The sequence below is a fragment of the Diabrotica virgifera genome, chromosome 3 (assembly GCF_917563875.1).
Source record: "Diabrotica virgifera virgifera chromosome 3, PGI_DIABVI_V3a".
Classification (NCBI taxonomy): Eukaryota; Metazoa; Arthropoda; class Insecta; order Coleoptera; family Chrysomelidae; genus Diabrotica; species Diabrotica virgifera.
Window position 1 is genome coordinate 155,444,061 of NC_065445.1, and position 144,179 is coordinate 155,588,239.

The 144,179-nt window shown below is 34.0% G+C and overlaps 1 protein-coding gene across 1 annotated transcript; it reads right to left on the bottom strand.

Moving 5' to 3' along the window:
- Nucleotides 1-20,709: 20,709 nt before the first annotated feature.
- On the bottom strand, nucleotides 20,710-121,138 carry LOC126882595 (mitoguardin). The gene is made up of 6 exons (XM_050647568.1): nucleotides 120,772-121,138; nucleotides 115,001-115,293; nucleotides 57,839-58,142; nucleotides 42,194-42,390; nucleotides 38,817-39,008; nucleotides 20,710-21,306 (listed from the first exon to the last, which is right to left on the bottom strand). Exons 1-6 carry the CDS (start codon nucleotides 121,136-121,138, stop codon nucleotides 21,169-21,171), a joined length of 1,491 nt encoding a protein of 496 aa, XP_050503525.1. The 3' UTR covers nucleotides 20,710-21,168.
- Nucleotides 121,139-144,179: the final 23,041 nt, after the last annotated feature.

A 144,179-nucleotide genomic window follows, 5' to 3' on the forward strand; every position in this document is an offset into this window, starting at 1 on the left:
TTTGAAAGGTCTATGTTCCGTCTCCTTATAGTTTAGTTAACCCCTTATTAACGTACATACTCGAATTAACTCGAGCGCACTAACTTGCCAAAATGTGCACACTTGAGATAATTCGATCGACGTTATATTTTATGTTTCTATAATTTATCACACTGGAATACAATCGAGAATTGAAAATAACAATGTCAGAGCAAAAAAAAACAAACGTTTTCTTGATATTGGTCATTTACATGGGATTGTAGGCTATATCAATTACTCATTGTAGTATAAAAATATCATTTTTCTTCATATCACTTATTAGAGACGTATCTCCTTCATATTCATATTCTGATTCTGAAAATTAAAAATCATACCAAAATATCCAATATACTCAGGTTTACTTTCTGTAATCACAAAATGAATTACTGTTTACAAATTAACTCACTGTTGTGTGATATTACAATATTTGACTATGTATGTTCTGCAATCTTATCAAAATCCAAAATTATAATAAAAATTTTAATTATTTTTGTATTTTTGTAATTTCTTTGTCAAAACAACGTTCTAAATTGTCTCTTTTTACAAAAAAAAATGATTTTTTTTGGCCGGTATTTTTCAAAAAAAATTGTGCATTAAGAGGTTAATTTTGATTTTCGATTTTATTTTATGATGTTAATTCATATCAGTTATTCTTAAAGTTTGGGTAAATTAGTTTCCAGAAATCTCTTAAAAGATTAAAATACATTCGTTTTTACCCATATTTCTGGGTAACATTTGTCATTTTTATCATAATCCTTCTCTTTAAAAAGTAGGTACATATTTCGAAATTAACAGTTAGGCGACTCAAGCGGTTATTGTCAGCTTCTGAGAAGGGCAGTGATGACGATTTTGTAATTACGTTTTTCTCAAGGTGAAATTGTGTAGGACATATAAGACATTTTTGTGTTCCCCACCACCAGGGATTTCTGGTGGGGAGTCGTTTTGTATTTTTAGTAGTATTCAGTAGCCTGCGAAAATTAAAGAAAAGAAGAAAAAAATGTTCTTTAAATTTACTTGTAATTAATTGTATACAGTCAACTACAGGAAATTCTTCCTTGTGGATTATTATTTTATTGAACTATAGCGGATTCTGTCTTCCGCTAGGAGCCTCATCTCCTGCTATTTACAGTTTTTTGACAAGTTTGCACGGGTCTACTTGAACCTGATCTATTTAGTATCAATATGGGACTGCTTACTACCGCCATCTAGAATACTTTTGTGATGTTTCTACACTAAACTCGGCTTTGGAAAGGAAAGATAGTCGAAGTTAGTATGCAATTTGAAAGAAACTGAAGAAAGTATAGAATAGAGAAGAAGGAAGGAAGAAGAATAGAATAGAGCACCGGCTAAGTAAACTCGAGAAACAAGAGACCAAAAAGGTGGGATTCGAGAGCCAGAAAAAGGAATAAAATTAAAACAGATTTCTTTCTGAAATAATTTGGGCGTGAAAGAAGGAGAGCTGGAAGAATAAAACAGAAATTAGATAAATAAAAACAGACAGAGGTCCTGAACAAACTAAAATGGAGGGCGCCAGTTTTACTCTTCAGCAAATTAACAAATATAGATTAACTAAACTTCCTAATATAAAATTTAGGTTGTTTCATCCTAAACCAACTACCCTTTGAAGTGAAACTGGAAAGAGATATGTAATAAGCAAAAAGGAATTCTACTAAATTATTTATTACAATTTTCACAAATATAGTACAATTAACAAAAGAAAATATACAATGTTACAATGTGATACATATAGTTGGTAAATAATTGAAAATAAAAAGTCCTAGTCTGTCCTAGTGAGATCGGATGGTTTAAAAATAGAATAACCTATCAGTTTTTATGTTTGTACTGTCCATTGAAATTTAAATAAACCCAAAAATAACATACAGGAATATTTGAGATATATATTTTACCGCTTTTTGACCAGTAGCGATAGAAAATCCTGGATGTCTCCCTGAAGACTTTAGTTTACTGATGTTCACATCAGCGATCGCCACACCGTGGTAGAGACGAAATTCAATGGTAAGTGACCCATAAATTTACGAACGATAGAAGGAAACCATTCGATTTTCGGAAACGTCTAACCATAGACCATTCCAGACAGCCTCCAACTAGAAAGTAAACCTATTTTCTTTGAAGAAACGGAAAATTTCCAGGTACGGAAAATATGCAGAAAGCCAACAAAAGTAGAACCAAAACCATACATAAGACCAAAATCCAAAATATAAACTCCAAAACCCTGAAACAATAGAATATTGTTTAGGATTTAGAAAACTAAAGTGACAATCTTTTACCGGGATAGAAAAAGAAATCAAAGTATTATAGCCTTGTACAATGGATCTTCTCACAAACGACTGCTTGCCACAACAGCAAAATGAAGACAAATTGATATTAGTGGTCTTTCAAAATAACTAACTTGCCACTTTTTACAAAAACTAAACGATGTATAGAGGTGGGAACGGATATATTTTTGTAGAGGCTTTGTAACTGTAACAGTATTCTATATATCTTATTCTATCCGTTGGTGCCCCTAGGTTTTTTCGCGTACTCTTTGTTGCAACGGGAATCATAGTATTCTCTCGAGGTCTCTTTTCTCCCTCCTTGAATATTTCTTTGATGTCACTAGGCCATGGCCTATAATTGTTTGTTCCTGACGTTTCAATATCCTGGCATCTTCGTGATGCCAGGATAATGATAATCTATAATATTGCTTTGCAGTTTCGGCAATTAAAAATATTGTTATGAGTACACATTTAAGCAGGAGAACGTCAATAAGAAAAAGTAGAGTAGATGCCTTATAGTTTTTATTTTTCAGAAATTTAACAAAACATATATAGGGTGATCAATAAAAAAATCGACCATAAAGTTCCCTGTACATAAAATTATATACAACAAATAATATACAAATAGTCACATACTAGGAATGTTAAATTATTAAAGGCCATTTAATCTTACAGACTAGTGCTTTTGACTAACAATACAGTTGGTAGTATTAAAAAAATTATATTGATTGATCAATTTTTTTGACTTGTCTAATGTAGTAGAAAACCAAGAAAATTGCGTAGCTTTTTTTCATTTCCTTCCATACAAAGACGGAGAATTGTTTTTTTGTTAAATCCACATAGTCTTATGACTACAAACGAATATACGAAAAGATTGGTCATAAAAATTATACCACAGATTCTGGGATTAAAAATAGGTTGATTGAACCTCAGTTACCTATATACAACAGTGCCCCCAAAAAAAGTTACAGCCCTTTGAAGTTACAAAACGAAAATCGATTTTTTTTTCATATATCGAAAACTCTCAGAGATTTTTTATTGAAAATGGACGTGTGGCATTTTTACGGCAGCAAAATCTTAAAAAAAATTAAAGTGAAATTTGTGCACCTCATAAAAATTTTATGGGGGTTTTGTTCCATTAAACCCCCAAAAACTTTTGTGTACGTTCCAATTAAATTATTGTGGTACCATTAGTTAAACACAATATTTTTAAAACTTTTTGCCTCTTAGTACTTTTTCGATAAGCCAGTTTTTATCGATATATTTTGAATATTTGTCAATCCACCACATATTTGTAGGTATATGATTAAGTACGATTATAACCTGGTAATAATATGAAAAATTTATAATTTACATTTTTATAATCTGAAGAAATACTAAGAGGCAAAAAAGTTTTAAAAACACTGTGTGTATCTAATGGTACCGCAATAAAAGTTTAATTGGAACGTACACAAGCATTTGGGGGGTTTAAAGGAACGAAACCCCCATAAAAATTTTATGTAAACATATTAAAAAAAAGCCACATCTCGATAAAAACTGGCTTATCGAAAAAATATTGAGGCAAAAAGTTTTAAAAACATTGTGTTTAATTAATGGTACCACAATAATAATTCAATTTTAACGTACACAAAAGTTTGGGGGGGTTTAAGGGAACACAACCCCATAAAATTTTTATGGAGTGTACAAATTTCACTGTTTTTTTTTAAGATGATCCTGCCATAAGAATGCCACATGTCCATTTTCAATAAAAAATCTCTAAGAGATTTCGATATATGAAAAAAATCTATTTTCATTTTGTTACTTCAAAGGGCTGTAACTTTTTTTTGTGTGCACTATTATTGTATATAGGTAAGTGAGGTCAATCAACCTGTTTTTGACCCCAGAATCTGTAGTATAATTTATGATCAATATTTTCGGGACACCCTGTATAACTGTCCCGTGAGTATCCATTACGCTCTATGCGGATCGGTATTTTCTTTTTCTTCGCTAGTCTTGAAACAAAAAAAAAATGACTAGACTAATTCTTGATTATATTTTCGTTTAATTGTTCTATACTTAAATTGATTACGATTGAATTAGTTCTGCTGTTTGTATTGATCATACTTTTTATTAAATATGAGGTGCTTAAATGCAAAACGCATTAAGTCCAAAGATGTAACTTTTGAGAAAAGGGCAAAAAACGGTGGCCACTTCATATTAAGATATTTAATTTTTAAAACATGAAAAATATGTTTAGATGTTTGAGTAAATTATTGTGCAGAAATCATGAGTTCTCCCAAAATATCTAAGGGGCTCAAGTATTATTTTGAAAATGGATTTTATCTGTTTTGCTTCCAAAAGTTGGATTTTTTCATTTTACATCTGAGTTTATGGAGTTTATTCGTTTTGCTTTAATTTGAGAAAGTAATATCAACTAGTTAAGAAGTGAGTAAAAAAATATATTGTATGATAATTTAATAAAATTCTTAAAAAAAGTGAAAAAACATTTTAGAATAAGAAGAAGAAGATTAAAAAAATGATAACTGGGAACGTTTTTTGAAAGAAATGGAATATGATTTTTATGGTCTCCAAAAGTAAATATGCTTTATAAGAGGTCAAAGAACGGAGGTAAAGGAATTAATAGAACCAAAACACATAGAAAAGATTACATGGATTGACTATCTAAAAATGCTCTATGCAGAGGAAGAACAAATGAATGTAGGACCGGAAACACCAGAAATTACCACAAATGAAGATGTATATAAGTACACAGGAAGTTCGAAAAATACTTGAAAAACTGAAGAACAGAAAAGTTGCAGGTAAGGATGGAATACTAAACGAATTACTGAAATATGTACAGCGATGACAGAACAATTATGAACAACATAACAAAATCATAAAACACAATAAAATACCGGAAGAATGGAGAACTAGCGAACTAATTCTAGTATTCAAAAAAGGAGATAAAAAGCAGCCAGAAAACTACAGAGATATCAACTTGTTAAATACTACCCTAAAACTTACAACTAAAATTTTACAAGACCTAATGAATCAGAGGATAAGCTTAGCAGATGAACAATAGGGTTTTCGTACTGGAAGATCGTGTACAGATGCAATATTCGTCATAAAGCAAATTACTGAGAAATCACTAGAGTATAATAGACCTGCATTTATATGTATGGCTGACTTGAAGTAAGCATTTGACAGAGGAAGACTCAAAGATGTAATTCATCTTTTGTATAATAGAGAAGTCCCCGTAGATATCATAAAAACTATTGCAAACATCTACCAAAACAACAAAATGGAAGTTAGAATAGATGGGTACTATATACCGATCTTGTCTTTATTTTAGGCTTGCACATTAGTTCTGACTTCTCCAGACGCTGCCTGATCAAACAAACAAAAATTAAAACTGATTCAAGTCAGGAATAAAACAATATAAATATATTAACTACTTTTTTGTTATTACTTTCTCATTCTATATCGACTTAAATATCTTATTTTAAAACCATTATTACCACGAAATTAGCTCTATGAGTGGTTACTTATTTAACTATATATATATATATATATATATATATATATATATATATATATATATATATATATATATATATATATATATATATATATACAGATTAAGAGAAATAAAAACGGGACATACGCAGTTAATACAGTGTAACGGAACTACATTTGAAATAGTCTACCAATTTAAAAGTTCGACACACATAAATCATAGCACCGTTAAGATCGGCATGTATAAAATTAATATCGTTTTATGGGCAACCGATGAGCCCAGCCGATCGCGTATCGCACATTGCATCGTAAAAGGAGACAGCCAGTTGAACGATATTTTAAACGAGCCAATTTTGCAATTTTTGATTTATGTGTATCGAACTTTTATGTTCTTAACAAGAGTAATACCCCAGGATTGGTTGCTGTACACGTTTGTAACACTACCAAAGTCAGTATATGCGACAGAATGCTCCCAGTACAGAACAATTTCCTTAATAAACCACACACTTAAAATATTCCTCAAAATAATACATGGAAGACTCTACAAAAAAAATAGAAGAAAATATAGATGACACCCAGTTTGGATTCAGACGAGGACTAGGAACGAGAGGGGCTCTATTCGCTTTTAACGTTCTCGCGCAAAGACGACTAGATATGAACCAGGATCTCTATGTCTGCTTTATAGATTATCAAAAGGCTTTTGATAGAGTACGACATCAGAAACTCGTAGAACTTTTAAAAGAAAAGAATGTGGAGAGTCGAGATATACGGGTTATTATCAATCTGTACTGGAATCAAAGAGCAAAGGTTAAAATCGAAAATGTCTAAACGGAATCCATAGAAATCAAAAGAGGTGTTAGACAGGGTTGCGTGTTGTTTCCATTGTTATTTAATCTATACAGCGAAGCTATTTTTAAGGAAGCAATATTAGAGGAAGAACAGGGTATATCAATAAACGGAAAAATCTTGAATAACATAAGATTCGCAGACGACACGGCTAATTTTGCAGACAGTCTGGAAGCACTACAACAATTAGTAAATAGATTACATCAAGTCAGTATAAAATATAAACTACAAATGAACGTTAAGAAAACCAAGTTCATGATTATTTCTAAGCAACACACAGTAGGAAGGCTAGATGTCGAGGGAAAACAAGTAGAAAGAGAGAATAACTAAGGGCACCCTTAATCCGGTCTGCGGGGGGTATCCCCATGTTTCGTTCGCTAATGAACTCGTCCAGGGATACCTCGGAACAGTACTAGGGATACCCTCCCTAGTCGATTTACGAATCTTTCCACCTCATTCCAAAAAAAACACAGTAGAAGGCTAGATGTCGAGGGAAAACAAGTAGAAAGAGAGAATAACTACAAATATCTGGAAACCTGGGTAAATGAAAACAATGACCTAGGTAGAGAAATCAGGACACGCATTGAAATTGCAAGAAAAGCATTATAAAAATGAAAAAAATGTTTTTTAATCGAGACCTTCCTCTGGAGCTGAGGATAAGAGCCTTAAGATGATACGTGTTCTCGACTTTGTTGTATGGAATGGGAAGCTGGACACTAAAAGTAGACAATATAAAGAAGTTGGAAGCATTTGAGATGTGGTGCAATAGAAGGATTTTGAAAATACCATGGATCCAACGAGTTACGAATGCAGAAGTGTTAAGAAGGCTAGAAAAAGGATTGCGAGGTGATAAAGAACATCAAAACAAGAAAGCTGGAATATTTTGGCCACATTACCCGAGGTAGAAAATATGAGATATTAAGGCTCATAATGCAGGGCAAAATTAAGGGTAAAAGATCCATAGGTATAACAGGAGAAGAATTTCCTGGCTGAGAAACATAAGAGGGTGGTATAGTTGCAGCTCAGTAGATCTTTTCAGAGCAGCCGCCAATAAGGTAGGGATAGCTGTGATGATAGCCAACCTCCGATAGGAGAAGGAACTACAAGAAAAAGAAGAACTTTTATGTTGGTCGACTATTTCAAATGTAGCTCCGATACACTGTATTACCTGCCCGGTTTTTTTTTTAATTCTTTAGCTAATGCCTCAACAACTAATGGCCATTGGCATGGTAGGTACGGTGAAATTTTGCAGTTAGGTACCTAGTGTCATGTGTAGTGTGTGTGTTGAGTAAGTGTCTTGTTACTTTGCAAGTCGACGTCATTGTCTTTGCAAAGAGACGCTAATTGTATCCGAACGTCTGCGGTCCTTACGGTGAGTACCGATCCCACAAGGACAGAAACTATTTTCATTTATTAATTTATAATAAACGAAAAATTTCTGACTCTGGTGAGATTCGAACTCACGACCATTCGGACCTTTCGATCCAAAGATAGGTGCTCTTACCACTGAGCCACAGAGGGGGTAACTGCCCGTTTTTATTTGGCCCATTCTGTATAAAAATTACCTAAATAGAGTATTCTTATTATTATTTTACTACCGTAAACCTTGGCACCTGCTCAAAGTTGTCACATAAATTAATATTGTAAAATACTGTATCACAAACTACATATAAGTACTACGATTATAAGTAATTTAAAATGTTGAGTCATTAAGATTCGGTATGTCAGATTTACATAATTTTCTACAATATGTCTCAATGAGTTATCTACAAACAGACAGCAAAATTTATAATGTAATTTAAACTATTTGTATCTTTTCTATATATTCTATATATAACTTAATTTGAATTAGGTCGATAATCTGCGCAAGTATAGTAAACAACCTTTCGTGGTGTTTTTCTGAAGGTAATACATGGTCGTATCTACAATAAATCAGAGGAATCCCAAGTGACACACAGTTTGGTTTCCGTAACGGGTTTAGAACGAGAGAGGCATTGTGTGGGATGAACGTACTTGCTCAAAGATGTCGAGATATATCTGCAGACATATACTGTTGTTTTATTGACTTTCAAAAGGCATTTGATCGTGTTAAGCACTCTATATTGATCGAAGTTCTAAAAGGCATTGGCTTGGACGGCAGAGATGTTCGAATAATTGCAAATTTATATTGGAATTAAACAACATCAGTTTTAGTAGATGGTGTGGAATTACAGGCTCTTAATATTAAAAGAGGAGTACGTGCGATTGAACCCCAAATTGAGTCTTGGCCTCCTTTATTTTTTGCCTTCACCCTTTTTTATCTGTGGCTGCTCTTATCCATACACGGACTCCTAAAAATGCTTGTGCATCGCTGGTTACTATGTCTTCCCAGCGCTTTCTTGGCTTTCCAACCGGTCTCTTTCCCGCATCCTAGCGTTCATTGCTCTTTTTGGTAGCCTATCCTCTCCCATTTTTATCACATGTCCAGCCCATTGCAATGTTTGTATTCTAATGAAGTCTGACAGGGGTGTTTCCTTATAAAGTTGATAAAGCTCGTTGTTGTATCGAATTGTGAAGATTTCGTTTTCCCTCACAAGTCCTAGTATTCTCCTCAGCACTTTCCTTTCGAATGTGTCGAGTTTGTTTTTGGATGTTTCTTTCAGGACCCATACTTCACTGCCATAGCATGCTATTGGTCGAGTTAAGGTTTTATATATTCTCATATTTGTATTCCGGTAGACATTTTTAGACCGAAATATATTGGAGGGAGCAAAATAAGCTCTGTTTGCCTGCGTTATTCTCTTCAGTATTTCTCCATCTTCTGATCTTTAGGCATATATTTCTACTCCTAAGTATGTAAGCTTTCCAACCGTTTCAATGTCATCTTCATATAGGTATAATGTTTTGTGGGACTATATTTTTCTTCTCGACTGTATCATTATTTTTGTTTTTTTTTTCTGTGTTAATTTCCGTTTTCGTTTGCGTTTCGTTTGCGTTGTTAACTCTGCGTCTTTTGTGCAAGTTTCCTGTGCTCCTGTTCATGTTCTATTCATAATATTAATATCATCGGCATAAACGGCCTGTTCGGTCGGTTAGTAGGTTTTCTCGTCCAGTTTGCATTTGCCTAACCGCATACTCCAGGGCCAGGTTAAACAATGTCGGGGCCAGCCCATCTCCTTGCTTCAATCCCTGCGAGATTTTGAAAAAGTCTGTCCGGTGGTTTTGTACTCGTACACATGCCTGAGTTTCATACATTGTGGCGTTAATGAGTTTAATTAGCTTGTGTGGTATTGCCAATTCAGCCAATATATGAACAGCTTATTTCAGAAAGGGAACTGAGTCAGTTTTTGTTATTTTTTGTTAAGAGTGGATTCATTCACTATGATGGTATACATATCGTTTATGGTGGAAAGGGACCCGATTCATTATATTATAATAATATAGAAATCGTATGGCGTACTTTTTGTTTACTACAGAAAAGTACTTCATATCCAGACAGTTTTTTGCATATATCTCGAAAGTTAGTTAACATGACTCGAGTCCCTTTCTGAAATAAGCTGTTCATATTTGTAGTAGAGTCTGTTCCTTTTGACTGAGGAGTCATATGCCTGTTTAAAGTCTACAAACATGTTAACATCAATGCCATGTTCCCATGATTTGTTCCAGACCTGCTCGACTGTAAATATTTGATCCATTGTCGATCGTCCCCTTCTGCAGCCCAGCCCGTCTGATACTCTCCAATTATATTTTCTGCTAGTGATTGGAGCCGCTGGTTTATAATATTATACTTACGTGAGGACTTTATAATAAGATACTGTACATACCTAGTAGAGAAATTCCAGGGTAGTTTTTACACTTTAAACAATTAAATAATGTTTAATTATTTAAATATAAATTTTATTTATCGTTAATAAAAATTGAAATTTCTGATGCAACTATATTAAATATAGTTGCACCATATAGAAATATATTGCATATATATAGAAATTTTCTATTATATAATTGATACATTTAAAAAAATTATTATTATTACTATTAAATTTTTGTTAGGGGCCCGAAAATTATGTAGTGCCTCGGATCTGATTTGAAGTAAAATAGGCTCTGGGCAGGCACCAGTATAACTCTTATTAGTTTTTTCAACTTTCTTCAGTTTGTTTTATAGATAACTTTTTGAGACTTGCTGTACAATTTTCCATATTTATTTTCATAATAAATTATTATTTAGATATCTGGGAATAAAAATGCTACTTTTAAACCAATGATAAAAGATATATATGTTACAGTTCAAGCTGATTCTCAGTTAGAGTTGACAGTTGACTATTCCTAATTCGAGTCCACTGAGAACTGGAGAATAATAACAGAAAATAAAAAGAAATGCAGCTAAGTGCAGTTTCACTCATATATTTAATGAAATAAAACGTATAGGAAAAGTCAAACAATAAGGAATGCACGTAATTTTCTCCTTGTTGTCATATTCTAAATTTGAATAAATATATAGGGAATAATCAGATTTTTTGACATGCCATTCCTATGGCAGCGAGCATTTCATTGGCTAGAATTAGTGACGAGTTTATGTGACGTCATTATTATATTTGATGTGATTGTAAATGGTAACTGACGTCTGTCATAATATTGGAGGTTAATTATAATGTCAAATTATTGTTTTCAAATTATATTTTATTTATTTAGTTTCTATTTTAACGACAGTTTATTTTTAACCAACTTCACTTTCTCTTCCCTATCTTTGATTGGTCGATTAGGTTTGTTGTATGGTAGGTTTAGTTATTCGTTAATTTTAAGAAATGTTGCTGGCTAAAAGGGCACATCTCCCAAAGGCCATAAAAGAAGAAAAAAATAAACAAACAAAAATCTTACATAACCTTCTATAGGACAATGTCAGTTTGACACTTATAGTACAAATAACAGAGACATGTAAAGAGAATAGACTTGGCTAGGGCTATGCCACTCAGTGCATCGGGGTGTAACGTCGATTTCAAGTACGGTGGTCTAGCTATCTTTGTCTGTCGTGCGAGTGTGAGCGTATCTACCAAGAGGTGGGAGTAACGGAACGACAGTGACACAGAGGCGGCAGCCATCATATGCTAGAGAGAGAAAGTTAAGCGCCGATAGAGAGAGATAGATAGACCACCGACCAGGGCCCGTATTCTTGAATTTCAGGGAGTAGAAATGGTAAGAGAAAGTGACGTAAAAGTAGGCGTGGCTCCCTAAAACCGAAAATACTGTATTCTTGAAAAAAATTATCTTAATATTTGAGAGAAATGTCACTCCCCAAGAATGTAATAATTTCTACTGGTAGTATGTAAGAGACATTGAAAATGGGAGTGAAAATAACAATACATAACCTTAAAAAAGCGGAGAGAAGTCTCAAAACCGTTTATTTTATTTCTATATCTGCTTTCTTCAATATCCATGTTTCGAATACCTGATATTATGTGGCTATGGGAAAAATTAGAGCTCTTACCAGCTTTTACTTTGTTTGCATAGTTATGGTTAAATTTTTCCAAATTGTTACGTTTCATCATATTCATAGCTGTGTTTGTGATAGTTTTTATGCATCTCTGTCACATAGTATTATAATCTTTTCTGTCTGAAATATTTTAGCTGATCCAATTGTATCGAACTCTGGTTTTTAATTACAATTTAGAGAGGTTTTTTTTATTGAGAGTTCCCAATGTCAGATTTTGTTGTTTTACACTGAAAGTCCACTGATTGAAGTTTACATTTCAATCCACATGTAGATGTTATAATGTAACTTCTATAAATATACAGATTTATGGATAAATTTCTATCTATCTCCATATCTATAGAATAATGTCTAGATATCCATACAAAGCTATTCCATTAAGTCTGAATTATAGTGACTTCGAAGTAAATACATATTGGGAAGTGCTTCAATAACCAATATTTACGAATTACAAATGGTAACAACTCGATAACGTTCAGTGAAGATGTCACACATATAGTTTGTCATAAAATGGTAATTGTTTTAGTTCCATTAGTGTAACAATTCGAGTTATTTCATTTTGTAACTGATTTTTTTCCTAAGCGTTTTATTTTCTCAGTTGCAAATAGTTAGATTTCTAAATTTTACTCTTCAGAGTTAGCTTTGAATGTTAAAAAAATTCAAAGACTGAATTTCCAAGGACAGATGATGAAAGAAATATTTTCGCAAGAAGGCATATATTTATATTCTTTTCCTGTAATGGAATCTCATTACTGCTGAGCTGGCACACAGAGAATATATTTACAGGGGGGTTGAACTTATCTGAAATGTATCGGTTGTATCTAAAGCAGTGCACAGAGAATAATTGTCAGTCTATTAAAGAGCATTTATATGGAAATATTTTTCAACTTCAATACTCAAAGCTGTAGTATGTATGTTTGTTAGCAGTTCAGGTTGTTCCAAACGAAGACAGAAGTGACTTTTTTTATAAAAGAGCGCTTGCCTGTTACAATAATTACACAATTTACGATATACATAATAAACAAGGATATTGTTTTTTATGGCACGACAGGTAGTTTGTAGGGGTGTTAACAAAATAGGTGGTTATTTGTTAAAATATTTGAGCGATCATGTTATAGTAAAATGTCATATTTGATTTTATTTTATTTATTCAGTTAAGCTCATTTGTACCTTTCGGCATTGGGCTCAAAAACGTCATTTTTACTCAGATAATTGCACTGGGCAAAATAAAAATAAATTTATATGGGCTCTTTAATCATACATTGTCTTAAATACACATCCAAAACTAGGGCGATACAATGCATGCTCTTATAGAATGTGAAAAATAAAATGCTCTGAAAGTAGGACCACTGTATGTGCCTTCACAACTAACACCTATATTAAATTTGGCAAATAAAACTGGAAAACCCTATATTACTATTGAATTTTGAGGTTTCATGGATATTAAAGCTTTAGTTAAAAACACAGCTAACTACACCAAACATAACAGCGGGGAAACAATGAAATGGAATGATGTGCATATTGTTAAAGTAGAAAAATTAGCCCCCTACACAATTTTATACAAAAAAATCATTTTTTGAGAAGAAATTCCAAAGTATAAATGTTGACTGGAGAACAAGAGGATAGCGAGCACATATTGATATCAGACTTCTCATACATGCTGATTAGTTATAATCAACATATAATTTTATTATCGATAAATAAATATCGTCGCCTCAAAGCAACAGTAGGATATGTCATATCCTACTGTTGCACTAGTGCACCGATCAACCAGTTAAGTGATATTGGACCGATGTGATGTGTGTGTGTATATACGCATATACGGTGCAATCATGCAACAGTAGGATATGACATCCTACTGTTGCTTTGAGGCGACAATATGTAAGTGGGTGTACAGATATTCCAGCCCTCATAAAATTCTTTTTTATACATACAAAAGTGTATGATCTCTCATTTTTTTGTTTTAACATAGTGCATAGTATTTCATGTGGCCAAGTTATAATCATATTTTTTGTGCTATTAAAATCATCTTTTGTATTATTTTATCCTGCTATATAACAAAATGATTTTAAATAAAATAGATTAAAAAAATATGAATTTAATTTGTTGGTTACTTATTTATTCTACAAAGTTAGGTAGGTATAGTTTTATATATACCTATTTAAAAAAACAACCAATAGAGACACTGAATAACAAACAAAACATGTAACTTTAGTGAGAACACGAAAAATCTTTGTCAACGTTGTGTACATACAGAAAGAGGAAATAAAGGCTGGCTTAAGCTTAAACACAGTTTAATGTTGAGTTTAAGAAACTTCAACAAAGAAATAAAACTGGTAAACAATAATACTACTATCACAGCATGTATATGCAAAGAAATTGAAAGCCACAATCAAAACAACTAGACTAGCCAAGAGATCTTTTAGGAAAATACTCAGATACTCTACAGAAAAACTGTTTCTTTTTTGTTTGTCGAAGTCGAAAAATGGAAAAATCTTGTAATGTAAACAAAAACAAATGATCAGGACCCGGATTACGTACACTCGATACGCATCGTATCCGCCATGTTTACCGTAGGGAGTGATTACAAAACCTCTTTCCCTACGTTGTCGATGCGAGTCAACTCGAAGGCACTGCTCGATACGAAGCGTTAATAACCGCTATGAATTCCAAGATTTTATTGGTTAGAACTACCCACGTGATATCTGTGTTCGGATTGGTCAAATGATTAAGAATGACAGAGCGGGATATTTAAATACCAATATTTTATGCAAAGTGTCGTTTCAAGAAACCAAGTCTGCTGACCGAGGATAACGGATAAATGATAAATATTTCTTGTTTATCTTACAATTGACAATTTTTGTGATAGAAATAAAAGTGTGGTAGAAAGTCAATATTGAAAAACAGTATTGATTAAAAAAACACTATTTATTCGTTTCTACTAGTCTTCTTTCTAGACTGTACCTAGTCTCTTAAAATATTTCTTTTATCTCATAAAAAATATAAACAATTATTGTATAGTAATATTATTTTAATTTATTTCAGTTGTTCAATACAAACACAGCAGCACTAGAATAGATCTTATAAATTAAATTATAAATGCATGAAAATTAAAAACAGATAATTTACATAAAAGTAAATATACTGGATATGGGGAAAAAGTAATTTAGGGGAAATTATATGTTATATTATATAATTATGATTTTCTTAGGCATTTTGTGAAATATAGGGCATGTTGTGTCTTGTGTCCTTTTAAAATGTCTGAAATTTCATATTTCATTTACATTTGGTTTTTTAAACGTATCACTTATTAATATGTTGCTACGATTTTTGTTTCTTTGTGGAGAAAAACCGTTTCTGTGGTTCAATGTTTTTACATATTGAAACTTTTAAAACACTTCAATTTTTTTATGCAAATTTTGATTATATTTTTTGTTGCATGTAGGTATATTTGACAAGACAATCTAAACATTGCTGTCAGTTAAATTATCTAAATCGAGTGTATGTATTTACAAGCATCGTCAAATCTTCATGATCTTTTTTATTGCAAATTAAATTGATGTTACTTAAATCCTTAAAGTCGTGGTTTCACTATCAAATAATTTGATCAAACAGTTTGAGCAAACTCAGGAAGTGAGGTCACAACTGCAGTTTGTTCAAATTATAAAAATCTAGTGGTCACACTATCAGTTTAGTTTGATCAAATTTTGTATTGACAGTTGTGGTAGTATGTACATATTATATCAAAACCCACAAGCATTCAACACTTTAACGAATAATAAGCCCCAAACTCTCTCTCTATTGTAGAAGGGAGACAGTAACTAACCAAACAGAAATCAAGTCCTGATTAGGAAAAATCTAGAAAACAAACAAGAGTAACTATTGGCTACAAAAGCTGCGGTACAAAAATCAGTGTGCACGCTGAAGAAAGCAAACCAGGGAATGATTAACGAAACAATTTTAATGTGTAGCTAGGCCACGACTGATAAACATATACAGGGGCTCACAGCTTAAATGATGCAGTCGCTACTCAATAAAGCTAGCTTGTGTCAGTGGCTCAATATTTATTAGAAAAAACTTACATACTGAAAGTAGGTAAGTTAGTATGAGTCTTCTAAAATAGCATAAGCTATGTTTTGGGTTTCAAATATGCAATAATTAACACTCCCAGCGCCAGTGTATCCTTTTAGATACACACTGTCCTCAACACTGTGTACCGAAAAAGATACACATGGCTTGTTGTGTTCGATCTGTTGTGTCACCTAAAAGGACACACTTTCTTAAGTTTTTATATGTAGAGAATAATGCTATGGCCAGAGCCAATTTCCTGGTATAACTGGGTTTGGCCTTACAACATGAAAAGATAGGTTGTATGTAACTAGAAATTCGTATGAAAAATGTTGCCATGTATGGGCCAAAACAACTTGCTCCAACTCATTATGCAGGGAAAGATTCAAGGAAAATGAAGCATAGGGAGATGCTATACGCTGTACGGATGTACATCAAACGAACTTTTCAGAGCAGCCGTCTCCAAAGTCCTAATAGCTATAGTTCGTCCGCTACAACTTTTCCCATGTGTCACGATCTATTTTCAAACAAATTAAGTCAAAACATAAAGTGAAACGTACGCCGATGTGTGTAGTATATAGTATACAGTATACAAAATGTATATACACATCGACATTCGTTTCACTTAATGTTGTGACTTAATTTGCTTTAATAGTGATATTTAATAACTTTGTGACTTTAATCGTGACACATGGGAAAAGTTATAGCGGACGAACAATAAGATGTATTCTCAGAGAAATAGCAAATAATCCCAAAAAAGTGCACCAAAATTGAGAGATGAGGTGAAAAGACAGTTTGGAAAAAGATGTAACCCTGAAACAATTAGACGGATATTACAAAATAATAATCGACATAGCTGAACTGCAAGAACTAAATCTATTAGCCAAAGAAATAAACAACAAGGAGTTTTGTTTTCTTTATTAATTTTAGCTGATATCAAAATCATACACAAAATAATTAAAGGATTATTGTTATTTAAGTATATGGTATATCTGAAACCCAAAACATAGCTTATGCTATTTTAGAGGACTTATAGTTAGTAACTTACTTTTAGTATGTAATTTTTTTCTAATGTTGAATCACTGACACAAGCTACAGTTTTACTGAGTAGCGACTGTATCATTTCAGAATTGAGGCTGTGAGTCACTGTAGGTGCAGTACAATAATTTTGCTTATACAAATTATCAGTAATAAATATTTATTTACATCAAAATAAAAATTCCATCACATAATGATGTCTAACAGCTAATTGTCACTCTGACCAATACGAACACAGATATCACGTGGGTAGTTTTAACCAATAAAATCGTGGAATTCATAGCGGTATTTAACGGCTCGTCTGCTCGATACCTACGACCCTGTCGAGTTGCCAACTCGAACTATCTATCTCGCTCTGATAGATCGTTGATCTCCTATAACGCTTTCTCTCTTGCCGGTCCAAGTATAAAAATTAAGAAAAGCGAATACATAATGACATAACCTACTTACTTCATACTTTGATTTTTTCAATTTAAAAATAATGTAAATCGTTAATCAAACGATATTTAGATTATACGGTTTTGATAATAATTCTCATGTTTTGAACATTAAAAAAATATATTGTTTAAATCTCCCAGTGAGGTGTTATTACACTCATTACACGGACAGAAGTTCTCTAATACATACTTATTCCTATTTTAAAAATATGTGAAGGAAAGCTCTGAGACAGAATTCGATGAAGTGAATAGGTAGTTAGCAGTGACCATTACGACCTTAGTAATATTTTTATATAACGTCTCCCATCTTTCCCTGGCCATTTAATCTTTAATAACGGTAAAAAATCATAATTAATCTCAAATTCTACTAAAGTTCGAAAATCATATATTTATATATCTAGGTACACGTTCACTGTATCATCCTTAGAATATAAAATAAACGTTTATAACAATTAAATATGTAATAAAAACTTTATTTTATATTCTATTGTAATAATTATTGAGGTTAATGAGAGAAATTCCTTGACATATAAACGTGCACATCATTCCATTTGTTCGAAATATTATCCCGTAGGTTCAAAAATACGAAAATTGCCGATGATTTTCTGACAGTCTACTCGAACTCAGTTCGTAATCACTTTTTGGCTTCGATGCGTATTCGCATCGAGTTTGCCTACGGTTCGTTTTGCGATCTCGCATCGAGTGTTCGTAATCCCGCTGCAGGTTGACAGTGACAGTTGACGGTATCATGTCATTTGCCAATATTTAACTTTTGTGATTGGTTCAAATTTTCAACAACAATCCGGTAACACTGTTCGCAGTTTCTCTCATTCCTTTCTACTCCCCCGATTCAAGAATACAGCTTTTTAAAATCCAGAGAAATTATGAAGGAGTAGAAAAGTGAGTTAGCGTAGTGGGGAGTAAAATTTTCTCTCGATTCAATCAAGAATAAGCGCACAGAACTGCTCCGCGTTACGCTATTTTTCGGAGTTGGCCAAATATATGTGTATAAGATCTTTGACAAATAATTATCTTTGTTTCACACTCTTAAAGACAAAGAGAAACACTGTAGCCGGTAGCTGCTTTGATATGTTTTTTATTTGGCAACAGCGCTTTCCTGTTAAACTTGACAGTAGCGAAAAAACTAATATATGAGGAAAAATTTGTTAAATTTGTTTGTCGTCAAGTTTGTACCAGTGCTATGATGTCATTAAATCTATGACGTGCATTTCTAATTAGTTCAAGTAATGAAGCTTAAAATATGACAAAGCCTCGCAATTTTTACAGAATGAATCGATTTGCTTGAAAATTTGAGAATAAGTAGTGGATAGTCCAAGGATCAAAATCTATATGATGCCGAAAGGCGCTTTTACCATGGAGGTGGTTGCCACACTATCTCGGGGGAGGAAATTTTTAATTATATTTTGGCCGTAAAAGTTGGTAAAAACATTAATTCTAAGCAAAAAACGTTCTATACATTTTTTTGATAAAATTAATACTTTTCGATTTATTCGCTATCGAAAATGTTAGTTTTATATCGAAAAATCAATGTTTTTAATCAGGCTTCTGCTAATAACTCAAAGAGTTTTCGTTTTATTAAAACAACTTTACTTAACAAAAATGTACCTTTTGAAAAAATAAACAAAACCGTTTTTTTTAATCTTCTTGAAGACCAATATTAATCGAGCTATCCTTTATTATATATTAGCTCTTCTTTTTCAAATGCTAAATATTGTAGTTTCAAAGTCAAAAGACGGGAAAACTATGCATTTTTCGAGGATAACTTGTTGAAACTAATTTAAAGTATTTAAAAATATCTATCTCCAGAAATAAAAAAGTCTATAGCTCAAAAATTAAATGACTTATAATGAAAAGAACAGTCTCTATTTTTTTCAGCGAAAAAGTGATCGGAAGCAACCTCCTAAGCACCACCCTAATTAAAATTGGTCATTGACCATATTTGGTCTTCTTTATTTATGTATTATTAATAGGTTCTAGAAGTTTGACCAGCTTAGAATGAATAGTTTAAAAAAATGGAGTTCAAATCGAATAACGAATTTTTGTAGTTTGGAAAAAAATGGCCTTTTCTTCAGAATAGAAAGATTAGCATCAGAGATACGAAAAAATGTTTCAATATGAAATTGTAGCTTATTTATTTCCCAAAAAATTGGTTTGCAAAAAATTTTTCTACGGCAAAAATTGATTAAAGCTCGTAATAACATGCAAAAACCACATTTACCAACTCTTTCAAAGTCACCTCTTTTTGCGACTGAGGATTTTAAAAATATTTAATATTAATAGGCTTATAGATCTTACAAAAACCTACAAAATTATTTAAAACCAAACTTTCTAAGATATAAAATAAAAAAGTTACGGTTAAAAGATCAATATATTTTTTGAAAAATAAGGAGAAATCCAATTGGAAGCATAATATATAATGTAAGTTAGCGGTGTTTTTAGTCAGTGGCCTTATTTATTCTTCATGTTGTTCTGAAGCTATTTCCTTGTGGCATTTTTATAATAAACTATTTTTAATGGGAGATAAGCCACAATTTTACCAAAAAATGATTTTATTAAAGTTTCGAAGCCCAAATCGGGTTTCGTTGTCAAAATACAAAATACTACTAAGTAGTATTTTGTGGCTTATTTCTCATTAAAAATAGTTTATTATTTATTCTTCCTTATTTATGTATTATTAATAGATTCTAGAAGTTGGACTGGCCTAGAATGATTAGTTTTTAAAAACTTGAGCTAAAAGCGAATAAGGAATTTTTGTAGTTTGGTAAAAAATACCATTTTCTTCAGAATAGAAAGATTATCATCATAGATACGAAAAAATGTTTAAATATGAAATTGTAGGTTATTAAATTCCCAAGAAAGTAGAAAATTTTTTCTACGGCAAAAATTGAGTGAATCGTAAATGAGTATATCGAAAAACAATTGATTATTTCGATATTAAACTAACACTTTCGATAGCGAATAAATCGAAAAATATTAATTTTATCAAAAAAATGCATAGAAAATTTTTTGCTTAGAATGAATGTTTTTATTAACTTTTGCGGTCAAAATATAATAAAAAATTTCCACTCCAGAGATGAGGTGACAACCACCCCCATAGTAAAAGCGCCTTTCGGCATCATATAGATTTTGATCCTTGGACTATCCACTACTTATTCTCAAATTTTCAAGCGAATCGATCCATTCTATAAAAATTGCGAGGTGAAAAGCTTCGGTTCCTTAAATTGTTTGACTTTTAGTTTATCGTTTGAAAATTATGCACGCCTACGTATTTTGAAATACGGGGATTAAAATTCTGGGTAGTTACTTAATCGTAGTGAGATTAGAAAAGCCTTGGTGATATCTGTAAGGGTGCCTATAATTAATATCGAAAGTGTATATTAAAAGTAACATTTTCTTTCTCGTTTCAAAATAAATCGAGATACAAATGAATCTGTTAAAGTTTTACATGCACGAATCTATAATTCTGTAGTATTATATTTTTTCTTCCCGTCTAAGAGTTCTGCTCTTAGGACTGGACACTTAACCGCTGACAGACGTTTTCAACTCTTATTCTGAGATGAACAAAGACATCTTTTGACAAATCTTCTACTGAGGTATATTTACATTTGTGGAAATTGAAAATATCTACTAAAAAATCGATAACCTGCAAAAATAAAATATAGTTATGTATATAACTGAAGGATGATCACAGCAGCTGTCTAATTAATATAAATGTCAAAGATAAAGTACCCAACATTCAGCTGCGTACCCAATGAACTTTACCTTTGATATATTATACAGTGCGCTGGAATAAGTGTTACCGCCCCTTTATTAACTTATTTATTTTTAGCACATAAGCAAAACGCTCAGACATGTCGATTTTTAAAATAATCATAGCATATTATAGCATCAATGTTTCGAACTTTACGAGGTCCCTCTTGAGGTGACAGGCATAACTTTGACTTTTTTAAATGGAAAAGTACATCATGTGACACCTCATTTAATAGCTTTTGAGATACTGATTACAAAAATGTATAATACTTTTAATCATTTTTAAGAGCGTAGGCGCAAAATTTCGTTCGAATTATCGAAAAATTTAAACGCAGAATGAAATATTACAGTGTTATCGAGGGTCCAAAGTCCCTGAGAACTTCTATAATGATTATTTTAATAAGTCACAGGGGTGAAAAAAAGAGAAAATTTAGTCTGATTTTTAATTTCAAATATATCATTCAAAAGAACATTTTTGTTTATTCTAAGGACTTTCAGCTCTCGGTAATAATGTAATCTTTCATTCTGCGTTTAAATTTTTCAAAAATATTTATTAGTTTTCTCAGGATTCGAAAAAATAAATGCGTTTAAAAATAATTTCAACGAAATTTTGCGCCTACGCCCTTAAAAAGGATTAAAGTATTATACATTCTTGTAATCAATATTTCAAAACCTTTTAAATGAGGTGTCACATGATGTACTTTCCCATTTAAAAAAATCAAAGTTGTGCCTGTCACCTGAAGAGGGATCGCGTAAAGTTCGAAACATGGATGCTAAAATATACTATGATTTTTAAAAATCGACCGGTCTGAGCGTTTTGCTTATGTGCTAAAAATAAATAAGTTAATAAGGGGGATGACACTTATTCCAGCGCACTGTATTACCGTAAAAACCCGGATTTCAGTTAAAACCCGAATTTACTACGAAAAACTAGTTTTAACTATGGGCTTTAGACAATTCTAGTTTTAACTAGTGAAAACTAAAATTATCAAATATTTTCAGTTAATTCTAGTTAAGACTAACATATTTCAGTCAAAACTAGTTTTTACTAAACTTTTCAGTAATTTCCAGATCCCAATTAAAACTCGGTGAATAATTTGCTACCCCGACTGTTTGCAAATAATTTGTCTAAAACGTAAAATATTGGACAAGATGATAAACGTAAAAAACGCAAGTCCTTTTGACTAAGTTGTGTTAGTGTCTTGCATCCAGGCTGCTAACATTTTCCCGATGCCTTGGTGAGCTCGCTTGACTGAACCTTGACTTTGGCTGTGCCTTGGTTTTCCATGAACTAATTTTACCTCAGGCCAGTATGACACTACCTCATTTATTATAACCGCATTACCGAACTCTCGGTCATTATAGGAATGTAAAATGCATGGTGCGCCAAAAGTGAAGAATATATTCGTTAATTGATAAGCAACTTCTTCCGCCCTCTTGCTTTGTAATGGTCTCGACAAAACAAATTTTGTTAAATGGTCTTGATAAACCATAATAAACTTGTAGCCATAATCTTCTTGTGATTGCATATTAGACCAGGGTAATAAGACAAAAATATACCCTGTTCGTGACACTTCAACAGCTAGGGTACTGAAGCGTTTTTTCGACAGGTAGTACCATAAGAACAAATTGTAACTATTTACTGCGTAGGATCTGGTGGCCATTTTTATTTATAAACAATTTAGTGTCAAAAAACGGCCTTTCTCCCTTTTTTTTCAAATTAGTGGAAAATAGCAAGACATGGTTTTCTTAGTACAGACATCTTCGAGAGCATGGAAAAAGCTTTAAAATGGCGTATTACAAAGTTTAATACACTCATTTATTGTTAATATAATTGCGAAAAAAGGTCGAAATTTCAAAAAAAATAATTTTGCAATAACTATTGTAAAAATAAGTATAGAGCTTTGAAATTTTTGTCAAATGAGGGTTCTTTGGTGCTTAATATGTGACAAAAATTTCAAAGCGATTTATTCAATTGTTTAAATTTTATTCAAATTGTTTATCCCAGAGAGCATTTTTTTTTTTTGTAATAACATGTCAGAAAAAATAATGTTAGAACCATTCCACAGGTGTCAAATGAAAGAGCATGAACTAAACTTTCAAATTGGTTTAAAAAAAGTTAATAAAAAATGCATTTATTAGCAATAAATAATTACGCAAAAGTATCGTCAATTTTTCTTTTTTTGAATCTTTTAAACTTTTTGAATAACTTCTTTCAAAAATATATATTTTTTTACCGTTTTTTAGGTGCATAACTACCAAGTAATGTTATTTTATTGATAATTGATGAAAAATTGCAACAAATATATATAATTTAATAAATACAAAAATAAAAAGTTTATAAGGAAAAATGTGAACATACTTTTGCATAATTAGTTATTACTAATAAATGCATTTTTATTCACTTTTTTTAAACCAATTTGAAAGTTTAACTCATGCTCTTTCATTTGACACCTGTAGAATGGTTCTTGCATTATTTTTTTCTGACTTATGTTTTTGCAAAAAAAAGCTCTCTGGGATAAACACTGAATGTGTTTAAACTAAGGACTGTGTTAAAACTAGGAGAAACACGCTCTTGAACAATTGAAAGAATCGCTTTGAAATTTTTGTCACATATTAAGCACCAAAGAATTCTTATTTGACAAAAATTTCAAGGCTCTATACTTATTTTTACAATAGTTATTGCGGAGTTAATTTTTTTGAACTTTGGACCTTTTTTCGCAATTATATTAACAATAAATGAGTGTATTAAACTTTGTAATAGGCCATTTCGAAACTTTTTCCATTATCTCGAAGATGTTTGTACTAAGAAAACCATGAGTCTTACTGTTTTCCATTAATTTGTAAAAAAAGGAAGAAAGGCCGTTTTTGGCACTAAATTGTTTACAAACAAAAATGGCCGCCAGATCCTACGCAGGAAGTAGTGTCAATTTGTTCTTATAGGTATGTCGAAAACCTGTCGAAAAAACGCTTCAGTACCCTGGCTGTTGAAGTGTCATGGAAAAAACCCTATTACTCTGGACTATATCGATCAAATCTATCTAACAGCGATTATTCATTTCTGAATGCAATATAGGTTTCGATACAAGACCCTTCTTCGCTCTACCCGTCTTCCTTTGGCAGTGTTCACCCATTGATATAAAATTATTGAACATATCAATTGTTATATTTGCGTATTTTCTGGAGGTTTCAATCTTCAACATATCCCAACCTCCATGACCAATAGCTACGTGGGTTGCTTCAATTATGTCACAAATGTCTTTAGCAAGTACATAATATTTGATGGGTTCAATTCTAGAAGCCAACTTTTTTATGTCGCCAACTTCAACAATTTTAAATAGTTTTAGTGTTTTCTTGGCAGACAAGTCCGCATTTTGTACATCAGCCATTAAGTTATTATACATGCTTTTGATCACAACATTGTAGTATCTTTCTTTCTTCTTGCTCTGTTCCCTTTGTAAAATCTTTTCCAAAAAATGTTTTTTCCATATTCTTACATCTCTGATCTCAACCTGATCTTCGGCATTATCAGTCATGATAAATACATACAGTCCATCTAATTTACTTACCGTTGCACGTCATTATCTACCCCAGAGATCTAAGTTGACATAGTTGCCAAAGTATAAAAAAATCCTGAATCCATTTTAAAATCAAATATATCACATAATTATTGTAAACGTGGATTGTACAACAAAACAAATTAATATTCAATGTGAATACGTAAAAACTTAAGAAATGGAGAACAAGTGCAAGCGTTTTTGCACTGCATTAGCATTGTTAATAATTAAAAAACGGCTCCGAACTCTTGGCATGAAGCCGGTAGGTTTCTTTGTATATGTCTACAATATCAACTAAAAAAGTTGTCAGATACCTCGATTATCCCAAGTCGTGATAAAATTAGGTGAAATTTATATTTTTATAGTAGAGGATCTTTTTATAATAAAGTAAATAATAAAAACAGTAAATATAATAAAACAGATACTTATAGTAAAAAATATAAACAAATATGAAGTGTCATCACCGCAACAGTAAAATAAAAGTTACCAATTTATTCAAAAATGTCACTTTCGTTCGATTACAGTTACAGTGTGTTCCGAACAAATCTGCTTCATAAAAACGCTTTATAATCCATTTATACAAATTAAATGAAACATTATTGTGTACTTCTTTAGGTTAACATTAATATAAATCGTCAAATATTATTTCTACGCGTATATAATAAAATATGTCTAGTGGCTGTAATTCCAGTGTACTAGGCAAAATGATTCTAAAAAAGAACACACCTACCGCCTAAATATTTCGTGTTGGTACCATGTGGCGTCACAGGCTATGACGCGGATGACGTGCTACGGTTAGTAAATTAGACGAAGTATAGTAGTGTAATATAACCGATAAAAACGATGCAAAAAAATCAACATCGTATTTGTCTCTTCTCGCAACGATTTTAACTGGTATTCACATCCGTAGAGTAGAACAGACGTGACATTTGACTGGAATATTCGGATCTTTGTCTTTGTAGTATACTCGCCAGACTGTAATGATATTATACCACAGCGGGCGATGGGCCCGGTCGACAAGAGACGACCGTAGAAGTATCCGTGTTGGTGCATCCCCTCTTCATAACACCGTGGGCGAAACTGAAGGAGAAGTGGCATCGAGAGCATATTTAAGACGAGCCAGGAGAATCATAAAATCAGTATGGCTTGGGGCTCAAGCAAGCAATTTTAGTTTCCGCGGATAAGTAATTAGAGGACAAAAGGCTTAGAGCGCTTAACGCTGGCCTAGTTTTGCATTCGATTAGGGTACCACATTGGAATCTTATTACCCAGGGTTCCATTGTGAAGAGCATTTGGCTGATAGTTGTGCCCCTATCGCGCATCAGCGTGCTATAGGGGGGAAAGGGATGGCCTGGGGCATTGGAGTGAGGTGGGGTGATCCCTGTTTTTACTCCGGCCAAAACACCTCGCCCCAATGAATTGTTACACCCGAATGTTCCTTTTCGAAAGGGTGAACATTTCCCACAGGTCGGGTTGAATCAAATTGCTTGCTTGCTTGCATAAAATCAGTTGTTGCTAACGTATTGAATTAGCAATAGCTCAATGGCAGAGATGCGGCGTTCTTTGAGCTGGTACTTTACCTAGGCAGGCGCCTCAGTATTGACGTGGCGTCTTACCGGGACCGTTACCGCAGTTGGCGGTAGTAACAATGAACGAGTGACTGCGTGTCGCTGTTCAACCTTATCACATTGAATTGAAATGCGATGTCGCCGGGTCTGAACGTATGACTATGTTGATTCCATGTAGTGAGATTGTTATTGTATATATTGTGTTGTTTATCGTATCGTTTTAATATTACTATTATGGTAGGGGAGCCCAAGCGGGGATTTTTGCAGTTACTCGAGCGCATCAGATTATCATATGGGAGAAACATTTTACCCTCTAAATGTACCCCTATCATATATGGACTCTTAATGCAGGGGACTACTAGGCTATTGATTATATTCAAAATAAGATAACTAAAAGGAACTACAACGTTAACGGGGTTTTATTATTTCATATGGTCAATGGACATCTATATATGAAAAAACCGCGGAGTGCTACCATTTAAAGGGGTGCGTTTTTGAGAAATGGGTGAATTAGTCCCTTTGCACAGGTTACATTAGGGTGAGTTCTATGCACTTTTGGTACAAACATATCTACATACAAATTGTTCCTGGTTAAATTTCCTATTTAAATATCACTTTTTTAAGTCAATGATACTTTTTTTTACAAAAATATATTCAAAAGAAAAAGCACAAAGAAACCCAAAAGAAAGAAATTTTGTTTTTTGTCCCATAACTTTTGTCCACGAGGATATAGGTATAGACATTGCTTTACAGAAAAAAAACCTACGTATTTCTTCTTTAAAATGTTGTTTATTAGAGGTAATTATGATTTATAGTTTTCGAAATATGATTTTTCAAAGTTCGCCACTCACAGCAATTTTGGGCAATTTTCCTTGTTATTTCGCAAATATTGTTCTGTAACTTTTTTCTACGTAACTTTAGGTATATGCAATGGTACACGTAATAGGAATAAAAATCAATTACCTTTAAAATGGTCTACTGTATAACGTTGTACGACTTTTTTAAAAGAGATTATGGTTTTTCAAGGTTTTATACTTTTCGACTTTTTATAATATAATATAAAAATAAAATAATATTATTATATAATATATTACATATTATATAATAGGTACGTAATATAAAAAAATATTATTTTTTACGATTATTTTTGACATTTCTCATTATAACTTTTTTTCTTCTACATTTAGTTATATATTATATTATATAATAAAAAAAGCTTATTTTGTTTACTTTAAAATGGTGTATTACAAAAAATTCTAGGATTATTTGTGAATAAGATATTATTTTTCAAAATGTAATAAGTACTTACAACGATTTTTGACTTGCGGATTATTTTTTAAATTTCTCATTATAACTTTTTTTTCTTGTACATGAATATACTATATATATTACTCAATAAAGAGGGCTTACTTTCTGTTCTTTAAAATGGTGTATCATCTATTTTTAAATAATGGAAACCGAGTGATTCTTTGATATTTTTTACCTGTATTATTTAAAATTATTTCTTTTACAAAAATTACATAAACATTAGTCTTAGAAAACATCACTTAGGTTAAAATTATTTAAACGTTGACATTTAAAAAAATTTCAAAATTAAAGTCCATCTCTTCGTTAGCTTCAATATCTTCCTCTGACACCTCAGTTATCTTAGAGTTCCCACAATTAGTACCCATGCACATGCACCCTTTGCAGAATATTGAACAACTAATTCCTATCTTCCTACAACCGCAGTTTTTTGTACATCCTTTGGTACATTTACATGCTATTTTTTCAAGCAAAACTTGTGGTTCAGGAGCTTTGACAGTAAATATTGGAATTAATCCATATTTATATTGAAGTTTGCCCGGCCGAGTCAAGTGGATCCAAAGTATTACCTATAAAAAATAAGATTCAATCATAACATACAATCACATAAAAAAGTAATAATGAGAAATTTAAAAAATAATCCTAAAATCAAAAATCCTTGCAAGTACTTATTGCATTTTGAAAAAGCATATCTTATTCAAAAATAATCCTAGAATTTTTGTAATACACCAGTTTAAAGTAAACATAATAAGCTTTCTTTTTTATTATATAATATAAACCTATATGTAGAAAAAAAAAGTTATAATGGGAAATTTAAAAAATAATCGTAAAAAATATAAAAACTCGTTAAAAGTATCAAATCTTGAAAAAGATAACTTCTTTAAAAGAAGTCGTACAACATTATACAGTAGAACATTTTAAAGGTATGTAATTGATTTCTATTCCTCTTACATGTACCATTGCAAATGCCTAAAGTTACGTAGAAAAAAATACAGAACAATATTTGCGAAATAACAAGGAAAATTGCCCAAAATTGCTGTGAGTGGCGAACTTTGAAAAATCATATTTCGAAAACTATAAATCCTAATGACCTCTACCAAACATTATTTTAAAGAAAAAATATCTAAGTTTTTTTTCTGTGAAGCAATGTCTATACCTATATCCCCGTGGACAAAAGTTATGGGACAAAAAACAAAATTTCTTTCTTTTGGGTTTCTTTGTGCTTTTTCTTTTGAATATATTTTTGTAAAAAAAAGTATCTTTGACATTAAAAAGTTATATTTAGATAGTAAATTTAACCAGGAACAATTTTTACGTAGACGTGTTTGTACCAAAAGTGCATAGAACTCACCATAATGTAACCTGTGCCCAGGGACTAATTCACCCATTTCTCAAAAACGCACCCCTTTAAATGGTAGCACTCCGCGGTTTTTTCATATATAGAGCACTCTAGAACTCTTCATTTTAAAGCAGCGCCAGGGTACTTTTAAGTGATCACCAGATACCTTAACTTTTGACTTTAGACTTTGGTGTATTTATCTGTTGTGCTTGGTATAATATTGGAATTTAAGAATTTGTTTTGATCTCTACAATATTTAAACCAGGTAAGATATTTTCAATAAAATGTATATAGTTCAGGGTAATACCTAAGGTTTTTTCCATGACACTTCAAGAGCAAGGACACTGAAGCGTTTTTTCGACAAGTAATGCCTATAAGAGCAAATTGTAACTACTTCCTGCGTAGGATCTGGCGGCCATTTTTATTTATAAACAATTTAGTGTCAAAAAACGGCATTTTTCCTTTTTTTCAAATCAATTGAAAACAGCGAAACTTATGGGTTTTTAGTACAAACATCTTCGAGAGTATGAAAAAAGCTTTAAAATAGATTATTACAAAGTTTGATACACTCAATTGATACTCAAAGTTTGATATACTCAGGATTATTACAAAGGTTAATATAATTGCGAAAAAGGACAAAATTGAAAAATAGCTATTTGTATAACAAGGGAGGAAAGTGCTACTTTTCCTCCCGAGAATGAAGTTTACTGCCCGACGCGTAGCGGAGGGCAGTAATCATTCAAGGGAGGAAAAGGCACTTTACTCCCATGTTATACATATGGTTTTTCCACCTTCCTCAAATAACAAGTCATTTTTTCATTTTTACTTAATTTATTTATGTAACTAACCAACAAAACTTATTAGAACTAAAACTAACAAGTACGTACAATATAACTGTCAACTGTCAAATATAAGTCAAATTAATAATGTAAACATTGTTAAATCAAAATAACAATTTACTGTTTTTTACCATTCTGCAAAATACAGAGTGTTTTATAAATAAACGTTAAAATGTATAGAAACTTACGTAATAGAAAATAGATATTGTACAGGGCGTCAATAAGTTACATTTCATGAATGAAATACCATGACGTCACTTTTACTTTTCCTCCCTAGGGAGGAAAAATATTTTCCTCCCTAGGGAGGAAAAGTACAACTTTGCTCCCTACAATCAGGTCCGGAAAAGTATACTTTCGGTAGAGGTAGGTGGAAAAAAATAATTTCGCATAACTGTTGTAAAAATAAATGTACAGCTTTGAAATTATTGTCAAATGAGGGTTCTTTGGTGCTTAATATGTGACAAAAATTTCAAAGCGATTCATTCAATTGTTAAAATTTTATTCAAATTGTTTATCCCAGAAAAAAAATTATGTTAGAACCTAGTGGCGGCTCGTCAGGGTCGGCAGGGTCGGCAGTGCCGACCCACACATTTATGGACACATTATAGATTTTTTAAATATTTAATTTAATCGGAGTTGATGATATTCGTTTCTGTGAAATAATTAATATATATGTGAGATAATACAGACTAAATTTTATTCATTGTTTTTAAAAGAACTCGATCCCGATACGTTAGTTAAGTGATCCCTGTGCGCTGTGCGTAAGAGACTTTTCAAATTAATGATCCTATAGCCATGCACCCGCACCCGATTGCGTGAATTCTTATTATAAAGCCCGGCTCGGCATGCCGTCCCCAGATCGAAGATTTGCTTATAATAAAAAGCTATGAAATATTAGCCGATAGGCAACCAATTATACATTCCCCGTATTTATTTGAATGGCAAGTACGGCAGCGGGTACCTCTGCCGAGCGGTGATCTGCAAACGGCAGAAAGGCACGTACGTAGCCACGTATTGCCTTGCTAGCGCGCCCGGGATAAAATTATGAAATAGGTAAGTAGTTTTACGTCGTTTAATTATTATTGATATTGTAATTCTTTTAAGTTGTTAGGAATTACCATTTAGGGGACAGGATGTATCGGAGCATTCGTTAAATCAAGTTAATTATAGAGAACAAATAAAATTGTTTAACAAATACGATCTGGAATTTTCTAATTTATTTTCTGACTCGAAGAATATAGCTGCGTACCTAAAACAGCACAGAATGAAAGAATCAATTACTAGTTACATTTTGATCCTTTTCGGTAGAAGTAGACGAAACTACAGAGGTAACATGTCATTCACAAGTATCAATAATTGTTCTTCGATACGCGTTACGTCTAATATTTATGAGAGGTTGTTAGGTTTTCAGACGTGAGTAGAAGCCATAAGACAGAATATATTTTTGGTGTTTTAATTTAAAGGACAGATTACAATTTTTTGATATCAAAAATAAATTGGTAAGGCAAATTTATGACGGGGCTGTCTTGATGTCCAGTGAATTGTATGGTCTCCGGACAAAAGTTAAAACAATTGCACCAGGCAAAACTATTATTTACTCACTGTTATAAGTCATTGACTTCTTTGACTATTCAAAATTTAAAAGTTACGCCAAAGAATTTTCAAAATATCTATTATATAAATTATCCATCATTATTTAATCAAATAAAATAAGAAAATGGATTAACAGTTTTATATTCTGATCCAAATATTTTCGGAAGGTGGGATAAGTTACAGACTATGTATAATTTTATATACTGCAATTCATTAGGTACAACAAACTGTTCCCGAAATTAATAAATTATTGTGCTCAAATGTGGGAAATCCTGTCTCAAATGAACGGGATTTCTCTTTTCTCAAAAGAGTCAAAACGTATTGTCGAAACACCATGAAACAGGAGAGAATGTCAAACTTGTCTCAAATGTCGATAGAAAAAAACTTTTAAAATCCCTCCAAAACAATAATAAATTTTACAATTACGTTTTTCTATGGATGCTATACAATGTGCAACTTCTCTCACTACTTACATATATTCAAAACGAACAATTTCTCAGGCAGTGAGAAAAGTCGGCCATTGCAGTGAGAAATATTTTTTCTCACGGGTTCACTGCCGGTTTACATACATATGATCGCCATTTCCATGGTAACATGCACAATACAAACACAATTATTTTTGTCAAACAAAATGTGTTCAAACTTGTCAAAACTTATCAAAAATTACCTTCTAAGACTGTCCAACTGTGAATTATAATTTTAAATAAATAAAGTATATAAATATTAAGAATATTAAATACCTATGTGTATATATGTATTTTATTTCAATTTAGGGATATAATATACCTAAAAGCACCTAAATTATTTAATTTTGAAGTTTGAACTCTTGACAAAAACGCATCCATAGAAAAAGTTCAGTGTACAGCACGAGAGAAAATGACATATTTCTCTCTCGCTTGATTTGCGGCACTCGCCTCGTGCCTCGGCTCGTGGCAACAAACTTCTGCGCTCGTGAGAAATATGTCTTTTTTCTCTCTTGTTGTACAATATACTATATAACCCATTTTGCTACTTCGAAACAACATAGACTAGAGTTAATTTATAAACAGGTATAGTTTCAAAAATTATAGGAAAAAAACAAAAAAAAAACAAAAAAAAATAAAAAAAAACAAAAACCAAAGATCTCCTATGAAATTGAAGCCTTTGGAGACAAAACCTTGCCGACCCTGTCCCTAAAGCCACGAGCCGCCACTGTTAGAACCAATCCACAATGAAAGAGCATGAGCTATATTTTCCACTTGGTTTAAAAAAAGTAAATAAAAAATTCATTTATTAGTAATAAATAATTATGCAAAAGTATCATCAATCTTTCCTTATAAACTTTTTATTTTTTATAGAATAAATTATATACCTATATTCAGGCGCGGATACAGGGGGGTCAACGGGTCCATGGACCCCCTATTGTATTTAGTCTAGAAGTATTTTTTTATTATTTATTATTTTTTTCTGTTAACTCTAAACTTTAAGCCATCAGTACAACACTAAATTACACGACAACCGCATCCAAAGAATTGAAAGAAGCCATAAAATCCAATAAAACACCTTTCTCTGAAAAATAATCTACAGACGCATTTGTTTGGGTACCGGTGGAACCATAAACAACTGAAATATTTTTCTCAATTCAAAGAATAACAAAAATGATATTTTTAAATGCAAATACATTACACTGGGTATAAACCTTATCTCATGAAAAGTCACGTTTCAAATTTGCGATACAATAAAGATATAAAAATTTGTATTTTACTAGATAATCCATGTGTACCTACCCATTGATGGTAGAAAGATTAATCTTTATGGTAAAGAACGACTAGTGAGATTAATAGTCGTGAATTGTATATCAATCCTTTTGATACCGTAGGTATCTGGGATTATATAGTGTATTTTATCCTTAGAGTAAGTGTGAGTCGTATGGCTAAATCTGGAAAATATATTTAATTTGAGGTAAGTCTGCCCCCCCCCCCCCCGCATTTGAAAGTCTAGCTCATGCTCCTTTCATTTCACACCTGTAAAATTTTTATCACCTATTAAACACCAAAGAACCCTCATTTGACAAAAATTTTAAAGCTGTACAATAATTTTTTTAATAGTTATTGTGAAATTAATTTTTTTGCAATTTCGACTTTTTTTCGCAATTATATTAACAATAAATGAGCATATCAAACTTTGTAATACGCCATTTTAAAGCTTTTTCCATGCTCTCCAAGACGTTTATATTAGAAAACCATATTTTCTATTGATTTGAAAAAAAAAAAGGAAAAAAGGCCGTTTCTTGACACTAAATTGTTTATAACTAAAAATGGCCGCCAGACCCTACGCAGGAAATAGTTACAATTTGTTCTTATAGGTATTACCTGTCGAAAAAACGCTTTAGTACCTTGGATGTTGAAGTGTCACGAACAGGGTATATTTTTGTCTTATTACCCTGGCCTAATATACAATCCCTGTAACGCTAATTACATACGCCGATTTTGGACGGTCGATTTTTATATCGACCTTACAAATTCATATAGTGAACCACATGTGAGAAGAGGACATTGCACATACGCCGAACGGTGATCGACGGTCGTGCGTGTGTGTAATGTCCCATTCTCACATGTGGTTCACTATAGGAATTAGGAAGGCGGATATAAAATCGACCGTCCAAAATCGGTGTATGTGTGTAATTAGCGTAAGTCAGGCTATTAACGGTTGTGCGTTACTTCGTCAGAGGAATGAGTGGCGGCACTAAGATCCCGCAGGCTCCCGTAAGGTTGTTCACCAGCCCCCCCCCCCATAATACTGCACGATCACCATCATAAATGGTTGTAGGCTTAAATGATGCCCGAAATAAAATAAAAATAATATGCGTTATTCTTTAAGGAAAGGTCAAACATCTATTGAGATATCTGACACAATTATTTCATAAGACGTCACAATATTATCTAATTAAAGAAAAATCAATCAAAATAATTTATAGTCAATCTCAAAATTAAATGCATTGTTACCCAGTTAACAAAAGATGTATACACTCAATGGATTTAACCAATTTTCGCTATAAAAAAATGGAAAAAATTTTAGTAGGCCGTAATAGCAATAACAATATTTTTATTCCATCAGCAGTCACTGAAAGTAAAAAACAACCATTACCTCCGATTTCGTTGAACCTCTGTCGATTTTCATTCAAATTGGTGAGGAGTTAGAGGATAGAAGGATACGCCAAGAAACGAAAGTAAAATTTTACCCTGGGGGTTGAAAATTATAATATTAAAAATAACATTTGTTATATAAAGTTAACAATTAAAATCTTTGTTCTTTAATAACTCGAAAAGCATTGATTTATTTTGATGACTTGATATAACATATTTTTTGCTAAAAATTTATCCCTCTGTCCATTTATGAGGTTATTTTTAATAAAATAATTTTCACCCCTTAAAAAGGGGTGGCAACCGCCTCTGTTTATATGATCAGATCTGTAATTTTCATATATTATTCAAAGTGCTTATTTTTTAAACAAATTGGTTTTAAGTAGAATTTTTAATTTTGAAAAAAATACTTTTTTTCAAAATAACTTAAAAATTATTAGAGATACCAAAAATCTCAAACCATAAAAAAGTAACTTTTTCTTAAGGGGCCTCATAGCTTTGGTTGCCCAGGGGCCTCAAGATTCTTAATCCGGCACTGGTGCAGACCAACAGTAGAAGAGTAAGTGTTAGTGTAATAGATTAACAAATAGTCCATTGAAAAATCGGATTTAGGTTTGCATTTTTTAGGAAACACAGTTTTATTTTTTAACCTTAACCGACACTGGGTAGCCACCAGTCTCTGCCGCCATCATGAAAAAAGGGATGCAAATGTTTTTTTATATCTTACAAACTGTTGGTTTTACAAAACACTGTTTTTTGGTGCTAATGGAATTCTCTATAGCTTTACTCCTGTAACATTTTACCGTAAAATAAATATTAACGGAGTTATTAACAAAAAAGGTGAAGACTTCTAGTGGGCGGAGTTCATTTTTTTGTATACTATGTTCAGGCATTATCTGAAGGGGTCCATACCAATTAAGTCTTTTGGCTTCGATCGTGTCTATTATATTATCTAGATCAACTTCCATTTTTTTTGTAATATCTTCGCTTCTCACCCTATCAAGTCTAGTGAGCCGGAACATCGTCTATAATAATTCATTTCCATGGCCTTAATCTTTAATTGGTTTATTAGGTATATTTTCCAGAGTTCGGCGACGTACAACAATAAAATAAATAAAAAAATAATTCACAAGTTCATAAACATTCCTGATTACAGAAACACGAGATGACGAAGAAAGTGACCGAATGGAAACCAACTTCGAAGACGAATCCAGTGAGGATGAAGAATAAATTACTTAATTTTAACATTTCTTTACCTAGTTTTATATCAATAAATTATATAATTGTACATATATATGTATATTATTTTCAACATCCATTAATAAAAAAAAACAAAAAATTTTTTCAAATTGTCAGATTAACAATTGTCCTCCATATAATTGTCAGATTATTATTAAGGACGATTATTTCTAGGAGGTCTCATTTTTTTACATCTTTAAAAATCGGCCATGACTTTTGGCCCCGTCCGAATCATCAGATATTTGAATAAGATTATTTTTTGAGTTCACTTAACACCCACTCTGAATATCTGACACGCTCGAATAACTTCTTTTTTTCCCTCACTACTCGTCAGATTAATGTCTTTTGGTTATCAGAAAGACATAGTGGGTATACACTATGAAAATCTGACGCGCACGAGTATTTCCATGTGACTGTTTTGTTTTACATTTTTGATAATTGTTTACACACTCAAGCGCCCACTAAAATGGAAAACTTTACTTAACTTTTTTTGGTTTTAGGACCTAATCTTCACAACCCAATAGGTCTCCATATCGCTCGAGTAACTGCAAATTTAGCATACTTCCCTCCCCTACTATTATGTTTTGAGTAATAAGTACGATGTTATTTTTCTTTTGCAGATGATAGAGTTATATTTTATTTTTTTTATTTTGAACTGTATATAATTATCGTAAATATATTTACTTTATTTTTAACCTGTGTTTTACTGAGTCTGTCGTCCTGAAAGAGCTACCCGATTCAAGACCTCCAAACAGGGCTGAGCATGCTGAATGCTTGTTGAACTTTTCGTCTTCATACGAATATCGTCTTCTGTACCTCTGTTTTCTGTTCTGGCACTTCCAAGATATGTAAAGTTTTCCACATTTTCAATCTGCATGTTGTCGATAGTAAATAGCGTGTTGTTCCTTGCATTTATTCTCATGGACTTGGTTTTACTAATATTGATTTTAAAACCTATTTTATTGACTTCAGTGGAAAGTGTTTCCAATTGGTTAGCCACATCTTAGAACCTTTGTTATAATAAGCAGATATCGTCGGAGTATTCTAGATCGCTTAGGCGTGTGGTTAACGTCCATTTTATCACTCTTGTGTTGGAGTCTAGTTTGGAGAGAACATAGTCTACAGCTATGTTAAAAATAAAATGAGAAAGCACGCATCTCTGTCTGACTCCAGTAAGTACGTCAAATTCGTCACTGTTGATCCCATTGTGTGTCACGCTGCATTTCGCCTCCGTGTACAGTGACTTTATAATGGAAATTATTTTGTGCGGGATGTTTCTTAGCTCTATAAATTTCCATAGAGCAGCATGAGATAACCTGTCCAAGGCACGTTCGAAATCAACAAAACCATGTAGAGACTGTTCCATTCAACCGATTGTTCCATTATTACCCTCACAGTATTAATGTGGTCTGTGCAGGAGGATTCTGGTCTAAAACTTGCTTGATTAGCTCCAAATTCAACCTTGTTTGTTAATCTTTTAAGTATGATGATCGTGAAAATTTTATTTGGCGGTAAGCAAGGTTATTCCTCTCCAATTTTTGCACAGTGTGAGGTTGCCTTTTTTTTTGGAAGCTTTATAGTGTCATCTTTTTCCAGCCCGCTGGAATGCGGTTTGTTACCCACACCTCTCGGAATATGGGGAGCTAAATTTCAGCAGTTAGATGCGGATCAGTTTTAAGTATTTTGGCAGCAATATTATCGATTCCCGGGGACCTGTTATTTCTCAGAGATTTGATTAGCTGTCATTATCTCCGTGTTGGAAGGGGCCCACAAGATATATGCAAGTCTATATTCTGCGGGTTTTCGACAATTTCATCTGCGTTATCCCTGGACGTGCCTAGCATCTCCTGAAAATGCTCTTTCCATCTCTCTGCCTTTCCATGCTTGCTTATACATAATTATCAGTAATATTGTTCTTAATATGAAACTATGAACTTAATTTGATCAAATTCAGGATATGACGTCACTTGCTGCCAATCTTTTTGGTTCGCTCAAACTTCTTCTTCTTGTAATAGGACTATGTCCTGTTTGTTCTGTTACAGTCTCTGCTGCGATCCGGGGCTCCAGCTCTCGTACCATCGTTTTTTGGGTCTTCCTATGGGTTGCTTGGTGTTGGGCTTCTGTGTTTTCGCCCAATGCGCCATACGTTCAGGGTCCATCCGATCTATGTGGTCTCTCCACATGAGTCGTCGTGCTCTTGTCCATCTCACTACGTCTTGAACGCCTAGCTCTCTCAATGTGTCTTCGTTTCGTATTCTATCTCTGAGTGTGATACCTCTTATGGATCTTAGGATTTTCATCTCTGTTGTTCTCATTATTTGTTTGGTCTTTGTTGTCTCGGCCCTTGTCTGAGCTGCGTATGTCAGTACGGATCTAACACATAAATGCGGACTTTGCTTTCGGTGCTCATATATAATTTATTCTGCCAGATTATATCCCTCAAAAAAACAGATATTCTCGCTCTCGCTGATTTCGTTGCCTGCTGTTTTGTTTCTTGCCACAGATGCCTGTCGCTAGATATTTCCACACCCAAGTATCTATAATTAATCCATTACCTGTTCGATCTTATGGTCGTCCACTACTAATTTACATCTAATTGGGTTCTTGGATATTACCATCGATTGGGTTTTCTCTGTAGGTAGTGTCAGGTTATACTTTTCGGCAGTTATTTTGAATTTTTGTAGTAGGCCTTGTAAGTCATCTTCGTTTGCTCAAACTAATTTGATCAAATATTTGACCGCCTGACAAGGGTTTAAAGGATAAATAAGTTAAATAAAATAAACTATTTAAAGGTCACAGTGTAGACGAAATTTCTGAGAAAAGTCACAGAAAAATACTCACCTGGTCTTTGAAATATACACAAGTTTCTTTGAGCATTTCGTCGGAACCCAGAAAGCCCCACGCCAATAAAGGAGAAAGTTGTTCGGATATCGTATAAAAATGAGCCATAAATCCATCTGGAAACCTTAATCTTCTTCTTTTCGCCTTCAGTACCGACCAAACGGCAGTAGTCAAAGCAGTTTCTTTAAAACCCTAAAAATAGTTTTTGTTTAAGGCCCTCGGTACATAATTCGCAAATATTTTACGGCTATCTCTACTTTTTCTGTCTTTACACGGCAAATTACGTGTAGTAAAATTCACACCGGTATGGATATGTAAACATTACTAGAATGTCATTCTACTTGACAATGTCATCATTAACTTTAAAGAGATGTCTTCTGAATGTTCTTGGATAACTGTTATTTGTATAATGGCAAATTATTAATTCAGTTAAGAAATATGATAATTTTTTCACTAACTATGTATTCAGTGATTGTAATAATTTATATGTACAAAAAAACTAATACTCAATCGAGAAAAGAGGAAAAGTGTTAAAGTGATATTTTAATAATATATTATTACTATAGAACGCTTACAATTTTGAACATCTTTAACAAAAAAATACTTGATCACAGAATATATCCTGATCTATTCTCTGCTTGGATCTTCCATAAATATTAAACAATAGATAACTTTTTATTAAGTTCACGTCTTAAATCAATTATTTATCAAATACACTATCAATATTATTTAATCAAAAACTCAAAATATTCCCGCTGCCATGTCAAATATTTAAAATTTTCAGTGTCTTGTCATCATATTCTATTTAACTCTGTGCGTTGTATGACAAAGATAGCGAATGTTCAATTTGGAAAATATCACCACGGACATGGTGTCCATTTTTTTCGAATCCTGAAAAAACTCATAGATATTTTAAACAAATTTAAACGCAGAATGAAAGACTTAATTATTATCGAGGGCAAAAGTCGCTTAGAATTTAGAATAAATAAAAAGTTTCTTTTGAATGAGATATTTGAAATTAAAAATCACACTACATTTTCTCTTAGTTTTTCACCCCTGTAATTGATTAAAATAAACATTATAGAAGTTTTCAGGGGGGACCTTCAGCTCTCGGTAAGAACGTAATCTTTCATTCTGCGTTTAAATTTTTCAAAAATACTTATTACTTTTCTCAGGATTCGAAAAAAATGAATCCCCATTTGAATAGCATTGCAGCCGAAAATACGTACCCACCCCCTTAATATTTATATTATATTAGCTAAGTATAGAATACATCACCTGGATAAGCTTATGAAAGATTATTAAATTCTCTGTGTAAATGGTTAAAATTTAAAATAATTATTTAATTAGACCTGATTTGCAAAAAAAATAAAATAAATGTTAATCTGTAATCTTCTTTTTCATTCCAAGGGTTGTTGTCTACTCAGGCATTAAACTTTTAAAACATTAAAACATTTCGATGTATACCCACCTTTGTACCATTTCCTCCTTTTGCCATCCTCTGACACCTTGTTTCTGGGTCTACCCGTTATCAAAGAGGCTTCGTAAGAAGACTGATTTGAATCAAAACGCACCGAGAGGTTGGTATAAATATTCAAATATTTACACCGGAGTATGGTTAGACTCTCAGAGATTGACTCTCAGAGACAGGGCCAGAAACGAAGAAATCAGAAGAAGGACAGGCGTCACAGATGTAGAGCGAGTAGCATGGCTGAAGTGGAATTGGGCGGGCCATGTAGCCAGAATGAAGGACGGGAGGGGGACCCAAAAAATTACAGTGTGGAAACCAAGAGAAGACAGAAGAAGTAGCGGTAGGCCACCTACACGATGGACAGACGACGTCAAAAGGATTGCTGGGAATTGGTTGCAGAAAGCCCAAGATCGACAAAACTGGAAGAAATTAGGGAAGCATATGTTCAACTTTGGATACAGAAGGATGGATGATGATGATGATCGTTAGACTGACCTCTTTGATAATGGATAGAGCCAGAGCCAGAAACACGGTGTCAGAGGATGGCAAGAGACTCGATTTGAATAAAAACGAAACCATTTATTTTGTTTTTACACTTTACTCAGTATACGAGTACAGAAATGATGACAATTCGGATAGGCAAGCTGAAATGCACCGATGGAATATTTTTACTAAGCGTCGTCCGTTTGATATTTATATCTGAGCTAACAGCTTGCTTGAATTGTTGTCGACATTAATTACAAACTTATTATTTCAGGAAGTTTGGATGTACTTAAGTTTTCTTCTTCTTCAGATGAGATGCAAATCCACGCATGAATGTTAGCGATCACATTTTCCATTAACTCTCTGTTTCTTGCAATGTGTATCAGAGATTGTATGTCGTTAATTCCTGTTCATTGCCTTATGTTTCGGAGCCAGGACATTTTCTTGCGTCCTATTCCTGTCTTTCATTCAATTTTACCCTGGATTATAAGTTGAAAGAACTAGTATTTTTCGTTTCGCATGATGTGACCCAAATACGCCGTTTGCCTTTTCTTGATGTTTTCGAAAAGTTGGCGGCTCTTGGTTGATTCTTTTAAGGACATCTACATTTGTGACTTTCGCTGTCCATGGTATCTTTAGGATACGGCGATAAAGCCACATTTCGAAGGCTTCTAATCTGTTTATATCCCTCGTTTTGAGTGCCCAGGCCTCTATGCCATATAGCAGCACCGACCACACGTAACATTTAGTAAACCTTAGTCTCAGTGTAAAATCGAACTCTGAACAGGTAAGTACCTTCCTGAATTTTACGAAAGCTTGTCGAGCTTGCTCAATACGACATTTTACTTCCCTGTCCATGCCCAGTTTTCAAAAAGCCACGTTCCCAGGTATTTAAATTTGCTCACTCTTTCAATTGACTTAGTATTCAATGCTATGGTGGAGTTTTCAAATGCATCCAAGTTTCTGGAGATGATCATGAATTTAGTCTTTTTGGCATTAATCTCTAATCTCATTCGCTTATTGTATTCTCCGATTATAGTGACAAGTTGTTGAAGATCTGCTATGTTGTCAAAAAATTAAGACTGCATCATCTGCATATCGTATGTTGTTGATCAATACCTCATTCACTTTGATTCCCATCTCTGCATCTCCCAAAGACTCTTGAAATATGGCTTCCGAATAAATGTTAAATAAAAGAGGAGAAAGCACACATCCCTGCCGAACACCCCTTCTTATATGTATGGGTTTGGATATAGAATTGTCTATTTTTAATTGTGCTGTCTGATACCAGTACAAGTTTTCAATGCATCTCGGTACTTTTTGGTCTATATCAAGCTTCTTGAGGATCTGCATTAACTTGTGATGTTACTTAAATACTTATAGTAAATCTGTAAATCAAATGAAATAACTGATAGGTACCTACTTTGGATAACCAGCGATTTTGTATAACAGCTGTAACAGATGAAGGGGGGTTGTTTAGATCCTCAAAGGCGTCCATCAAAATATAGTCTAATACAATGTCGAAAAATGTTAAAGCTTTGATTCCTCTAGCGCTTAGTTCCTCTTCCACATCACGCCAGTTTTGGGCATCTTGTGTGTATTTAAGCATTTGCTCGTAACCTAGAAAACATTATAAGAATAAAAATGAATACTAAAAACTGATTAAAGCCTATTTTCTTGCAACTGTCTGCTCTTTAAAAATGCAGATTTTCAAATAGAAGTGTAGGGTTGCAGTCAAGGCCGTAGGTAGAACACTGCCGTACGGATGTAGTTGAACCCAATACGGTTTTTTTAACAAGTACAATAGTATTTAACTACATAAACAATTTCGGGGATAATGGTTAATTGGATTATACTTTTGTAGCTTAATAACTTCTAAACGGCTTAACCGATTTTGATCACTAAACATGAGTTTGAAACTATTGACAAGTAGTATCTGATGCGTCTAAGGTCAAGTATAATAACTGAAGGCACTACAGGAATTATTAAGCTTGAAAAACTGTTTTTCCCATAGGAAATAGATTTGATCATAGTTTTGAAGCCTATAACTTAAAAATTCGAATTTTCCCGGATATGATGTATACACCGTTAGATGCGCCTAGAGCCCTTCTACAAACGCTCAGTTATTGGCACAATTCGTAGGTCTAAATTTTGAGTAATTGTCGAAAAACCAAAATTTTCAAAGTTTAGTTTTTCAGTTTTTCGGCTATACTAAGCGGTGTGTATGTCTGATCCTGACGACTTTTGACACCATTTGAAAGTTTAACTCAGCACTATTGATTTGGTGTATTTGCGGTTCTCCTGTCTCTTCTTGAACCGAAGATATATGCCCCCAAAAATATGTCGTTTTGTACCTACCAAGTCCTATAGATGGCTTATGGGTGGTCAAAAGTAGCAAACTACACTGGTCCTGAATCGGCCCTGACCCCCTCTTCAAACACAGAAAAAAAAATTAAAATGTATACCATTTTTATTCAGTTGCAATGCGAAGCCAAAACTGTCTTAATTTTTACTTAGATCAGAGAGTGCAGCCAGCACTCTTATCGACGATTTCACCTCTTGTTAGAGGTTCATCAGAGACTGCATAGGCTGCTTTCTCTGGTCCAGGTAAATTTTTTTGACATATTAATCCCCCATTGTAACTGACGAGAAGGTAGTAGGTGCGTAGCGGCATCTGCTAAATAAAAGACTAAGTTTTTCAACCTAATGAAAATATTTGTAAATTAAATATTTTTAAAAGATTTTTAATTGAAAAACTTATTGGCCCATCTTCCTGGTGACACCTCCAAGGCTTCTACAATATGCAAGCCAAATGGATGCTGAAGTGAAGACAAAAGGGAAGAAATTCTACACTATGCAATTCACAGTCCCCTTCTGCAGCGTTGGTAAGTTCCAACGGAAAATGGACCTAGTTACTCTATAGGAGTAATCATCATCATCATCATCATCATCATCATCATCCAGCCTTCTGCATCCAAAGTTGAACATAGGCCTCCCCTAATTTCTTCCAATTTTGTCGGTCTTGGGCTTTCTGCAACCAATTCCCAGCAATCCTTTTGACGTCGTCTGTCCATCGTGTAGGTGGTCTACCTCTACTTCTTCTGTCTTCTCTTGGTCTCCACACTGTAATTTTTTGGGTCCACCTCCCGTCCTTCATTCTGGCTACATGACCCGCCCAATTCCACTTCAGCCATGCTACTCGCTCTATGACATCTGTGACGCCTGTCCTTCTTCTGATTTCTTCGTTTCTGACCCTGTCTCTGAGAGTCAGTTCAAGTAGTGACCGTTCCATTCTTCTTTGGGCCACTTTAAGTTTCGTTGCTGTGGCCTGGGTTAACGATAATGTTTCAGCGCCGTAAGTCATGACTGGAAGCACACATTGGTTGAACGTCTTCCTTTTCAAATAATTTGGCAAGTTGCTCTTGAAGATATCTGATAGAGCTCCATATGCGGCCCATGCTAAGGTAATCCTTCTCTGTAATTCAGCAGTTTGATTGTCCCTGGCAATTTGGATTTCATGCCCTAAGTATTTATATTTATGGACCAATGCTATTTCGTTGACGTCGACTTTTGGATTTTCGCTTGGTACCAGGTTTGTCATGTATAGTGTCTTTCCAAAATTTACGTTTAAACCAACTTTTTTACAGGCGGCATCTAACTCAGTAAGCATAGTTCTAATCTCTTTTAAGTTGTCTGTTATAAGAACTATGTCGTCTGCGAATTGTAGGTGGGAGAGACTTTCACCGTCGACATTTATTCCTTTGGCGTCCCACTCCAATTGTTTGAAAGCATGTTCAAGGACTGCCGTAAAGAGTTTGGGAGATAAAGTATCTCCCTGTCTAATTCCTCTTTTGATTTTTATAGATTTGGTATCTTTCTGTAGTCGGAAGGCCATGGTTGCATTATTGTATATGTTCGCTATCAGTTTGGAGTACCGATAATCTATACGACTTTCCTCCAATGCTCTCATTATGCTGTTAATCTCAATCGTATCAAATGCTTTGCGAAAGTCTACGAAAGCCAGGACCAATGGTCGGTTGTATTCGATAGATTTTTCTATAATTCCTTTTATGCAGTGTAGGTGGTCGTTAGTGCCAAAGTTTTTCCTAAAACCCGCCTGTTCTCTGGGTTGGTAAAAATCCAATTTTATTTCCAGTCTATTAGTTATTATTCTTGTGAATAACTTGTAGAGGTGGTCTAATAGGCTTATGGGCCGATAATTTTCGAGGTCTGTTGGATCGCCCTTTTTGTGTAATAAGATGGTAAGTGCACTGTGCCATCTTGTAGGTGTTTCACTTTGGTGCAGGCATAAGTTGAACAATTCCTTATGTTGTTTAAACGTCTGTCTCCTCCAATCTTTACGGCTTCTATAACGATATTGTCTTCTCCCGGAGCTTTATTTCTTTTCATTTTTCTCAATGCGTTCCTGATTTCGTCTGTTGATATATCAGGCATCAATTCCGATCCTTGGTTGACTAACCTTTTTCCTGAATCTGCTAGTGACTCATCATGGTTTTGTTGGCTGTTGTACAGTTCTGTATAGAAGTCTTCTACTACCCTTAATAATTCATCTCTGTTGATGATGATATTTCCATCTCTATCCTTTAATTTGGTAATTTCTTTTTTGCCATTTGTTAATTTTCTTCTTAGAACTTTGAGGCTCTTGTTATTTTTAATTGTTTGTTGAATTTGTTCGTTTTTATATTTTCGGTTGTCCGTCCTAATAGATTTTTGTATTCTTTTACTTATCTCTCTAACTTCGTGGTGTTCTTTATTTCTATTACTTTGCATTTTTCTCCGCTCTTCCATTAATGCTTGTGTTTGGGGGCTTACTCTTTTGTTATGTGATGTCTTTTGGCAGTGTGTCTTCTGGCTTTCTTCTATAGCTTGTATTATAATGTCATTAAGGGTGTTAACATTTAGGTCTGTATTCCTGTCGCTTTCGAGAATGCTGTTGATATGTTCTTCAAATGCATTTATATTTTTAGGCTCGGTCCAGGTAGTTGTGGACTTCTTTTTGATCATGCGGTATCTCTCTTTCCCAAGGTCTATTTCTATAGAGGCTTTTACCATTCTGTGGTCGCTACCTGTTGAAAACTGGTTTAGAACTGTAACGTCTTTAAAGATTTGCTTCTTGTCGGTGATTATAAAATCGATCTCGTTTCTAGTTTTTACATTTGGGCTCTGCCACGTCCATCTACGATGTTCTTTTTTGTAGAAGAAGCTATTCATTTGAAATAGATTTTTCTCCAGCAGGAAACTAAGTAAAGTTTCACCGCGTTCGTTTCTATCTCCCAAACCAAATTTTCCCAGTGATGTTTCTGTATCGTCTGCCTTTCTCCCCATTTTAGCGTTAAAGTCACCGCATATTATGGTATAGTGTGTTGTTGTATCATTTAAGGCTAGAACAATGTCATCGTAGAATTCCTCTACTTCGTAGTCCGCATGGTCACTTGTTGGGGCATATACCTGTACGATTTTTAAGGCATACCGTTTATTTAGTTTTAAGGTTAAAGAAGCTACTCTAGTAGAGAAACTTTTTACTGATATGATGTTGCTTTCATGCTTTCTATGTACAAAGAAGCCAACGCCTCCTGTTGTTTCAGTTTCACTACCGATCTGATAGAATAAATGACCTGATTTCAGCTTTTTCAGGCTTTCTCCTCTCTGTTTTACCTCGCTGACGCCTGTCACATCCCATTTAATTTTCGACATTTCTGCTTCCATCTCTATAATTCGTTCTTCAGTTGCCAGGGATCTAGCATTATATGTAGCGACGTTGAGTTTTAAGGGTTTTCTAGGTTTGGTATGTTTACTTGTCATAATCTTGTCCCCCCCAGAATCCGAGTTCGTGGGACAGACTATCAGTTTAGTGCGAGATTCTGGAAGTTTTTTCCTAGTCGCCTGGGGTACTTCACTTTTAGACATTTTCATTTTGTTTTAGGGGGTATTTGGCGTGATTTTAAAACCTGCCGCGCTTGCCAAGACGTGTTGGCCGGTTTTTATCGGAATTACATTTCCTTAATTCCAGTTGTTACAGTTATTCCGCTGATACTCGGTCGTCAGAGCCTCGTTTGTGGTAACAGGGAGTAATACATAGGAGTTTTACTAATATAAAAATAAAAATGTATACCATTTTTATTCAGTTGCAATGCGAAGCCAAAACTGTCTTAATTTTTACTTAGATCAGAGAGTGCAGCCAGCACTCTTATCGACGATTTCACCTCTTGTTAGAGGTTCATCAGAGACTGCATAGGCTGCTTTCTCTGGTCCAGGTAAAAATTTTCGACATATTAGTCCCCCATTGCAACTGACGAGAAGGTAGTAGGTGCGTAGCGGCATCTGCTAAATAAAAGACTAAGTTTTTCAACCTAATGAAAATATTTGTAAATTAAATATTTTTAAAAGATTTTTAATTGAAAAACTTATTGGCCCATCTTCCTGGTGACACCTCCAAGGCTTCTACAATATGCAAGCCAAATGGATGCTGCAGTGAAGACAAAAGGGAAGGAATTCTACACTATGCAATTCACAACCCCCGTCTGCAGCGTGGTAAGTTCCAACGGAAATGGACCTAGTTACTCTATAGGAGTAATACTAATATAAAAATAAAAATGTATACCATTTTTATTCAGTTGCAATGCGAAGCTAAAACTGTCTTAATTTTTACTTAGATCAGAGAGTGCAGCCAGCACTCTTATCGACGATTTCACCTCTTGTTAGAGGTTCATCAGAGACTGCATAGGCTGCTTTCTCTGGTCCAGGTAAAAAATTTTGTAAGAAAATTTTCCGTTGGAACTTACCACGCTGCAGACGGGGGTTGTGAATTGCATAGTGTAGAATTCCTTCCCTTTTGTCTTCACTGCAGCATCCATTTGGCTTGCATATTGTAGAAGCCTTGGAGGTGTCACCAGGAAGATGGGCCAATAAGTTTTTCAATTAAAAATATTTTAAAAATATTTAATTTACAAATATTTTCATTAGGTTGAAAAACTTAGTCTTTTATTTAGCAGATGCCGCTAGGCACCTACTACCTTCTCGTCAGTTGCAATGGGGGATTAATATGTCGAAAATTTTTACCTGGACCAGAGAAAGCAGCCTATGCAGTCTCTGATGAACCTCTAACAAGAGGTGAAATCGTCGATAAGAGTGCTGGCTGCACTTTCTGATCTAAGTAAAAATTAAGACAGTTTTGGCTTCGCATTGCAACTGAATAAAAATGGTATACATTTTTATTTTTATATTAGTATTACTCCTATAGAGTAACTAGGTCCATTTTCCGTTGGAACTTACCACGCTGCAGACGGGGGTTGTGAATTGCATAGTGTAGAATTCCTTCCCTTTTGTCTCCACTGCAGCATCCATTTGGCTTGCATATTGTAGAAGCCTTGGAGGTGTCACCAGGAAGATGGGCCAATAAGTTTTTCAATTAAAAATCTTTTAAAAATATTTAATTTACAAATATTTTCATTAGGTTGAAAAACTTAGTCTTTTATTTAGCAGATGCCGCTACGCACCTACTACCTTCTCGTCAGTTGCAATGGGGGATTAATATGTCGAAAATTTTTACCTGGACCAGAGAAAGCAGCCTATGCAGTCTCTGATGAACCTCTAACAAGAGGTGAAATCGTCGATAAGAGTGCTGGCTGCACTCTCTGATCTAAGTAAAAATTAAGACAGTTTTAGCTTCGCATTGCAACTGAATAAAAATGGTATACATTTTTATTTTTATATTAGTATTACTCCTATAGAGTAACTAGGTCCATTTTCCGTTGGAACTTACCACGCTGCAGACGGGGGTTGTGAATTGCATATTGTAGAATTCCTTCCCTTTTGTCTTCACTGCAGCATCCATTTGGCTTGCATATTGTAGAAGCCTTGGAGGTGTCACCAGGAAGATGGGCCAATAAGTTTTTCAATTATTTCATTAGGTTGAAAAACTTAGTCTTTTATTTAGCAGATGCCGCTACGCACCTACTACCTTCTCGTCCGTTGCAATGGGGGATTATTATGTCGAAAATTTTTACCCGGACCAGAGAAAGCAGCCTATGCAGTCTCTGATGAACCTTTAACAAGAGGTGAAATCGTCGATAAGAGTTCTGGCTGCACTCTCTGATATCTAAGTAAAAATTAAGACAGTTTTGGCTTCGCATTGCAACTGAATAAAAATGGTATACATTTTTATTTTTATATTAGTATTACTCCTATAGAGTAACTAGGTCCATTTTCCGTTGGAACTTACCACGCTGCAGACGGGGGTTGTGAATTGCATAGTGTAGAATTCCTTCCCTTTTGTCTTCACTGCAGCATCCATTTGGCTTGCATATTGTAGAAGCCTTGGAGGTGTCACCAGGAAGATGGGCGAATATGTTTTTCAATTAAAAATCTTTTAAAAATATTTAATTTACAAATATTTTCATTAGGTTGAAAAACTTAGTCTTTTATTTAACAACCTACTACCTTCTCGTCAGTTGCAATGGGGGATTAATATGTCGAAAATTTTTACCTGGACCAGAGAAAGCAGCCTATGCAGTCTCTGATGAACCTCTAACAAGAGGTGAAATCGTCGATAAAAGTGCTGGCTGCACTCTCTGATCTAAGTAAAAATTAAGACAGTTTTGGCTTCGCATTGCAACTGAATAAAAATGGTATACATTTTTATTTTTATATTAGTATTACTCCTATAGAGTAACTAGGTCCATTTTCCGTTGGAACTTACCACGCTGCAGACGGTATTCACCGTGGGGTGGTTGCCACCCCATCTTGGGGTGGAAATTTTTTATTATATTTTAACCGCAAATGTTGGTAAAAATATTCATTGTAAGCAAAAAATGTTTTATTCATTTTTTTGATAAAATTAATAGTTTTCGATTTATTGGTTATTGAAAGTGTTAGTTTTATGTCGAAAAAATCAATGGTATTAATCAGTTTTCTGCTAATAACTCAAAAAGTTTTTGTTTTATCAAAACAACTTTACTTAACGAATATATACCTTTTAAAAGAGAAACTAAGTTTTTTTTTAAATTTTCTTTAAGACCAATAATAGTAATCGAGCTGTACTTTATTATATGTTAGCTTTTCTTCGTCAAATATTAAATATTATAGTTTCAAAGTCAAAAGACGGAAAAACTATGCATTTTTCGAGGATACTTTATAGAAACTAATTTTAACTGTTTAAAAACATTTATGTTCAAAAATAAAAAATAAAGTCTGTAGCTTAAAAATTAAGTGACTAATAATGAACAGAATGCCAGTCCCTATTTTTTCAGTCAAAAAGTTATTGGAAACAACCCCCTAATTACCACCCTAATTAAAATTAGTCATCGGCCTTATTCCGTATTTTTTTATTTATGTATTTTTAATAGATTACAGAAGTTTGACCGGCTTAAAACAATTAGTTTAAAAAAAATGGAGTTAAAAGCGAATAACGAATTTTTGTAGTTTGATAAAACATGCCATTTTCTTCAGAATAGAAAGATTAGCATCAGAGATACTAAAAAAATGTTTACATATGAAAATGTAGCTTGTTTAATTAAGTTCTTAAAAACTGAAAAACTAAACTTTGAAAATTTTGGGTTTTCGACAATTACTCAAAATTTCAACCTACAAATTGCGCCAATAACTGATCGTTTGTAGAAGGACTCTAGACGAATCTAACGGTGTTTACCTTATATCCGGGAAAATTCGAATTTTTAAGTTATATGCTTCATAAATATGATCAAATCTATTTCCTATGGGAAAAACGGGTTTTCAAGCTCAATAATTCCTGTAATAGCTTTAGTTTTCATACTTGACCTTAGATGCATCAGATACTACTTATCAATACGTTTCGATCATGTTTAGTGATCAAAATCGGTTAAGCCGTTTAGAAGTTATTAAGCTACAAAAGTATACTCCAAAAAACGATTATTCCCGAAATGGTTTATGTAGTTGTAGTGGTTACGACGCTAAATTTGATCTGCAACGGGCAATCCGAGTTAATTTACCGGCCATCCCAATATTTTTATTCAATCTATTTCGACTAGAAAACAATCTAGTGTACATTCGATGGACACTAGATCATTTGGCAGATAATGCGACAAAGGTGACCATTTATAAAACTTAACGTGTAATCGAGAAAAATTGCATTCAACTTCATATATTTAATTTGTAAATGTTTAAACTACTTTATTTAATGGGTTATGAGTCAAACAATCATAGTATTGAGTAAACTTATATATTTTTATAAAACTTACTAAACATCTTAAATACAATAAATCATACAAGTGACAACCATGTTGACTGGCTTGAAGTTAGCCATGTCATGTCTAGCACGCAGCCCCTTGCTACGCTGTTACACAGCTATATATATATTAAACACCTTCCCCCTAAGATCGATATCTATAAGGGGTCTTTATATTACGACCAACTCTCGTCTTATAACTGTTAGAAGTCTCAATATTTGGGTTGACTTTATGACTCAATGTAGGTACTGATTTTACATTTGGGCTTGGGCAACTAATGGTTTTATTAACACTATCATTTACGTTAATGTGAGTGGTATCTTTATGAACACTTTGTGACTGAATATCAGGGTACAACTCGGGTTCTAAAATGAGTTCTTTTTCAAGTGTTGTGGTGTATGAATGTTTCATTTGGTGTGAATTCCGTCTAATAATTTTATTGTTATCTTCTTTTTTCACCCAATATGATCTAGGTTCATTGGCCTTTTCTAACACAATTGCTTTACGCCAATAATTATCTTTTGAACTTCTTATTACTACCCTATCTCCCTTTCTAAACTCTACTGGTTTTCTTCGTGCTGTCTTATCATAACGTACTTGTAATTTCTCTTTTTCTTTGCATAAATTCTTATATACTTGTTTCTGGATTGTAGGTTCTAATTTATTAGCTGTAGTTGGTAATTGTCCTCTCAGGATCCTGCTCTGTAAAATTTGAGCTGGAGATGCATCAAGATTTATTATGCAGGTATTATTATATTCCATCACTAAATCTCTAAAATCAACATTTTCCTCATTACTCTTTCTTAAAATTTGTTTGCTTATATTGACTGCTTTTTCTGCAAGTCCATTACTCTGGTGGTAATGTGGAGTGCATGTCATAATTGTAATGTCTTTTTCTCTATAATAATTTTTACATTTTACCGAAGTAAATGGTAGATTATCTGCAATTAAAATTTCTGGATATCCAAATCTACTAAAAGTATCTTGAAATGAGTTGATTACTGAACTGGAGGTTTTATCTTTTAATATTGAAATGTCCAACCAATGTGAAAAATAGTCTACAATTACTAAATATGCTTTTGAACCATACTCTAAAATGTCTGTACCAACTTTATTGAATCTTAGTCTGGGAATGTCATGAGGCATCATTGGTTCTTTAAAATTATTTGGTCTGTATTTCTCACATATCCTGCATTTTTTTATATAGTTTGTCACATCATCATTAAGTCCTGGCCAATAATATATACTCCTGGCTTTGTTTATAGTTTTACTGACTCCTATATGGCCTTTGTGAAGCAATTTTATCATGTCAAGCCTAAGTTTTTTCGGAATAATTATTTTGTCATCAATAAATGCGATGCCAGCTTCAAAATACAGTGAATCTCTTATACCATAGTACTTTTTACACACTTGAGGAACATTTTTTTCTTTTGGCCACCCATTATAATAAAAATCAAAAATTACTGCTAATGCCTCATCCTGGCTAGTAGCTAGTCTTAACTCAGATTGCTTTTCCTGGCTCATAGGTAAATGTTTACTCACTGAGTGGACCATTTCAAACATTTCTGGGTCATGTCTCTCTATATTTAAACTGGACCTAGATAGCATATCAGCAAAATGTATGTCTTTCCCAGGAACAAAATATACATTTAATCTGTACTTGAGAAGTTTAAGCCTTAAACGTTGGAGTCTAACTGATCCAATTTTGGAAATTGGCTTCTTCATAATGGAGATTATAGGTTTGTGATCTGATTGAACGTCAACATCAAAATTATAAATAAAATTGTGAAATTTTTGAGTAGCATAATAAATTGCCAATAGTTCCTTCTCAGTCTGACTATAATTTATTTCACTATCATTCATATTTCGTGATGCACAAGCTACTAATTTTAAAATAGAATCATATTTCTGGAACATACAAACACCTAAACCATTTTTAGATGCATCACATTGTAAAATAATTTTTTGATTAGGATCATAAGGGACTAACGCTGGTGATTTACAAATTATGTTCTTTAAATTATCAAAACATTTTTGATGTGACGGGAGCCACACCCATTCTACATTATTTTTAAGTAATTGACAAAGAGGTTGAATATGTTCAGCCATGTTCGGAATGTACCGTCTAACGTAATTAAATGCGCCCAAAATTCTTTGTAATTCTACTTTACTATTTGGTTTTTCAAGTTTACAAAGTGATTCCACTCTGTCAGGATCTATTTGCATCCCTTTATGTGAAAAAACTTGACCCATAAATCTGACCTCTTCTTGACAATATTGAAATTTGTCCCCATTAAACTTTGCTCCTACTTCTTTAGCCCTTTCTAACACTTTTTTAACAGTTGTATCATGTTCTTCTTTTGTTGTTCCCATAACAATCATATCATCATGACAAATCAATAAATTCTCTATACCTTTAAATTTATCTTCTACTACTTCTTGAAACAGATCTTGGGAATTTGATAATCCATATGGCAATACTTTATATCTGAAAATTCCATAAGAAGTTGCAAAACAGCATTTCCATGATGATGTCTCGTCAAGTTCTAAATGATGATACCCTTCAGAGAGATCAAATACAGAAAATATCTTTTTACCTATCATTTGTGCACAAACATCTTCCAATTTATGTACTACTCTTGGTTTGTGGACTATTTGTTTGTTTAGATCTAATGGGTCTAAGCATAAACGTAACTTACCATTTTGCTTTTCCACAATAACAATGCGGTTTATGCTTGCCCTGGGGTCAATTTCGTTAACTTTGACAATTGCCCCTCTTTTTGTCAACCTATCTAATTCATTTTTTAAATTATCTCTAATTGCGACAGGTACATTTACAGGTGGGTAACTTACTGGCTCAAAATTGTCTACTGTAGTGATCCTATGTTTACCACAAAATTTACCATGACCTCTAAAAACTTCAGGGTTAAGGTTTATAAATTTATCCCTTTCTGCTAATTCTACAGTACCACAACTCTCAATATTGTTGATTCGTTTAACTAACCCCAAATCAATACATAATTTACCACTTAAAAGAACTCGAGTTGCCCCATTAATAATTGTAAAATCCTCGTAAACATACTTATTTTTATGTTTACAAAATAAATTTACGACACCCATTGTTTTAGCCTGAGTACCCTCAAACCCTTTCAGTACATAATGATTATCCCTAATTTTAAATTGTTTATCAATTTTCTTAAAAATTTTTAATGGAATTATACTTACATCTGCACCTGTGTCAAGTTTTACTTTAATTCTCTTGTTTTCAATTTCTATAATTTCATCCCAAATATTTTGACTACTTACATTTTGGTATACTTTATTGACATTTCCTACAAAACTATCAGCTGATCCATCACTGCTATCTTCATCTATGACATCAATATTCTTCACTCTACACGACTTTGCAAAATGGTTTAAAAGCCCACATTTCTTACATTTCTTTCCATACGCTGGACATTCTCTGGCCCCATGAGTTGATTGACATCTTTTACACTTGAATTTTTCATTGGTATTCGCTTTACTTCTAGAGTTATTATAATTTCTATGGCCCTGGTACCTATCTTTACGAACTTCTCCTATGTCTACATCTTTTCTTTCGGTATGAAATTTCAAATTTTGGTTCTTACTTTGTTCACTAGTTCTACAAAATTCGATGGCTTTTTGTAGGGTAAGTTTGTCCACTCTCAATAGAGCTTCTCTAGTAACTGGATCTCTGATGCCCATTAATATTTTGTCTCTCAGAGCTTTATCTTCGGCTGTTTGTTCTGGATCAATTTCATTATAATTACATGTTCGAATCAAATGTCTACAACTAGTAAGAAACTGCTCAAACGACTCTCCTTCTTTCTGGACCCTCATGATAAAATTGTATCTTTCAAATGATTCATTCATCCTTGGATTAACATACTTATCGATTAGTGATATCATCAAGTCATACTTGTTATTTTCGGCTTCTGGGATCTCGAATGTGGACATAATTTTGGCAGACTCAGCCCCAATTATATTTCTTAAAATTGACATTTTCATTTTATCTGCTGACTGGTCTTGTCCCGTTGCTAGTAAATAATCTTCGAAACTAGTCTTCCAGAACTTCCATTCGCTTGCAGCATTTTGATCCTGCAGGTCAAAATCTGGTGGTAATTTTACATTTATTCCCATCACTGCCATTGTAGGTTATGTATGGTACCTCGTGTACAAGTTGCTATAAATTTAGCTTTTCGACTGTAAACTGTAACCCAACTAGCTGTTTGACTGCGCCATGTTTAAACTACTTTATTTAATGGGTTATGAGTCAAACAATCATAGTATTGAGTAAACTTATATATTTTTATAAAACTTACTAAACATCTCAAATACAATAAATCATACAAGTGACAACCATGTTGACTGGCTTGAAGTTAGCCATGTCATGTCTAGCACGCAGCCCCTTGCTACGCTGTTACACAGCTATATATATATTAAACAGTAAATAACTTGAAAAACTCCTGATACAAGAATAAAAAACCGCTATACGCCGTAAAAATGAGTGGCGCATACAATATTCCAGCTACAAAAGATCTGATATGAAAATTACGTGGCGCGAAAATGTATTTCATTTTGATGCAAAACAAAATTCTAGTTTTATTTTAAAAGATTTTTCCATAATATTTGCTAAATTTGAAGTAAACGCGCCACAAAAGAGTTTCAAAATTCAAACTGTATCAAAGTTACTCTTTTGTGGCGCGTTTACTTCAAATTTAGCAAATATTATGGAAAAATCTTTTAAAATAAAACTAGAATTTTGTTTTGCATCAAAATGAAATACATTTTCGCGCCACGTAATTTTTATATCAGATCTTTTGTAGCTGGAATATTGTATGCGCCACTCATTTTTACGGCGTTTAGCGGTTTTTTATTCTTGTATGCATTTACAAACACTGAAACAATACAATATTTATATTTTTCTCTAGTGCGTAGTAAACTTGAATTTGCTAATGTAATATGGAATCCTACACAGCTAAATTTAAACCGTTCTATAGAAGTAGTCCAAAACAAATGTTTAAAATATTTGTACTTTAAAAAACATAGAACCAATCCCGAATATGCTTCATATGATCCTATCAGAAAAGAATTTGGTATAATAAAACTTGAGTATAGAAGAAGAGTTTTTGCCATTACGTTTCTTTTTAAAATATTGAATTATTTAATCGATAGCTCCTATCTTATGTCTCAAATAAACCTTTATGTAAAACCACGTAGTATACGCCCTCGTCAACAGACTTTTTTGGTAAATGATGATAGACCGATAACTCGACTATGTCATATACACAATGACATCTTTTTTTCTGTAAATATATTTGACACAAATCTACCAAAATTTAAGCGTGAAATCAAAGGGATATACACTAATGATTAAATGTTGTCACATTAGTACCTCACTCTTAATATTATCACATACTTATGTTGAATATTTTATTTTAAGTTTATGTTAACATCTATACAGGGTGGTGAATTGGAAAACGGGCCATAGGAAACTCAATGTAAAATTCTATACTGTTGAATTCCTGCTTCCCTAATTATTCTACATCAAAAGACATGGGAAACTATTTATAGAGGATTGAAATCTTTATTGAAAACAATTGTTAAAATTGTTCTACGAATTAAACACATTCCAAAATTTTGTATAATATAATAAATTTTATCAAAGTATTTGGCAAATTTAGGCCACACACAATGCAAGAATGTGTATAAGGTTGCCTTCGGTCAAAATGAAATTATTATATTAACAATATTTTGAACTGTCAGTATTTTTATTTTATCGTTTTTATTGTTTAAAAAACAGTAAAGTCGAAAAGATGTCCTCAGTTGAGGAGAAAGTAGTAATAATAAAGATGTTTTATTCAGTCAATAGTTTGCGTACTGTCAGAAATAGTAACGTGTGGCCTTACTTTTACGCACTTACTTAGGTATGGCAAATGTATTTTTTTTTTCAAAATTTTGGACTCCCTTTAAATCGTAGAACAATTTTAACTTTTGGTTTTAATACAGATTTTAATCCTCTACAAATAGTTTCTCATGACTTTTGATGTAAAATAATTAGGGAAGCAGGAATTCAACAATTTAGAATTTTACATTGAGTTTCCTATGGCCCGTTTTCCAATTCACCACCCGGTATATACTTTCAAAAACAAAACATCAAAAACCAACCAAATATGTGGGTAAATACTTGCTGTCATGGTGAGCTCCCAATAGGTATACGCAGGTTATTTCTGTTCTTGATATAAATGCACTTTTTTTTTTCTTCTTTTTTTATTATTAAACGTTTTTTTTGGTTTTTTTTTATTTTTTATATGTATAGGTTTACACCTTATAACATTTATAATATTTAAGTTCTTTACGTTTTTTTTTTTCCTTTTTTTGTCATTTGATTTCAATATAATCGTTGTAATAATGTATACAGTAAGAAAAATGAAAGAATACCCATGAACGAACATATAAAACACGCTGTATTTTCCTGTCACCGTGTCAGACAAAAAATTGGCCAGAGCAAGTACATGTAATAATTATTGTTACATGTACTTGCACTGGACAATTTTCTTTGTGACACTATGACAGGAAAATACAGCGTGTTTTATATGTTCGTTCATGGGTATTCTTTCATTTTTCCGACTGTAGAAACATGTAATTAGGCTTTGCCTGTTTGTTTCTTAAATAAATAAATAAATAAATTATAGTGTCGCGTGTAAGGGGTTTGTGCACCACATGCGAGAACTGTCGTTCTCTTGGGATTTGTGATGAGCTGACAGTAGCAAACAAATAATGTATAAAAATTTACAAGTTAAAATAATTTTCACATTTCTTACCTATTAAAAAATCTTTAGGATCCTTATCTGCGTACAGAAGCAAGTCTGCCAATATCTGCCTGCCAGCGTCAACGAACCAATTGTATGTCATTCTGTCTCTGAGCATGTGCTGAAATGCCAACCGAAGGCAATGTAGCTTTGCTAAATACTCGCCGTCTGAGCCACATTTCACGATTTCCGTTCTGAGCGTCCTACATGGGATTCCTCCATTTTCTACTTGCCTCAAGGCGCTTTGGTATAGAGGATAGGATTCTAAATCCGGAAAGTATTCTGAAAATTCTTCAAATTCTCGAAGATCTGCTACCTACAATAAGTAACTACACTAAGCATCAAAATTAACTCACCACCTTAAAAATGGGACATTTTTGATGTCTCGTATTTCCTAAACCTGTTGTCCGATTTTAGTGATTTTTTTAGTATATTATAACTTTATTCTTCAAGAATATCGATGTAATCATATTATTGTTAAAGAGATAAGTGTCATTGCATACCGGGTGTAACAATAAGGCCTATTTCATACTTTACGACTTTGGTCGTCACGACAAACGGTGGTACGACCGTTTGTCGTGCTCATCGGACTTTCACACTTTACTACAGTATTCATCTTATTGTCGTAGAAAGTACAGGGCGTAGAATGAATCGGGCAAAATTTTGGCTTTATGGTTAATTTATCGCCGTAACAAAAAAACAGAGATGTAATCGCCTACATTGGGTGCATCCAATCAATGGAAGAAGAGAAGAAGGAGGTTTATATCATATACTTTTTGGAGATTTAAAAAATTACCAAAATAATTTTTTTAATTATTTCCGCATGTCAGTGACATAGAGTTTCCTCGCCCTTTTCGGGCGAGTTTCTGATCTTTTGGGATCCTTTTCTCCTTCCATGCATCTTTGCATATTGTTCACAGCCAGTCTTTCCTTTTCTCTCCTAAATATTTGATCATTTCTGGTGGAATTTCATCCTCCCCTGGAGCCTGGAGCTTTATCTATCTTTAATTTTCGTAACACTTCTACCAGTTCTTCTCTTGAAATCTCTCTTAATTGTTCCCCATGTGATTTGTTTCTCTCAGCCTTTCTTGCGGTGTACTTCCAAATTTTTCTTCATACAATTTATCAAAATACAAAACATTAAATTACATAAATGTTGTTTTTGTTCGCCCTGATCATTTTTGGTAATCCCAGCTTATTAAATTAAATGCTTGCTTTAAGGATTGTTGTACCATTTTTGTTGTCCCAGTCCAGTAGCAATATATGTTGTATAAAAAATATATAGAGTCCTTTTCATAGGCATTTTTCAGTGCGTCACAAATGATAGAAAAAAGGTAAGTCCGTGATAATACACATTTATAACATTTATTCTAACATGACATGTTAAATCTGACAGTTGTCACATTTTATTTGCAATTTGGCATAAAAACAAATCAATTGTGTTTATTGCATTTTTTATAAAATGGTATTTTCTTTGATTTGTATACTTCGTCCAATTTACTCACCGTTGCACGTCATCCGCGTCATAGCCTGTGACGTCACATGATACCAACACGAAATATTTAGGCGGTAGGTGTGTTCTTCTTTAGAATCATTTTGCCGAGTACAATGGAATAACAGCCACTAGACATATTTTATTATATACGCGTAGAAATAATATGTTTCATTTAATTTATATAAATGGATTATAAAGCGTTTTTATGAAGCACATTTGTTCGGAACACACTGAAACTGTAATCGAACGAAGGTGACATTTTAGAATAAATTGGTAACATTTATTTGATAGTTGCGGTGATGACATTTCATATTTGTTTATATTCTTTACTAAACGTATTTGTTTTATTTTTTTTTTGCCTTAGGTTTAAGACCTATTTAGCCAGACAATTTAGTAATAAGTAAAAAATTACATTTTATAATAATATATACATATAAATACAGTAAAATAATAAAAATAATATATAGTTTATGCCGGTCAATTTCCATTACGCACATTCACTCGATTTCCTAACCTTCCCATTGGAATTTGTTTTACGTTTACAATAATTATATGATCTATTTGATTTAAAATTGATTCAGGATTTTTTTATACTTTGGCAACTGTCAACTTAGATCTCTGGCGTAGATAATGACGTGCAACGGTAAGTAAATTAGACGGACTGTATAGTCTTATAAATTGTACAGATTATATTCGTAGATATATTATATAATTCATAATTTTTTTTCGATTATAGCGCCATCTATCGACAACTAAAATAAATGTTATAAATGTTTTTAATTACAGACGTGCCTTTTTTCTGTCACATACAATTTAATGAGTTAGAAACAAATCAAAAAACTGTGACGCACTTAAAGATGCCCATGAGAAAAATATTACCTATTTTGTTAATAAATACAATTAAATTAGTGAAAAATAAGTATTATTGTTATTGGGCCCAATTTCCATCTTTCAATATTTAAAAGATCCGTCTAAAAAACTGATTTTATTTTATTTAATATACCGATTATATTAATATCTATACATATGTATTTAAATAATCATTAATAAAACACGAATATACAGGGTGTCCCGAAAAGATTGGTCATAAATTATACCACACATTCTGGGGTCAAAAATAGTTCGATTGAACCTAACTTACCTTAGTACAAATGTGCTAATAAAAAAGTTACAGCCCTTTGAAGTTACAAAATGAAAATCGATTTTTTTCAATATATCGAAAACTATTAGAGATTTTTTGCTGAAAATGGACATGTATCATTATTATGGCAGGAAAATCTTAATACAAAATTATAGTGAAATTTGTCCACCCCATAAAAATTTTATGGGGGTTTTGTTCCCTTAAACCCCCCCAAACTTTGGTGTACGTTCCAATTAATTCATTATTGTGGTACCATTAGTTAAACACAACATTTTTAAAACTTCTTTGCCTCTTAGTATTTTGTCGATAAGCCAGTTTTTATCGAGATGCGGCTTCTTTTTTAATATGTTTACTTAAAAATTTTAAGGGGGTTTTGTTCCTTTAAACCCCCCACATGTTTGTGTACGTTCTAAATAAACTATTATTGTGGTACCATTAGTTAAATACACTATTTCTAAAACTTTTTTGTCTCTTAGTCTTTTTTTGATAAGTCACCTTTTATCGAGATATGGCTTCTTTTTCAAAATATACCTAACAATGTAAATTATAAATAAATTTTCAGATTATTAACAGGCCGCTACAATCGTACTTAACCGTATACAAATATGTGGTGGATTCGACAAATATTCAAAATATCTCGATAAACACTGGCTTATCGAAAAAGGACTAAGAGGCAAAAAAGTTTTAAAAATATTGTGTTTAACTAATGGTGCTACAATAATAATTTAATTGGACCGTACACAAAAGTTTGGGGGGTTTAAGGGAACAAAACCCCCATAAAATTTTTATGGGGTGCACAAATTTCACTTTAATTTTTTTTTAAGATGTTGCTACCATAAGAGTGCCACGTGTCCATTTTCAATAAAAAATCTCTAAGAGTTTTCGATATATTAAAAAAAATCGATTTTTATTTTGTAACTTCAAAGAGCTGTAACTTTTTTTGTGAGCACTATTGTATATAAGTAAGTGAGGTTCAATCAACCTAGTTTTGACCCTAGAATCTGTGGTATAATTTATGACCAATCTTTTCGGGACACCCTGTATATCTACGTTTATGTCCATGGACATTAAACTGTGCAATAAAAGAATCTTTAAATTATTAACAACACATTTTAGATATTCTCGATGAAACATTTATGATTTAATTTTTATAATAGGGTACATTGATAATAATGCATTTTTCGGCACTCTGACAAAGTCCTCACAAAGTCTATTGAAATTGTTGTCCTCACAATAAAATAATACCAACCAGATGCTTACCTATGTATTGTATCTATGTAGGTAAAAGTTCCTCATCTATATTGTTTACCATTATCTACGTGCCACTGGATTCACTGGCACTACACGACTAACTGTCGTTAAGTATGGAAGCATTAATTTATGCCCGTGGTTCACTGATAGCACGGCACGACACGACCGTCGTTCATTGCAGTGACATTGGACGAAGAGCAACGGGACGACACTTAGTCGTGGTCGTCCTGTGTGAAAGGCTCCGTATATTGCTGTATTGGACTAATGAAATGTAGGACAAACTGTCGTTACGACCGTTTGTCGTGACGACCGAAATCGTAAAGTATGAAATAGGCCTAATAGTGTCTTTTTTCCTCAAAGTTTGGAACACCCTGTGGAATATTCTAGAGTATATAAAATATTGAAATTAAAACTCAACTGTAGCCTTAGGCTTTCTTAACATTCTGCTTTTTGACTCATTCGCTTATGTTGGATAATAAAAAAGTTAGCTACTTTAACAACTAACAATGTTATTCATCAATACAGGGTGTTTCTAAATAAGTGCGACAAACTTTATGGGGTAATTCTGCATGAAAAAATAATGACCGTTTGCATTATAAATATATGTCCGCAAATGCTTTATTTCCGAGATACGGGATGTTGAATTTTTTCTTACAAACTCACGATTTATTGATTGCTCTAAAACTGGTTGAGATATGCAAACGAAATTGGGTAGGTTTTAAGCGGTAGTTATTGCACATTTTTGACATACAATTAAGAATTTTATATTCACCATTGGCGTGCATACGGGTATAAACATTTTAGATACATCACGTATGCACGCCAATGGTAAATATAAAATTCTTAATTGTATGTCAAAAAATGCGCAATAACTATTTCTTAAAACCTACCAAATTTCATTTGCATATCTCAACCGGTTTTAGAGCAATAAATACATCGTCAGTTTGTAAGAAACAATTCAACATCCCGTATCTCGCAAACGAAACATTTGTGGACATATGCTTATAATGCAAACGGTCATTATTTTTCATGCAGAATTACCCCTTAACGTTTGTCGCACTTATTTAGAAACACCCTGTATTAATGAATAACATGGCTAGTTGTTAAAGTACCTAACTTTTTTCTTATTCCACATAAGCGAATGAATCAAAAAGCAAAATGTTAAGAAAGCCTAAGGCTACAGATGAATATTGATTTCAATATTTTATATATGCTAGAATATTCCACAGAGTGTTCCAAACTTTGAGGAAAAAACACACTATCATTGTTACACCCGGTATACAATGACTTGTACCTGTTTAGCAATAATATTATTACGTCGATATTCTTGAAGAATAAAGCTATAGTATACTAAAAAAATCAGTAAAATCGGACAACGAAATACAAGACATCAAAAATGTCCCATTTTTAAGGTGGTGCGTTAATTTTGATGCATATAGTGTATGATTAACAAAAAATTACTGGGCAAAATTATTAATTTTTAACATTTTTAGCGTTAGGATTGACTTAGTAGTAGTTTCTTTTTCTTTCTTTCTGATTTTAGGAACGTTGCCCGTTTTATCTTTACACTGAGTTGGAATAAAGTATGGAACCAAGCAAATATCTTTAAAACGAAAAGAACAATATTTATGAAACTTTGCATGCAAGTACAGTGACGCAAAAGGCATCTGAAGCCATATTTTTTGTTACTACTCCACTTTCGGTTACACCGGAAATACCCTTAAGGGGCTTAAGGTATTTACTTTAAATGGGACACCCTGTATATTTTTGCAGATTTTAAAAGAACTTGTTATTTTTAATTCATACAAACCAAATTTGTATTAATACAACGTAGTAGGAAATAAACAGGTACCATCTACACTATAGACGCGATAAACATGCAGTAGAAGTAAACATTAGTTGACAGCTATGTCCTGGAAGACCACGGACTGCAACGAACTAAGTTATTAAACAAAATATTGCAATTGATTTAGAGGAATCCCCTAAAGATTCCACAACAAATTTGGCACTAAACCATGGAATGAGTCAACGTTCTATAAGGAAAATATTGAAAATGGAAAAATGATAATTTTGACATATTATGGCATACATATTAATCATTCAGCCGGTCGTAATCAGGTTATAGTGTAATGTAGTGTGTGTGTGTGTGTGTGTGTGTGTGTGTGTGTGTGTGTGTGTGTGTGTGTGTGTGTGTGTGTGTGTGTGTGTGTGTGTGTGTGTGTGTGTGTGTGTGTGTGTGTGTGTGTGTGTGTGTGTGTGTGTGTGTGTGTGTGTGTGTGTGTGTGTGTGTGTGTGTGTGTGTGTGTGTGTGTGTGTGTGTGTGTGTGTGTGTGTGTGTGTGTGTGTGTGTGTGTGTGTGTGTGTGTGTGTGTGTGTGTGTGTGTGTGTGTGTGTGTGTGTGTGTGTGTGTGTGTGTGTGTGTGTGTGTGTGTGTGTGTGTGTGTGTGTGTGTGTGTGTGTGTGTGTGTGTGTGTGTGTGTGTGTGTGTGTGTGTGTGTGTGTGTGTGTGTGTGTGTGTGTGTGTGTGTGTGTGTGTGTGTGTGTGTGTGTGTGTGTGTGTGTGTGTGTGTGTGTGTGTGTGTGTGTGTGTGTGTGTGTGTGTGTGTGTGTGTGTGTGTGTGTGTGTGTGTGTGTGTGTGTGTGTGTGTGTGTGTGTGTGTGTGTGTGTGTGTGTGTGTGTGTGTGTGTGTGTGTGTGTGTGTGTGTGTGTGTGTGTGTGTGTGTGTGTGTGTGTGTGTGTGTGTGTGTGTGTGTGTGTGTGTGTGTGTGTGTGTGTGTGTGTGTGTGTGTGTGTGTGTGTGTGTGTGTGTGTGTGTGTGTGTGTGTGTGTGTGTGTGTGTGTGTGTGTGTGTGTGTGTGTGTGTGTGTGTGTGTGTGTGTGTGTGTGTGTGTGTGTGTGTGTGTGTGTGTGTGTGTGTGTGTGTGTGTGTGTGTGTGTGTGTGTGTGTGTGTGTGTGTGTGTGTGTGTGTGTGTGTGTGTGTGTGTGTGTGTGTGTGTGTGTGTGTGTGTGTGTGTGTGTGTGTGTGTGTGTGTGTGTGTGTGTGTGTGTGTGTGTGTGTGTGTGTGTGTGTGTGTGTGTGTGTGTGTGTGTGTGTGTGTGTGTGTGTGTGTGTGTGTGTGTGTGTGTGTGTGTGTGTGTGTGTGTGTGTGTGTGTGTGTGTGTGTGTGTGTGTGTGTGTGTGTGTGTGTGTGTGTGTGTGTGTGTGTGTGTGTGTGTGTGTGTGTGTGTGTGTGTGTGTGTGTGTGTGTGTGTGTGTGTGTGTGTGTGTGTGTGTGTGTGTGTGTGTGTGTGTGTGTGTGTGTGTGTGTGTGTGTGTGTGTGTGTGTGTGTGTGTGTGTGTGTGTGTGTGTGTGTGTGTGTGTGTGTGTGTGTGTGTGTGTGTGTGTGTGTGTGTGTGTGTGTGTGTGTGTGTGTGTGTGTGTGTGTGTGTGTGTGTGTGTGTGTGTGTGTGTGTGTGTGTGTGTGTGTGTGTGTGTGTGTGTGTGTGTGTGTGTGTGTGTGTGTGTGTGTGTGTGTGTGTGTGTGTGTGTGTGTGTGTGTGTGTGTGTGTGTGTGTGTGTGTGTGTGTGTGTGTGTGTGTGTGTGTGTGTGTGTGTGTGTGTGTGTGTGTGTGTGTGTGTGTGTGTGTGTGTGTGTGTGTGTGTGTGTGTGTGTGTGTGTGTGTGTGTGTGTGTGTGTGTGTGTGTGTGTGTGTGTGTGTGTGTGTGTGTGTGTGTGTGTGTGTGTGTGTGTGTGTGTGTGTGTGTGTGTGTGTGTGTGTGTGTGTGTGTGTGTGTGTGTGTGTGTGTGTGTGTGTGTGTGTGTGTGTGTGTGTGTGTGTGTGTGTGTGTGTGTGTGTGTGTGTGTGTGTGTGTGTGTGTGTGTGTGTGTGTGTGTGTGTGTGTGTGTGTGTGTGTGTGTGTGTGTGTGTGTGTGTGTGTGTGTGTGTGTGTGTGTGTGTGTGTGTGTGTGTGTGTGTGTGTGTGTGTGTGTGTGTGTGTGTGTGTGTGTGTGTGTGTGTGTGTGTGTGTGTGTGTGTGTGTGTGTGTGTGTGTGTGTGTGTGTGTGTGTGTGTGTGTGTGTGTGTGTGTGTGTGTGTGTGTGTGTGTGTGTGTGTGTGTGTGTGTGTGTGTGTGTGTGTGTGTGTGTGTGTGTGTGTGTGTGTGTGTGTGTGTGTGTGTGTGTGTGTGTGTGTGTGTGTGTGTGTGTGTGTGTGTGTGTGTGTGTGTGTGTGTGTGTGTGTGTGTGTGTGTGTGTGTGTGTGTGTGTGTGTGTGTGTGTGTGTGTGTGTGTGTGTGTGACTTCACTTAGTAGTCATCGTTGACCGAAGATGGTTGATTGGGTCCTCGGGTAGAGTTTCACCATGTTCCCAGAGGTTTAATCCTTTAACATCGGCGTTTAGCCATTTTAAATTTATTTCAACATTTAAATTTATTTCAACATAATGTAGATTTATTTATAATCACAACCATTGTTTGGTTCTGGGGCTATTTTGCAAGTATTCAAATCACTGATGATGGACCGATAGGTTTGAAAACGTTCTGATGAACTCATTTTATTGAATCCATTGGGATTCTAAAAATTTTTAGTAAATATACCTTTTACATAGAAGTAGTTTTTACTTCATGTTCCAGTTTGTTTAACTATAAGGTATACAGCCAATCCAGGGAACTACCCCTTTTTAGAATATGTATCTTCTTTCGAAAAATCATTTTTGATTGAATATTTTCAGGCCAACTTAACAAAATTTTACGTAATTGTTGTTGTTATCATTGTTTGGCTTAAATAATCACTCATCATAACACACAAATTAAAGCAGTTAAGTAATAGGGAATGCTTAAGAAATAAAAAAGTACCATAAAATAGCATTTCATGACAATACTAAAATACAGGATGTTCAATTTTTTATGTCAAATCTTTACAATTGTACAGGTACGGATGTTGCTACGATATTAATAAAAACACGTAATTATCTTTTAAACTATCTCATATAACAGGGGTGGCCAAACTGTGGCTCGCGAGCCACATGTGGCTCTCAATAAATGTACCTGAATTACTTTTAATTTATGTGTTTAATGTCTTATATTACTGACAACAAATGTAAAAGACTAAGTGTAACATCAGGACTTAGACAGGGAGACCCCGTATCACCGTTGCTATTCAATTTGGCCTTAGAATAATAATATGTAATAAGTAAAATATCATCTGAGCTGACAGGAGGATTTATGAATCGAGGATCAAAAGTATTGTTGGCCTTTGTTGATGATCTAGGTGCAATCGCTCATTCTACAAGAGACGTGAGAGAGGAGATTTTACAACTCAAGGAAGAAACCAGGTAGTATGGACCTTCGAACAAATGAAGGTAAGGCGAAATACATGCTAGTAACCAAAAATCCAAGACCAAGAGTTAGGCAGAACATAACTATTAAAGACCACAGCTTCGAATAAGTAAAAGAGTTTAAATATCTAGGGGCGGTAATCACGGGAAAACCACATTTAAAAACAGGTCTTAACAAGGATAGTTGTGTGGAATAGAGCATTATACTCCCTATCATCATTATTTAGATCTAAGCTGCTAAAGAGACAATCTAAATTAAGATTGTGCATGCTTATTATTCGCCCAATTATTATACATATTGAAGTGAAATATGGACTATACATCAGCAGGAAATAAATATGATGCTGGTCTTTAAAAGGAAAGTCCTCAGAGTTATATATTTGGCCCTCAAAGAGATGAATTGACAGGACAGTAAAAAAGGTGACACGCAGCTGAATTGGTCACTGTGAGTGGTACTGAAAACATCGTCAAACATATAAAGGTACGTATAGATCACTCCGCGCCGTGTGTGCGCTGCGCGTTCGTTAGATTAGTACCTACGTGTTTCAAGTACATGAAACAAATCGCACAAACGGCGCGCACACGGCGCGCACACGGCGCACCACTATCCAACTTCTGTCGGCGCCACAAACGTGCAGGACACACACGGCGCGAAGTGCGCCGCGCGCGTATCTATACATACCTTTAGAGCTAACTGGATAAGATGGTCAGGTCGTGTGGTAAAATTAGAGGAAGACAGAGTGTTAAAAACAATGTTTTCTGATAGACCAGAGACGGTAGAAGATCAGTAGACCGTCCCAGACAAATATGGAAGGATAATGAATAATCGAAGTATCCTAAAATAGTAAAGGCTGCTTGTAGAATTATTTGCATATTGGAAATAACGACAATAAACAATAAACAACGAATAAACAATACGTTCTTCAGACAGAAAGATCAACAAAAACATACATTCCAAAATACAAGAGGACACAGATATGTTACTGATTATATATTGACAAACAGAAACATCCACCACTCTCAAGTACTAGACATACGATGTTTAAGTGCCGCTAATATTGGAAGCGATCACAACCTAGTGCTTGAAAAAATCAGAATAAAGCTACAAAGAAACAGGAAAGAAGACCCTGTTGAATGTGAGACAAGAATAAAGGTAGAACAGCTACGAGACTTGTCAACACGAGATCTATACCAGAGAAGACTGCAAAAAGTACTAAATGAAAACTACATTACACCGGATGAAGACATCGACGAAAGTTGGAGGAAGATCAGAGATAATATCAAAATGGCAGCAACGAAAGCACTTGGAGAACATAAGGATAAGCACTTGGATAAGTAAACATATACGAAAGAAAAGGAGAACTCCATGGTTCTGTGAAGAAATAAAAATAAAATGGCAAGAAAAAAAGAAAATCTACCTAGAATACAAGTCCAAAAGAACGAGACAAACATATGAAGAATATAAAAGAGTACGAAATGAATTAAACTCAATAGTAAGAAGGAAGAAAACAGAACATTGGGAAGCATTTTCAAAAGAGATGGACCACGACTTTTATGGGATGCAAAAGACCACGACTTTTATGGGATGCAAAAGGAAATGTGGAAAATGATAAGAGGTCAAAGAGCAGAGATGAAGGAATTGATAGAAGTAAAACATATTGATACAATTACATGGACAACTTACCTAAAAAACCTCTATCAAACAGCTAATCACAAAGATCTGGAAACACCAGGATTAGAATCGGATGAAAAAATAGAAATTACAGAGGAAGATATAAAGAACGCCTTAAAAAAGATGAAAAATCGAAAAGCTCCTGGAAAAGATGGAATAGCTAATGAACTTTTAAAATACGGAGGAGATAGACTTCACAAAGAACTGAATATCCTTATAAGTAAAATAATAAATACAGGAAGAATTCCAGAAGAATGAAGAACCACTCAAATGATAGCGTTATTTACGAAAGGTGATAGGGCAGACCCCAGTAACTATAGAGGGATAAATTTACTGAGCACTATACTGAAACTCACAACAAAAATACTTATGGAAAAAATAATGGCGTGCATAAATATATCGGATGAACAACAAGGATCTAGAAGTGGAAGATCATGTAACGCTGCAGTTTTTGTGATAAGACAAATAGCGGAGAAATCATTAGAATATAACAAACCAGCCTTTTTCTGTTTCATAGACCTAGAGAAAGCGTTTGATAGAATCCAATTAAAAGATGTGATACACCTACTATATGAGAAAAATTTACCACTGGATATCATAAAACTGATAGCAAACATATACCTATGTAAGAAATAAAATAGAAATGAAAGTCAATGGAATAATAACAGAACCCATAGAAACAAACACAGGAATCAGGCAAGGAGATTCACTAAGCCCTCTATTGTTTAACATAATATTGGATGCAATAATAAAACAAGTGAAGAAAAAAAGAGGGTACAAAATGGGCAATAGAGAGATAAAAATACTCTATTAGGCTGATGACGCCGTGTTAGTAGCAGAATGCGAAGACGACCTACAAAGATTATTGCACGAGTTCAACACTAACGCAAAAGAAATGAATATGAAAATATCAGCCCAAAAAACAAAAAGCTTAGTAATTGCCAAAGAACCAATAAGATGCAAATTGGAGTTAGACAATCAAATTATACAACAAGTAATGACTTTCAAATATCTGGGAATTAATCTATCAGCCGACAACAATATCGAAGAAGAGGTAAAAGACCAAATAATTAAAGCCAGTAGAACGGCCGGATGCCTAAACGACACAATTTGGAAAAACAAACACCTAAGATTGGAAACAAAGGCCCCAATATATGTCAGTTATTAGGCCAGTTATGACTTACACGGCCGAATCAAGACTTTCTTCTTCTTACAGTACCGTCTCCTATCGGAGGTTTGCTACCATCACAGCAATCTTAACTTTGTTGGCTGCAGCTCTGAACAACTGTATTGAACTGCACCCATACCACTCCCTTAAATTTCGCAACCAGGAAATCCTCCTACGTCCCACATTTCTCTTTCACGAGATTTTTCCTTGGATTATGAGTCTTAACAGAGAGTACTTTTCTCCTCTCATTATGTGGAATAGATACTCCATTTTTTTCGTTTGTATGGTTTTTATGACTTCGCATTCCTTCCCCATCTTCAGCAAAACATCTTGATTTGTTACCCTTTCTGTCCATGGTATTTTCCACATTCTCCTGTAACACCACATCTCGAATGCCTCAATGTTTTTGATGTTAATCTTTTTCAGTGTTCAAGCTTCCATGCCGTACAGCAGAATGGAGAAAACATAGCATTTTAACATTCTCGTTCTTAAGTTTATATTTATGTCCCGGCTGCATAGGAACTTTTTCATTTTGACAAACGATTGTCTCGCTATCTCAATTCGCCTCTTGATTTCTCTTGTCTGGTCATTAGTATCAGTGAAGCAAACCGCTAAATATTTGTAGGACGTAACTCTTTCAACTGGCTGATTATTTATGGTTAAATTCACATTGGTGTATAGCTTCTTTGTTACAATCATGAATTTAGTCTTTTTGATGTTCAGTTTTAGACCATACTTATTGGTATGAGAGTATGAGTGTTTATGTTTTCCATCAAATACTGTAAATTTGCTAGGTTATCTGTTACTATTAGCGTGTCATCAGCGTATCGTATATTGTTAATTAACTCTCCGTTAATGTTCATACTAATGTTTTGCTCTAGGAGCGCTTCCTGACATATTGTTTCGCTATATATATATATTGAATAGTAGTGGAGAAAGCACACAACCCTGACGCACACCTCGACGAATCTCAATTATTTTGGTTAACTCATTAACAACCTTGATTTTTGCTGTTTGTCCCCAGTACAACCTGGATATGATGTTAATGTCGCGACTGTCAATGTTTTTGCTTCTTAGGATTTCATACAGCTTTTGGTGTCTGACTTTATCGAAGGCCTTCTCAAAATCTATTAAACCTACGTAGAGGTCTTGGTTTACATAAACATCTTTGCATTAACACACTCAGACCAAACAAAGCTTCCCGTGTTCCCAGTCCACTTCTGAATCCAAACTGTGTGGCGCTTATGTCCTCTTCTAATTTATTAAATATTCTTTTATGAATTATTTTAAAAAATACTTTTAGTGTGTGGCAGGGCTGCTTTATCCATTAGGCAATATAGGCAGTTGTCTAGGGCGGCACATTATGAGAGGGCGGCAAAAATACTGTACAAAAAATATTTGTATATAAAAATTATGAATCTAGGTTCTGTCATTAAAGAGTATCTCTTTCAAATTACTTTACCGCAAGGAAGCCAAATAAAACATATAAAGAAATAAGAAAGAGAAATTCAATTTGACGAGGAGGCCGATGATGAACTAAACTTTTCAGCTAGTGATGAGATGAAAATCCACACATTCTATGTTATAATCGACACTCTGATAAGAGACCTGAATAGACGTATGGAATCTTATCAACTTATTTATCAACGTTTTCCTGTTATTAACAGATTTGCCAAAATTAAGCAATGAAGAAATTATTAAAGAAGCTGAAAATCTGATACAAAATAAAGACGACCAAGATACATCATTCATACATGAATACATTCACTTAAAGGATCATTTGGATACCACAATAAAATCACCAATTGAGATATCTTAATATTTAAAGAAGAGTTAGTGCAGTCACTGAAGGTGGATATGAACAACGATTTCGTTGAACCTCCATCGCTTTGCCTGAAAATTGGTGAGTGGTTATCTCAAGGAACAAAGGTAACATGGTGTCAACTTGCGTTTTTACCCTGGGGGTGGATGCCACCCCTTCTCAGGACTGAAAACTATTTTATTAGAAATATCCCCTGAAAATTAGAAATTTTATTAGAAATTCGATAGAGGGACAAATTCGCAAAATTTGTTACATAAAGTTATTAAAATAAATCAATACTTACTAAAGACTAAAGACTAAAGAGTTACTAAAGACCAAAGATTTTAATTTTTCGTGAGAAAAATGCATGTTTTTTACCAATTTTTCATAAATAACTCGAAAACTATAAGATTTTACAAGAAAGTTATTATTACCAAAATTAAAGCTAATAGAAAACGAAATAAACTCCTTAATGGAAAAACCTTTTAAGGTTAACTAAAAGTGAGTTATAGGTAACCGAATGTATATTTTTTCGGCGAGTATAATATCCAAATCTAAGTATTCAGCTTAAATAACGGGAAAATGATGCATTTTATAACATAACCTTATTAAACATTTGTCAAAGTACTTAGAAATATCTATCAAATGAGCCCCCGAACAAGTTGATAGCATTAAAATTTATGCACCAAATATTTTTCAAAATTTAACTTTTAAAAATTTTTCCAAAAATGTTATTGTTTTTTTTTAAATAACTCCGTTGATTTTTAAGATGTCAGATTTGCCTAAAAACCATTTGAAAGTTAATTTTAATGGCTATTAAACCACGTTGAATTTAATCTTTTAAACCCCTTACTTTTTTTTAAATAAAAGGTTAAATGGCCTCGGTTACATGGTTCTCGCAGCGAAATTTAAGCTTTAAACGTTTCTATCTCGGTTATTTTTTACCCTACAGAAATAATAAAAAGGTAAAATGTTTGATTCAGAAAAAACTAAAATTTGGTTATAAATAGATATATCACTTTTTACGTATATTGAGTATTTTTTGAGTTAAGTATTATCAAAAGAAAATGAAAATTACGATAATTTTAAAAATTCTGATTTTTTTAAATTACATCTTTTTTTCAAAAATATGCATTCTAAACCAGTCAAAATTGTTAAAATCGTTACTTATGCTAATATAAAGCAATTGTTCTAAGAATTACTATAAATTTTGATTTTTGTGGAAATGGCGTACCTATGTTTTATTTTTCACTTTTTCCTAAAAAGTTCTAAAGGGTTCTCTTATTTTCATCATAACTTGCTTAATTGTGATGCTATTAACTTCTACTGGAGCTCATTTGATAGGTACTCCGAAGTACTTTGACAAGTGCTTAGCAGGTACCTATATTTTATAAAATGCATCGTTTTCTCGTTATTTAAGCTTGAATACTTAGATTTGAGTACCTACTTGTCGAAAAAATATACATTCAATTACCCATAACTCACTTTGAATTAACATTAGTTTAGTTCTTTAAGTGAGAAGTGTATTCAGCTTTTTATTATCTTCAATTTTGGTTATAATAACTTTTTTGTAAAAGCTTACAGTTTTCGAGTTATACGTGAAAAACAGCTTTAAAACATGCATTTTCTTACGAAAAAATAAAATCTTTGATCTTTAATAACTCAAAAAGTATTGATTTGTATTAATAACTTTATATAACAAATTTGTCTCTCTATCGATTTATGGTATTATTTCTTTCACACCCACTTAAAGTGGTAGTTTTCACCACCACGGTAACAGCGCAAGTTAGCATCATGTCACTTTTGTTCCTTGAGGTATCCTCTTACTACTCACCAATTTTCATGAAAATCGATGGAGGTTCAACGAAATCAGAGGTGAAAATCTTCAGTGACTGCACTAAGTGGATTGAAAAATATTTCCCCTAATTTTGACATTGCTTTGCACATTTATTTTTGTGCTTCCCAGTTGCCAACGTGTCCGCTGAAAGGTCATTTTCGAAAATGTCAAGAATTAAAAATATTTTCCCATTAAGTATGACGCGAGAACGTGTTAACAATTTGTCAATTTTGTCAAGAACAAAATTTTTTTTGAAGAAGTTTTTTCAATGAAGAATGACAATTTTTTCTATTACAGGTATATAAACATCGTAGTTTAAATCCATTTTTCGTGTATTATTATTTAAATAAAAATTTCTGCAATTTTTTCGCAAAAATGGTACATGTTTTAAGGGTGGCTACTAGAGAATTGCCTAGGGCGTCAATTGACCTAAACGCGGCCCTGGTGTGTGGCTCATCAATGCTATAGTTCTGTGGTCTGAACACTCTCTGGCGTTATTCGTCTTCGGAATTGTGACAAAAGTAGAGGAGAGCCATTTCTTTGGTATGATGCCTGTTCTATAAATTGTGTTAAAGAGGTTCACCATTATTTCAAGTGTGTCGTCGTCTACAAGTTTCAACAATTCTACAGGAATTTCATCTGGTCCTGCAGCTTTACCCCCTTTTGTGTTCCTTATAGCATATTATATCTCGCTTTTTAGGATTTCAGGCCCTGTTGTGTCGTCTGTAGGTTCTGCCACTGCTATTTCTGGTCTTTCGTCTGCAAAAAGTTCTTCAATGTATTCTGTCCATCTTGCCAGTTTTTCATTTAAATCTGTAATTATTTTACCTTTTTTGTCCTTTACGATGGATGCTTGTTTCACTTTTTTACCTGTTATTTCCTTGATCTTTTTATGCATGTTAAAGCTATCGTACTTTCTTTCATATTCTTCTATTTCAATGCAGTATTCCAGAACCCACTTATCTTTGGCTTCTCTAATTTTTCTCTTAATCTCACGGTTCACTTCTTTGTATTTCTTCTTCTTTAGGTGCCGTGTCTGTATTCAGACGTTGGCCGTCATCATGTTTACAATTTCCTGAAATCTCTCTCTATCGGCTGCTGCGCGAAATAATTCTTCTACTGTGCAGCCACACCATTGTCTAATATTACGCAGCCATGAAAGTTTCTTTCGACCAATCCATCTCTTTCCCTCCACTTTTCCTTGTATTATAAGGCGAAGCAGATGGTATTTAGGTCCTCTAATTATATGGCCGAAGTATTCTGTTTTTCTCCTCTTTATGATGCTTATGAGTAGACGTTCCGAATTCATCATTTGAAGAACATCTTCATTGGAAGTGTGCGAAACCCACGATATCTTTAGGATTCGTTGATAGCACCACAATTCGAATGCTTCTATTTTGTTTAGCATTGTGGTTTTTAACGTCCATGTCTCACAACCATACAATAGGATAGACCACACATAACATTTCAGCACCTTCTTTCGAATATTCATCGACAGGTTTCTATTACATAAAACTGGTTTCCAGGTCATAAAAGCCTTCCGTGATATTTCGATCCTAGTTATTATCTCTTCATCAGAGTCACAATTTACATTTAACCAGCTGCCAAGGTACTTGAAATGATTTACCCGTTCTAACTCCTCTCCATCAAGAGAAAGCTGACCTTGATCTATATTAATCTTTCCAACTGCCATCCACTTTGTTTTTGAAATGTTGATTTTAAGGCCTCTCCGATAGCTTGCTTCACTGACAAGATTTAGTAGTGTCTGAAGATCTTGTAAATTTTCAGCAAGAATGGCTGTATCGTCAGCGTATCTAATATTGTTGATTACTTCTCCGCTTAGCCTTACTCCCTCTTGTCTGTCATCCAAAGCCTCCCTAAAGATTTCTTCAGAGTACAGATTAAAAAGGGTGGGTGATAAAACACAACCTTGTCGTACTCCACGTTTTATCGGCAGTTTTTCAGTACGACTGTCTCCAATTTGGATAGAGGCTACTTGATTGTAATATAAGTATTTCAGCAGTCTTATATCGTAGTGGTCAAGTCCTGCTGCCTGCAGGCAATCGAAAAGTGTATCATGTTGTACTCGGTCGAATGCCTTCTCGAAGTTGATGAAACAAACATAAACGTTCTTTCGGAATTCACAACTTTTTTGTAATAGAACGCGCATACAAAATAGTGCTTCTCTAGTTCCTAGACCATTTCTAAATCCAAATTGCTTATTACCCATTCTAGTTTCGCACAGAAGGAATACTCGGTTTTGTATAATACGTAAAAGTATCTTGTGACTCATCAAACTGATTAGTATAAAACCGCTGCATTTGGTGGGCCTGCTTTTCTTTGGTAATGTTATAAACAGTGACTCCAACCAATCATCTGGTATTTTTCCTTCGTTGTAAATTTTGTTAAAGAAAGTAGTCAAGTAGGTAATGTTTTCTTCATCCAAAAGTTTAAGTAGCTCAACAGGGATTTGATCTGGTCCAGGTGCTTTATTGTTTTTGGCTTGTTGTATTGCTTTTATCACTTCTGACTTCAGTATACTGGGACCTCTGTCTAATTGGTTGTCACAGGTAGTATTTGGAGCATTTTCTCGAGAAGCATCGTCAAAAAGGTCACTGATGTGTCTCTCCCATTCTTTGCACTGTTGTTCGTGATCACAAATTTTTCCGTCTGCGGATTTAAGTACGTGAGCATTTTTCTGCTTTCTAATTCCGGAGGTATATTTAAGTTTCTTGTGGAGGTTGAAACTGTCATGCTTTTTTTGGAGGTCTTCTATTTCTTTACATGAATTCTCGAGCCAGGATTCTTTGGCCTGTTTAATTTTTCTTTTTATGAGTTTGTTTCACGGTATTTGATAATATTTCTATTTTTGTACCTTCGTCGAACCTCCATCAAGTCTAGAATTTCTTGGTTCATCCATTCATTTTTTGCCAACATTGTAGGTGTTTTTAAAGATTCCCTTACGTCCTCTAAAATCGAGTTTTGAATATCGTACCAACATTCGTTAATAGTTCTGTTTTCGTTTGGTATATTTGATATTCTGTGCATTTTACTATTTATCTGCTGTGCTATGTATTTACTATGCTTTGTATTTACCAGAATAAAACAAGACCAGATACAAGCAAAACACGAAGACATCTGAAAACCAACGAAATGAAGATCTTAAGAAGGATTGCTGGAAAAGGACTACAGGATAGGGTAAGAAGTGAGGAAATCAGACGCATATGTGGGGTAGACAATATAAATACCTGGGTAAAGAACAGAAAAGAAGAGTGGAATGAGCACATAAGCAGGATGTCTGAATCAACGATAGTAAGAATAGCCAGGGACAAGTCACCGTTAGGCAGGAGAAGTAAAGGACGCCCAAGGAAAGGATGGAATGACAACTTAGGGGCAGAATGAAAGGCACCGTTGAAGAAAAACAGGCAGTACTGCCTATATAAAAGAAGAAGAAGAAGAAGAAGAAGAAGAAGAAGAAGAAGAAGAAGAAGAAGAAGAAGAAGAAGAAGAAATAACGATGTGAAAAATTTTATTTCACTTTAAAATTTGTGAAATCCAAACACTGAGAGAAAAATTTAATACCTTTTTTACATTTTTTTAATAATTGTTAATTGCGGCTCGCGAAAAATTTCAAATTTTGAAAAATGTCTCGGACTATCAAGGAGCTTGGCCACCCGTGTCATATAACATTGCAAAACCTTATATTTTGACAGGGTGACACAAACTTATGTTTTTTTAAATAGAACACCCTGTATATTTTTATATTTTTGGATTCTCTTCGATGTCTTCTTTCATAAAATATGGGGTTTTGTAATATTATACGAGGTAGTTTAAAAGATAATTACGTTTTTTTTTGTTAATTTCGTAGCAAAGTTATTTCAGGGTCACAATGAATTTATAATTTTTTTAGTCCGGACCTGGATTTTTCTTGTGATTATTAGTTGAGTGCTTTGGGTTTTAAATAAGACACATGTATACCAAATATAAAAAAATATACAAGGTGGTTCTAAAGTTATGGGCCCAGAAAGAAATGGGCAAAATCGATAAAACACCTTGTAACTCGGTTATAAAAATCAGTGAGTCAATAAATGTAGCATATCTAGAGCCGCCTCAGTGACCTCTATTCACCATGCAAGTATTTCCGTATCCCAATGAAACACCCTGTATAATAAATTAATTTTGATTAATCCAACTGTCGCTTGACATATAGACAAGACGAAAACGGCGGCTACGTTGGAAAAAATATTCCCATGAGATTTTTTTGCATAATCACATTCGTGAGACACCCCAGAACAAGGTTCAAGAAGCCCACGCGAAAAGGGGTCCAAATTTTTTTAAACAATTTTTTTAAAACAAATTGCAAAAAATCAATATTTTTTTTTAGGTTTTTTGGACCATTCTGAACAAAAAAGGTTTCTTTGTAATTGTTCTCTAAAGTTGATCGTTTTCGAGTTATAAGCAATTTAAAATTGAAAAAAAAAAACGAAAAATTTTGGCTATTTTGAAGGCCCCAAAGCACCAGTAAAAACATATTATTTTTGAGGTTACCAAGTCCCTAAATTAAAGTTCAAACCTTCTTGTGTCCGTTCCCGATGGGTATTTTGGGCTTATTTTGTTTTAAACTATTGTTTTTTAATTGTTAATGCAGCGCTTATGACAGGGCGAGCGCTCGGGCTGTCGCTCGTCTGGACTATATTATATATTATGTAGCTCGGGCGTTCTCGGCGCTTTTTTATACTTGTTAAATATACATACGTTTTTGCTACACTTTTGTAAAATTTCGAACGCTTTATTAATTATGTATATTTACCAAGTATAAAAAAAGCGCCGAGAACGCCCGAGCTACATAATATAATATAGTCCAGACGCGCAACAGCCCGAGCGCCCGCGCTGTCATAAGCGCTGCATTAACAATTAAAAACAATATGTTTAAATAAAACAAGCCCAAAATACTCATCTGGAACGGATACAAGAAGGTATCCGGGAACTACATCGGGAATCTAACTTTAATTTAGGCACTTGGTAACTTCAAAAATAATATATTTTACTAGTGCTTTTAGGCTTTGAAAATCGCCTTTTTTCGTTTTTTTTTTTCAATTTTAAATTGCTTATAACTCGAAAACGATCAACTCTAGAGAAAAATTACAAGAGACTTTTTTGTTCAGAATGGTCCAAAAAACTTAAAAAGCCTTCGTCCGGGCCAAAAATATTGATATTTGCAATTTGTTTAAAAAAAATTGTTTAAACAAATTGGGACCAATTATCGCGTGGGCGACTTCTTGAACCTTATTCTGGGGTGTCTCACAAATGTGATTATGCAAAATAGTTTCATGGGAATATTTTTCCAACGAAGCCGCCGTTTTCGCCTTGTCTAATAAAATTATCCAAAGTATCAAGTAATCAAGTCTCAGTTTGTTTGTTAAACCATTTATTTCTGAAGGTAATATTATGGTTATATACTACAAGGACAAAGATCCAAATATTCCAGTCAAATGTTATATCTGTGAATGTCTATGGATGTGAAACCTGGAAAGTGACAAAATCCCTTACAGACAAATTGCAGGTCTTTGTTAACAAATGTCTACGAAGAATTGTGCGTATTTTCTGGCCAAACATCATCAGAAACGAAGATCTGCTACACCTGACCCAACAAAATAGGGTAGAAAATGAAATAAAATCCAGAAAGTGGGGGTGGATAGGTCACACACTCCGAAAAGATAGTTCCAGTATTGCAAAAACTGCCCTAAAGTGGAATCCCCAAGGAAAAAGAAAAAGAGGTCGCCCAGCACAAACTTGGAGAAGATCCATCATGGACGAGATAAGAAGTCAAGGAAAGTCTTGGAATGAGGTGAAGGCCCTAGCGCAAAATAGAACCCGATGGCGCGTTTTCACTGAAGCTCTATGCTCCACTTAAGAGTTCAAGAACATTATATATATATATATATATATATATATATATATATATATATATATATATATATATATATATATATATATATATATATATATATATATATATATATATACATCCTACTATCAATTTGGCATCGATACATTATGCATTTACCATCGATTTGGCATCGTCTTGCAAAGTGGCATCTGTATATCGATGCCACTTTACACTACCTTAATAACTTTATTCCTGTACTTGCTACCAGAAGTCTAATCAGCTCGGTAGTTAGAGATTTGATTCCTTGATGTTACTTTAATATATCAGCTTTCCTTGTTTACCTCTTACTAAGTTATATAAGTTTATTCCATAAAATGTTTGAGTCCAAAATGATCGTACAGTGAAAATATTATATACATTTAGTTCAGTGTTTTACCGTTTTGTCGCTGCCGTTATATACATGAAAACGTATATCCCACTTCCATTATCAATCATTTTGGCATCAGAAATTTGGCATCACTGTTGAATACAATATTATTCACAACGAAAAATAGACAATTTGAGAATGTATATATTATTTTCATAAAGAAATCAGTCTGGCATCATGTTTTATTGTTTTCACCCAATTTTGAAAAAATGTGAAAACTTTGTATTATCCACGTCCGTCTGTCCGTCTGTCTGTAACCACAACTCCTCCGTCAATATACCAGCTAGAATGACAAATGAGGTATCAAATGAAAGCTGATAATCCAAGGATGGTACTAAAGGTGAGATATTTGACCTTGGCGGTCTGTCCGTCGGTCTTTACGACCGCGAATATAACTCCTCCATCATTATACCAGGTAGAATGACAAATGAGGTGTCAAATGAAAGCATATAATCCAAGGATGGTACTAACGGTGAGATATTTGACCTAGGCTGTGTTTCCGTCGGTCCCTCCGACCGCAAATATAACTCCTCCGTCATTATACCAGGTAGAATGACAAATGAGGTGTCAAAAGAAAGCTTATAATACAAGGATGGTACTAAAGGTGAGATATTTGACTTAGGCGGTCTGTGACTCGGTCCCTCCGACCGCGAATATAACTTATCCGTCATTATACCAGGTAGAATGACAAATGAGGTGTCAAAAGAAAGCTTATAATACAAGGATGGTACTAAAGGTGAGATATTTAACTTAGGCGATCTGTGCGCCGGTCCCTCCGACCGCAAATATAACTCCTCCATCATTATACCAGGTAGAATGACAAATGAGGTGTCAAATGAAAGATTATATTCCAAGGATGGTAATAAAGGTGAGATATTTGACCTAGGCTGTCTTTCCGACGGTCCGTACGACCGGGAATATAACTCCTCCGTCATTATACCATGTAGAATGAGAAATGAGGTGTCAAATGAAGGCTGATATTCCAAGGATGGTACTAAAGGTGAGATATTTGACCTACATGGTCTGTCCGTCGGTCCGTCCGACCGCGAGTATAACTCCTCAATCATTATACCAGGTAGAATGATAAATGAGGTGTCAAATGAAAGCTTATAATCCAAGGATGGTACTAAAGGTGAGATATTTGGCCTAGGCAATCTTTCTGTCGGTCCGTACGACCGCGAATATAACTTCTCCGTCATTATACCAGGTAGAATGACAAATGAGGTGTCAAATGAAAGCTTATATTCCAAGGATGGTACTAAAGGTGAGATATTTGACCCAGGCTGTCTTTCCGTCGGTCCGTACGACCGCGCATATAACCCCTCCGTCGTTATACCAGGTAGAATGACAAATGAGGTGTCAAATGAAAGCTGATAATCCAATGATAGTACTACAGGTGAGCGATTTGACCTAGGCTGTCTTTCCGCCGGTCCGTACGACCGCGACTATAACTTCTGCGTCTTTATACCAAGTAGAATGACAAATGAGGTGTCAAATGAAAGCTGATAATCTAATGATGGTACTACAGGTGAGCGATTTGACCTAAGCTGTCTTTCCGCCGGTCCGTACGACCGCGACTATAACTTCTGCGTCTTTATACCAAGTAGAATGATAAATAAGGTGTCAAATGAAAGCTTATAATCCAAGGATGGTACTAAAAGTGAGATATTTGGCCTAGACAATCTTTCTGTCGGTCCGTACGACCGCGAATATAACTTATCCGTCATTATACCAGGTAGAATGACAAATAAGGTGTCAAATGTAAGCTGGTAATACAAGGATGGTACTAAAGGTGAGATATTTGACCTAGGCGGTCTGTCGGTGGGTCCGTCCGACCGCGAATGTAACTCCTCTATCATTATACCAGCTATAATAATAAATGAGGTGTCAAATGAAAGCTTATAATCCAAGGATGGTACTAAAGGTGAGATATTTGAGCTGGGTACTCTTTTTGTCGGTCCGTACGACCGCCAATATAACTCCTCCGCCATTATACCGGGTAGAATGACAAATGAGGTGTCAAATAAAAGCTTGTGGGTGAAAACCTAGGACTTACGAAGTCCAATTTAAAAATAGGGCATATCAGAGATATGCCTTAGACATCATAGAAGACAATGACACAGAAAAATCAAACAAGCAATATGTCAAAAGGGCCTTAGTTATGTATCTTCGGTCCTGTTGGTCCAATCGTGATGTATAGCACCTCAAATGATAGGATTTGACAAACAGAATACAATGAGAGAAAAATCAAATACAACCTCATGTCAAAAGGGCCTTAGTCGCGTATCTTCGGTCCTATAAGACCAATCGTGACGTACGGCATCTCAAATAATAGGACTTGACAAATAAAATACAATGACACAGAAAAATCAAATACAGCAACAAGTCAAAAGGGCCCTAGTTATGTATATCTAGTCCTATTGGTCCAACTGTGACGTACAGCAGCTCAAATGGTAGGGTTTAATGAACAGAATACAATGACACAGAAAAATCAAATACAGCAATATGTCAAAAGGGCCTTATTTACGTATCTTCGCTCCTATTGGTCCAATCGTGGCGTACAGCACCTAAAATAACTGGATTTGACTAATATAATACAATGACGTATGAAAATCAATTACAGCATCATGTCAAAAGGGCCTTAGTCTTGTATCTACGGTTCTATTGGTTCAATCGTGACGTACAGCGTCTGAAATGATGGGATTTAACTGGCAGAATAAGATGGTGTAGACAAATGAAAATGACGGCATGTAATAACACTTTAAAATTGTAGAAATAAAATGGATTAACACACATGGTATGACATATTAGGTGAGAGTATTTAACAAATAGAATACGATTACATACGTCCAGGTTTTGACAAGCGACTTCTCTACATATGATAAACGCGAAAGGGCCCCAACGTTCACTGCTCGACATAGGCCTCCCGTTCACTGCATATACCCACTGCTTTCTGACGCTGTGACTTGAGAGGATAGGATTTAACGAATAGAACGACAAAGAAGACTAAACAAGGCAGCTCACGGGAAAAACACAACTGTCCGTTTTATACTCTACAGGGAAGCATCAAATATTCAACGTAAGAATATATTAGAGTATAACGGTATGATAAATCTTTTTCTTCTTTTTTTCATTTAGTGCATTCCGTACGTTTTTTAAACATAATCAGGAGAAGTTGTTGAATTTCTGAAGTCTATAAAAGAATTTCTTAACAAACCTTTTTTTAATTGTGTTATGGATTATTTTTAAGAATGTGTTTAAAAGGCAGTTCGCAGGCTTATTGTTCAATGGTCTTATCACTTTCAAGCGCCTGTCTTTTTTGTAGGACTATTAATTGTTACTTGTGATTTCAACCATTCTAGCGGGGCAATGCCTTTTCTATAACTGAAATGAATATTGTTATCCATTTAATTTTTTTCCTCAATTAATTGAATGCCTCCTACTGGTGTTTGGTCTAAGCTTACCGCTTTTCCCCATTTAAGCTAAACTGCTCGTCAAAAGTTAGGGATATAGAAAATTATGCTCATTTTCATAGCTAATTTTTTCGAGAACAGATTAACGGATTCCACTATTTTTTTTTAATATTTTAGATTTTTCTTTAGTATTTACACAGTTGTGCAAAGGTTTACACAAACTTCTTTGTTGTACTTATACCGAGTGGTAGGTATAAGTACAGAAAAGAAATTTGAGTAAACCTCTTGATAGGTATTAGTTACGTATCTTCACTCCCATTGGTCCCAACGTGTCGTACGGCGGCTCAAATCATTGGAATCAGCCAACAGAATACAATGACTAGGGAGCGGATTTATATGCGATCAATTTTGATGAAATATTCGCATATATATGCGGTAAAAAATTACGAAATATGCGCAAGATATGCACAAAAATTCAAAAAATGCGCATTTCGGGAAACCACAAATTTTCTGTCTTATTTAGTAATCTTATTTATTATTTTTCAAATAAAATCATTTTTTATATATGCAATTTATTCACAGTTTTTACAAAAACTGCTACCAATAGTTACCTATTTAAAATAAAACAACAATATCACTATAAATATATCTTCGATTATAATTCACTACAATGTGTTTTTCCAAATTCTTTACGAGGAAACATATTCTTTGATCAGACAAAATATTTTTATAACTTGAAAAACTCCTTTCAACATCGATAATTGGTGCGTATTTAAAATAACTTGTTAATTTCCGTTAGAAAATCGTAAAACTTTGGCTAAAGGTGTAAATTCTCTTAACAATAGAGGATTTAAAAAATCACCAGAATTATAGGTAGGTACCTACCCTAATAGCACAAGGACGTCCAATGGACGTCCTTCACGGACTTTAGGGACGTCCATTGGACGTCCGTTTTCGTCCGAGGAACGTCCTTTATACGTCCTATTTTGGTCAAAATGTCGCGCTACCGAACGTCCATTGGACGTCCATCTAATGTCCGAGGGGACATATATTGGATCTTAATCGGACGTAAATTGGACCTTAATCGGACGTCATAGGGGACGTAAATTGGACCCTAATCGGACGTAAATTGGACCTTAATCGGACGTAAATTGAACCTTAATCGGACGTAAATTGGACCTTAATCGGACGTAAATTGAACCTTAATCGGACGTAAATTGGACTTTAATCGGACGTAAATTGGACCTTAATCGGACGTAAATGGGACCTTAATTGGACGTAAATTGGACCTTAATCGGAGTAAATTGGATCTTAATCGGACGTCTTAGGGGACGTGAATTGGACCTTAACAGGACGTCCAATTTTGGTCCAAATTCCACGTTGCCAAACGCCCAATGGAGGTCCACCTAACGTCCGAAGGGACGTTCGGTGGACGTCAATTGGGCCTTCATAGGACGTCCCAGTTTGGTCCAATGTATTGCTGCCGATCATCCATCTAACGTCCTGGGAGGACGTTCGGTGGACGTCTAGAGACGATATTTATACCTGTGGAGAATGTATTGTGGGAAATAAAAAATATATTTTTTAAGGAACTTATATTACATCTTATATTAATTTACAATTATTGGATATTAGATTATTTACATTAAATTATAATTACATTTCTCCAAGAAATTAACGCACCACCTTAAAAATGGGCCATTTTTGATGTCTCGAATTTCCTAAAGCCATTGTCCCATCTAAGTGATTTTTTTAATAATATTATAGCCTAGGCTATATGGGCTACCTCCATAAGCTTGTCATGCACGGGGAGCTATACTGTAATAATATTATATCACATCGCTGAGGGAACTCTACATTACATATACTTTTCGAATCAAAACTTTTATTCTCTTAATATTATTACTTAAAAATATATATACTACATTCGTCTCGCTAAACTCGAAAAATAACTTATAAACCATAAAAATCTCCAAAAATATAAATGACATAAATGAGAATTGGCACAATTATTATTATGGTTTTAAGTTGATTTTTCGGATTTAACTACAATATTATGCAAAAAATTATGTTATATCGCAGATTTAAAATGGGTTTATCTCGAAAACAGTTATATTAAGTTTAGCGAGATGATTGTAGTACTTTTTTTAAGTAAAAATATTAAGAGAATAAAAGTAGACTGGTACGCAGTCTGATTTTTGCATAAGAGTTTAATGAAATGGTAACAAATCAATTGGAAGTTCTGTCCGACAAAATACATGGAACGTTTTCGGTAGTCTGATGTTCCAAGTTTTTAACCTGTTCCACAATTAAAACTTCCCCGGTTCCAGTATTCCCGTACATCAAAGTTTGTCCGACTAGACACCGTGAAGCTATTAACAAATTTTCAGCTTGCTGTTAATCAACTTTTTTTATTACGCGGGATCCAGGTCTATAAATGAATACAATAAATAAGTAGGTAGGTACATATTATACACTTATTTATACGAGTACAATTAATAGTAGAGCTGGTTTTTGGGATGTTACAAGCAGCATTTGTATTTCCACAGAGATACTTATGACAGAAATAATAAAATACCGAGACGGACTATTATTATAATAATTTACAATAGGACCCGACGGCCGACGCTATAGGGACAGGTAAAATTTATGACTGAACAATGCACCGAGCATCGATACAAGCAATATGTACCGGTCGAAGGTTATTTTTTATTGTGCCAAATGGACGTATATAGTACCTACCTTTAAAAATCGAATACACAAATTAAAAGATATTTAACAACCATAAAGATTTGTCAAACTCTATCACCGACTTCATGAAAACAAGTATTACTACATTCTTTGATGGTTTCTGCTGTAAATTTTAAAGGATTGACATGAAATTTGGCATACGCATAGCTAACATGCCAAAGAAAAAAAGTGATATTGTGCCAATGTGTGCTATTGCCCTGGGGTGAGTTTCACTCTTTCTCTGGGGTGAAAAACGTTCAAAATAAGTCCGGACTTCGATAAACTGATTAATATTAAGCAACCTTTATTCCATACTTACAAAGTATGTGTACTTACAAATTAGTATGTGAATTTGGGGGGTGAGTTTCACCCCGAGGAGGGGTGATATACAAAATATAGATAGATACACAAAAGATATACAAAAATGTTTCAAAACATCGAAAAAATGTGGTAAAATGCAAATATACATATCATATTATGATAAAATTGCGATTTTGGCGATTTGCCTTTTTGGATAGAATGATGATGATGTTGATTAGGATAAAACTGCGAAGAATTTTTTTATCGAAATATAGTAAAAAATATGAAAAATATACCAAAAAGCTTGAAAAAATATGTAAGTATGTAAGGAAAAACATAAATAATTAAATAAACTTTTGACAACACAACACAAAAGTTTGAAACACTCACTATTTGGATTGGTTGTCCTGGCTTGTGATTTTCTTCTTTGCAGATGACGCTCACGGATCGATGTCAATGTCCAACGGACGTCCGAGCACGGACGTCCAATGGACGTCCAAAGGACGTTCATATTTATTCAACACGTAAGTACGTCCAACGTCGGACGTCCGAAGGACGTTCATTTATAGTCCATCCGCATTAGGACTAAAACTGGACCTATTTTGGGCACACGTACGCTCAACTTCAAAAAGATGCTCTCAATATTCATCTGTAGTAAGGATACATTGATAAAAATTATATTTTTGCTTATTAGAATTAACCACCAAACTTCTATCATCTTGGTAACGGGAATAATAAAACATTATAAAGTCCACTTTACATCAACAATAATTGAACAAGAAATTGACGACAAGTTATTCAAGGTCAAATTTGGCTTATACAAAACACAATTCTACTTCCAATTTTGCCGTGAATAAACAGAAAATAAAGAAATTTGACAAAATAAAACATACCCAATTGTTCTATTTCATCAAATTCCTTCATTTTCTTTTACAAATCATACATTTTGTACTCGTCAAATTTGGCCTTGAATAACTTAGTCAATTTCTTGTTCAATTTATTGTTGATGTAGAGTGGACATAACGAATAATTTACCGATCAGATTTTCACACTTTACATAAAAACAAAAACATGTATTAGATATTAAACTACATATACAGTTTTGAATTAAATATGATTTATAATCTTTTCCATTTAAACTATTTTATTAACATAATTAAGTTAATATTTTATTAAATAATTTTGCTGTTTTATCCCCTTATTGGTAGAATATGTCCAATATGGACGATTGGAAAAGGTCCGTATTTCGTCCGAGTACGGACGTCCAAAGGACGTTCATATTTATTCCACCCCAAGGACGTCCAACACCGGACGTCCGAAGGACGTACATATTTAGTCCACCCGAAGGACGTCCAACGCCGGACGTCCAAAGGACGTACATATTTAGTCCACCTGAAGGACGTCCAACGCCGGACGTCCAAAGGACGTACATATTTAGTACACCCGAAGTACGTCCAGCGTCGGACGTCCAAAGGACGTCCGTTTATGGTCCATGGACGTTAGGACCAAAAATTGACCTATTTTGGACGTCCAAAGGACGTCGTGTGCTATTAGGGTATTAAATATAACAAAAGTATATAAAATTCGGATTTCCGGGTAAAACATCCTTCGTCATTTTAACATCCTACAATCATTTCATAACGGCGGCGTATTATCCTATAAGTACTTTGTGTAGAGATCGTTTATTTTCTAAGAAAAAATGAAAGGCGGTTAATGAGCTGTCTCTCTTGGTTCTCGAATTAATACAGACCACAGCCTGTGCGTGGAAATATTTTGTCGAATTAAAAAATTTAAATTTTGTTTTGGACTAATGAAATAAAACATTTTAGTAGTTCCAAAATGACACAAAATCTAGGCATCGGATAAAAAAGTTTATTTGAAGAAAGTGTATTTTTTTGTTCTTCTTAATGGCGGTAGAGGCTCGTTTTTTTAATATTGTATTTAATTACAGAATAATTTTCAAATATTACCTAATATATTTTTCAAATTGGGCTCTGTACCGCCATTCTTTATTATATTACGGATACGTGTGCCAAATATCTTGAAAAAATATTCAAAATTACAGCCGCAATCTTGGAACGCGTTTTGGCTACCTGTTGATCGCTACTGTATCACCTTAAACAATTTTTTAAACAAATTCACAAAAATAATTTTTTCATTACGAACGATTTTTTAGATAAGTTGGGTTATTCTGAGCAAAAAAGGTATCTTGAGATTTTTCTCTAAAATTGATTTTTGTCGAGTTATATGGCCATTTTCGCATTTTTCAGGTTTTAAATCGCGTATAACTCGACAACAATCAATTTTAGAGAAAATTGACAAGAGACCTTTTTTGTTCAGAATGTCCAAAATTATCTAAAAAAAAATTGTTCAAAGTGAAAAAATTATTTTTGTGGATTTGTTTAAAAAATTGTTTAAACAATTTTTCGACCACGGCACCTTGTGAATATGTTATAAGGACCTCTTTTTGAGTAAGTTTGTGCAAAAAAATCGAATCGGAATAATTTCACTAACAGGGGCGACGATAAATCCGGGACTATAGCGCTAATTATTAATAATTAAAAATAACAGCTTTGTAATAAAATAATGACAAAAATCTCTTAAGGACCTTGAAGCAAGGGTTTGAAACTTGATCTGCTCACTTTTTAATTTCATAATAATAACTTTTAATCGAGTTATTAAGACTTAAAAATGGCCATTTTCGCATTTTTCAAATTTTTAATCGCATATAACTCGACAACAATCAATTTTAAACAAAAATGGCAAGACACCTTTTTTGCCCAGAATGACACAAGTTATCTAAAAAAAATTGTTCGGAATGAAAAATTTGTTTTTGTGAATTTGTTTCAAAAAAATTTTTTAAACAATTTTTCGACCAATGCACCGTTCGGCACCCTTTGGATATGTTATAAGGACCTCTTTTTGAGTAAGTTTGTGCAAAAAAATCGAATCGGAATAATTTCGCTAGCGGGGGCGACGATACTGCCCGGTCTACTTTTGATGCTGATGGTGATAGAATAGATACTTTTTATATAACAAAAATAAAACTTTTTTTAAACTCTTTAAAAAATTTGTGGCGGGTTTTCCCCGAAAAGTGCGTTATTTTTTGGACATTTTACGTTGAACTAGTCGATTTGGAATTTGACGAATAAGAACCAACTTTTGATTAGCTCCAACTCTGTTTTTATTGTGTGTCCAGACTTCATACATACATCATTTTTTTTACTGTTTTATAAGCTTTATATTTGCTAGGAATAGTTTTTCGATCAAATACTTACTTTTTGATTTATTTGCGAAAAACCATCTAAAAACAAAAGTTACAAGGAATTTAATTAGTTTATCCACTTACGGACTTATTTGGACCTATATTTTTTCACACTCGAGAAGGGGGTGGTACTCATCCCCAGAAAAAAAGCACACACTGGCACTCTGATGTTCATTTCGCGAAATATCGCAGGGTTCGTATTTAAAATTTTTAATTTACTCCTCACCCCTTTCCGTGGGGGTTCGTTTTTGGTATCATTCGATAGACTTTTGAAAAATATTGAACACGCATTTTTTAGTTTTTCGATCTGACGTTCATTTCGCGAAATATTCGCTTTTTTGTGAAACTTTGTGACTCGCCCATCATTTCTTCAGATTTGGGAACACTTAATAATCGGAGGGGGCCAAGTCAGGAGAGTAAGCCGCATGAGAAAGTAATTAGAACCCCAACTCGAATTTTTGCTACTGTCACAACGCTCTTGTGAGTCGATGTATTGTCTTAGGTCTTGAGAACACTTTTTTCTTCTGCTTATGGAGTCGTTTTTCATTCATCACATACCGGAACTCACCACATAAATTTTGAAGACCCTGACATCAAAACTGTATTAAATTATATGTGATCTAAGTAAGTTAATGAAAAGTCAGAATAGATAGAGTAGAACACTTATAAAAAAAAATTGTAACAAGCAATTGGACATCGTAAGTTCTAATTTTTCACAAAAAGTGACCGGAAGTTGAACCGGCAGTCGATATTTGAACCCTTCGTGTAACTTTTTGTCAGCTGATATGACGGATGAATTTTGTTCACCTACAGATATGGACGAACAGACAGGCATGAAACCGGAAGTATGTATTTGTTCTGGTCTTTCTTAGTCGTGTTGACCAATAGTTTGTACTATTTCGACGAATTTAAAACAGTACTTTCGGTTGCAACTCTGGAACAGGCAGTCCGAGGTCAAACTTCTCACATGTAATATCATATTTTGGTTATAGGCTTTCATTTGACACCTTATTTGTCATTCTTTCTGTCCTACTAATAGACGAGTTGTGTTTATTGACGGACAGACATGGATAATTCTAGGTTTTCACATTTATTGATAAAAACAATAATTATACAATTCAGTTAACCTGACTATATCATTGTGATAATGACTTCTTATCTAAAAGTGACAACGGCAATAATTGCCGTTGTAATAATTATTATTCCATTCACTCACGATAAAATATCGCAAAACCTCCAGATTTTAAAGAACCGCTTGGATTGACATAAAATTTGGCACACACGTAGCTAAAATGCCAAAGAAAAAAGTGAGATTATGCCGATATGTTCTCTTGTCCTGGATGTGACTTTCACCCCTTCTTGGAGGTGAAAAAACATACGTGCAAAATAAGTCCGAAAGTGGATAAACTGACTAATTCTAATTCTAAGCAAATTTTGTTCTATAAAAGTTTTAGGTCAATACTTTTCGAGGTATGTGCGACTGAATATGTTTATTTTTCATAGAAAAGCACGTTTTGGACGGATTTTCGCAAATAACTCAAAAAGTAAGTATGTACATATTTTATCGAAGAAAATATTCCTAGCAATAATATAGCTTATGAAAAAGAGGTGTCAGTATAAGGTCTGTAGACCCAGTAGAAGCAGGGTTGCAGCTAATGAAAAATAGGTTCTTATTCGTCAAATACCAAATCGAATATTTCAACGTAAAATAACCAAAAAAATAAAGCACTTTTCGGGAAACACTCATCATAACTCTTTTAAAGTGTTTAAAAAAATTTTTTTTGGTGTTTTTAAAACAGTTTCTAGCGTGAAAAGTAAGCAAGTTACGCTGAAAATAAAATCGTTCCCTTTTTTTTGGCAAAAGAAAGTCATGAAAATTAATTGTTACCGCTTCACACGTTACTTTAGATAAATGTATTGTTTATACAGGGTGTCTCCGAAAATAGTGCGTTCCTTTAAGGTGTGGATATAATACACAATTTAGAACAAAAAGGTGTTGTAACATTTTTTCCTAAAGTTAACCGTTTCAACAAAAATTACGTTGTTCTCCATAAGAGTAAATTTTTATTTTCATAAATTTATATGACCTGGCAACATGGCGTAGAAGAACCTGTGACTGTGAAATTTAATCTAATGGGACCCCTTGTTTATTTACTAATTGAGTATCAATTTGCATATCAAAATGTATTTTCGTTTTTTGGTCAAACGGCTGAATTTAGAATAAAATGTTATAAGAGTTTTTTGCTCTACATTGTGCTTTCTATCTATACCTTTAAGGAACGCACTATTTTCGGGGAAACCCTGTATATGATCTGTAAGTTGCATTGGTTCAAAATGCTTATTTTTGAAAGGGGTTTTGTTGAAAGGCCTCGAACGAATCACTAGTCACGAGTATGTATATGCAAATTTTGAACAGCCATATCTTAACCAATTTTTGTCTTCCAGAAAATCAAAAAATTCCAAATATTTAAAAAAGCAACACCTACATTTTTTACTCTTTAAGATATTTGGTATCACTAATAATTTTTAAGTTATTTTGACAAAAGTCTTTTTTCAAAATTAAAGATTTAAAAAAATTTACTTTAAAACCAAATTTTTCCACAAATAAGCACTTTGAACTGATGAAACTTACAAACACAAACAATACATAAAGTTACTTGTGAAGTGGTAACGATTAATTCCATTTGGGCTGTTAATTAGAGGGAGTTTTTAGAATATTTTTAACAAAAAAAAAAGGAACAACTGTATTTTGAGCGTAACCTGCTTACTCTTGCTGCTGGAAACTTAAAAAAAAAATAAAAATAAACGTTTTCTTAAACACTTTAAGAAAGTTGTAATAAGTTTTCCCAGAAAAGTGTTTCATTTTTTTTATTTCACGTTAAAATATTCGATTTGGAATTTGAGATATAAGAGCTTATTTTTCACTATAGTCTGTTTTTAAACAAGAGGAGTTATTCAAATTTCCCGCGCCGTACACCTTGTTTGTAATTGGTACAACCTCAGGCAATTTTACTCATATCAAATTTTGACACTATTGGCATTTCATAGGTTAGTTTATTTATTTTATCAGCAATTTTTGTATTTTCTGCGTTCTTCCTTTTATTTTTAGATTTTTAGTCAAGATTACCGTCAAAGGCCGATATGATCAACCAAAAAAGAAGATTTATCTGATGATATTTCTAGTGACTTTCTTGGGTGTGAATCTGCCATTTAGTTTACCTGGTTTTAAAACAAAGCTTAGCAATAACTCTGCTTCTACTGGGTCTACAGACCTGACACATATACCATTTTTTCACTTTTTTATAAGCTATATTTACTATTTGCTAATTTTTTTTTTTTCAATAAAGTACCTACTTTTTGAGTTATTTGCGAAAAACCGTATAAAAACGTTTTTTTTTTGTTGAAAAATGAACATATTCACTCGCAAATATCTCTAAAAGTATTGACTTAGTGAAAAACGCTATAAAATAGAAGTTGCTTAGAATTAGTCAGTTTATCCAATTCCGGACTTATTTGAACGTATTTGTTTTCATACCCTATAACCGACGAAACTCACCTCCAGATCAAAAGCACATATCGGCACAATATCACTTTTTTTCTTTAACATATTAGCTATAGGTACGTGTCCCAAATTTTATGTCAAACCAAGCGTTTCTTCAAAATTCTGACCAAAAACCCTAAGTAAATTAAACGAAAATATAAAATGAATTTTTCAAACAAATATTTTAAGTCGGTATGAGAAATTTTAATTTAACAGATGAAATCAAATAAACACAATTCAACTCGTAAAATATTTAGACCCTTGCTTGGTAATCCAGCTGAACAGGTAAAGAACCTACCTTTTATGTAGTTTATAATCTGAGAGGATGGAATATTTTACCAAAATATTCCATCCTCTAAGTTTACAATAGACCTTTTCTACCTGTCCTCAAAAGATCGGTATTTTTAACTCGTGGCAACGTCGAAAAGCGGCAAAATGATGGGAAATACACATTTTTATGTGGTGGAAGTCAAAATGGTTATGAAGTGTAAAAATTTTTGTATATAATTTAAATTTTTAAAATTAAAATTTTAGAAAACTGAGAACGATACAGGGCGTTAAAAAATGCGCTCAACAAACATACACGAATTAAAATTCGAAAATGATAGTATTTCTTGGTGATGCCAAATGACTGCAACATGAAAAGATGACATAATGATAGCGGGATGTATATATATATATATATATATATATATATATATATATATATATATATATATATATATATATATATATATATATATATCAAACAAATGAAATAGAGAATGTGGAAAAATCCCCTTACGAACAATTCACATATCCACCATTTCAGGTTGGGAAAAATTTCTTGAATAGAATCAAAGATCCAAACACCTGTTCTTAGAAATGTGTTTCGCCCTCTTCAACCTCTCTGGGCTTATCAATAAAGATGAGAGGTTGAATATCTTTAGACACATTCCATCAAAAAACAACATTCGAGACCCAGACATAGCAGGAGCGTATATCTACGCCACATAATCTGACCATGACAGCCTCACGTTTTAATTCCCTAATTACTATAAGTAAAATATATGTTTGAAAAACAAAAAAAACAAAAGATGTAAATCTTTGAAACACACTCAGTGATCAAAAGATCTAAGTTATTGGTTTACCGACCAAACGTAACTAAATCAAACAAATGAAATAGAGAATGTGGAAAAATCCCCTTACGAACAATTCACATATCCACCATTTCAGGTTGGGAAAAATTTCTTGAATAGAATCAAAGATCCAAACACCTGTTCTTAGAAATGTGTTTCGCCCTCTTCAAGAAATTGATTCTATTCAAGAAATTTTTCCCAACCTGAAATGGTGGATACGTGAATTGTTCGTAAGGGGATTTTTCCACATTCTCTATTTCATTTGTTTGATTTAGTTACGTTTGGTCGGTAAACCAATAACTTAGATCTTTTGATCACTGAGTGTGTTTCAAAGATTTACATCTTTTGTTTTTTTTTTTGTTTTTCAAACATATATTTTACTTATAGTAATTAGGGAATTAAAACGTGAGGCTGTCATGGTCAGATTATGTGGCGTAGATATACGCTCCTGCTATGTCTGGGTCTCGAATGTTGTTTTTTGATGGAATGTGTCTAAAGATATTCAACCTCTCATCTTTATTGATAAGCCCAGAGAGGTTGAAGAGGGCGAAACACATTTCTAAGAACAGGTGTTTGGATCTTTGATTCTATTCAAGAAATTTTTCCCAACCTGAAATGGTGGATATGTGAATTGTTCGTAAGGGGATTTTTCCACATTCTCTATTTCATTTGTTTGATTTAGTTACGTTTGGTCGGTAAACCAATAACTTAGATCTTTTGATCACTGAGTGTGTTTCAAAGATTTACATCTTTTGTTTTTTTTGTTTTTCAAATATATATATATATATATATATATAATATATATATATATATATATATATATATATATATATATATATATATATATATATATATATATATGTATCTTTAAAGGTATTCAGCTAGTGAATTCAGAGGTTGAATCGGTCAATTTAGTTGGCAATTAAATAAAGAAGTCAACTACTTCATTGATATATTGAAAACGTTTCGCTTTACAATTTCGAGTTCATCGAGCTTCATCAGTTCACTACAAATAAAGGATGAAGTCCATAAGTATAAATAACCTTAACAAAAGTGATATTATAATACTTACAAAGCAATTTGTAGTATGTTTAAGATGTTAAAACAAAAATTCTACAGATACTACTCATTCTATAACAACAACTTAACGATACACTGCGGAAAAATACACCATGTATTAATGTTCATTGGCTAGTTATTTAATTCGGTGATTTGAATCTCACTGAAGCCTTCATTTGTAGTTGATCACCGTTAGACGAATTAGCGGCAAATGAGATGTTATTTTTCCCTATGCCAAATCCACCCACTAGCCAACGACACGCATGTTTGTAAGATTTATGGCTCAAGCCCTTGAGTAAGAGGTAGAATATTGACTTAATAGACTGATCATGTCATACCTTTATCTTCTAACCACCCTATGTCACATAAATATGCAGCTTTCCATAGTTACATCCATAGACTTGAAACTATTCCTTTATCACCATCAAACTATGATAAAGAACTTAATATTCTTCATCAAATAGCGTTCAACAACGGTTACGATCCTAATATTGTCTACAAACTTATTCAAAAGAGACACCTTAGAGTCTTGAGAGAGACTGCTTTCCCTAGAGACTTGACCTTCAAACCCTCATATGCTTCCTTACCATATCTTCATGAACGTCTTTCTGGAGACATTAGATATATTCTTAAAAGAGCAGTTGATAATACTCATTTTTCTTTCAAAGTGCCCAACAATCTGGGACAGTGTCTTACCAATTCCAAAGACCCTATCAACTACATGGATCGTAGTGGTGTGTATAGATTACAATGTTCTGATTGTGACGCTACATATATAGGTAGGACCTGTAGATCCTTATCTTCACGCTCCTTAGAGCACACCAAAAGAGAAAACACTTCTACTTTCTCTCAACATCTTGTAAAAAACAAACATACCCTTAATATCCCAGAAGATGTCTCGTTATTACATAATATTTCACAAAAAAACTTCCTAAAATTGGACCTGTATGAAGACTTAGAAATAGTTAAAGAGAAGCAGAGAAGTCCTAACTGTGTCAATCGCCATGTGTCATTTAACCGAGATTTTCAACCCCTACACCGTCAACTTTTTTCATAAACCACATCAGATACAATTTCCTCTTCTCTGCTACACCATTCATGACGACCACATACATCTATTTCACTCCCAATTGTCGATAAGCAACATCTTACTTTAACTCTTTAATATTCATTTGTACCTCATCCTCTTACATCCTCATTATTTCACACCAGCTTTAATTTTCCAAAATTTAGCTCCTACATCACATATACAACCACATCCATCAGAATTGAGTCTCATTCCAGCCACCTGTCTTCTTAGCCTCATCTCATAGCTTATAGATTAGATAACTATTATTTCATAACAACACACTACACATCTTCCATGGTCCAATATCACAACATACTCTGTCAGACTTCTCATACCGTCCTACTCCCCCCCGTACTTTACAACCATTTCATTTTTAACCAATTTGATGTCAGGTCTCTGGAGGACTCAGTTTCATCAAGTTACTTTAGTCTCATTTTCAGATAAAAATCAGATAAAAACAAAACAGTATTTTTACAATTATCATATCACTTTTTCTATCATTATACAATTTATGTGGGGTCGACTACCAAGAAAGTTATCAGTCATTAAACAATTATCATTTCATCAATACTCTTAAAATCGTACACATATGTACACATTACATACTATTTTGTGTTCCTAGTATAAGACCTTTACCATTATTTGTCTAATCGTATTGACAATTTTATACCACCAATACAACACCTATTGGTATTGTTGACTGCATAACTTCCTGTAACGTAAACATTTCATTTCCCTATTTTGAATACTTAATTAATGCATTATTTTTAGAATAAAATCTTTCATATTTTGTGAACATCTTTTATTTTTACTATTTGTAAATTTGATACTGTTTTTTATCTTAAAACATTTAAATTAATCTTTAATGTTGTGGCTGAAGTAACATTACAACTAGGTTACATTGACAGTTCTTGATGTCATTTTGGGTTGCTCTTGAATTCATTTGTCAGTTGGCCATTGAAATCCAATATGTGAGGTTTTCTCCAAAAAAAGTTCCAACCACGTGGAGAGAGTCCTGTGTTGCCCTGGGTAACATCCAGGTTTATCTATACCATCCAAATGAATTTTATATAAATATGTAAAACATCCTTATTATTTACATTTAAAGGGTTTTTACCCGATACATTTTGGTGGCTCAGGCATGCAAATTTTGTAAGTATGACCTCTTGTTCTTGAAAACCTCTGTCAATTTTAACTTTTATCTCATTTAATTAGGTTATACTTAATTTTAGGGCTTTTAAACACTGATGATGGATTCCTTAATCCGAAAACGTTTTGTATTGTGACCCTTATTTAGGGTATTTTAATATATACCTTTTACAAGAAACTTGGTATTTTTGTGATTTATGGTATACAGCCAGCTACAGGAAGTTTATTTTCCTCCTGGATTTTGTATATTGACTTAACTTATACAGGGGTGTTAGAGAAATTTTTTGTTCGAAGGGTAGAATAATGTGGCAGAATTATTTGAAGCCTTAAATCTCGGAATATGGGTTGTGTTGATTTGTTTGTTATGTAAGATAGGATTTATTATGGCAGAATTATTTGAATCTTTGCATCTGAGAATATGGATTATGTGGGTTATAAAAAAAATACCGGTGGGCCTGGAAATAGATATGAAAAAACGGACTACTTAGCAATATCGGAAGAAGACGTCAATGATTTGGCAATAGATAAGTAGGAATAAAAGGAACGGAATTTTAAATTTGGGTTTTGTAATGTCGAAAAACGGAACAGCAGGGGCAGAAATACAAATGAAAAATATATTGGGACAACAGATCTTGCATCAGACAACTCTATAATGATCTGGAATAAGAACATCAAGGGAAAGAACAAAGAAAAATGTGATGTACCTAATAATTGTACGAAGCATCATGGCATATGCCTCCGAAATTTCGGTCATAAACAAATCAATCCAAAAGCGCATTTCCCAATCGAAATGGAAAACTGGGAAATTGTTGTGGTCTCACAAGAAAGATATATATATATATATATATATATATATATATATATATATATATATATATATATATATATATATATATATATATATATAAATGGTGTGAGGAGATATAAGTGAGGAGATGAGGAGAGATGCAATGGAAAAATATGCCCTGCAATATAAGGACGAGAGAAGACTGAATGGTACGGTCACGTCTGCGGAGCAGAAAACACATGGATGGCAAGGTTGCAGAATGAAGCCCAAGACGAACAAGAAGAAGAGGACGACCGAGAAAATCTTGGAAAAATGAAGTCGGAGGCTGTGTCTAATAAAGGGATGGAAGACGAAGACTGTGAAGATTGACTACAAGAATTGGAAGTCCTGGCTGACGGAAGGGAAAAAAGCCTGGCTGTAGGCAACACCTTACATATATGTATGAACATACATACACATATACATATATAGACATATATACATATGCACACATATACACACATACACATATGTTGACTTATTTATTGTGTATGATGAGAGAATGGTAAACCTGGCTCAAATTATCGATGTCAGTTCTTTTATTTAAAGCAGATGGATTTTTGAGAATTTCACACATCTCAATGAAATATAGATATATATTTCAAAAATAAATATATATGTATAGAAAACCTATGGATAGTAACAGATTTATCAACTATCATTCACAGCATCCACCTCATATGAAAATAAATTTAATATTAGGTCTCAAAAACAGAATCAACAAATTATCTCACCCAAGCAACATCAATAAAGGATTAATGGAACTCAAAGACATTTTATTGGAGAATTCTTACCCACTTAAACTAATAAACAAATTTTTATTTAACAACCCTAATAACAGAACGATTGACATTAATACAACAACAGAACCAAATAACCAAATTTTGCAATCCCAATTAACTTACACGTCACTACCTTACATACCAATATTAACACCCAAATTAACTAAAGTATTTGCTAACTACTCACAAGTTAAATTTACAACTAAAAATGTAAAAACGTTAGCATCACTGTATACAAAAACTAAAACACCTATTGGTATTATGGAAAACTCTAATGTAGTGTACAAGATACCATGCGGAAATTGTGAAAAATCATACATCGGACACACATCTAGAAATCTAATAGGTAGATTAACGTCACACAAAAGCGATCTAAGAAATAACAAAAATACATGTGCATTAGTAAACCATGCACTAAATAAAAATCATGCATTCAACTTCAATGAAACAACGATATTGAAACATGAGAACCAACTTAATAAAAGGGAATTTCTTGAAATGGTTTGCATAAATAAAAATCAATGTGTGAATAAAAAAACTGACATAAATAAACTAAGTAACATCTACAATTACATTTTATCTTATGATAAATAATATTTTAATTAAAAAACACTAAATTCCTTGACTAAATTTCAAAAATTAAATTTTCAAATTTTGGCACTACTTTAATTTTTTAAAATTCATATATCTAGATATACCTACTCTAATTTAAAGTATACTAATATTGAATAATCTAATACTAGTTTTTAACAACTTCAAATAAACAGATATTGGTATTCTTTTTGACATTACTTGAAATGTCTTTCTGGCATTAGTCAAATTTAAAACTAAATTAAATCAGACCTTTCCTTATATTTTTTTTTTCAAATTGAAACATTGTTATTTGGATTATATAAAATAGAAATTTATATACATTATGTTTTGTAAAAATGTTTACTTTATGGAATAACCTCAAGTTGTAAGTTTTTTATGCTTTTATATACAATGTACTTTATCTCTAATTTCATTGTATTTATCATATACTTATTTTAGCTTATCTTGAAAAAGCAAATAAATTTTGCGAAAGCTCGATAATAACAAAGAGTTTTACTTATCCTGCCCCTAAAAAATAAGTGACTGCAACCCCAAAACAAAACTAATATATATATATATATATATATATATATATATATATATATATATATATATATATATATATATATATATATATATATATATATATATATATATATATATATATATATATATATTATATACAGTATGTCCCTGTAAGTTGTATCCATATGGAAAACTTTTTTATTATTAATTTTACGAAAAAAAGTTATTCTTTATAAAAAGCTCTGCATGGTCCAAAACCTAAGATTTAACCATCAAATATCAAATTTTTGGAATATTATACGAGGTATGTCAAAAAGTTTGAATTTCACTCAAGAGTAAAGTAGCTTTATTTTTCGTAATATTGGAAATTACTATTATGAAAAGTTGTTTGGAATTAAAAACTATATTCTAATATGCAATTACATCCTTCTAATTGAAAAAAATTTTTTTCAATCATTATTTTTTCAATTATTTCAATTCTGATAACTCTTTTATTATTAATTTTACGAAAAAAAGTGATTCTTAATAAAAAATTCTGGATGGTCTAAAACTTAAAATACAACCATCTTATACCAAATTTTATCAATTTTGTACGAGGTATGTCAAAAAAGATAAATTTAGAACAAAAGTAAAGTACCTTTATAGTTCAAAATATTTCAATTAGAAGGATGTAATTGCATACTGAAACATAGTTTTAATTCTAAATAACTTTTCATGATAACAATTTTCGATATTGTGAAAAATAAACGTATTTTACTCTTGAGCGAAATTCATATTTTTTGACATACCTCGTATAAAATTGATAAAATTTGACAAAAGATGGTTGTATTTTAGATTTTAGACCATGCAAAACTTTTTATTAAGAATCACTTTTTTTCGTAAACTTAATAATAAAATAATTATCTGAATTAAAATAACTGAAAATAATAATAGTTATCCATAATTTTTCAAAAAAAAATTTTCAATTAGAAGGATGTAATTGCATACTAGAATACAGTTTTTAATTCCAAACAACTTTTCATAATAGCAATTTTCAAATTTTCAATATTGTGAAAAATAAAGCTACTTTACTCTTGAGTGAAATTCAAACTTTTTGACATACCTCGTATAATATTCAAAAAATTTGATATTTGATGGTTAAATCTTAGGTTTTGGACCATGCAGAGCTTTTTATAAGGAATAACTTTTTTTCGTAAAATTAATAATAAAAAAGTTTTCCATATGGATACAACTTACAGGGACATACTGTATATATATATATATATATGAAAATTACTAAGTTCTCGGGAAGAACCGCGTTGAGAATTTATAACTCGACGTTTCGGCACCCTTTTTGGAGCCATTATCAAGAGGGGTATGGTTCCGTTCGAGTTCGGGGTCTCAATCTGCCTACTCCCCTCACTCGTGACGTACCAGTAGTGTCTTGTTCTCTAGGAGAACGGTCAAGCGGCACTGAGGTCTCAATCTGCCTACTCCTCAGTGTCGAGTGAGACACTACGTACCAGTAGTGTCTTGTTCTCTAGGAGAACGGTCAAGCGGCACTGAGGTCTCAATCTGCCTACTCCTCAGTGTCGAGTGACACTGAGGAGTAGGCAGATTGAGACCTCAGTGCCGCTTGACCGTTCTCCTAGAGAACAAGACACTACTGGTACGTCACGAGTGAGGGGAGTAGGCAGATTGAGACCCCGAACTCGAACGGAACCATACCGTTCGAGTTTGCAGATTGAGACCCCGAACTCGAACGGAACCATACCCCTCTTGATAATGGCTCCAAAAAGGGTGCCGAAACGTCGAGTTATAAATTCTCAACGCGGTTCTTCCCGAGAACTTAGTAATTTTCATTTACCTGACCGCGGAAATCTTTCCGAACATATATATATATATATATATATATATATATATATATATATATATATATATATATATAATATATATATATATATATATATATATATATTGTTATATTTCTATTTGATATGAAAATTAAATTTTGATAATCATAAACAGAATTCAAATTAATATAAAATATTTTCAATTTTCTCAACCACGGGCATATAAATTTAGAACAACCTGTATACAACAAATTGTTATATTTAATTTTAAGAAGTGATTAGACGAAGCTTACGAAACTCGGGACAATGCGCTTAGAATAAACAAAGTGAATGGCGCGTACCATTATCGTTGTTCGCGGAAGGTTCGATCATTAGCCTATGCTAAATAAGACTCAGTTGAAAAAGATAATAGGTCATTATCGTTGTTCGCGGAAGGTTCGATCATTAGCCTATGCTAAATAAGACTCAGTTGAAAAAGATAATAGGTCATTATCGTTGTTCGCGGAAGGTTCGATCATTAGCCTATGCTAAATAAGACTCAGTTGAAATAGAGAATAGGTCATTAAAATTTGTAAATAGTAGAAAGTAATTTTAGAATGGGAATTAACTATTTTTTTTGGAAATCCATTAAGCATATTTAGAAAGATTAAAAATTGGTTTTGAGGAATACTGCGAATGAGAGTTGGTGGTGGAAGTTTGATTTGTGAATATGGAAGGGATATTTAGAAAGTAGGTGAATGACTGAAAAAAGGAGATAAGAATGTTTTGAGCTGTCGAGAAGTGAAGTCGAGTAGTAGACGGTAGTGTACGGAGAGTGAGAAAGCCGGTGTAGTTCCGTGAGTGTGGAGATCTATCGTGGAACGAGAGGTAGGCCATGTTGAGAGTAAAGAACCTCCTTGAGCCAAGAGTGTCCCGGTAGCTGATTGCAGTTTCGAAAAAGGTAGAACACAGCATCACGACAGAAGCAGGAGCGAGAGCTATACGAGCTAATCTTCAAAGGAGAACATTACTGAAAGCCAGGACGAGGTTTTGATCGCAGCCAAGGATAGCAGGAAACGGGTCTTGTGTGAAGACATTCTCAGTTCACCAGAAAAAGGTCAGTCTCATTTGTTTGGACATGAATGTATGGGTTTTTCGTATTAAATACCACATTATAAATTGAAGAACATAATCAATAATATCAGAAAAGCTTCATCAAACTTAAATAGAATTGTTGCTAATAAATCCTAATAGTTAAATGTTAATAAAAACTTTCAATTGGAAACCAAAAGGAAATAAGATTCCCATTTGTAAATGTTATGTTTAAGAATAATAAGATCTAGCACATATTAAGCAGTGATTGCCATTTAAATAAAATAAACAATATTTTGATTATAATTGTAACCCATATGTGTGTATTATTTTACTCTTTTCTTTCCGATCCCGATTAGGAACCATTGAGAAATACTGAGAAGCCACGTAAGTAAGTAATTAATTTTATAATTCGCCCTGAGATTGAAAACATATTGATATGTGATCTGGTTAATTAATTAAATTATTATTAATGCATTGATTAAATTAAATGACAAATAAGAATATTATCTCATATCAATAATCAAGATCACATCAACTGTCGTCCAACGTGGAAAGCATGGAAAAGTATTTCTAGTGGCAAATTTGAAGGATAGAAAGAGTAAAGCCGGTATTTGAAAATTTATATGCCTGTGGTAAAAAGTGAGATACTTACATTTGATAACATAAAATTTTAGATCTCTTTAGGTACAAATTTTACATAACTGATTTAATATTTTATTTTTACGATATTTACATTTGATATATTTATTGACAATTTATAATATTTGGGTGAGAAAAAGTCGTCTTGGTAACATACTAGTAAAATTTCATATTTGGCGGGGACAGTACTTCTTGAAAACAAATGTCTGTGACAAGAAGCCAAAGTAAAGACAATAAAAAACAAAAAGAACATTCAAATCAAGAGGATAATTCAGACAAAGAAGATATTTTAGACACAACAATCATGGAAACAGGAAAAAAAGAATTGACAGAATTAGAAAAGATATTACAACTTATGCAACTCCAATCACAAAAAATGGATGAAGCAAAAAGGACAATGGATAAAAATCAGGAGGAAACAAAACAAGCAATGGATAAAAGTCAGGAAGAAACATCAAAGAAAATGGATAAAGTGGATCAAAAAATGGATGAAACACAACAAAAAATGGATGAAACACAACAAAAAATGGATGAAACACAACAAAAAATGGATGAAACACAACAAAAATTGGATCAAAAAATGGATGAAACAAAAAGAATAATGCAAGAAAATCAGAAGGAAACAAAACAAGCCATAGAAGAGAACAACAAGAAAATGGAGGAACGCATAGAAAAGTATGAAATGAAAATTCAAGATAAAATAAAGGAGTTAACGAATGGCCAGAAAAAGGAACTAGAAAATTTGGAAAATAAGTTGGAAAATGCTATTCAAGTAGATAGAGAAGAAGTGGAAAAAAGAATCACAGAAATAGAAAAACAAGTCACCGAAAACCGGACGCAACAAAATGTAGGAGAAAGAAGAGAAATGGTTATACATAGCACAGATGACGTGAAGATAAGGTTTGGCGGGGATGTAAGAAGATTACACCCAGTGCCGTTCATAAATAGCCTGAAAAAGAAAATACAACACATCGGAAATTTCGAAACAGCAAAAGAAACTATCAGAAACCATCTCAAATATGAAGCAAGCCTATGGTTCGATAGCAAAGAAGAAGAATTCGGCAATTGGCAACAATTTGAACAAAAATTTTTGAATTATTTCTGGGGAAAGGTCCAACAATTGGAAATTAACAAGGAATTGCAAAATGGGAAATACAATGATAGGATGGGTGTATCAGAAAGGACATATGCTTTGCAAATTTACAATAATGCAAAACATTTGCAATATAATTACTCATCGGAACAATTAGTCGAACTGATTGCAAGACATTTCGAGGAAACGCTGGAAGACCATATCACATTGCAAAATTACAAAGACATAGATAGTTTATGCCAATTCCTACAAATAAGAGAATCACGTCTAAGAGAAAGAAAATCAAGAAGGTCGCGAGAAGATTACAGGCCCCGAGAAACACAAGATTACAGAGATAGAAATCAAAATAGGAGGGACACTAAAAACCAAAAATCAAACAGGAATCTTTTGTCACCCCAAGGAGTTTATTAAATTGGCAGGAAACAACGAAAAGAAAAATGGAGTTAATTTAAAATTTGTGGATGGATTTATCAACGAGAAACCAATTATTATGATAGACACTGGATCTGAAATAACATTGGTCAACAGAAAACTAATAGAAGAAGTTAACTTAACAAATTTAATTTACAAAATACCTAGGGTAAATTTAGTGGGCACAAACAAACGGACATTGGCAACTATAAATGAAGGCATACGAGTAATGGTACGACTGGGTAAGAATATGTATGCACTACAATGTGTAATAATGCCAAACATGTCACATGACATGATAGTAGGAGTTGACGAATTGGCAGAAAAACATGTAGTGATAGATTTTAAAAATAATACGATGAAACTAACAGAAGAAAGAGAAAAAGAACAGGACAAGGAACATGAGAAACAAAATACGGACGAATCAGGTAAAGAACAAACAGTGGAAATGAATTTGGCAGCGAAGCAAGGACAAAGAAAAAAAAGGAGAAAAGGTCAGAAAAAGATAAAAGAAAATGAAACCTGTGGCTCCTCAAAAGAAGAGTTGAGCCCAGAAGAAGAAAATTTGAGAGTATCAGAAACAAAGGAAACCTGGGATTCCTCAAAAGAAGAGACGAGCTCAGGAGAAGAAGAAATAAAGCTAAAAAATGAAAGTGAAAAGAATATGATTGAAACAGTGGTATTTGAAGAGGAGGTATATGCAAACGAGGATGCAGAATGCACGGTAAACATGTGTGAAGAATCTGAGAAAGAAGACAGAAAATTAATATGTGGAGAAGGGAAAGAAAAAGAATTGCGGTTGATGTTAAGAAACTACGAAAATTTGATCAATGAGGAAAACAGAGTGGCTAAAAAGTACGAACATTCATTTGAGGTGAAAAACTTGGGAAATTTTCGATCAAAGACTTACCCGATTCCATACAAGTATCGACAAGAGGTGAAAGAAGAAATAAATAAAATGTTGGAAGATCAAATCATCGAAAGATGTGATTCACCGTATGTTAACCCGATTGTGATAGTAAAGAAAAGCAATGGAGAATTGAGATTATGTTTAGATGCCAGGAATATCAACCAGCACACTGTAACACAATATGAATTACCTCTAAACATCGAGGCCATTTTTGGAAGAATCACCGGGTCACACATATTTTCGAAAATTGACTTAAAACACAGTTTTTGGTTGATACCGTTAGCTGAAAAGTGTAGAAACTACACCGCTTTTTCTATTGATGGTATTGTCTACCGGTTTAAGGTAGTGCCATTTGGATTGCAGAGTGCTTGTGCTGCACTCGTCCGAGCTCTACATACCATTTTGAATCGCCATGAAGATTTCATAGTTCATTATATCGATGATTTATTAATTTTTTCACAAGATACTCAGAGTCATCTGGAACACATAGAAATAATTCTGAAAGAATTGGACACAGCGGGATTGAAATTAAACATTGAAAAATGTCAATTTTTTCAAAAAGAAGTCATTTATTTGGGTTTTCAATTGGACACCAAAACAGTAAGATTAGCCGAAGACAGAGTCAAGCTCATAGATGAATACCCAAGACCAACGAATTTGAAAACATTGAGAGGTTTTCTTGGCACGATAAATTATTTTAAAAAGCTGATTCCCGATTTGAGCCAAAAGGAAATCCCTCTGATAAAATTGCTTAAAAAAGGAATAAAATGGAATTGGAAAGAAGAACAGGAGGAAGCTTTCGAAACATTAAAACGAGAATTCGCAAAAGGAACGAAAATATACCACCCCATTTACAATTTACCTTTTATACTCCGAACTGATGCGTCCATACAAAAATTTGCAGGAGTTCTGTCTTAAATACAAAACGACCAAGAAGTGCCGATATGTTTTATATCTCGAGTGACTAAAACACGTGAGAGAAAATATAGTGTTACAGAATTGGAGTTTGCCAGTGTACTATATTGCGTAAACAAATTGAGGTTTTACTTATTGGGAGCAAAATTCACAATCGAAACAGACCATGCAGCTTTAGTACATATCATGAAGAATAGATTAGTAAATAATAGAATACATAGAGGCATTCTATTATTACAGGAGTATGATTTTGAGTTCCGATATATAAAAAGGAAAGACAACATAATAGCCGACGCTCTAACACGGGATGAGGACACCGGAAAAAAAGGAAACAATTACTCTACAGGTGGGACTAAATAGATTAATACAAGAAGAAGGGATATATTCGTTAAATGAGATAAGGACAAACCAGGAAGACCTAGAGGAAAGAGAAAAAAGAAGAGCGGAAGTAGAAAATAACATATATTTTAAGAGAATAGACGGAAAGGAACTATATTTAGTGACACAGACATTGGCCGAAAAGATAATAAAGAAATTACATGAGGACAATGGGCATATCGGTAGCAGAAAAGTTTGGCTCGTTTTTAGGGAAAATTACATCAGCCGACAGGATTACCGCATTGCAAAGGAAATTACCCAGAAGTGCGATGTATGTCAAAAATATAAGAGTCGGAATTTCAAAAACGAAAATGTTGCCAAAAATATTGAAGCCCGAAACAAACTAGACATTGTAGCAATAGATATGTTAAGCGATCTAATTATGACCACTAAAAGGAACAAACATATTCTGGTAATGGTGGAAGTGTTTTCAAAATACGTAAAATTATATAGTTGCCGCACCACAAAGGGGGAAGAAATATTAAGAAAAATCGACAATTTTATAGCCATAGTAGGAACACCAAAAAAAATTCTACTGGTCAATGCAACGTATTTCCGAAATGATCGTTTCAAGGGACAACTTCGAGAACGAGGAATAGAGACAAATTTTGTCAGCATCAGGCATCCACAGAGTACTCCTTCGGAACGATTCATACAGGAAGTGACGAAATTTCTTCGCATTGCAACAGATGGTCAACATCGCCACTGGGACAGGAAAATGGCGGAAATAGAAAGGTATCTAAATACAATTCCGAGCACAGTAACAAAAGAGACCCCAGAATACATCATGAAGGGTGTACTGCCGATAAGGCCATGGGAAGACCAAGAGCCAAAAGAATATCAACAGGTGATTGAAACCGTACAGAGAAGATTACGGCAAAGCAACGAAAAATATATCCAAAGACAGGAACACAATAGAAAAAGAAGACCAGTGACTTTCCAAAAGGGTGAAAAAGTACTCGTGAGGGCATTACGAGTATCAAATCTTCCTGGGGGCATTTGCGCAAAGTTGATGCCTGTTTTCGAAGGCCCGTACATCGTGAATAATGAAAATGGGATAAATAGTTATGAGTTGAGGCACAGGAACTCGGAAAAGATCCGAGGAATTTATAATATTCACGATGTATACAAATATCACGAATAAAAGACAGAATTATATGAAGTAGATAGTAAGTTAGGATATAAGACGTAGATTAAAGTAAGGAAATATACAGGGAGTTGGTTTTGCCTCGAGAAAATTTATTTAAAAATGCAGATAAATTTTATCGAATACAAGGCGGGGATTTGTTATATTTCTATTTGATATGAAAATTAAATTTTGATAATCATAAACAGAATTCAATTTAATATAAAATATTTTCAATTTTCTCAACCACGGGCATATAAATTTAGAACAACCTGTATACAACAAATTGTTATATTTAATTTTAAGAAGTGATTAGACGAAGCTTACGAAACTCGGGACAATGCGCTTAGAATAAACAAAGTGAATGGCGCGTACCATTATCGTTGTTCGCGGAAGGTTCGATCATTAGCCTATGCTAAATAAGACTCAGTTGAAAAAGATAATAGGTCATTATCGTTGTTCGCGGAAGGTTCGATCATTAGCCTATGCTAAATAAGACTCAGTTGAAATAGAGAATAGGTCATTAAAATTTGTAAATAGTAGAAAGTAATTTTAGAATGGGAATTAACTATTTTTTTTTTGGAAATCCATTAAGCATATTTAGAAAGATTAAAAATTGGTTTTGAGGAATACTGCGAATGAGAGTTGGTGGTGTAAGTTTGATTTGTGAATATGGAAGGGATATTTAGAAAGTAGGTGAATGACTGAAAAAAGGAGATAAGAATGTTTTGAGCTGTCGAGAAGTGAAGTCGAGTAGTAGACGGTAGTGTACGGAGAGTGAGAAAGCCGGTGTAGTTCCGTGAGTGTGGAGATCTATCGTGGAACGAGAGGTAGGCCATGTTGAGAGTAAAGAACCTCCTTGAGCCAAGAGTGTCCCGGTAGCTGATTGCAGTTTCGAAAAAGGTAGAACACAGCATCACGACAGAAGCAGGAGCGAGAGCTATACGAGCTAATCTTCAAAGGAGAACATTACTGAAAGCCAGGACGAGGTTTTGATCGCAGCCAAGGATAGCAGGAAACGGGTCTTGTGTGAAGACATTCTCAGTTCACCAGAAAAAGGTCAGTCTCATTTGTTTGGACATGAATGTATGGGTTTTTCGTATTAAATACCACATTATAAATTGAAGAACATAATCAATAATATCAGAAAAGCTTCATCAAACTTAAATAGAATTGTTGCTAATAAATCCTAATAGTTAAATGTTAATAAAAACTTTCAATTGGAAACCAAAAGGAAATAAGATTCCCATTTGTAAATGTTATGTTTAAGAATAATAAGATCTAGCACATATTAAGCAGTGATTGCCATTTAAATAAAATAAACAATATTTTGATTATAATTGTAACCCATATGTGTGTATTATTTTACTCTTTTCTTTCCGATCCCGATTAGGAACCATTGAGAAATACTGAGAAGCCACGTAAGTAAGTAATTAATTTTATAATTCGCCCTGAGATTGAAAACATATTGATATGTGATCTGGTTAATTAATTAAATTATTATTAATGCATTGATTAAATTAAATGACAAATAAGAATATTATCTCATATCAATAATCAAGATCACATCAACATATATATATATATATATATATATATATATATATATATATATATATATATATATATATATATATATATATATATATGTTACACTTGAAGTTTCCGCGGAAGCTATATGTGCTTTCTGTTGTTTTCCGGGTTTGACTCCGCGTTGAATAATTTTGGTTTTGAGAAAAACCATTATTTTGACGACGTTTCGGCAAGATCTCACTTGCCATTGTCAAGTCAGGTAGTTCCGCTTCTCGCTGCTGCTTGAAGTAAACTGAATTCTTACTCACGATACCGTCACTTATGTAGTTGATCCTGATACTGCTGCTGCTTGCCCTGCGCGAACTCTGGCTCTTGTTATCGGTCCGGTGTAGGTTGCAGTCGTCGGCGGGATGTTACGCGTGGATGTTGCGGCCTGATTTATTTTGGACTTTTTCTTCAGAACCGTTTTCCATGTTGTAGGAAGCCGTTGCGCATCATCTCTTTGGTTTAAGCCGTTGGGATTTCTTTCAATTTCTATCGATTCTGATTTCCCGTTTTCTTTTTACTTCGATGTTAGCTAATATCGTTGTTTGGTTCAGGTTTATTGTGTGTCCTGTATTTGCGACATGTTGAGCCAGGGATGACGTGGTTTCTCCCCTTTCGATAACATTTCGGTGTTCTTCTCGTCTTACCTGGATTCTTCGGTTGGTCTGTCCAATGTACGACTTTCCACAATCCCCACACGGAATCTCGTATACACCTTGGCTTTCTAACGATATTTTGGTCTTTGGTGTTGGTAAAATAGTTGAGATCTTTCTGTCCGTATTAAATATCGTCTCTATGTTGTGTTTTCTCAGCACTCTCCCTATTTTCTCTGTCGTACCCTTCACATATGGCAGAATGATTTTGCCGATCGGTTTATTGTCTTCTGTAGGGTCCTTATCTCTTCTTCGAGCATTTTGAGCTTTTTCGATGTTGTATGTTGAGAAGCCGTTTTTTCTTAACGCTGTTTTCACGTTATGCATTTCTTCATTTTGATGTTCTTGGTCTGTCAGTCTTTCGGATCTTGTAATCAAGGTTTTGATGACTGAATGCAGTTGTGCAGGATGGTGGTGTGAAGCAGCATTCAGATACCTATCGGTGTGTGTCGGTTTCCGATACAGTGTATGGCCTATGTGTCCGTCTTGTTTCTTTATTATTAACACATCTAAGAATGGAATTTGATCGTTTTTTTCCAGTTATATGGTAAACTGAATTTTATGGTGGATATTGTTGATGTGTTCTAAAAAAGCCTTTAGATTTTCTTCTCCGTGGGTCCAGATGATAAAAGTGTCATCCACGTATCTAAGCCACATTTTGGGTTTGTATTCAGCTGTTTCTATTGCCCGCTGTTCTATTTCCTTCACAAACAAGTTCGCTATTACTGGTGACAGTGGGGAACCCATCGGTGCTCCCTCAACTTGTTTATATCTTTGTTCCTTATAGATGAAATAAGTGTTATTTAAACAGTGTTTGGTTAGGTTTAGTGTATCCGGTGATATTGGATACTTTTTGCTTATGATGTCCAGTGATTCATCTATAGGAACATTCGTGAAAAGTGAGACAACATCGAAGCTGACTAGTAAATGTCCCGGCTCAAGAGTCACACCTTTTATACGCTCGATGAAGTGGCTCGCGTTCTTGACGTAAGAATCCGCTTCCTCCGCGTATGGTTGCAGCTGTTGAGCCAGAAATTTTGCCAGCGGTTGTAAGGGAGATCCGATGGAGCTCACAATTGGTCGCAGTGGTAATGCTGCCTTGTGTACCTTGGGTAAGCCGTAAAATTTTGGGCATCTAGATGACTTCTCTCTAGGTATGAGATGGACCTGTTGTTCTTTATTGATATTTGAGGCTTTGATCTTGGCTTTTGTTATTTTCTCTAGATAGGTTGTCGGGTCTGACGAGATGCTTTGATATGTTGTATCATTTAAGATGTCGTTTATTTTTGTTTCGTAGTCTTGAATATTCATCACTACCGTAGCGTTGCCTTTGTCAGCTGGAAGCACGATGATTTCTTTGTTGTTCTTCAAATTATGTAAGGCTTCTTTCTCTTCCCGTGTTAAATTTCTTTTTGGTGGTTTAGCTGTTCTTAATATTTTTGATACGTCTTGGCGTATGATCTCGGCTGTTTCTGCTGGGAGATTAGTAATTGTAGTCTCTACCTCAGTAATGATGTTTTCTACGGGAATGTATGTAGGTGCAACAGCAAAATTGAAACCTTTTGCAAGAACACTATTCGTGGCTTCATCCAGTGTCAGATTTGAAAAGTTATATACTAAATTGTTTGTTTCTATTTGTGGATTTTCTTTCTTTTTTGGCCGCTGTTGTAGTAACAAATTTTCAAACTTTTTAATTTGTTTGGTCTTAGTGAGATCAGCATCTGTTTCTGCTCGAAAGTTTGTCAGTTGTTCAAAGAAATTCCATAATGTTGGATGGATTGTGTTACTTAGTTTAAGATGCAGCTGTAATGATTCTGCATTCATTTTGTCGATGTCTCGTCTGGTATCATGGATTGCCTCTCTAATACGCGCCAGGCTTGCTCTTCTTAAGATGTTTTTAGTTTTATAGTTGTTTTTGTGAAAAGTGAGCTTCATACAAGTCGGTATAATGCTTTCGTCACGGCAGCGTTCTAAAAACGTAAGGTTGCATAACAACGTCCTTCGTTTCGATCGTAGTTTTTCGTATCTTCTGATGTCTGGTAGAATTTCCTCCCCGTAGAGGTTAATTATGTTGCACTTGAAGTTTCCGCGGGAGCTATATGTGCTTTCTGTTGTTTTGCGGGTTTGACTCCGCGTTGAATAATTTTGGTTTTGAGAAAAACCATTATTTTGACGACGTTTCGGCAAGATCTCACTTGCCATTGTCAAGTCAGGTAGTTCCACTTCTCGCTGCTGCTTGAAGTAAACTGAATTCTTACTCACGATACCGTCACTTATGTAGTTGATCCTGATGCTGCTGCTGCTTGCCCTGCGCGAACTCTGGCTCTTGTTATCGGTCCGGTGTAGGTTGCAGTCGTCGGTGGGATGTTACGCGTGGATGTTGCGGCCTGATTTATTTTGGACTTTTTCTTCAGTACCGTTTTCCATGTTGTAGGAAGCCGTTGCGCATCATCTCTTTGGTTTAAGCCGTTGGGATTTCTTTCAATTTCTATCGATTCTCTGATTTCCCGTTTTCTTTTTACTTCGATGTTAGCTAACATCGTTGTTTGGTTCAGGTTTATTGTGTGTCCTGTATTTGCGACATGTTGAGCCAGGGATGACGTGGTTTCTCCCCTTTCGATAACATTTCGGTGTTCTTCTCGTCTTACCTGGATTCTTCGGTTGGTCTGTCCAATGTACGACTTTCCACAATCCCCACACGGAATCTCGTATACACCTTGGCTTTCTAACGATATTTTGGTCTTTGGTGTTGGTAAAATAGTTGAGATCTTTCTGTCCGTATTAAATATCGTCTCTATGTTGTGTTTTCTCAGCACTCTCCCTATTTTCTCTGTCGTACCCTTCACATATGGCAGAATGGTTTTGCCGATTGGTTTATTGTCTTCTGTAGGGTCCTTATCTCTTCTTCGAGCATTTTGAGCTTTTTCGAATATATATATATAATATTATGTTCGTATCTACAGTCAATGGGAGGAATACCTAAGTGACACACAGTTTGGTTTCCGTAACGGGTTTGGAACCAGAGAGGCATTGTTTGGGATGAACGTACTGGTTCGAAGATGTCGAGATATATCTGTAGACATATACTGTTGTTTTATTGACTTCCAAAAGGCATTTGATCGTGTTAGGCGCTCTATATTGATCGAAGTTCTAAAAGACATTGGCATGGACGGCAGAGATGTTCGAATAATTGTAAATTTATATTGGAATCAAACAACATCAGTTTTAGTAGATGGTGTGGCATCACAGGCTCTTAATATTAAAAGAAGAGTACGGCAGGGATGTCTCTTGTCACCCCTGATTTTCAGCGTTTACTCCGAAAGAATTTTCAGAAATGCACTTTCTGAAAAACAAGAAGGAATAATTATTGTGAACGGTGAAGTCATCAATAATTTGCGATATGCGGACGATATAGTACTCCTAGCTTCTAGTCAAGAAGAGCTGCAAATACTACTGGATAGTGTCGTGGACAGTTGTAGGGAGGCAGGTCTGGATCTGAACATACGGAAAACCAAAATACTCGTAATAAGTAAACAACAGAATATAAAACCGTCTATATAATATGTAAATAATACCAAACTTGAGCAAGTTGATAAAATCGTTTACCTTGGACAGCAATTACATTGTAACGCAGAAAGTCACGGCGAAATTAGATCTAGGATAGAGAAGGCCAAAGCCGCTTTTAGAAGGATGTCCAAGGTGTTATGTAACAGAGACCTAAAATTGGCATTAAGGATCCGTCTGCTTCGCTGCTACGTGTTCTCGGTCTTACTTTACGGTGTCGAGTCCTGGACTGTGAATAAAATCGATCTAAATCGCCTTGAGGCTTTCGAAATGTGGTGTTATGGAAGAATTTTAAAAGTTTCCTGGGTGGAGAAGATTCGAAACTCCACAATACTAGGACGTCTCAGCAAGACTACTGAGATTATAAGAAGCATCAAGCAGAGAAAGCTGGAGTATTCCGGTGATGTAATGAGAGGTCCCAAATATAGGTTACTGCAAAATATTATGCAAGGAAAAATAGCAGGCAGACGCAGTCCAGGCCGAAGAAGAACTTCATAGTTGAAGAACTTGCGAGATTGGTATGGTGTTGATACAAGCATGCTATTTAGGGTGGCAGTGAATAAAATTAAGATGGCTATGATGGTAGCCAACGTTCTGAAAGGACATGGTATATGAAGAAGAAGAGAAGGTATCAAGTAAGTCTCACTCACCATATCTTGAGCAGATGCAAAGCTCTCTCCTTCCGACAAATTCAAATCTTTTCCCGGCGACTCTTCCCGGACTCCACTTTCGGATCTAAACAATATGGACATTTCATCTAAGAACAACATTTCTGAGTTCTCTTGTAGTTCTATGGCGTACTCTAAGAGTTGCTGTAAATCCTTGCAGAAAGCAGTTTCTTCGGGCCCGAGAACGGGCAGCGTTTGCCCACCGTCTTTGGTATTGCGGTAAGCTGCCAGGGCGTCCTCCCAGTAGCCTATGCACGTTTCTAAGGCTTCCATACCTGAAAAGAAAATCGTATTTGGTTTAATAATTTATAAATATCTTCTATTCAGCCGTAGTTAATTGTGTCTATTTGTCGAAAATAATACACAGCAGAATTGTTAAAACTCTTAAATATGAAATTAGTGACTCACAATTTGGCTTTAGAAATGGTATGAGCAATGCATACTTATAGCATGAACTGACACTAACAGCAACAAGCAAGAAAGAACTACAAAAGTTAATGAAAAACATAATAACAGAAGCCAAAAAATTGGGACTTACATAAATGAAGAAAAGACAAAGTATATGATAATGGGGGAGATCCAAAAAGAAAAAGAAAATAACATCTTAGTACAAATAGATGGAGAAAAAACATACTCGTTCAAAAGAGCCAAAGAAATTATTTACCTGGGAGCCAAAATAGATGAAAATGGTCATGAGTAAGGGGAGATAAAAGCAAGAATAACTAAAGAAAATAAAAAATATGGAGCATTACACACATTAATGAAATCCAAATGCGTATCAAGAAAAACAAAAATAAGAATTTATAAGACTGTTATCAGACCTACAGTAACATCCGCATTCGACACATGGGTGCTCAAAAAGTCAGAAACAGACCTTTTAGAAAGATGGGAGAGAAAAATGCAAAGAGCAATATATGGAGGTGTGAAAATAGAAGGTCAGTGGAGAAGAAGAACCAATAAACAATTGGAAGAACTATATAAAGATACAACGATCACGACGACGATCAAAGCACAGCGAATACGATATTTGGGTAGCATTACCAGGTGTCCCGATTTGCGCGGTACGTCCCGATTTTCAGGGGTCTGGGGACGCGTACCGATTTGTACCTGATCGGGACACTAAATGTCCCGATTTTCAGCCACGAAAACCAATTTCAGGAGGATTTGTAGTGAATTTTATAACTATGTTATAAAAACAAGACACTCCTAAAAGCGGCAAAATGGAATGAAAAATATAATTAAATAAAAAATAAATAATTTACTTAATCTACGATTTTTTTTGTAATTTTGTCTGATTATTATTATTATGTAAGATTAAATACAAATTATAGAAACACCTTGTAGTCCAGTAAATTAACTGGAAACACCGTTGGAGGGACGCCGGTGTTCAACATTCCTCCATGGAGAGTTTGGAGTAGTTCCAATGTCTCTTTCCAGCGTTTTGCACTTGCAGTAAGTTCAATGTGTCGCTAAGCCTTCGATAGCTAAGAGGAGAACTTTTAATGAACCGTAAGATGCTGTAATTCTGGCCTGTTGAATTGTTAATGTAAATAAAACACTTTCTATTTTGCTATGACTGTAATGAAGTTGAAAAGGGCAAGAAATAGAATTTTACATGTGAACAATTGAGTTAACAACTTATCCGTGAAAGACGCCACTACACATATATTTACACTTTGTACCGGCTTTTTGCTAATTGCGGCGTGAAGAATTCTCTTCGAAAAAGCGTAAATGAAAAGAGGTTTTTGCGTACGTTCTTAATGAGTGTTGATAGTTGACTGACTGTTGCACCCCGCTCTTTCATCCCGTTAACAAATATTTCCGTTGGGTGCTTTGGGTAAAAGAGAGGCGGAGATTAACATTCTTGGAAGCTTTCACTGCGTAATGGAATTATTTTATGGTTGTTACAGAGGCGGCGCGGAAATTTGTTGCTGGTGAAATAGAATTTATTTTGGGTGGAGAATATAGTTCTCCAACATTCCCCCCGGCGTTAGAGCCTTGTGGTCTAACCTACTCTTCTTTACCTTGATTAGGGAGAACCGAAATTTTAGAGATTGCCCTTGTGAATTGACCATCGATGGTCTTCAACTTGACCACTCTGACTTTGCCATCTTGCCCGGGCATTGTAACAACTACCCGTGCTAAAGGCCATTTTAGAGGAGGTACATTATCCTCTCTCAGAAGAACTAAGTCATTGACTTTTACGTTTTCCCTTGGTCGGGACCATTTTGGAGAATTTTGTAACCGGTTCAAGTAATCAACAGACCACTTTTTCCAGAAACTTTGTTGTATTTTTGCAATTTGCTGAAACATGGATAGTTTATTTTCCGGAATTTTTTGTAAGTTTTGCTCAGGATGCGCTGACAGGCTGGAGCCAATTATAAAATGCCCAGGACTGAGAAAGGTGTAATCTGAAGGGTCGCTGGACATGGAACAGATAGGCCTTGAATTCATCACAGCTTCAATTTGAACCATGACAGTGTAAAACTGTTCGAAAGTGAAAGAAGAACAGCCTATTAGCCTACGCATATGATATTTTGCGCTTTTTACTGAAGCTTCCCAGAGCCCAGCCCAATGAGGAGATCTAGGGGGGATAAACTTCCATGAGGTTTGATTTTCAGAAAGGTATTCCATAATGGTTTGAGAATTAGACTTATTTTGAAAAAATTTGTATAAGTCATAGAGTTGGTTTTTTGCACCAGAAAAACATGTGGCATTGTCACTGTAAATGACGGTTGGGTTACCACGTCGGGAAATGAATCTCTTAAGTGTTAATAGAAAGGAAGAAGTTGTTAGATCAGAAACAACCTCAATGTGCACAGCTTTGGTCACCATGCACACGAAAATGGCTATGTATGCCTTGATTTTTGGCGCTTTTCGGAGTGAAGAAGATTTTAACAGAAAGGGTCCACCATAATCTACACCCACTTTTTGAAAGGGTCTTGTTGTAATGGACAACCTATCTTCAGGTAAATTACCCATAAGCTGTTGTGCAGGAGCACACGAAAATCGGAAACATATGGTGCAGTTGCGAATGATTCGTTTTGCTTCCTTTAGACCATTGAGAGCCCAGAATTTCAAACGAAGATTTGAGAGAACTGTTTGCGCACCAGCATGTCCCAATCTGAGATGTTCATTTTTGATGATAAGATTGACGATAGGATTATTGGAGGGGAGCAGTATCGGATGTTTTTGCAAATAGTCTATGTCGGGACAGTTCGTAAGTCTGCCTCCAACTCTGAGAAAATTAGAAGAATCTAAAAATGGTTTTAGTGACATGAAGTTTTTATTCGAAATAAATTTGTTATTTTTAAGCGCCGAAATTTCTTTTGAAAATGCATCACCCTGTATTTTCTTGATGATGAAATCCATTGCATAATTTAACTCCGCAACAGAAAGAGGTTCAGAAATTTTTTGTTTTTTACAATTAGAAATAAAACGAAATACGTACGCTACTGTACGTTTTAAGCGTGAAATATTTGAGAAACGTGAGAAAATTTTTATCCAGAAATTTTCCACATTAGAATTTACCACGAGGCTTATTTTTCTTTCCTCGGGTAGGTTTTCGAGAACTTTGTCATTTACTAGATTGGAAACATTGAAATTTTTATCTCGCAAGCATTTGGGACCTTGCCACCAGAAGTCGGCTATTGAGAATTTCAGAACCAGACATTCCTCGAGAAAGAAGGTCTGCGGCATTTTGCGCAGACTTTATGTGAAGCCATGTAAAGTTTTGAGTCAACTCTTGGACAACAGCTACCCGGTGAGCCACGAAAACCGACCACCGACTTGGATGACTTTTACACCACGACAGAGCTACTTGGGAGTCTGACCAGAGGCTGACTGAATGAAATTTTATAGATTGATTTTCAAAGATAGAAATTATTTTTGCAACAAGTTTTGAAAGAAGAACCATTGCGCACAGCTCAAGCCTAGGAAGTGTTACCGTCTTTAACGGAGTTATCCTTGATTTGGAAGAAACTAATGCACAAGAGATGGTCTCATCCGAATAGAAAGTTCTTAGGTATACGCATGCGCCATAAGCTGCCATGCTGCTGTCTGCAAATCCATGAAGCTCAACCTTCAGAATTATTTTTTCAGAAAAATAGAAACGAGGAATTTTTAATTGTTTTAATTGTGACAAGTCCTGTAGAAAGTTGTTCCAATCGTTTAGAATAGTTTTGTCCGAAATTTCTGTGTCCCAGTGAATTTTTTGCAGATAGAGTTTCTGCATAAGCATTTTGCCTTTAACAATAAACGGATTGATGAGTCCCAGAGGGTCGAAACATTGCGCTAACGCAGATAGGATTTTTCTTTTTGTTATTGGTGGGCAGAAATTATTTTCGGGGACGGAAATTGTCATTTGGTCTTCCGCAGGGTCCCATTTTAGGCCTAGAACCTTACTGGAAGTGGAATCGAAATTTAGGTCATATTCCTGAGTAGTATTTTTTGAATGTTCTGGGTTGATTTGTTGTAGGAATATGGATGAATTTGAATGGAATTTATGTAAGTAAACCCATGGCGGTTTAGAACAGAATTTAATTGCTGAAGTATTTCGAGCAATTCTTGAATATTATTTGACCCACATAAACCATCATCTACGTAGAATTGGTTTTCGAGAAAATGCGAGGCCAATGGGAATTGAACTTTATTTTTATTTGAAATTTCTTGCAAGACTCTCGTCGCAAGAAACGGGGCGCTATTCGTCCCGTATGTGATAGTATTTAATTGAATACATTTTATAGAATCGTGGGTATCGTCCCTCCATAGAATATTTTGTAGAAAGCGTTGATCTTTGTTGATCCACGTCTGTCGAAACATTTTTTGAATGTCACAGGAAAATATGAATTTGTATTGCCTGAAACGAACCAGAATGTCGAATAAATCGGGTTGAACCTGATACCCTTTTAATGAAATGTCGTTCAGACTTTTTCCTGTAGAGCTTTTACAACTAGCGTCCATGACGACACGCAAAGTTGTACTTTTATTTTGTTCGTTGATGACACATAAATGTGGAATAAAATATTTTTTGTCCGAATTTTCATTTACGAACGAAAGAGGTACATATTCAGCATGCCCTAAAGAAATATATGTGTCAATGAAATTTTTGTACTCGAAAAATAATTTTTTATCTTTTTGGAATTTATTTTCGAGTGAAAGAAAACGCCGTTTGGCTATAGAAAATGAATCACCCAGTAATTGGTGTTCTTGTGCACTTTTTAATGGAATATCTACTTCAAAGCGTCCATTTTCAAGGATCTTTGTTGTAGTTTGAAATATTTGTTCGGCCAGCTCGTCAGCTTCCGACAGAATAGGTTTTTGAGAAAGTTCTTCCATGTTCCAGAATTTCGTGAGCAGCTCGTCCGTGCTACACGTAGAAAGTAGAGCAACATCTCCAGAAGCATTGTTTGCTACTGTAGGTGCCGTCAAGTGAGGAGCAATCACGCCGGCTATTAGGTACCCCAGATGAGAAGCCTGCAAAACTGGAAGCCTAGGGCCCAGAGGAATTATGTCAGGAAGAATTAAGTCGTAGTACAAATCAGCCCCAACCAAGATGTCTACCTGACTAGGTTTGTGATATGAATCGTCGGCGAGAAAAACGTCCCTTGGAATTGGTAATTTTTTTGTAAGAATGCGGAACTGTGGAAGATTGCAAGTAATATTTTCTAAGATGGCACATGAAATTTTGAAAAACTTTTTATTATAGTTAGAATGCATTTTTATGTTGACCATCTTTTTTGAAACCGAATTACTTTGGCCTATGCCAGAAATGTTTAGAGATATGTCATATGGCTTGTAGCCCAGCCTATCAGCGAGACACTGGGTACAAAAGCTATTTTGACTTCCCGTATCGAGTAACAGTCGGGCCGTTAAAGGTTTCCCGTTTTTGTCGAAAATGGTTACTTTGGCCGTAGCTAGAAGTATGTTTAAATTTTTTACGGACAAAGCAGAAAAGGAATTTGTAAACGGTTCTTGCCCTTGAAACGAAGGACCTTGAAAGTTTGAATTTGACGAATGTTCGCTTTCGTAATTGTTTGAATTTGTAGAAGTGGACGGACTTTCATTTTTATGGGTCGTAGAAAAAGTATTATGTTTACCCGAATTATTATTTGGTGCCATAATGTGCAAAATTGTATTGTGGCGCCTTTTACAAACGATACATACATGTTTTGATGAACAATCTTTAGAATTATGCCTACCTAGGCAGTTTACGCAGAGACCTTTTGAATTCACGAATTTTATTTTGTCATCATGCTGAATGTTTTTGAAAAAGTGACATTTGTAAATTTTATGACCTTGCTTTTTGCAGAAAATGCAATAAAAATCAGAAACTAAATTATTTGACGTATTATTTTTATCTGAATCCTCTGATGTGTTATTACTGGATGCATGATGTGAAACTTTTACGTTTTTGGCTTGCCTAGGATTTGTATTTTCCAGGCTTTCCAGAACAATGCACCTTTTTTCAAGAAATTTAAGAAGAACATCCAATTTTGGTACATCTGAATGATTTCGCTCAGTTTCAAAAAGTCTCCTTGTTGAAAAATCTAATTTGCTTTCTAGCAGGAAAACTAAAATTATATCAATGAGCTCTGTACTTGAAAATTGCAAATTTTTTAGCAATTGCATATTTTTTGTTACGGTAGTTAGAAAATTTCTGAGGGCTTGCGGTGAGCTGTTTCTCAGTGTAGGAATGTCTATAATTTCTGTTAAGTAAGAATTTATGATTGTGACCTTATTCTGATAGCGGTTCTTTAGAATATCTAAAGCAATCGAAAAATTTTCATTTGTGACTTTCAAAGAATCCACCAACTTAAGAGAATCACCCTGTAGGTAACTTTTCAAATAAAGAAACCTTTGGATGTCAGAAAGGGACTGATTTTGTATTATCAGTGTGTCAAAGAGCTCAAAAAAACTTTCGAAGTCCCCTATTTTCCCGGAATATTTGCATATGGTTATTTCCGGGAGCTTTACGGCCACTTGCTTAGCGGCAGCGACGCTCCCTGTATTGGTAATATCCAATGCTCTAATCGAACTTTGTATTTTTGACAGAACCGCAAAATAATTTTCTTCAAATATGGTACGATCACATTTTTGAGAATCGTCCAGGAATTCAATTTCATCCTGTACGTTATTATAGTCAGAGAACAACAGGTCTTGTAAGCGACCTTCTCTTGTTTTGAATGAGAAAACATCTTTTTCCGAGTCATGGTTTGCTTCTAACCACGTTTGAATTCTATTAACAGAATCTAGAATGGAATGCTTTTTGTTTACTAATTTATTTAAACCTTTTTTTGCTCATTGTAATAACTTTAATTTGTTTATTTTTGAATAAAATTATTATTTATTTTTGAATTTTAACAAGCATGTAATATTAAACCAAAAATTCAACCCTGAATAGTTCTTTAAATAGTGTTTAACTTTATTAGAGTATCATTTCGCAAGAGATCTTTGAAAATTAACTTTTTGAATTTACATATATAGAAAAGTTTATTTTGTACGTCACCCCTGGGCTCTTGGTACTTGAATGTGGGCTGCTTTTCCTGGAATCAGCTAGTCCTTGAACACCACTTCTTGAAGTAAACTATTATCACTGTTTTTGTTCACAGAATGTTTATTTGTCCGTAGAATAAATAACGCAATCACTTTGTCTCTTGGAATTATTGTCTATTCGACGAGAATATCCGAAAAACGCGACACTTATAATGTCTTTTAGAAAGAGTTGGCATTAGCCAGAAATGTTTTTTAACAAAATAATAGAATTAGATAGAAACTTGAATTGAGTGTTTTTTGGCCAGAAAAGTTCGGTCGATGGATCAAATGTGGCTCTAAGGGCCAAATTCGGCTCTTAGAAATAAAATCCGGTCTCGGAGGAACAAAATGGAGGGACGCCGGTGTTCAACATTCCTCCATGGAGAGTTTGGAGTAGTTCCAATGTCTCTTTCCAGCGTTTTGCACTTGCAGTAAGTTCAATGTGTCGCTAAGCCTTCGATAGCTAAGAGGAGAACTTTTAATGAACCGTAAGATGCTGTAATTCTGGCCTGTTGAATTGTTAATGTAAATAAAACACTTTCTATTTTGCTATGACTGTAATGAAGTTGAAAAGGGCAAGAAATAGAATTTTACATGTGAACAATTGAGTTAACAACTTATCCGTGAAAGACGCCACTACACATATATTTACACTTTGTACCGGCTTTTTGCTAATTGCGGCGTGAAGAATTCTCTTCGAAAAAGCGTAAATGAAAAGAGGTTTTTGCGTACGTTCTTAATGAGTGTTGATAGTTGACTGACTGTTGCACCCCGCTCTTTCATCCCGTTAACAAATATTTCCGTTGGGTGCTTTGGGTAAAAGAGAGGCGGAGATTAACATTCTTGGAAGCTTTCACTGCGTAATGGAATTATTTTATGGTTGTTACAGAGGCGGCGCGGAAATTTGTTGTTGGTGAAATAGAATTTATTTTGGGTGGAGAATACAGTTCTCCAACAACCGTGTAATTTTTAGGATCAACCCGAATTGCATAAAAATTTGGACGGCTTGTGCCGTTGGTTGCTTTTACTCGGGAGGTGACAGTCACCCCTAATTGGGGGTGAAAAACCGCGCGTTTAAAATAAGTACGGAGATGGATAAATTGACTAATTCTAAGCAATTTTAGTTCTACAGAATTTTAACTTAGTTAATACTTTTCGAGTTATTTACGATTGAAAGTACAGTAAAACCTTGATATAACGAACTAATTGGGGGGACGGGGTGTCCGTTAAAGCCGAAAGTCCGTTATTTAAAAATAGGCTTAAAATAAATCAAAAAACTTTTTTTGAAAATATGTGCACTGTACTTATATAAATAAAAAAGACAAAACACAAACAAGTTGTATTTAATTGTCTTACTCGTGAAGTGACGTTTGCTGTTTGATATCGACGCGCTTGCTTTCGGTAATCCGGCTTTGAAAAAGGAATCAAGTTTTGTTTGCACTTTCGAAGTTTGCTGTTTGCTATAATCACTTCTCTAAAATTATGCTGCTTTCTTGTATCCTATGCGTTATCTTCATCGTGTAATACAACCATTACTTCATCTAAAAACTGTCAGCATTATCTTCGTTTGGTTGCCAAAATTACTCCCTGATCCATGAGTTGAATAAGCGGTGTTGTATTTTTTTGATTTTTTGCTTTCTTCTGAACGTAGAATATTTTCAGAGGGATGAGCAGGAACGTTGTCTACAATCAATAAACCTTTCACCTCTTCCAGCGGTATACCCAGTTTCTTCTCTCAAAATTTTCTCACTGCAGATACAAATTCTTAAAAAGGAACCAATTTTTGATCTTGTCCTTGCTGATTTTTCTTAAAGAATTCGATTTTTCTTATGTTTTTACGTTTAAACTTTATATATATTTGAAGGGATTTTTTGTCCGTTATATCCGAAGTCCGTTAAATAGAGGTCCGTTCTATCGAGGTTTTACTGTATTTATTTTTCGACAAAAAAAAATCACGTTTTCAGGCAATTTTCACAAATAACTCAAAAGTAAGTATTTGATCGAAAAAAATATTCTTAGCAAAAATGTAGCATAATATAAATAAATGAAAAAAATTGTGAACTCATAAAGTCTATAGACCCAGCAAATGCAAAGTTGTAGCTCATGATAAATACGTTCTTATTCGTCAAATTCCAAATCAAATATTTCAACCTGAAATAACCAAGAAATGAAGCACTTTTCGGGAAAAACCTAGCATCAAAACTAAGAGGGTTATGCTCAAAATCAAGTTGACTCCTTTTTTTTTGGTAAAAAAATTGTGAAAATCTCCCTCTACTTAGCACTCCAAATGAAATTAATCGTTACCGCTTTACAAACAATTTACTTATGTATTTTTTACATGATTGAAGGGGCCTGAACGAGTCACTAATCACGAGTGTATGCAAAATATGAACAGCCATATTTAAACCAAATTTGTCTAACAGAAAAACAAAATTAATCATTTCATCTAAAATTGGTGGAGGAGGTAGTCAAACCAATGGGCGTCGTAAATTATCGCGCCGTAAAAAATCGCCCGTGTGGCCAAAGCCTTAATAAAGTTGGCTCCTTTTTTTGGTAAAAAAAAATCGTGAATATCTCCTCCTATTTAGCACCGTAAATAAAATTAATCGTTACTACTTTACCATTTACTTTATATGTTTATGTTTATACGATCTGTAAGGTTTACCGGTTGGGAGTGCTTAGTTTTGAAAAAAATTGGTTTTAGGCTTTGGCCACACGGTCGATTTCTTACGGCGCGATAATTTACAGCGCCCATTGGTTTGACTACCTTCTCCACCAATTTTAGATGAAAACATTTCATCTAAAATTGGTGGAGGAGGTAGTCAAACCAATGGGCGCCGTAAAAAATCGCCTGTGTGGCCAAAGCCTAAAACCAATTTTTTTCAAAACTAGGCACTCCCAACCTGTAAACCTTTCAGATCGTATAAACAATACACATATAAACTAAATGGTAAAGTAGTAACGATTAATTTTATTTACGGTGCTAAATAGAGGGAGATTTTCACGATTTTTTTTTACCAAAAAAAGGAGCCAACTTTATTTTAAGCGTAACTCGCTTAGTTTTAATACTAGAGAACTTTTATATAAAACAAAATTAAATATTTTTTTAAACGCTTTAAAAAGTTTTAAAAAAATTTTGCTCGAAAATTGGTTAATTTTTTGTTATTTCAAGTTGAAAAATTCGATTTGAAATTTGACGAATAAGAAGAACGTATTTTTGATGAGCTACAACTTTGCTTTTACTGGTTTTATAGACTTTCTGAACATACAATTTTTTTTTGCTTTTTTAAAAGCTACATTTTTGCTAAGAATATATTTTCCGATAAAATTACTCGAAAAATATTGACTTACTTTAAAAATTATATAAAACAAAAGTTTTTTAGAGTTAGTCAGTTGATCCATTTTGGGACTTACTTTAAACGCGCGTTTTTACCCCCGAAAAGGGGTAACTGTAACTGTCACCCCCCAAGTAAAAGCAACCAACGGTACAAGTTCAACTTTGAAGTAAACAGTAAGTAGAACCTAAAACCATATTTTCATGCAATTCGGGGTTGACTGAAAATTACACTCCAAAACGGTCATTTACTGGGCTATTGTTGTTTATTTGTCCCGATCTACAACCCTAAATCCCGATTTGTTTTTGCTTATGTACCGATTAAAAACAAATTGGACCTGGCAACACTATATTTGGGGCACATTGAGAGAATGGGAAGTAAAAGAATGCCAAAAATGGTACTCTCCCTAAGACCAATACAAAAGAGAAGGAAAGGCAGGCCAAGGAAAAGATGGAAGGACAGTGTGTACGAAGACCTGAAGAAAAGTAACATTGAGAGATGGAAAGGACTAGCATTGGACAGAAGGAGATGGAGGGAGGTGGTGAAGGAGTGTATAAAAAGACTAAAGTGTAATTAAATAAAATTTATAAGTTATATAAGTTATATTAAGTTATTTATTATTTATGTAATCAGATATGTAAACATTTTAGCCCTAGGCCTACAAGGCCTGTTGCGCTTAATAAATAAATATGAGCATAAGAGATGCTGTGTTCGGCTTGAATGTGCTGGCCCATAGATGCATGGACATGAATCAGGATATGCATTTATGTTTTGTAGATTTTGAAAAGGCATTTGATAAAGTTCAACATAAAAAGCTTGTGGATATATTAAAAAGCAAAAATATTGACAGTCGTGATACAGTTTTGCAGACGATACAGTAATAATATCGGATAACAACAATGAGTTACAGAACGTTATGCAACGCCTTAATGAACGCTGTCATGAGTACGGACTGAAGATGAATTTAAAGAAAACTAAATGCATGATCATGACTAAATCAGCACACTCAAACATCCAATTAACTATTGAAGATGAAGATACTGTAATTGAGAGTGTGAATAACTACAAATACTTAGCTTAGGAACATGGATACCATCAAATGTAGACCAAACCAAAGAAATTAAAACACAATTAAGAAACATTAAAGTTTCTTTGTTGTCGGGATATAAGGTTAGAATATCGCTATGACTAGTGAATAAATACAGAATACTGTATGGTGTAAACTCAGGGGTCGGCAACGTGATGCCCGCGAAGCAATTTTAAGTGACCGCCATTCCTTTCACCATCTTAATTTAAAAATTTAACCAAACAACTATTTACAAAACTAATTAAAAACGGAACTTTAATAATTTAAAGCTTATTCAAAACTAAAGTTTTAAAACTGAATTTCAGCGACATCAATATAAAACTAATAGAACAACTGGCTACGACCGTGCTCACATCTTACTAACCTAACGAACATGATACCAACGCTCCGAGCGGCGCCGGCATATCTATACGCACCGTTATGTTTTCCTCACCCCCGCGCGTCTACTATAACTCCGTCTACCTGCCTGCTACCATTTCATGCGCCACGTGCTAACTAACCTGTGTGAATTTATTCTTATCGTGAATTTATATTAATTTGTAGTTGTAAGTATATATCTGTGATTGTTTAATTCTTTATATATTTATTATTTTACTGTTATTTTAGCCGTCATAAAAGAAAGAAGATAAAGACACATAATTTTAATGTCGAGTGGGAAGAAAAGTTTTGCTTCATTTACTATAAAGAAAAAAGTGTATGCTTATTTTGTAATTCAAGCGTAGCGGTTCTAAAAAAGTGTAATGTGGAGAGACATTTCATTACCACTCACAAAAATTTTAACACAACTTTTCCAATAAACTCGGAGATTAGAAAGAAAAAGATGTCGGAACTTAAACTCAAGTTGATTAAGCAGCAAAACTTATTTGCCAGATCAATTTCCCAATCAACAAAAGCAACTACTGCCTCTTTCAAGATTGCGCACCTTTTGGCCAAGAAAATAAAACCGTTTGTAGAAGGTGAGATTATTAAGGAAGCCACGTTATTAAGTACCGAAACACTTTTTGACGACCATAAAAGTAAAAATGAAATAGTAACAGCAATAAATGGCATCCAGCTATCAGCCAGAACAGTAACTCGAAGAATTGAAATGATGGCTACAGACATTGAGTCACAATTGAACACTGATATTCAAAAAAGTGTATTCTTTTCACTGCAAGTCGATGAGTCAACAGACGTGTCCGACACTTCTCAATTATGTATATATTATTATTATAAAGATGGTTTTCGAAGATTTGATTGTTAAAGAAGAACTTCTAAAAATGTTACCGTTAAAAGGGCGGACAAGGAGTGATGATATTTATATGACTTTTACAAAATTTTTAGAGGAAACTAACATACCTTTGAAAAAATTGTCCTCAATTACAACAGACGGCGCACCTGCAATGAAAGGAAGAAATAGCGGTTTCATAGCTCTGTGTAAGAGAGATCCGATGTTTCCCAAATTTGCCTCTTATCATTGTATCATTCATCAGGAAGTATTATGTTCAAAGGTGATTCCTTTCCAAGATATAATACAAACTGTAACCAAAATTATAAATTCAATAAGAGCAGGAGCTATGCAACACAGATTACTTAAATTATTGCTGCAAGAAAATGGCGCACAATTTGACGATCTGATTGCACGTACATAAGTACGGTGGCTGAGTAAAGGAAAAGTACTTGAGCGGTTTTTAAATTTATTACCTCAAGTAAGAGAATTTCTATTATCCAGAAATGAAGTTTGTCCGGAGTTAGAACAAACACCTTGGTTATTCTAACTGATTCGGCTTGGTTTTTTAACAGATTTAACTGTAAAATTAAAAGAATTAAACTTACAACTACAAGGCAGAAATCATCATATTGCTTCCATGGTAAATGCGGTAAATGCATTTAAAGCTAAATTGGCGCTCTGGAAGTTCCATATGGAGAACAATAATTTATCACATTTCCCAAATTTGAGAATGGTAATAGAAAGTCATTGCGATGAAAATGTTACCACCCATCAGTTTGCCAAACATTTTGATTCCTTGTTGACAGAATTTAACAAAAGGTTCGAAGAATTTTCTGAACTAAAGACATTTTTGATGTTTTCATTAATCCTTACTCTCATAAAAATGAAGATCTGAGTGAAAAGATTTCAACATATTTCAGTATTTATAACTTGGAAATTAGGACTTGGAATTGGAAATTATAAATATCACCAACGACATCCAATTGAAATCATACTGCAACGAAGAGAATTTTTGGAATTTAGTGGATATAAATATTTATCCTTTGTTGAGAAAATGTGCCCTAAAGTTAAATTCCCTCTGTGCCTCGACATACGCCTGTGAATCTTTACCGACGAAATTTACTGATGCTCATTTAGACCAATGCCTGCGAACTGGAAATTCTACTCATATTCCACATTACAACGAGCTGGCCTCAAATTTACAGTGCCAAATATCTCACTAGTTGATTACTTATGCTTATATTTTATATTAGAATTTGATGTGAAATAAAAATTTGCCTATATATTAATACATTTTTTTTATTTTATACTATTTTCATGTTTCCTCGCCGGGGGGAGGGGGCGCCACTTTTCATCAGGTGGTGCCCGCCGAATTTCACAATTTTTGAAATGTGTCCTAGTAAAAAAGGATGCCGACCCCTAGTGTAAACGTTTGGAATAAATTCATTATTTCGTAAATTTCGTCGATTTTTATTTTTGAATTAGGATTTTTTGACATATACATATCATAATAGTGACGTCATCCATCTGGACGTGATGACGTAATAGATGATTTTTTAAATGAGAATAGGGGTCGTGTGCTAGCTCATTTAAAAGGTTATTAAATTATCTATTCAGTAACATAAACACTGACATAATTATTTATACAGGGTGTCCAAGAAAAATTATTTTGAATTAAATTAACTAATACAAAAAGAAGAACGTATGTACTTCATTTAATTCAAAATACATTTTCCTGCTGTCAGAAAACAGAAAAAAATATTTATTTGATAAATAAACATTGCTTTTCGCAATTCAATGTTCAAACTGCCAGGAGGCAGATAGGTGGTAACTTGAACATTGAAATTAAGCAAAAAGCAATATTTATTTATCAAAAAACATTTTTTCTATTTTCTGACAGCAGTAAAATGTATTTTGAATTAAATAAATTACACACATTCTTCTTTTTGTGTCAATTAATTTAATTCAAAAAAAATGTTCTTGGACACCCTGTATAATAAACTTTCAAATGAGCTAGCACACGACCCCTATTCTCATTTAAAAAATCAGGTATTACGTCATCACGCCTAGATGGATGACGTTACTAGTATGATATATATTATGTCAAAAATCCTAATTTAAACATAAAAATCGACCGGTTTCAGTATTTTTCCTTTGAGTCGCTGCCTGGCTTACGAAATAACGAATTTGTAAATTTGAATTTGAATGGAAATATATTTGAACTTTATTCATACCTACAGTTGGAAAAATGAAAGATTACCCATGAACGATCACATCAATGACCTATTTTGTATTTGCTGTCTTTTTCTATAAATGACAAACGTTTGTTATAGAAATAGACAGCAAATACAAAATAAGTTATTAATGTGATCGTTCATGGGTAATCTTTCATTTTTCCGACTGTACCAATGTTGAAGGTAAATGAGATAATGGATATTAAAAGTACTTGTGTGAATGTCGAGGTTGCGTATATAATATGTATAGAGCGTTATATTTATATATAGAGCCATAGGAAGACAGCAATTGTATGGTAATGTCGTCAATTGAGTTCGCTGCTTTTTCATTCTGCACTTAATTGACTTAAGTGTTCTTACATATAAGATAATGCTTTTCAAATAAAAATACCAACACAACCATCTCATCCTCAGATAGAGGCATCATTCAATTGTTCGCATTCTTAAAATAATGCTTAAATAATATAATGATCGACTTTTTTAATGCATCGCGTTATTTCCAGCCCATGAGGACTTTAATAGATCTAGGTACGTGAAATAGAATGTGAACTAATGGTACGGGAGCCCAAGCGGGGATTTTTGCAGTTACTCGAGCGCGTCAGATTATTACATGATGAGAAACCTTGTACCCTGTAAATGTACCTCTACCATATATTGGCTCTTAATACAGGGGAGTTCGTTAAGGGGCGAGGGGGTCCAAAAAAAAATCTATCCTTAGAAAAACTAGAAATCGTCAGATTAAGATAAGGTACGTTAAGTACCGGGTGTCCCAATAAGAATGGCTCTCGGCCATATCTCAGGAACCGTTTATAATAGAGCTTTGAAATAAAAAATTTTATAACAAAAGTTGCCTCAGGAAAAGCCTGGAAATTATTTTCATAATTGTGGGTCCACCGCTAGAGGGCGTAATTAAATATCAAAAATTAAAAAATCTAAATTTTACAAAATTTTCCTAATGAAGGGGCACTGGAAATCCGATTATTGTATTCTTCATAAAATTCTGCGCATATTTGATTTAACAAGTTTAACTCTACTTTTGCAAATAAGAGGTGGGGGTGAGTGGGAACCTTGTTATGAAAAAATGGCTCTAAGTCCGGTTCTGCTAAATCAAATTCTGCAAACTGGGTCTTGTTGAAGACAGATCTTTTTCTTCAATGTAAGTGTGATAATTTTGAACCATCCTAATAAGTAATAAGCCAGCTGGGAGGAGTTATTTAATTTTTTTCAGAAATCTAGTTTTCTTTGGAAAATATTAAATACAAGTATGCATTTTTAATCATACTTTATAAAATTAGATTAAATTAGCAATAGAATAGCGAAAACCGCATGTCGATACCTTTTTTATATCTCAAGATATCTCGAGAAACGTGTAAATTTTATACATAACTGTTACTATCACCGGTAAACTAAGTTAATGAAAAGTAGTGTGCTGTGGAAAAAAACAAAATAACATTTTCCAGATGTCAACGTATAAAAATATAATTAATTAAAACAACAATATAAAGAGAAACAATACTATTAAAATTAAATATAACAAAGAACAAAAAGAACTACTTAGTGACGACCTAAATATTCAAATTGTTGTCCATCATACACTACTCTAGAATACATTAAACAGAGAATATTAAACGCCATTCAAAGCATATCGAGAGCAGAAATTGAGACTGCTGTTCAATCTACTGTTGAAAGAGTAAATGTTTGCAACGAAAATTATGGGCAAAAATTTGAACATTTATGTCATCACTAAATAGTTGTTTTTATTTCTTTGTAATAGGGCTTTTCAACGCTTCTCATTTGTTTCGAGCCTCTGTCATATGCCGTATAATCCGTGTATAATATTAATATACGAGATATGAACGAGGCTCGAAACAAATAAGAAGCGTTGAAAAGACAATATACGTTGACAGCTGGAAAATGTTTCTTTGTTGTTTCCATAGCACACTACTTTTCCTAAACTTCGTTTACCGGTGACAGTAATAGTTATGTTTTTAAATTTACACGTTTTGTAAGATATCTCGAGATAGAAAAAAGGTATTAACATGCGGTTTTCGCTATTCTGTTGCTAATTTTGTCTAATTTTGTAATATGGTATTAACAATGCATGTTTTTATTTAATATTTTCCAAAGAAAACTAGATTTCTGAAAAAATTTAAATAACGCCTTCTAGCTGGCATATTATTCAGTAAGTTGGTTCGAAATCATAACTTTTACATTGACGAAAAAGAACTGTCTTCAACAAGACCAAGTTTGCAAAATTTGATTAAGCAGAACCGGACTCACAGCCAGTTTTTCATAACAAGGTTCCCACTCACCCCCACCTCTTGTTTCCAAAGGTAGACCTAAACTTGTCAAATCAAATATGCGTAGAATTTTATGAAGAATACGACGATCGGATTTTCAGTGCCCCTTCATTAGGAAAATTTTGTAAAATTTAGATTTTTTAATTTTTGATATTCAATTACGCCCTCTAGCGGTGGTCCCACAATTATGAAAATAATTTCCAGGCTTTTCCTGAGGCAACTTTTGTTATAAAATTTTTTATTTCAAAGCTCTACTATAAACGGTTCCTGAGATATGGCCGAGAGCCATTCTTATTGGGACACCCGGTACATGCAAAACAGTGTATGTATATTTCAAAAATCTGACGATTTGAGCGGGGCCTAAGGAAATGGGTGAGTCACAAAGTTTCACAAAAAAAGCGAATATTTCGCGAAATCAATGTCAGATCGAAAAACTAAAAAATACGTGTTCAATATTTTTCAAAAATCTATCGAATGATACCAAACACGACCCCCTCGGAGAGGGGTGGGAGGAAAATTTAAAATTTTAAAAACGTACCCCGCGATATTTTGCGAAATGAACATCAGATCGAAAAACTGCAAAATACACGTATTCGATATTTTTGAAAAATCTATCGAATGGCATCAAACACGACCCCCCCACGGAGGTGGGGTGGGGGGTTACTTAAGAATCTTAAATAGGAGCCCCCAATTTTTATTGCATATTTGGATTGTTTACGTAAAAATAAGCAACTTTTATTCGAGATATTTTTATCATGGAAAGTGACATTACACTTTACGGAAACCTTAACTTTTTTTGGTTTTAGGAGCTACTCTTCACAACCCAATAGGTTCCCATAACTTTGATGTTTCACCCAAAGTTGGGTATTAGGCACTTAAACTCTCAAAATTTGAAACCAATCCAATAATTATTTTAAAAGTTATTCTATTTGTTTATCCCAGAGACCTTTTTTGCGATAAAATAAGACAGAAAATAATAAAGATAGGACAATTCTGAAAAGTACAAAAGTAGTGAAATTTCCAAATGAAAGTAGAAGACTTAGATATAGGTACTATTAATATTAGACCACTCATCACCGGTAAAAAAAACTGTAAAACCGTGGAATTTTGAGAATCAACACCAATTTTAATGAAAATCTGGGTTTAAGCTCGGTTGACACTCTTCTTCAAAATCTACCCTATGCCGAACCGGGCTTTTGCCCTGGGGATGAAAACAAACCCATCTACGGGATGAAAATTTTTTCAATCAAAATAACTATACTATGGAAATCGATAGAGTGACCTGAATAAATCTGAATAAATTTTGTTCTATATTTTTTTTGCAAAATTGATACTTCCCAAATTATTAGCGATTGAAACTATACATTTTTCATTGAAATAACTAACGTGTTATAACCGTTCTCTAAATAACTCACAAAAAATTTTAATTTTATAGAAAAAGTCATTAAGAACAAAATTGTGGCTAATAAAAAACAAAGAGATTCGCGTCAGAAAGACCTATGCAAACCCAACAACGACTGAGTTATTGGCTCTTTAAAGGATGGTTGATTTTCGAAGAACCTCGAAATGGAGAACCTTTAATCTCAAATAACTCGAATGTGGTGCAATTTTTGGGGAAAACTTAAGGGACATCTTTTAAAGTTCATTAAAAAACCTTTCAAATAAGCTTTGACAAAAGTTTTTTGAATAAGAATTGACTAACTTATGACAAAAATAAAGTCGCTCTCTGCTTTTTGCTTTTTGAAATGTAGCAATTAAACCCTAGTCAATACAATGCTAATAGAACTGAATAGCTTCCCACTTGAAATTAACTTTTAGTGCAGTCACTGAAGGTTTTCACCTCCGATTTCGTTGAACCTCCATCGATTTTCATGAAAATTGGTGAGCAGTTAGAGGATACCTCAAGGAACAAAGGTGACATGATGCCAACTTGCGCTTTTACCCTGGGGGTGGATGCCACCCCTTTTCTGGGGTGAAAATTATTTTATTAAAAATAATGCGATAAATCGATAGAGGGACAAATTCTAAGCAAAATTTGTTATATTAAGTTATTAACGTAAATCAATACTTTTTGAGTCATTAAAGATCAAAGATTTTATTTTTTCGTAAAAAAATGCATGTTTTAAAGCTGTTTTTCACGTATAACTCAAAAAATATTAGCTTTTACAAAAGAGTTATTCTTACCAAAATTGAATACAATAAAAAACTAAATACACTATTCACTCAAAGTACTAAACTTAGGTTAATTCAAAGTGAGTTATAGGTAATTGAATGTATATTTTTTTCGATGAGTACTCAAATCTAAGTATTCAAGCTTAAATAACGAGAAAACGATGCATTTTGTAAAATATACTTGTTAAACACTTATCAAAGTACTTCAGAATGCCTAGCAAATGAGCTCCAAAAGAAGTTCAAATATAGAAGAATAGCATCAAAATTAAGCAAGTTATGATGAAACTAAGAGAACCCTTTCGATTTTTTACGAAAAAGTGAAAAATAAAACATACGCCATTTCCACAAAAATTTAAATTTATAGTAATCCTTAAAAAAATTTATTTGTATTATCATAAGTGATGATTTTAACAATTTTCATCGGTTTAGAGTGCATATTTTTGAAAAAAAGATATAATTTAAAAAAATTAGAATTTTTAAAATTATCTCCATTTTCATTTTCTTTTGATAATAACTATAGAAGTACTCAATATACGTAAAAAATGGTAAATAACCAAATTTTAGATTTTTCCATACCAAATATCATACCCTTTTTACCATTTCTGTAGGGTGAAAAATAACCGAGATAGAAACGTTTAAAGCTTAAATTTTGCTACGAGAACCATGTTACCGTGGCCATTTAATCTTTGATTTTAAAAAAAGTAAAGGGTTTGAAAGATTATATTTAACGAGTTTTAATAACCTTTGGAATTACCTTTCAAACCGTTTTTAGGTAAACCTAATATCTTAAAAATTAACGGAATTATTAAAAAAAAAACGATAACATTTTTTGGAAAAATTTTTAAAAGATAAAGTTTGAAAAATTTTTCGAGCATAAATTTTAATGCTATTAACTTTTTCGGTATCTCATTTGATAGATATTTCTAAGTACTTTCACAAATGTTTAATAAGTTTATTTTATAAAATGGATCATTTTCCCGTAATTTAAGCTTGAATACTTAGATTTGGGTACTCGCCGGAAAAAATATGCATTCAATTACCTATAACTCACTTTTAGTTAATACTAAAAGGTTTTTTTAGTAAGGAGTTTATTTAATTTTTTATTAGCTTCAATTTTGGTAATTATAACTTTTTTGTAAAAACTTATGTTTTTGAGTTATCTATGAAAAATCGGTTAAAAACATGCATTTTTCTTACGAAAAATTAAAATTTTTGATCTTTAACAACTCAAAAAGTTTTGAATTATTTTAATAACTTTATATAACAAATTTTGCTTAGAATTTGTCCCCCTATATAATTATGGGGTTATTTTTAATAAAATAATTTTCACCCCTAGAAGGGGTGGCATCCACCCCCAGGGTAAAAGCGCAAGTTGGCACCATGTCACCTTTGCTTCTTGAGATATCCTCTAACCACTCACCAATTTTCATGCAAATCGATGGAGGTTTAACGAAATCGGAGGTAATAGCTCATATTCACCTTCAGTGACTCCACTATTAGTAAGATACAATTTATACGATCCATGTGATGTGACCGGTTTGGAATGCTTATTTTAGAAAAAATAGTTGATTAAATCGAAAATGACATTTTTATAATTAAAAAAAGTGTTTTTTAAATTTAATTTCTTAAATAATCCTGAAATAATCCTGAAAATCCTTTCAGTAAAAGAAGTCCTACAATTAATATTTGAAACAGTTTTTCATATTATGAATACGTTTAGATTTATTTAAGAAAAATGCACTTTTTTTAAAAATTATAAAAATGTCATTTTCGATTTAATCAACAATTGTTTCTAAACTAAGCATTCCAAACCGGTCAAATCGTATGGATCGTATCAATTATACCTAAATAAAGTTAATTTCAATTGGGAAGCTATTTATTTCTATTAGGATTATAATGACGGGGGTCTAATTTTTACATTTCAAAAAGAAAAAAGCAGAGAGCGGCTTTATTTTCGTTATAAGTCAGTCAGTTCTTATGCAAATAAACTTTTATGTGAGCTTATTTGAAAGGATTTTTAATGAAATTTACAAGATGTCTCTCAAGTTTTACCAAAAAATTGCACCACATTCGAGGTATTTGAGATTGAAGGTTCTCCATTTCGAGGTTCTTCTAAAATAACCATCCTTTAAAGAGCAACAACTCACAATATTGTTCTTAATGATTTTTTCTATAAAATTAAATTTTTTTAAGTTGTTCATGAAAAACGGTTATAAAACATGAGTTTTTTTTTTAATGAAAAATGCATAGTTTCAATAGATAATAACATGGAAAGTATCAACTTTGCAAAAAAATTTTGTAGAATAAAATTTACTCAGAATTGGTCAATCTATCGACTTTCATAGTTATATTGATTAAAAAAAATGTCATCCCCTAGATGGGATGGTTTTCACCCCCAAACGGCAAAGCAAAAGGTTCGGCAAAAGCCCGTTTCGGCGAAGGGTAGATTTTGACAAAGGTTACAATTACTACAAATCCAAATTTTCAATCTCAATCTAGGAATTCCGTTCAGCGAAATACAACAAAATAGCGAAATACAACAGCATATCCAACTATAGCTTATTCTCGAAGCTTAAAGACCAGACACCGCTTCTAAATCAGAGTCATATCATCTATCAACTTTCTTGTCTCGAATGTGATGGGCAGTATATAGGACAAACATCGCAATGGTTGAAACAAAGAATAACGCAGCACAAAAGTGATTGTAAAACACACAAAAATACTTGTGCAGCAGCACACCATTCCATAACAACAGGACACCAATTTAATTTGTCAGATATCAAGATCTTAGATACAGAAAACAATTATAAGAAAAGATTGTTTCTCGAGATGTACCACATAAACAGTAATAAACGTTCAATTAATTACAAATCAGACACAAGTAGATTAAGCGAAATTTACTGCAATGTTTTAAAATTCTAAAAATAGCAGAATATTAAACAGATGGCCCGATATTGGAACTTTTGACCCTTAACACATGTGAGAAAAGATACCTGACTCAGTGCCGCCCTCGACGTTCTCGTGAAACGACATGCATAGCTTTAAGTTAAATTGCTTTATATAACATACCTACAACAATTCGTAAGTTATATCATTGTAATATTATGTTTGTACCTAACTGTTAGTTAATTTTGTAGTTTGTTCCTGATGAAGATGAAAAATTAATAAATACTCATCGAAATATCGAATTCAACAGAATTAAATGTAGTTTCAATCTAAGCCACAGACGGCATTTCCCGATAATTTCAACACTGTTTTATAGTGTTACAGAATATACTTGCACGGTCGATAAATACATCGGATTTCGAATCCAGTTCTATATATATATATATATATATATATATATATATATATATATATATATATATATATACATAATCGGTTGCCTCTTTTACCATTAGGTGTCGAGGATTCCTCCTTTATATAATACTCTCTGCAAATTTACGTCACTTCTTCCTATCTGCTGCTAAAACTTTTGCTTCTTGCCACGATGTTCCTCTTTTCTTGAGTATTTCGTTTACACTAGTGTTCCAGCTTTTCCTTGGTCTGCCCCTCCTGCTTTTACCCACTGCTTTGGCCTCCCATGTCATTTTCACTTGTCTCTCACCACTCATTCTTATCACGTGTCCAGCCCATTTTAACTTCTTTTCTTCAACTTTTTCGTTGAGCGATTTTACCTGTAATTCATGTCTTATATCTTCGTTTCTTCTTTTGTCTAATCTTCTTGCTCCCACCACTTTTCTTAAGTATCTCATTTCTGTAGCAGTTTTCTGCCCCATATATTGTAATTGGCATATATACAGTTTTATATACTGTTATTTTGGTTTTCCTCGATATTTCTTTTTTGTTTAGGAAATTTTTATACAGTGAATAATAAGTTCTCGTTGCCAATTTTATTCTGTTTCCAATTTCATCTTCTTGTGTACCTTTGTTGTTTAACATTATTCCCAAATACTTAAAGAGGTCTACTTGCTCGATTTTTTGCCCTTCGATTTCAATATTTACAGTTGCTTCTTTGTTGGCTATTGTCATTACTTTAGTTTTCTCCATATTTATTATTAAGTTGTAGTTTTTTAGTTCTTCAGCCCAGATTCTAATGTTATCTGCGAGAGCCTTTTCAGTTCTTGCAACTAATACAATGTCATCAGCAAATGCACAGGCTTCAATTTTTATTTGTTGCAAATTTCTATACCCTATAGCGCATTTTTTAGTTTTTTTCCAACACTTTTTAATAACTTCATCCATAACGGAAATAAATAACAGTGGGCTCAACACTCCACCTTGTCTAACCCCGTCGTTATTAGAAAATTCTCCGGAGATTAAGTTACTTGTCCTGACCTGGTTTTTTGTGTTGACATACAAACTCTTTATTACACTTACAAGTTCTTCATCTACTTCCTTGTTTATCAATATATATATATATATATATATATATATATATATATATATATATATATATATATATATATATATATATATATATATATATATATATATATGTTACACTTGAAGTTTCCGCGGGAGCTATATGTGCTTTCTGTTGTTTTCCGGGTTTGACTCCGCGTTGAATAATTTTGGTTTTGATAAAAACCATTATTTTGACGACGTTTCGGCAAGATCTCACTTGCCATTGTCAAGTCAGGTAGTTCCGCTTCTCGCTGCTGCTTGAAGTAAACTGAATTTTTACTCACGATCCCGTCGCTTACGTAGTTGATCCTGATGCTGCTTGCCCTGCGCGAACTCTGGCTCTTGTTATTGGTCCGGTGTAGGTTGCAGTCGTCGGCGGGATGTTACGCGTGGATGTTGCGGCCTGATTTATTTTGGTCTTTTTCTTCAATACCGTTTTCCAAGTTGTAGGAAGCCGTTGCGCATCATCTCTTTGGTTTAAGCCGTTGGGATTTCTTTCAATTTCTATCGATTCTCTGATTTCCCGTTTTCTTGTTTGGTTCAGGTTTATTGTGTGTCCTGTATTTGCGACATGTTGAGCCAGGGATGACGTGGTTTCTCCCCTTTCGATAGCATTTCGGTGTTCTTCTCGTCTTACCTGGATTCTTCGGTTGGTCTGTCCAATGTACGACTTTCCACAATCCCCACACGGAATCTCGTATACACCTTGGCTTTCTAACGATATTTTGGTCTTTGGTGTTGGTAAAATAGTTGAGATCTTTCTGTCCGTATTAAATATCGTTTCTATGTTGTGTTTTCTCAGCACTCTCCCTATTTTCTCTGTCGTACCCTTCACATATGGCAGAATGGTTTTGCCGATCGGCTTATTGTCTTCTGTAGGGTCCTTATCTCTTCTTCGAGCATTTTGAGCTTTTTCGATGTTGTATGTTGAGAAGCCGTTTTTTCTTAACGCTGTTTTCACGTTATGCATTTCTTCATTTTGATGTTCTTGGTCTGTCAGTCTTTCGGATCTTGTAATCAAGGTTTTGATGACTGAATGCAATTGGGCAGGATGGTGGTGTGAAGCAGCATTTAGATATCTATCGGTATGTGTCGGTTTCCGATACACTGTATGGCCTATGTGTCCGTCTTGTTTCTTTATTATTAACACATCTAAGAATGGAATTTGATCGTTTTCTTCCAGTTCCATGGTAAACTGAATTTTATGGTGGATATTGTTGATGTGTTCTAAAAAAGCCTTTAGTTTTTCTTCTCCGTGGGTCCAGATAATAAAAGTGTCATCCACGTATCTAAGCCACAGTTTGGGTTTGTATTCAGCTGTTTCTATTGCCCGCTGTTCTATTTCCTTCATAAACAAGTTCGCTATTACTGGTGACAGTGGAGAACCCATCGGTGGTCCCTCAATTTGTTTATATCTTTGTTCCTTATAGATGAAATAAGTGTTATTTAAACAGTGTTTGGTTAGGTTTAGTGTATCCGGTGATATTGGATACTTTTTGCTTATGATGTCCAGTGATTCATCTATAGGAACATTCGTGAAAAGTGAGACAACATCGAAGCTGACTAGCAAATGTCCCGGCTCAAGAGTCACACCTTTTATACGCTCGATGAAGTGGCTCGCGTTCTTGACGTAAGACTCCGCTTCTTCCGCGTATGGTTGCAGCTGTTGGGCCAGAAATTTCGCCAGCGGTTGTAAGGGAGATCCGATGGAACTCACAATTGGTCGCAGTGGTAATCCTGCCTTGTGTACCTTGGGTAGGCCGTAAAATTTTGGGCATCTAGATGACTTCTCTCTAGGTATGAGATGGACCTGTTGTTCTTTATTGATATTTGAGGCTTTGATCTTGGCTTTTGTTATTTTCTCTAGATAGGTTGTCGGGTCTGACGAGATGCTTTGATATGTTGTATCATTTAAGATGTCGTTTATTTTTGTTTCGTAGTCTTGAATATTCATCACTACCGTAGCGTTGCCTTTGTCAGCTGGAAGCACGATGATTTCTTTGTTGTTCTTCAAATTATGTAAGGCTTCTTTCTCTTCCCGTGTTAAATTTCTTTTTGGTGGTTTAGCTGTTCTTAATATTTTTGATACGTCTTGGCGTATGATCTCGGCTGTTTCTGCTGGGAGATTAGTAATTGTAGTCTCTACCTCAGTAATGATGTTTTCTACGGGAATGTATGTAGGTGCAACAGCAAAATTAAAACCTTTTGCAAGAACACTATTCGTGGCTTCATCCAGTGTCAGATTTGAAAAGTTATATACTAAATTGTTTGTTTCTATTTGTGGATTTTCTTTCTTTTTTGGCCGCTGTTGTAGTAACAAATTTTCAAACTTTTTAATTTGTTTGGTCTTAGTGAGATCAGCATCTGTTTCTGCTCGAAAGTTTGTCAGTTGTTCAAAGAAATTCCATAATGTTGGATGGATTGTGTTACTTAGTTTAAGATGCAGCTGTAATGATTCTGCATTCATTTTGTCGATGTCTCGTCTGGTATCATGGATTGCCTCTCTAATAAGCGCCAGGCTTGCTCTTCTTAAGATGTTTTTAGTTTTATAGTTGTTTTTGTGAAAAGTGAGCTTCATACAAGTCGGTATAATGCTTTCGTCACGGCAGCGTTCTAAAAACGTAAGGTTGCATAACAACGTCCTTCGTTTCGATCGTAGTTTTTCGTATCTTCTGATGTCTGGTAGAATTTCCTCCCCGTAGAGGTTAATTATGTTACACTTGAAGTTTCCGCGGGAGCTATATGTGCTTTCTGTTGTTTTCCGGGATTGACTCCGCGTTGAATAATTTTGGTTTTGATAAAAACCATTATTTTGACGACGTTTCGGCAAGATCTCACTTGCCATTGTCAAGTCAGGTAGTTCCGCTTCTCGCTGCTGCTTGAAGTAAACTGAATTTTTACTCACGATACCGTCGCTTATGTAGTTGATCCTGATGCTGCTTGCCCTGCGCGAACTCTGGCTCTTGTTATTGGTCCGGTGTAGGTTGCAGTCGTCGGCGGGATGTTACGCGTGGATGTTGTGGCCTGATTTATTTTGGTCTTTTTCTTCAATACCGTTTTCCAAGTTGTAGGAAGCCGTTGCGCATCATCTCTTTGGTTTAAGCCGTTGGGATTTCTTTCAATTTCTATCGATTCTCTGATTTCCCGTTTTCTTGTTTGGTTCAGGTTTATTGTGTGTCCTGTATTTGCGACATGTTGAGCCAGGGATGACGTGGTTTCTCCCCTTTCGATAGCATTTCGGTGTTCTTCTCGTCTTACCTGGATTCTTCGGTTGGTCTGTCCAATGTACGACTTTCCACAATCCCCACACGGAATCTCGTATACACCTTGGCTTTCTAACGATATTTTGGTCTTTGGTGTTGGTAAAATAGTTGAGATCTTTCTGTCCGTATTAAATATCGTTTCTATGTTGTGTTTTCTCAGCACTCTCCCTATTTTCTCTGTCGTACCCTTCACATATGGCAGAATGGTTTTGCCGATCGGCTTATTGTCTTCTGTAGGGTCCTTATCTCTTCTTCGAGCATTTTGAGCTTTTTCGATGTTGTATGTTGAGAAGCCGTTTTTTCTTAACGCTGTTTTCACGTTATGCATTTCTTCATTTTGATGTTCTTGGTCTGTCAGTCTTTCGGATCTTGTAATCAAGGTTTTGATGACTGAATACAATTGTGCAGGATGGTGGTGTGAAGCAGCATTTAGATATCTATCGGTATGTGTCGGTTTCCGATACACTGTATGGCCTATGTGTCCGTCTTGTTTCTTTATTATTAACACATCTAAGAATGGAATTTGATCGTTTTCTTCCAGTTCCATGGTAAACTGAATTTTATGGTGGATATTGTTGATGTGTTCTAAAAAAGCCTTTAGTTTTTCTTCTCCGTGGGTCCAGATAATAAAAGTGTCATCCACGTATCTAAGCCACAGTTTGGGTTTGTATTCAGCTGTTTCTATTGCCCGCTGTTCTATTTCCTTCATAAACAAGTTCGCTATTACTGGTGACAGTGGAGAACCCATCGGTGGTCCCTCAATTTGTTTATATCTTTGTTCCTTATAGATGAAATAAGTGTTATTTAAACAGTGTTTGGTTAGGTTTAGTGTATCCGGTGATATTGGATACTTTTTGCTTATGATGTCCAGTGATTCATCTATAGGAACATTCGTGAAAAGTGAGACAACATCGAAGCTGACTAGCAAATGTCCCGGCTCAAGAGTCACACCTTTTATACGCTCGATGAAGTGGCTCGCGTTCTTGATGTAAGACGTAAGACGTTCTTCCGCGTATGGTTGCAGCTGTTGGGCCAGAAATTTCGCCAGCGGTTGTAAGGGAGATCCGATGGAACTCACAATTGGTCGCAGTGGTAATCCTGCCTTGTGTACCTTGGGTAGGCCGTAAAATTTTGGGCATCTAGATGACTTCTCTCTAGGTATGAGATGAAAAAGTATTAATTAATTAATTCACCTAACATACATATTGCAAAATTTTTGACTGATATCTTGTCAAAATCTTATAATTACAATAATGATTACAATATTGTTGACTCTTTTCAATTTAGTGAATTTATTAATGACTTTAAGCTACCACATGGTTATATTTTGGTGAGTTTTGATGTAGTTTCACTTTTTACTAACCTTCCCCTAGCTAGTGTCCTTACTTCACTAAGAAATCATTGGAATATTATCCAACCTAATTCTCCAGTTTCCTGGGAAGTGTTTGCAGAATTGCTCCAATTAGTGTTTGACACTAATTTTTTGGTCTTCAACGACAAATTTTATTTACAAATTTTTGGGACACCAATGGGTTCCTCGATTTCACCCATCCTAGTGAATTATGTTTTGGATGATTTAGTATCTGACCGTCTGGGTTATTTAGATTTTCAAGTTCCTTT

Excerpts from the sequence above, each read along its gene's own strand:
- LOC126882595 (XM_050647568.1), bottom strand. The coding sequence starts at position 121,138 with ATGGCACCAAATAATAATTCGGGTAAACATAATACTTTTTCTACGACC. Across the intron at positions 58,143-115,000 it reads TTGCATCTGCTCAAGATATG|GTAGCAGATCTTCGAGAATT; the intron begins GTGAGTGAGACT and ends TACTTATTGTAG. Across the intron at positions 21,307-38,816 it reads GTGTATATTTCAAAGACCAG|GTTATCGATTTTTTAGTAGA; the intron begins GTGAGTATTTTT and ends TTATTTTTGCAG.